Genomic DNA, 144179 nt, shown 5'->3' with positions numbered 1-144179 from the left:
GTGGCCAGTGCGGTAGGAGAGCTCCCCTCTGCTCCCCAGAGCCCTGCTTCTGGGGCGAGTACTGCATACAGACGACAGAACACAGACAGGGTTGAAGGGCCTTCGTGGCAAGCCTCCAGGCCTTTCAGGGAAGACAAAAAGAAACCTCTCCACTTGCTCTGGAATTCTCTTCGTCTGCCAGACCTAACTCCTTCTCTCCCCATGCTATCTTCACTCCTGTGTGTGTATTAGGGTGGGGGGTGGGGGTGTTCATGAAGACAAGGTTCCTAGGTGAAGCCCCTGGGACAAGGAGCCCATCTGCAGCAGAAGGAATCCTGGCTTTTAGATGGAATTCTTCCCAGAAACTTCCAGGCACTTCTGTAGCTTCCCTGGGTTGGAAGAAAGGGAGGAAGGAAGTCGTGGATAGCCTTGGCTCACTCTCTACTTCTTCTTCCCACCTCCACTCCCACCCCCAGAAACCCAGACAAAGGCATCCAGTTCCTGATCTCCGGAGGCTTCATCTGGACACCCCCATCGGAGTGGCCCACTTCCTGCTCCAGCACAAGGGCCTCAGCGGGCAGATGATGGGGGAGTTCCTAGGCAACAGCAAGAAGCAGTTCAACCACGATGTGCTGGAGTGAGTGCCCCTCTCCCCACGCATGGCCCAGAGTCCCACAGGACACAGGGGAGGGAACAGGACCCCTGGAGTCTGGGCCCGTTGCTGTATCTTGACTAGTCTCTGTTTCCCCCTCCTGGGGTCCTGCATTTACTGAGCGGGCTCCAGGCTGGGTCCCACTGAAGGCACCAGGGGTATAGAAATGGTCGAAGGAGACGAAAAGGCCTCCTTCCCTGCTACCCTGTGGGGCCAGAGAGGAGGACTGGGTCTACACGGGGACTATCTCTGCCTGGTGAACAGACCCTCAGCCCACCACCTTGCTGCCATCTGCCCAGCCCCTGAGCCCCCACTGGCTGGCTTGCTCCCCATGTGGGTTCAGTTTCATATTGGTGGAGGCAAACACAAGTCAGGAAAAGGGAGTTAGATGGAAGGGTTTTAGAGCAAGAAAATACAGTGATTCCACAAACATACGTTTACCACCAAGATCAATAGATGTGCGCAGGATGTGGACTTGGCTTCACTAGTGCTCTTGGCTCTGTTCATGTGGAGGCGTGGGCAGGTGAGAGCACCTAGGTCTGGGGTGGCATCCTTGGGGCCTCGAAGCCACCTTGCCCCTGACAGAGAGAGAGGGTGAGGCCCCATAAAGTCTGCTCCAGACCCCCTTCTTGAAGGTCAACATGCTGTCGGAAGCCTCTCCCTGGGAAGTCAGCAGACGTGTTTCTCGGGGGTTCTGAAACAATCTCTCCCTTTCGTCTTGCTCTTGGAGCAGTAAGGGGCTGCTGTAGGAGGGACAGGGGTCTCCTGCCCGAGGGTTTGGGAGTAGCCTGACTGGCAAGATTGTCACTGTGCCCGGAGCAGGAGCTCGGAGACTTGGCTTCTGTTTACGCAGTAGTCTTGGTGCTGTGTCTTTGGACAAGTCCCTGCCCTGGGGCCTGCGGTTCTCTGCTCGTGGACTGGAGGGGGCTGGATTATGAGGGGTCATCCCGTTGTCCTCTGGAATCCCTGTCATGCACCTGAATCCACTCAGTCTAACTGAGTACAGTCCGAAGAGCAGGGGCTTGGACATATGTGAGGGACCTTGAAATCCCAGGATGCCCCTTAGTTGACGGAACTCAGTCCCCCCCCCATTTGGACACCCAGACCCTCCCCCACTAGTGCTTGAGATGCTCTGAGGGAGGGTCTTGCAGAGGAAACTGAAAGGATAAGTGTGCTTCCTTCCTCCTCCTTTCTTCTCCCTCTCCCTCGCCACCCCCCCTTTCTCCTCAGCATCAGCCCTGCTGGGTAGGGTGCCCTGAAGGGAGACCCTGAGGAAATGATAGAAAGAAGAGAAAGATCAAGTTTTCTCTGTCTCCTTTCGCACAGGCTTTCCCTCCATCTAGCTCATCTCTCCAGCCTTTTCATCTGCTTTTGTCCCCATTCCACTCCCGCCCCCCCACTGCCCTGTTTCCGTGGGAGGGTGAGTGGGGGTGTGCTCTCCTCAGTGCTTCATTCTCCTGGCTCCCCGTGCCCCTGGGGGACCCTGCTTTGTCTCTCTGCTCTGGGGCTTCCTGCTTCACTCCCAGCCCTGACTGACTGTGTCTCCTCTGCCCTCCCCAGTCACCCTGTGGCCTGGCCCTGAAATTCTCACCTGCGAGGTCCACGGTGACCTGGCACACTGGGAACGCGCAGTTTTCCGGCAGCCCCGGTGGTGCGGGCGCCCGGCAGCATGATGCTAACTAATTGCCATCCTCCCTGGGAGACGGAGTATGTGGGCTGGAGACAGGCAGCCCCCTTGGGGAGGGGCGCCGCTGGGAGCCTGGGACCAGGCTGGCAGCTGAGGTGGGGAGCAGGCTAGGGATGAGGGGGCAGTGTGGTGGCAAGAGAAAGCTGCTCCTGACAGGGCCTGCTCTGAAGCCTGGCTCTGCTCCTCTCGTGCTGGGAGGCCTCCTCTGGGCCTCGGTTTCCTTACTGGGAAGCGAGCGAGAGGGTCGGGCTGTGCGATCTCCAAGGTCCCTTCAACTCCGGTGACTCTGAGATCTTATGTATTCCTCGGTGTCACTGTCTCACACTGGGATGGTTGCAGAATCGTTCACCCTAAAGGTCAAGGCCATGCTTTGTCAGGCCACGGGGGCATCCCAGAGCAGCCCGCGGGCTCCAGAGCTGGGAGCTCACAGTTCCTGCCACAAACACGCAGTGCCTGCTCCGGGCTGGGAATGAGGCTGTGCTGGGCATCCCTGTGAGTACAGGATGGGGGCAAGGAGGAGCAGGTGTGGCCGTGGCCTCAGGGGAACTCACACACCCTGGTGTCAGTAGGAGAGATGAGCAGAGGGAAGACAGGGAGACAGGGAACTTCCGCAGGCCTAGGGGTGTCAGGAGAGTGGAGTGTAGAGCTGAGCCCCCTCCGCCCCAGTGGGTGCCTCGGACCCTTGTGCTTAATTTGCCGGCACACCCAGCCTCTGTGCGGAAACAGCACCGAAGGGAACCTCTTCACCCAAGTCCGAGTTGCTGCCTGCCTGGCTTGTCTCCTGTAGGGTGTCCGTGGGAGATGGGAGGCAGGAAGGGGGCAGGCACTCACAGGGGAGCCAGATGCTGGGGTTCGGGGGGGTTCCCTGCCACTCAAGCCAGCTCTCCCACCACCTCTGGGCATCTGCTGCCTCTTCCTTATGCCCACCAGAGAACACACACAATAACAAAGTCACCGGTGCCATTTTGTCCAGGCCGAAAAGGCTTCATTGGGATTCTGCACAGCGTCCCTGCCCCCACCTGGTGACATTCAGCATGTCTCATCCATTCTGCACAAAGCTGCTTGCTGAATAAAAGGACATAAATCACCCATCCCGTTGGAGACTGAGACAGCCCCGGCCACTGCACTCTCCGAGATGTAGCTGGGCAGGAAGGGGAGAGGGTGGAAGCTTCTAGGAGGGGATGGGGTGAGACCCTGACCCCTACTACCTATGGGCCTGTGGAGAAAAGGAAGATAGAAGGGGCCAAGCAGAATCCACCTCAGCTGCTGGCCTACGTCTGAGCGCCATGGATTCCGTGACGTTGCCTCCGGAATCGGGCCCTTGCTTCTCTAGGAAGCTGATCTCTCCATCCCTTAGTGCCCTGATTCCATAGCAGATCCGTTCTAAGAAGAAATGTATTGAATCAGGGTGTATTGAATTAGTAGAAGGCATCCTGAGCTCCAGAGGCCATGTCCATTCCACTGTTTACCTGGGAAGTGTTTGGTTTTTATAAAGGAGAAAAGGGCCTGTTGCCTCACTTGTCAAATGAGGACAATAGAACCCACGTCATGCAAATTACAGTTTTAAAATGCGTGTAAAGTGCTTATGTCAGTGACTGAGGCTAAGTCAGTTCTTTAGGAATATTAGCTATTTCCATTATTATCTTTCTCACTTGAAAGCACAGGTCGGTAGATGCCTCCCCAGCCTGGCCCTGGGGCTGGGCCAGGTCTGGTTGGAGATCAGGTCCACTCCCCAGACAGCAAGAACTTGCTGGGGCTTGCTAGGGAGGGAGGGGAGCTTATTTGGGGGCCATCCTGCACTCTGAGGAAATCTTCTCTGGTGCTGAGATGAGAGGGGCCCTGGCGGCCTGGCCTGAGGAGCCAGACATCAGCTGGGGTTAGGATCCTGGGGCGCTGGAAGCTTCTCCCTCTCAGTTGGGAAATCCGATTCAGGGGGTGACGTCACGGAATCCATGGCGCTCAGACATAGGCCAGCAGCTGAGGTGGATTCTGCTTGGCCCCTTCTATCTTCCTTTTCTCAGGCTGGGAAATCTGGCTCTGCTCTATTTCCCTTCTGAAATGTTCGCCTCGGCAGTTTGAAGGCCAGTGAAGGGGGAGTGGGCTGGGTGATCTTTTCTGAGGGGAATCACAGACGCAGGGCGGGTGTGGGTATCTGTCATTTCCGTGGAAGTGCACGGAGGGCAGCTTTTGGGCTGAATTGCCAGAAGGGTTTCCTGGATGCTCCTTCTCTCGCTGCGTCTACTCCGTTTCTTGTTCAATATTAGAATTTGACATTTTAGTCAGATCTCATTATTTCATTTCCTTGGAAATGTGTTGGCCAGAGTGTAACAGATTTGTTCTTCTGAGGAGACATTCAGAAATGAAGACAGATTGCCTGTCCAACTCAACAGGCTGGGAGGTGCTAGCCTTTCATGGAAGAAATTATTTGAGAATGTCTTGCCCACTCTGCCATGGGTAACCTCAGAATGGTTACTTTGTTTCTGGGGAATTCCACCAGGAAGGAGAGAGCATTCTGGGGCCCAGGCTGGCCCTTATGAGTCTGCAGGAGGGTGGAAAGAGGCCCGGGGCAGGCCGGGATAGACTCTGTGTTTATTTCCACTGCTTTAAAAACACACTGCCACCACCCAGCAGGTTAGAAGGACAGGGTCTCTTCTTTTTTCTTTTAATTTAATTGTATTTTATTTAAATTAAGTTAATTAACATAGTGTATTATTTGTTTTGGAGATAGAGCTCAGTGATTCATCAGTCACATATGATACCCAGTGCTCACTACGTCATGTGCCCTCCTTACTGCCCATCACCCAATTACCCCATCCCCCCACCCAGCACCCCTCCAGCAGCCCTCAGTTTGTTTCCTGAGATTAAGAGTCTCTTATGGTTTTTCTCCCTTCTGATTTCCTCATTTTATTTTTTCTTCCCTTCCTCCGTGAACTGTTTTGTTTCTTAGATTCCACATATGAATGAAATCATATTATTGTCTTTCTCTGATTGACTTATTTCACTTAGCATAATACCCTCTAGTTCCATCCACATCATTGCAAATGATGAGATTTCATTTTTTTGATAGATGAGTAATATTCCATTGTGTGTGTGTGTATGTATGTATGTGTGTGTGTGTGTGTGTGTGTGTATTTATTTATTTATTTATACCACATCTTTATCTGTTCATCTGTCGGTGAACATCTGTGAGCTCTTTACACACTTTGGCTGTTGTGGACATTGCTGCTATAAACATTGGGGTGCAGGTGCCTCTTTGGGTCACTACATTTGTATCTTTGGGTAGTAGTACAATTGCTGGGTCATAGGGTAGCTCTATTATTAACTTTTAGAGGAACATCCACACTGTTTTCCAGAGCAGCTGCACTAGCTTGCATTCCTGCCAACAGTGTAGGAGGGTTCCCCTTTCTCCACAATCTCGCCAACATCTGTCATTTCCTGACTTGTTAACATGAACCATTCTGACCGGTGTGAGGTGACATCTCATTGTGGTTTTGATTTCTATTTCCCTGATGTCACATGATGTTGAGCATTTTTTCATGTGTCTGTTGGCCATTTGTATGTCTTCTTTGGAGAAATGTCTGTTCATGTCCTCTGCCCATTTCTTGATTGGATTGTTTTTCTTTGGGTGTTGAGTTTGCTAAGTTCTTTATAGATTTTGGATGCTAGCCCTTTATCTGTTAAGATATTTGTGAATATCTTCTCCCATTCTTTCGGTTATCTTTTGGTTTTGTCGACTGTTTCCTTTGCTGTGCAAAAGCTTTTTATCTTGATGAAGTACCAATAGTTCATTTTTGCTTTTGTTTCCCTTGCCTTTGGAGATAGGCCTATCAAGAAGTTGCTGTGGCTGAGGTCAAAGCGGTTGCTGCTTGTGTTCTCCTCTAGGATTTTGATGGATTCTTGACTCACGTTTAGGTCTTTCATCCATTTTTAGTCTATTTTTCTGTGTGGTGTAAGGAAATGGTCCAGTTTCATTGTTCTGCATGTGGCTGTCCAAATTTCCCAACACCCTGTGTCGAAGAGACTGTCTTTTTTTCCATTGGATATTCTTTCCCACTTTCTCAAATATTAGTTGACCATAGAGTTGAGGGTCCATTTCTGGGCTTTCTGTTCTGTTCCACTGATGTTATTGTCTGTTTTTGTGCCAGTACCATACTGTCTTGATGATAACAGCTTTGTAATAGAGCTTGAAGTCTGGCATTATGATGCCCCCAGCTTTGGTTTTCTTTTTCAACATTCTTTTGGCTATTTGGGATCTTTTCTGGTTCCATAAATTTTAGGATTATTTGTTCCAGCTCTGTGGAAGAGGGTCTTTTCTAAAATAGAAGGCTTTAGGTTTATGGCCTTGACCCCTCACCACTCCAGTGCCCTTTCCCCTGATCTCTCCCCCACCATTACACACGTACACACACAGACAAGAGATTTTCCTTAACAATAAAGAGTAATGAACATTTTAGACCCACTTGCTCCTGTGTGTAGAGATCTCTGGACTTTAAGTGTGGGGCAAACAAGTCCAATGTTGAGATTCCCTTTGGCTTGGTCACATTAGCGTATAAGTTGGACTTTCACACAAAGATCTACCACCCAGTCCCTTCATGATATTTTGGGCCCTAGCTCTGGAATGTTCTCTCAGTCCCTGTGTGACATTCATGTGTGCCTTCACCTGTCCACTCTTTTAAGTGGGATTTCTAGGGAGTAGGATTCTAGGGAAGGGGCTTCCTAGGATTACAGTACTCTGGGGCTTATAGGAGGGTCAGCTGTGAGTGAGTAGGCTGTGAGATGTAACAGTGACAGCTCACATATATCATGCATTCACTGTGTGCCAGCTGGCACTGGACCAAGACCCATACGTGCAAAATCTCATCCCATCTTCTCAGCAGCTCTGTTAGGTAAGTGCTATTAATCTGTGCCAAATGAAGGAACTGAGGAACAGAGAGGGTAGGTAACTTGCCCACAGTCACAGAGCTAAACAATGGCTGAGATATGAAGGCAGGCAGAATGGCTCTACAACCTGAACCCATAGCCCGACACCATCCTTCCTCTCTGCCTCATCTCAAGGCAGATGACCTCAGTTGTGAAATGTGGTGCAGGAAGGCACCTTACATGGCCTGCTTGTCCAGCCCTCTCATTTCACCCAAGCAGGAAGAGAGGACCAGAGAGAAGAAATGACTAGTCCCCTAGCCAGTGGCAAATTGAACAAAATCAGGTACTCCTACATCTCTTGACCCACATTTGTTGCCTCTGCTCATTCGAGAAGAAAGCAAAACTGAGAAATGGATCTGTACATATCGGGTCTGAGCTGGATCAAGTTTCCTCTCTCCCCGATAGGTGGATATTTTCAAGAGTTAGTGAATGAACATCTAGAGGTGAAATTTCAGGCAGAGTTAACTGCTGATGATGGAAAAGGTCTCAATCCATATGCTAGAAGGGACTTCAAATTCACTGACTCACTTCATATGTCAATTCAGATTGGGTGTCCAGATACATAATGAAAACTGTCATCTCTGAAGCTTTGTTATGTAGCTTTACATACACGGTCTCTTTTAAAACTCAGAACCACCCATCCACTAAAGGTCCTAGGATTCAGCTCCCTTCTATAGGTGGAGAAAAATGAGGCATGGAGAGTCTAGGTGACCTGAACCGAGAGGCTCAATGATGGAAGCAAGATTCAGCCTTGAGGGTGTCTGACACCAAAGGCCTGACTTCCCATGCTGCCCATTCTTAATTCCCTGGAGCAGTGGTTCTCAAAGTGGAGTCCCTGGAACAGCAGCAGCAGCAGAAACAGACCCTGGAAAACTGTTAGAGATATCAGTTCTCAGACTCCACCTCAGACCCACGGAGTCAGAACTCCAGGGGCAGCAACAGTGGGTTCACAAGCCAGCCGGGTGGTTCGGAGGCACACTCAAGTTGGAGAATCCCTGGCAAGCGGGGATGCTGGCTGGCCCAGTGAAGGGAGAATCCCCTCCAGGCATCCACACTGGCTTTGAGTTCATTCAGGCAGTTTCAACTTCATTCTTTTGGTTCCTGAGTCCCCAACGTGTGACTGGCAGCCATCCCTTTTGAGGACCTCCCAGATGAGACTCTCTTTGTCCCCATGTCATCACCAGGGATGCTGGCAGGTCCTCCTGCATCAGCTTCCCTCTGTTCTATTTTCTGAGCCACATCACACATTTCCAAAAAGCCTTGACCTTTGTTGGGCATGTTATGAGTTCTGCCTCACAAAAATAACTCTCTGGCGGATGGGGATATTTTTAATTGAATTGTATGAGCCAAGACCTGGAGAAATAAAACCAAGGTTCCTACATCCCATGGCAATGAGCGGTTTCATCTTCCATCCTAATCCTGGAGCCTGGACTCAGTCCCTGCCACGAGCACCAGGGCCACCCCTGCTGTCGGCGGGCGCTGCACTCTTGCACCTCTTCTGAGCTCAGCCCGAGCCTCACCTTCCAGATCTCTGCTGTCTCTTCTGGCCATATAAAAATCCCTGCTGCTACCATTACCTATTTTCAGTTCCCAGTCAGTTCCTTTGTCTGCCAGACACAGTCTTGCTATCGTAAAAGAAAAAAAAAAAAGTTGAGATGACGAAATTCATATTGCTCACAGTCGTGTATGATGCTTCACCTCCTTGCAACACAAACCACTTCCACGCACAGATCAGTATCAACAAACCATATTCTGCAAGGCTGTACCTATTTATACAGATGCAGGGAACATCTGTGCTTCAACTCCCCACAGCCTCTGGAAGGGGCTTGCACAGGAAAGGGAGAAAGGGATGCCTGAGCAGAAGCTCCAACTCTCATGATCCACTCACTCGCTGATCGGAAGGCCCACCCTGGGCAGGTGCAGGCAGGCTCTGCTAGAAGCAGCTTAATGGGCACCAGTTTGCCCAGCTTCTTATCACTCACTTGCTCGCACATGCGGCTGAAGGCAGTGGGAAGCCTGTATTCAAAAGCAAAAATGAACTTTTGGGACTTCATCAAAATCAAAAGCTTCTGCATAGCAAAGGAAACAGTCAAAAAAACAAAGAGACAACCCACGGAATGGGAGAAGATATTTGCAAGTGACAGTACAAACAAAAGGTTGATATGCAGGGTCTATAATGAACTCCTCAAACTCAACAGTCACGAAACAGACAAACATATAAAAAAATGGGGGGAAGAAGATATGAACAGACACTTCTCCAACCAAGACATACAAATGGCTATCAGACACATGAAAAAATGTTCATCATCATTAGTCCTCAGGGAGATTCAAATTAAAACCACATTGAGATATCACCTTACACCAGATAGAATGGACAAAATTAACAAAACAGGAAACAACATGTGTTGGAGAGGATGTGGAGAATGGGGAACCGTCTTACACTGTTGGTGGGAATGCCAGTTGGTGCAGCTTCGTTGGAGAACAGTGTGGAGATTCCTCAGGAAATTAAAAATAGAGCTTCCCTATGACCCTGCAATTGCACTCCTGGGTATTTACCCCAAGGATACAGATGACGTGAAAAGAAGGGCCATCTGTACCCCAATGTTTATAGCAGCAATGGCCACGGTCCCCAAACTATGGAAAGAACCAAGATGCCCTTCAACGGATGAATGGATAAGGAAGATGTGGTCCATATACACTATGGAGTATTATGCCTCCATCAGAAAGGGTGAATACCCAACTTTTGTAGCAACATGGGCGGGACTGGAAGAGATTATGCTGAGTGAAATAAGTCAAGCAGAGAGAGTCGATTATCATATGATTTCACTTATTTGTGGAGCATAAAAAATAGCATGGAGGACAAGGAGTGTTAGAGAGAAGAAGGGAGTTGGGGTAAATTGGAAGGGAAGGTGAATCACGAGAGACTCTGAAAAACAATCTTCGGGGATTGAAGTGGTGGGGGGGGATGGGAGGTTGGGGTACCAGGTGGTGGGTATTATAGAGGGCAGGGATTGCAATGAGCACTGGGGGTAGTGAAAAAATAATGAATACTATTTTTCTGAAAATAAATAAATTGAAAAAATTTTTAAAAATGCCACTTCAAAAAAACAAAAGAAAACAAAACAATAACAAAACCAATACAAAAAAAAAAAAAGACTATGCATCCACCAAGCTCATACTGCAGGAAATATTAAGAGGGATTCTATAAAAGAATAGCATTGAACAGAAATATAGAGAAAATCTACAAAATGAAAGACTTCAAAGGTAACACGATGTCAATAAAAACATATATATCAATAATCACTCTCAATGTGAATGGTCTAAATGCGCCCATAAAATGGCACAGGGTTGCAGATTGTATAAAATGACAGGACCTATCCATATGTTGTCTACAGGATACACATTTTGAACCTAAAGATACACCCAGACTGAAAGTGAAGGGATGGAGAAGCATCTTTCATGCCAATGGGCCTCAAAAGAAAGCCAGGGAAGTGATTCTCATATAAGACAAATTAGATTTTAAACTAAAGACTGTAGTCAGAGATACAGAAGGACACTACATAATCCTTAAAGGGACTATCAACCAAGATGATCTAACAATTGTAAATATCTATGCCCCCAATATCGGAGAAGCCAATTACATAAGAAAACTGTTAATCAAGATAAAGAGTCACATTGATACTAATACACTAATTGTAGGAGATCTTAACATGCCTCGCTCAGAAATAGATCATCGAAGCAGAAAATCAATAAAGAAACAAGAGCATTGAATGACACATTGGACCAGATGGACCTCATAGATATATACAGAACATTCCACCCTAAAAAAATAGAATACTCATTCTTCTCAAGTGCACATGGTACCTTCTCCACAATAGACCACAAACTGGGTCACAAATCAGGACTCAACTGATACCAAAAGACTGAGATTATTCCCTGCGCATTCTCAGATCACAATGCTTTGAAACTGGAGCTCAATCACAAGGAAAAGTACAGAAGGAACTCAAACACCTGGAAGCTAAAGACCACCTTGCTTAAGAATGCTTGGATCAACCAGGAGATCAAAGAAGGAATGAAACAATTCATGGAAACCAATGAGAATGAAGACACTTTGCTCCAAAACCTACGGGATACAGCAAAGGAGGTCCTAAGGGGGAAATACATAGCCATCCAAGCCTCCCTCAAAAAACCTGAAAAATCCAGAACACAGCAGCTGTCTCTACACCTCAAAGAACAGGAGAATCAACAACAAATCAAATCAACTCCACACATAAGAAGGGAAATCATCAAGATTAGAGCTGAAATCAATGAGGTAGAAACCAGAGATGCAGTAGAACGTATCAATGAAACTAGAAGCTGTTTTTTTTTTTTTGAAAGAGTCAATAAGATCCATAAACCACTGGCCACACTAATCCAAAAGAAAAGAGAGAAAGCTCAAATTCATAAAATTATGAATGAAAAGGGAGTGATCACAATGAACAACAAGAAAGTAGAAACAATCATCAGAAATTATTATCAACAGTCATATGCCAATAAGCTAATAACCTAGATGAAATGGATGCATTCCTGGAAAGCTATAAACTCCCAAAATAGAACCAGGAAGAAATTGGCAACCTGAAGAGACCAATATCTAGTAACGAGATTGAAGCAGTGATCAAAAACCTCCCAAAAAACAAGAGCCCAGGATCTGATGGATTCCCTGGGGAATTCTACCAAACTTTCAAAGAAGACATAGCAGCTATTCTCCTGAAGCTGTTTCAAAAAATTGAAGCAAAAGAAACACTTCCAGACAATTTCTATGAAGCCAGCATTGCCTTGATCTCCAAACCAGGCAAAGACCCTACCAAAAAGAAGAATTTCAGACCAATATCACTGATTAATATGGATGCTAAGATTCTCAACAAAATCCTAGGCAACAGGATCGAACAGCACATTAAAAAGATTATCCACCATGACCAGGTGGGATTCATCCCTGGGCTACTAGGATGGTTCAACATTCGCAAATCAATCAATGTGATAGAACAAATTAATAAGAGAAGAGAGAAGAACCACATGGTCCTCTCAATTGATGCAGAAAAAGCATTTGACATAATCCAGCATCCGTTCCTGATTAAAACGCTTCAAAGTATAGGGATAGAAAAAATATTCCTTAACTTCATCAAATCTATCTATGAAAGACTCACAGCAAATATCATCCTCAATGGGAAAAAGCTTGCAGCCTTCCTGTTGAGATCAGAAACACGACAAGGATGCTCACTCTCACCACTCTTGTTCAACATAGTATTAGAAGTCCTAGTAATAGCAATCAGACAACAAAGAGAAATAAAAGGTATCCAAATTGGTAATGAAGAAGTCAAACTCTCTCTCTTCGCAGATGACATGATTCTTTATATGGAAAACTCAAAAGACTCCACCCCAAACTACTAGAACTCATACAACAATTCAGCAACGTGGTAGGATACAAAGTCAACGTACAGAAATCAGTGGCCCTCTTATACACTAATAATGAAAATACAGAAAGGGAAATTAGAGAATCAATTCCATTTACTATAGCACCAAGAACCTAAGATGCCTGGGAATAAACCTAACCAAAGAGGTTAAGGACCTGTACTCGAAGAACTACAGAACACTCATGAAAGAAATCGAAGAAGACACAAAAAGATGGAAGACCATTCCATGCTCTTGGATCAGAAGGATAAACATTGTTAAAATGTCTATGCTGCCTTGATCAATTTATACTTTTAATACCATTCCGATCAAAATTCCACTGGCATTCTTCAAAGAGCTGGAGCAAATAATCCAAAAATTTGTATGGAATCAGAAGAGACCCCGAATAACTAAGGAAATAATGAAAAACAAAAATAAAATGGGGTGCATCACGTTACCTGATTTCAAGCTTTACTACAAAGCTGTGATCCCCAAGACAGCATGGTACTGGCATAAAAACAGACCCATAGACCAGTGGAACAGAGTAGATAGCCCAGCTATGGACCCTCAACTCTATGGTAAAATCATCTTCGACAAAACAGGAAAAAAATATACAGTGGAAAAAAGACAGTCTCTTCAATAAATGGTGCTGGGAAAACTAGGCAGCTATATGTAGAAGAGTGAAACTAGACCATTCTCTTACACCATACATAAAGATAAACTCATAATGGATAAAAGATCTCAATGTGAGACAGGAGTCCATCAGCTAGAGGAGAACATGTTCTCCTAGAGAAGAACATGTTCTCCTAGAGGAGAACATAGGCAGTAATCTCTTCGATATCAGCCACAGCAATTCTTTCAAGATATGTCTCCAAAAGCAAAGGAAACAAAAGCGAAGATGAACTTTTGGGTCTTCATCAAAATCAAAAGCTTCTGCACAGCAAAGGAAACAGTCAAGAAACAAAGAGGCAACCCACGGAATGGGAGTAAATATTTGCAAATGACAGTACAGGATCTATAAAGAAATTTCAAACTCAACATACACAAAACAGACAATCATATAAAAAAAAATGGGCAGAAGATATGAACAGACACTTTTCCAATGAAGACATACAAATGGCTATCAGTCACATGAAAAAATGTTCATCATCACTAGCCCTCAAGGAGATTAAAATTAAAACCACATTGAGATATCACCTTACACCAGTTAGAATGGCCAAAATTAGCAAGACAGGAATCATCATGTGTTGGAGGGGATGTGGAGAAAGGGGAACCCTCTTCCACTGTTGGTGGGAATGCAAGTTGGTGCAGCCAATTTGGAGAACAGGGTGGATATTCCTCAGGAAATTAAAAATAGAGCTTCCCTATGACCCTGCAATTGCACTCCTGGGTATTTACCCCAAAGATACAGATGTACTGAAAAGAAGGGCAATCTGTATCGCAATGTTTATAGCAGCAATGGCCACGGTCCCCAAACTATGGAAAGAACCAAGATGCCCTTCAACGGACGAATGGATAAGGAAGATGTGGTCCATATACACTATGGAGTATTATGCCTCCATCAGAAAGGATGAATACCCAACTTTTGTAGCAATATGGACGGGAGTGGAAGAGATTATGCTGAGTGAAATAAGTCAAGCAGAGAGAGTCAATTATCATATGGTTTCACTTATTTGTGGAGTATAACAAATAGCATGGAGGTCACGGGGAGATAAGAGAGGAGAAGGGAGTTGGGGAAAATTGGAAGGGGAGGTGAACCATGAGAGACTATGGACTCTGAAAAACAAGAAAAACAATCTGAGGGTTTTGAAGAAGTGGGGGGTGGGAGGTCGGGGTAAGAGGTGGTGGGTATTATAGAGGGCACGGATTGCATGGAACAGTGGGTGTGGTGCAAAAATAATCAATACTGTTTTGCTAAGAAATAAACAAAAAATAAATTTAAAGTTTACCCTGCACTCTTCAAATATTATCTAATTATATAAGGCCAATATTTCATTTTAAAGGTATAAAATAGAAAATATATATATTGGTATGTACCTCCAGGTCGAGGCACTAAAACTCTTGTAATTCCCTAAATGACAAGAGTACTAAGTGCATCTTTGCTTCTGCAGCTTGGTCTTTGATGATGATATCTGACACAGGGCTTCTAAATCCCTAGGAATTTCTTGGGTGATGGCGCTGTCATTTGTACGAGGCCACTCTGGTGGGCTCCTGGGTGGGGCTGGACACTAGAAAAAATGAGCTGTGATTAGAACCTTGGAAGTTTTAGCTTCACTGCGTATTCTCCATCCCTCTTTTAGGTTTTGGGAAAGAAGAAATAAATCTCTGCTGTCATTTCTAACAAACTAAACCATGATATTGCATATAAGGAAATAATAGAGTATGCTCAAATGTGATGAAGCATTATAGGAAAAATATGGAGCGGCATGAAGAAGACTGGGAGTTTTGAGAGAAAGATCACAATTTTAATATTTATTTATTTATTTTTAAAGATTTTATTTATTTATTTGACAGATAAGATCACAAGTAGGCAGAGAGGCATGCAGAGAGAGAAATAGGGGGATGTAGGTTCCCTCTGAGCAGAGAGACTGATGAGGGGCTCGATCCCAGGACCCTGAGAGCATGACCTGAGCCAAAGGCAGAGGCTTAACCCAATGAGCCACCCAGGCGCCCCTAAAGATCACAGGATATTCAGTTTCTGATTGACTGAGAAGGTGACATTGAGTGAAGATTTGAAGATGATGGAGTAAACCATGCATGTGGGGTTTTTTTAAGGTTTTATTTTTAAGTGATCGCTACACCCAACATGGGGCTCAGACGTGCAAACCTAAGATCAAGAATCACATGCTCTATAGACTGAGCCAGCCAGGTGTACCTAAACCATGTATGTATTTGAGCAAAAGACACTTCTAGCCAGAGGAAGAGAGAGAGCAAAGATCTTGAGAATTAATGTGCCTGACTTGTTTGACCAGTCAAAAGTCCACTTTAATATGGAGTAGAATGAAAGCACCTACTCTTTCCACACTCTGTTCCCTATCTATGCATAAATACTTTTCACAACCTCGACTATTAGGGAATAAAGTATCAGGAGTCACTATGATAATTTTTACCAAGTACTCCTTCCCTTCCTTTGGCAATTTTTAAAAAAGATATTATTTATTTATTTGACAGAGGGAGAGAGAGAGATCACAGTAGGCAGAGAGGCAGGCAGAGAGAGTGGGGGAAGCAGGCTCCTCACTGAGCAGAGAGCCGGATGCGGGGCTCAATCCCAGGACCCTGGGATCATGACCTGAGCCAAAGGTAGAGGCTTTAACCCACTGAGCCACCCAGGCTCCCCTCCCTTGCCAATTTAAACAGCTGTGAACTCTGTCGGAATGCGGAAAGAGAATAATTGAGGAAGAGGTTGGTGTGGTGAGTATTTGAAAACTGATAAGTGCAGAGGGCCCTGCCCATTTTAAGATGCGCAATCAGCCTGCTCTCCATTGAACCTGTGCTGAGATTATGGTCAGCGAGGCGTTCTTCCTTTCTCCTTGCAGTGTATTTACTTCAGTGCTCAATAGACAACACTTTTGGAATGAATCCAATTCTGATTATGAAGCTAAAGAAGACATATCGATAATATTAGAAAGGGCTCATCCCAAAGCTTGTAGATTATCACGAAGTTTTCTGTGCTATTCTAAACAAATACTATAATTAATGTTACAATTTTATATCGCCACTATCGCTATAGAATCTAAATTTATATAGACCAATGTAATTTACATTTACCAAAATAGGTGGGTCAGTAGGTGGTACCTGTGATCAGTTTTACCAACTCTTAAAAAGCTAGTATAGGAATTTCATTTCCTTGCCTAGAATTTCTGGTTCTGTAAGAATAATTTTACATATAGTTGCCATAAAAATACTAATAAGAGCTTTTATAACTCCATTCATTGTCTTGATCCCTAAACTCCATTCTATATAGATTTTATATACCTCAGTTGGGAATTTTCTTGACAGAAAGTTTGGGCAGAGAAAATGTAGCTTTAATAGTAGATGACATCTAATCTGTTTAAAAGTTTAAAGTTATTGATTACCTTGACCAAATGTCTTTTGGCCTTCTTTCAGTATATGGATATCTTTGAATATTTTAAAAATGTATTTTAGTGGATAAAGGGCTAGATCTCTTTTTATATACATTTTTTTTTTATTTTTTGGGGGGATGCTATTTTTTTTAAAGATTTTATTTATTTATTCAAGAGAGAGTGTGTGCCAGAGAGCACAAGCAGAGGGAGTGGCAGAGGGAGAGGGAGGAGCAGGCTCCCTGCTGAGAGCCTGATGTAGGGCTTGATCCCAGGATCCTGAGATCATGACCTGAGCCAAAGGTAGCTGCTTTACTGACTGAGCCCCCCAGATCTCTTTATAAAGATAAATTTTGAAGCTGAGCATTCACACAAAACTGTACAAATCACAAATCTGTACCTCAGTAAGTTTTCACACAGTGAACTCAGTATATTATTGGCATCCAGCTCAAGAAGTGAAATGTTACCAGAAACTTCCTAGTGTCCCTTTCTTCCTACTGCAAGTGTATCATTGTTCTGTCTCATAACATATATTAATTGGCCTGAATTTGAACTTTACATAAACATAATACATGTAGCATATATGACTTCTTTCATTCCACATGATGTTTATGAGATCCATCCATGTTTTTACATGAAGTTTTACTTCATTCATCCCCATTGCAGATTATTCTATGAATCACAATAGTTTGTGTTCTCCATTAGGTGGACATTGGGTTGTTTCTAGTTTTGGCCTAAAGAGTGCTCTTGTGAATATCTCTTGTGTTTCTTGGTGAACATATGTATGCATTTCTCCTTAGGGGTGGACAGAGCTTTACTTACGACTATTAACTTTACAAACATTTTATTAAGTTTTAATAATTTCATCAGTAAATTTTGAAGACCATCCATAGCCTAACAAAAAACACTCATTTACTCTGGAACAATTATATACTTCCTAGAGAAAGTCCTAGAAAATGATCTAGGAATCTAAGAGAGTCATGAGTTTAATTCTAGATTCATTCCAGAGATGTTTCATGTTTTGGTATACTTCTGACCAGGTAGTTTCTTTTTAACCTTGACCAATGTACTTGAACTCTTTTTTTCCCCACTGAGAACTCTTTAAAGTTGTCTAATACAGGGTTGCAAATTGGCTTCAAATGTATTATTAAACCAGTGTAATTTAAAATAAATACATAAAAGTACACTCATAAATGTGCTTTTAATTTAAGTTCATAGCTAACATTTTTTTTAATTTTATTTATTTATTTGAAAGACGGAGATCACAAGTAGGCAGAGAGGCAGGCAGAGAGAGAGAGAGAGGGAAGCAGGCTTCCTGCGGAGCAGGGAGCCCGATGCGGGGCTCGATCCCAGGACCCTCAGATCATGACCCGAGCCAAAGGCAGCAGCCCAAACCACTGAGCCACCCAGGCGCCCCTCATAGCTAACATTTTTAATGATGTCTTTTGAATTCTTGACAAATCCACAAAAATTTACTGTGCGTGGAGGTAAACTTCCAAAAGGTAAGGTACCTTCCCTTTACTATGACTTGACATTAAAAAAAAAATCCATTGCTGATTTAATTTTTACTGATTTAAAAGCTTAAGGTTTAGTTCTTAATTGCTATTTTACAAATAAGTCTTCATTCTGAACATACCATTAATAACCTTTTTTTGGGAGGAAGGGGATTTTGAATTTTATTCCAATTTCAGATTTTAAATTGTGAGCATAGTGCAGAGAACCCTCTGTACACTTAACCAAACTCAGTAGTTTTTTAGCACTTTGCCCCATTTGCTTACTTGCTTTACATAAATGTATTTTTTTTAATTTTTCATTTTTTATAAACATATATTTTTATCCCCAGGGGTACATAAATATATTTTTTAAACTGTTTAAGAGTAAATCATAGATATCATGCTCTTTTAACCCAAATACATTATTATGTATATCCTAAAGTATAAGAATATTTTATTATATAACACCAGTATAGTTATTAAAGTCAGGCAATTTCACACGGTTCCAGAACTAATTATGAAATTTAGTTATATTCAAATTTCTGCATTTCTCTTATTAATACCTTTTGTAGTGAGGTCCTCCCAACCCCCACCCCAAATCCAGGTTTAAGACTCAATCCAGGTTTACACATTTAGATTTTTATTTAATCTTTTTAAAAAAATTATTTTAGAGAAAGAGGGAGAGAAAGGGAGAGCAGGCAGTGGGGAGGGGCAGAGGGAGAGAGAGAATGAGAATCTTCAATCAGACAGATCATGACCTGAACCAGAATCAAGAGTTGCTGCCTAACTGCCTGAGCCACCCAGGCACCCCTTGATTTTTCTTCAATCTGAAAAAGTTGTTTAGCCTATTCATTTATTTACTTATTTATTTATTTGAGAGAGAGTGAGTGAGCACACGTGCAAGTACAGGAGCCAGTCAGGGGGAGGGCAGAGGGAGAGACTCTGAAGCAAACTGTGCACTGAGTGTAGAGCCCCACGCTGGGATCACTCTCACAACCCTATCATGAGATGAGCTGAAGTCTCATGTTTAACTGATTCAGCCACCCAGGCTTCCCTCCTCACTCCATTATTATGGGAGTGGATGTGGATCTTTCATGACCTTAAAACATACTAATTTGTGAAATAGTCTCATTTGTCTTTGATGTTTTCTCTTTTAATGACTGTTGTGATTTATAATTAGAAATATATATTTAGGGGTTGCTGGGTGGCTCAGTGGGTTAAAGCCTCTGCCTTCAGCTTAGGTCATGATCCTGGGGTCCTGGGATTGAGCCTGGCATGGGGTTTTCTGCTCAGCAGGGAGCCTGCTTCCTCCTCTCTCTCTGCCTGCCTCTCTGCCTACTTGTGATTTCCATCAAATAAATTTAAAAAATCTTTAATAAAAAAGAAATATATATGTCTTAGTCCCATTTCTTGTAGTTTTACAGTGATGACAGGAATAGATTTGTCTTTTGTTAATGAGTCAACTTTTAGGACACACCTAAGGTTAGCAGCTGGTTGCCGGGAGAATCAACCATGTGATAAGAGGGCCAGAACTTTCCACAAGTTAGTATATATTCTGCTGTCTTTTGGGACAAAGTCCTTAACTTACGGTGTTTGATGCTATCTCCAAGTGGGTAGCATCCGAATTGACTGGAATGTTAGGGTGCCTGACTGGTGTTGGAGAATTGTTTCTTGGTGTGACGGAAAACCATATGCTAGAATTGGGTCCAAGATTGTAATGACTTTGTGGTGTCCCTGGACCAAATGGTCATGCTATGCTGTAATCACTTACATTAAGCTTTTATGGTTTCCAGTGTTTTGTGATTAAAATTAGCAGTGTGAGGGCTGGGCAAAATGTATGAAGAGGAAAGAGAGAAACATGCTTTTAGTTGTCGAATGAGTGAGTCAGAGGAGTAAAAGGCATAGGAAATACAGTCAGTGATACTGTGATAGTGTTGTATGGTGACAGAGGGTAGCTACACTTGTGAGCAGCATAATGTTTAAACTTGTTAAATCACTATGTTGTACACGTGAAACTAATGTAACTGTGTGTCAACTATACTCAGACATTTTTAACTAAAATAGTAAAATCAGCACTTGTGATGGTCATCTTATTATCTCAAGGCTTTGCCTACATCCTTATTTATCTCTTTAGAATAAATTATAGATTTACTCATTTATTTATTGATTATTCTGGATTCTAACTCTAGAAACAGAATTGGTAAGTTAAATGGGGCACTCATATTTAAGGTTTGTTTCTATACTGCCCACTATCTCTACTGACAGTGTTCAGCAGTGTATAAAAGTGTTGGTATGAATCTCTGCAAATTTTGGATTCATTTATTAGAATCAGTACTATAACATCAGAAAGTTTAAAGTTTAAAGTCATAGAATAGTTAAACACTTTTCTTTCTAATCACAAGAGATCTTTTACAAAATTATGGGAAAATTCTCAGTTACAAAAATACATTCTACCATTTAAACCAGTTAAGAATGACAATAACATGGCAATACAAGGGGTAGTCTTAGGGGCATTTTTCAACAACTTTCCTTTAAAGATAGTTTTTTTATGTTAAAATATAGCATTAATTAATAAAGGGTTTTTTACCTTTTTAAATGAAAAATGAAAAGTTGTGGAAACCAGAGAAATCTGTTATTCCAACTTATGAAAAAGTACTGCTGTTATGAAAATTTTCAAATATAGGAAAAGTTACAAAGCTGCAGAAGTGAACTTCTTTACCTCTCCATACTTTGTTATGTGTCACCTAAGACTAAGGACATTATCCTGAAGAGAATAATTTATCCTACCAAATAAAATTGAATACTATTTCCTTAATATCTTGTACTCTGGAATTCTTTCAAAATTTCCTCAGATGTCCACATAAAATTTTCATCAGAGTTTCTGAAATATGTGTTTTATGGAAGAACATTAAGTCAAGGGTTCATGTGTCACATTTGGTTGCTTAATATTTTAATCTGTGTTTATGTGAATTTTATCTTACTTGTTTAATGACAGATAAGTTTATTATGTTCCATTCTCTCAAGACTTAAATGGTAGAGGGAAATTAGTTTTAAAGAAGTTCCTGAAGAGAATCATTACTAGAGACATACTTTGCTTCAAAATAATAGTCATGTGCTTTCAACCGCAAAACTATGTATGCATTAATTAATAACTATTTGTTTCATAGGTTGACATGAGGTTTTATTTTTATTTTTATTTTATTTTATTTTTATTTTATTTTTTAAGTTGAATTGGTGTATTTGTTTTCTCTTTTAGGAATACTTTTAGTTGGACCACCAGGGACAGGAAAGATGCTTCTTGCCCGAGCTGTGGCTGGTCCTTTTTATTATTCTTCTGGATCAGAATTTGATGAAATGTTTGTGAGTGTGGGAGCCAGCCGTATCAGAAGTTTGTTTAGTACGTTTTAATGTACCTTTCATGCAATACGTAATTTTGTTAATTTTAGGGGAAGAGGGATTCTTACCTATTTGTTATTCAATTATGATTGATAGCTGAACTCGCTATTGTGGGGTTTTGGTTTTAGGTAATTTAATGTGTGACCTAAAACAGAACTGTACTTTCACAAATAGAGAGCTAGAAGTGTTAGGTGAGCTTGGGGCCTGTTGAAAAGCTGGATTTTCGGTTGCTGTCCTTTTTATCTTATTCATTAATTCAGTAGTATGTAATTAAGGAATAGTTAGCCTCAGATCTGACTGTGGCTTGTACAGTCAGAAGAATGAATACTTGGTTGTTTTTATTATATATCATTTTGTATGATACAGTTTTTTTCATGAGGCTATCATTCTTAAATTAGTTTTAGTTTTAAATTATTTTTTATTTTTTTAAGAAATTAGCCTCTTTTTCTTAAATTAGTTTTAAAGAAAAGAAAGAGAACTCATTTTTATGGACTTTCTCCTTAATGAATGTCTTTTGTTGCCTTTGACAGTTTTACAGGTTTTTTATACTTACATGATTTTGTTCAAAAAACATTGATTTCATTAAGCTTATTTGTATCTCTTCTCTTTTCCTAGGGGAAGCAAAAGCAAATGCTCCCTGTGTTATATTTATTGATGAATTATATTCTGTTTGTGGGAAGCAAATTGAGTCACCAATGCATCCATATTCAAGGCAGACTATAAATCAGCTTCTTGCTGAAATGAATGGGTAATTGAATCTTCATCTGTCTTTGGGATATGGTAATATATTTGGGAACATTAGGGAAATAGCGGGGCATCTGGCTAAGTCAGTGGAGCATGCAGCTCTTCCTCTCGGAGTTGTACATTTGAGCCCCATGTGGGGTATAGAGATTATTTTAAAATGAAATCTTTAAAAAAATAGGAAGAAAGAGGAAAAAATGTAGGCAACGGAGTATTCTCTGTGTATGAAGTCAAGACAAGCTGCATTCTCTGTATTGTGTTCTTTCCATTACTAGTGGGGTGACTGAGGTATCAACCTTTCTTAATTGGTGACCCTATACCTTTTTTCATTGATTGTATCATGACAGGAAAGTGATGATTCCCATTGAGAATACTAGTCTGTTTGGAGACATAAAGAGTGTTTGCTGGTTCCTACAAAATTCGTGACTTGCTTTTAGTGTTGTGGTAGATTAAAAGTTTGCATCAGTTTTTATAATATAAAGAGCAAGAAGTGGGGTTGCTTTGGAAGAAGGAAAGACCTTTTTTTCAAGATTTTATTTATTTATTTGACAGAGAGAGATCACAAGTAGAGAGGCCAGCAGGGTGTGGGGGGAGCAGGCTCCCTGCTGAGCAGAGAGAACCTGATGTGGGGCTTGATCCCAGGACCCTGAGACCATGAGCTGAGCCAAAGGCAGAGGCTTTAACCCACTGAGTCACCCAGGCATCCTAGAAGGAAAGACTTCTTAAAACCATGTATGACCTTTTGGAAACAAACAGGAAGTCTAGGAGCAAATAATTTGAATTGGTAAGCTTGAGGATAATTTTTCACAAATTGGGTTTCCTAGCCTTTTCTGTCAGGTCATGTCTTCCTAAGTAGAACAAATATTGTGAAGACATGTAATCATAGATGACTTTGTGATTTATTGTTAGCAGTTTTATTGAGTACTGGCCTAGTAATATTTGTTCTTTTAAAAAAATAATAGGGATGTCTTATCACTTTGGGTATAAAAAGAATCAGTCCCTTTTATTTACTGTTACTAAATTTAATGATAGTTTCGTGTAGAGCATTTCTATATGTGTATTAATTTTCAGTGAAATGTTACTTTCCTTCTTTGGAAGAAGGAAAGTAAAAACCCAGTGAAGAAGTTATAATAGGAGTTATAATAGGAGCCACAAGCTTCCCAGAAGCATTTGATAAGTATGTATTAAAAGACCGTTTTTTACAAGTACTGATACATACTGAGACGTGGATGAACTTTAAAACAGAAGGAAGCCCATCACCAAACATCACATATGATCTGTTTATGTGAAATGTACAGAATCAGCAAATCGGGGGCAACAGAGAGTAGATAAGTGGCTGCCAGGAGGAGAAAAGAATGAAGAATGACTGTTGGTGGCTATGGGATTTCTTTTGGAGTGGGGGAATAAAAATATTCTTAAGTTAGATTGTTGGTAATTGCACAAATCTGACTATATTAAAAACCACTGGATTATCTACTTTGAATTCTGTGATGTGTGAATTAAATTTCAGTAAAGTTGTTAAAAGAATCTTCTGACAACTTTATATCACAAAAGTCTGGGGGTGGTGGAGAGCATTTTTAAAATAAAATTTATAGCAGTTTTAAATATTTAAATGTTATCAATGAAGTTATTCATATTTTAATTTGATCTACTATTTTTTTTGTAATCTTTGCCTAAGTCTGTGGTTTAACATTCTATACTTAAAGCAGTTGTGATAGGAAGCTATCACAGTGTAGCTTTCATAATAGACTGCTGTAGAATTATTGTTCCTAGAGTGACTAGCTTGCATGTTTTTGTTTATGTGGATTGCCTGCTATCTATCTATATCAACCTTTGTTCAGCCTTCTGGTTATTGAACCTGATACTTGAGCCATGTTTTACAAGGAGTTCTCTGAATATTTATATTCAGAATGCCAGTCTAGGCTGGAATAGGTGATGGGGATTAAGGAGCACACTTGTGATGAGCAGTGGGTGACGTGTGGAATTGTCGAATCACTGTATGTACACCTGAAATTAACATAGCACTGTATGTTGTTTGTCCTGGAATTGAAATAAGAAACAAAACTCCATCCAAGATAATAAACCTCAAATATTTAATGTTAATGGATATGAAAGGCATTAACTTGCAACATTTAATCATATTTACTCTTCCAAACATGAAAATATCTATCAAATGATACTAGAACTTTTATCTTTTATTTATTTTTTATTTATTTTTTTTAAATTACTTTTCAGTGTACTAGAGTTCATTGTTTAGGCACCACACTCAGTGCTCTATGCAATACATGCCCTACATGATACCCACCACCAGGCTGACCCAACTTCCCACCCACCACCCCTTCAAAACCGTCAGATGGTTTTTCAGAGTCCATAGTCTCTCATGGTTCATCTCCCCCTCCAATTTCCCCCAACTCCCTTCTCCTCTCCATCTTCCATGTCCCCTGTGTTATTTTTTATGCTCCACAAATAAGTGAAACCATATGATAATCGACTCTCTCTGCTTGACTTATTTCACTCAGCATAATCTCTTCCACTCCCATCCATGTTGATACAAAAGTTGGGTATTCATCCTTTCTGATGGAGGCATAATACTCCATAGTATATATGGACCACATCTTTATCAATTCGTCCATTGAAGGGTATCTTGCTTCTTTCCACAGTTTGGCAACTGTGGCCATTGCTGCTATGAGCATTGGGGTACAGATGGCCTTTGTTTTCACTATATCTGCATCTTTGTGGTAAATACCCAGTAATGCAATTGCAGGGTCATAGGGAAGCTCTATTTTTAATTTCTTAAGGAATCTCCACACTGTTCTCCAAAGTGGCTGCACCAACTTGCATTCCCACCAACAGTGTAAGAGGGTTCCCCTTTCTCCACATCCTCCCAACACATGTTGTTTCCTGTCTTACTAATTTTGGCCATTCTAACTGGTGTAAGGTGGTATCTCAATGTGTTTTTAAATTGAATCTCCCTGATGGCTAGTGATGATGAACATTTTTTCATGTGTCTTAAAGCAAAAGTATTTTTGTTCTAACAAACACATTTTTAAGCATTAGGCACGTACAATTTCATAGTGTCAGTAGATAAAATAATACTAATTTAAAAACCATGAGAGAATCTTAACTATAGGAAACAAACCTAGGGTTTCTGGAAGGGAGGTGGTTGGGGGATGGGGATTAAGGTGGACACTTGATGTGATGAGCACTGGGTGTTATACACAGCTGATGAATGATTGAACTCTACATCTGAAGCTAATGATATATTGGTATGTTGGCTAATTGAATTTAAATTAAAAAACAAAATTGGTAGAAGTATTAAATATATGTATATATACTGAACTAAAGGAAGATCTATAGTCTTAGTAAAAATTTAAAAGCAAAGTTCAAATTAATGGATATAGTATGATCCAATTCTTACAAAAATACCATAATCTTTCTATCTATCTATCTATCTATCTATCATCTATCATCTATATATATTACATATCCTACTTTATGATTTATCTACAGCTCTGTATAGCTATAGATGATATATGTACATATAGAAATCAAAGCAGCCATGGCTATCCAAGTATGTGTTCAGAATCTTAACTTTTTGTATATGTCCCCCTATGGTTATACTTGTCACTGAAAACATGTAATATCTTTGTGATTTAAAAAAGTAATAAAGAAAATATAAACAATATAAAACAGATAACAAGTGGAAAAAAAAACAAAGCGCCATCTAGCTTCTGATTGTCATTATCTTTTCATCTTGTCTTCAGTGTGTCAGATATGGACCCACAACTCCATGGTAGATAATCTTCAACAAAGCAGGAAAAAATGTTTAGTGGAAAAAAAGACAGTCTCTTCAATAAATGGTGCTGGGAAAACTGGACATCTATGTACAGAAGAATGAAACTTGATGACTCTCTTATGCCATACACAAATATAAACTCAAACTGAATGAAAGGTCTTAACATGAGGAAGGACTCTATCAATATCCTAAATCAGAACATGTTAAAGTAACTCCTTCAACATCAGCCACAGCAATTTCTTTCAGACATGTCTCCAAAGGGAAAGGAAACAAAAGCAAAAAAGAACTTTGAGGACTTCATCAAAATCAAAAGCTTTGTCACAGCAAAGGAAACAGTCAACAAAAGTAGGAGGCAACCCATGGAACAGGATAATATATTCAAAAACAACAGTACAGACTAAGGGCTGATATCCAAGATCTATAAACTCAAGCTCAAACTCAATACACACAAAACAGACAATCAGGTCAACAAAAGGCAGAAGACATGAACAGACACTTCTCCAAAGAAGACATACAAATGGCTAACAGACACATGAGAAAATGTTCATCATCACTAGCCATCACAGAAATTCTAATCAAAACCACATTGAGATACCACCTTACACCAGTTAGAATGGCCAAAATTAACAAGACAGTAAACAACTTGTGTTGGAGGAGATGTGGAGAAAGGAGAACCCTCTTACACTATTGGTGGGAATGCAAGTTGGTGCAGCCACTTTGGAGAACAGTGTGGAGATTCCTTAAGAAATTAAAAATAGAGCTTCCCAATGACTATGTAATTGCACTACTGGGTATTTACCCCAAAGATACAGATGTAGTGAAAAGAAGGGCCATCTGTACCCCAATGTTCATAGCAGCAATGGCCACAGTCGCCAAACTGTGGAAAGAACCAAGATGCCCTTCAATGGACAAATGGATAAAGAAGATGTGATCCATATACACTATGGAGTATTGTGCCTCCATCAGAAAGGATGAATAAGCAACATTTGTATCAACATGGATGGGACTGGTAGAGATGATGCTAAGTGAAATAAGTCAAACAGAGAGAGTCAATTATCACAAGATTTTGCTTATTGGTGGAGCATAAGGAGTAACATGGAGGACATGGGGAGATGGAGGGAAGGGAGTTGGGGGGAACTGGAGGGGGAGATGAACCATGAGAGCCTGTGGACTCTGAGAAACAAACTGAAGATTTTGGAGGGGAGGAGGTGGGAGGATGGGTGAGCCCTGTGGTGGGTATTATGGAGGGCATGTATATCATGGAGCATGGGGTGTGGTGCATAAACAATGAATCCTGAAACATTGAAAAGAAATTTTAAAAATAAATTAAAAAAAGAGTTTAATTAACAGATTAAATAAATAATAAATAAAAATAATTAAATATAATAAATTATTATAATTATAAATGAATTAAATGATTAAATATAAAATAAACAATTAAAAATAATAAATTAAGTTTAGTAATTTTAGTTTAAAAATCTATAATTTAATCATTTATTTATTTTTAAATTTTTAAATAAACATATAATGTATTTTTATCCCCAGGGGTACAGGTCTGTGAATTGTCAGGTTTACAGATTTCACAGCACTCACCATAGCACATACCCTCCCTAGTGTCCATAACCCCCTCACCCTCTCCCGACCCCCCCTACCCCCAGCAATGCTCAGCCTATTTTGTGAGATTGAGTCTTTTTTTTTTATTAATTTTTTATTTTTTATAAACATATATTTTTATCCCCAGGGGTACAGGTCTGTGAATCACCAGGTTTACACACTTCACAGCACTCATCCAAGCACATACCCTCCCCAATGTCCATAATCCCACCCCCTTCTCCCAAACCCCCTCCCCCCAGCAACCCTCAGTTTGTTTTGTGAGATTAAGAGTCACTTATGGTTTGTCTCCCTCCCAATCCCATCTTGTTTCATTGATTCTTCTCCTACCCACTTAAGCCCCCATGTTGCATCACCACTTCCTCATATCAGGGAGATCACTCGGCATCAGGGAAATACAAATCAAAACCACAATGAGATATCACCTCACACCAGTCAGAGATTGAGTCTTTTATGGTTTGTCTCCCTCTTGATCCCATCTTGTTTCATTTATTCTGTTCCTATCCCCAAAACCCCCCACATTGCATCTCCACTTCCTCATATCAGGGAGATCTATGATAGTTGTCCTTATCACATTGATTTATTTCACCAAGCATAATACCCTCTAGTTCCATCCACATCATCACAAATGGCAATATTTCATTTCTTTTGATGGATGCAATATATATATATATATATATATATATATATATATATATATATATATGCCACATCTTCTTTATCCATTCATCTGTTGATGGACATCTAGGTTCTTTCCATAATTTGGCTATTGTGGACATTGCTGCTATAAAGATTCGGGTGCACGTGTCCCTTTCGAGCACCACGTTTATATCTTTAGGGTATATACCCAGTGGTGCCATCACTGGGTCATACGGTAGCTCTATTTTCTGTTTTTTAAGGAACCTCCATGCTGTTTTTCAGAGTGGTTGCACAAGCTTGCATTCCCACCAACAGTGTAGGAGGGTTCCTTTCTCCACATCCTCGCCAGCATCTGTCATTTCCTGACTTGCTAATTTTAGCCATTCTGACTGGTGTGAGGTGGTATCTCATTGTGGTTTTGATTTGTATTTCCCTGATGCCAAGTGATGTGGAGCATTTTTTCATGTGTTTGTTGGCCACCTGGATGTCTCTTTGCAGAAATGTCTGTTCATGTCCTCTGCCCTTTTCGTGATTAGATTATTTGTCCTTTGGGTGTTGAGTTTGCTGAGCCCTTTATAAATTTTGGATACTAGCCCTTTGTCTGATATGTTGTTTGCAAATATTTTCTCCCATTCTGCCAGTTGTCTTTTTGGTTTTGTTGACTGTTTCATTTTCTGTGCAAAAGCTTTTGATCTTGATGATATCCCAATAGTTCATTTTTGCCCTTGCTTCCCTTGCCTTTGGCGAAGTGCCTAGAAAGAAGTTGCTGTGGCTGAGGTCAAAGAGGTTGCTGCCTGTGTTCTTCTCAAGGATTTGGTGGATTCCTTTCTCACATTGAGGTCCTTCATCCATTTTGAGTCTATTTTCATGTGTGGTGTAAGGAAATAGTCCAATTTCATTTTTCTGCATGTGACTGTCCAAAACCCGAACACCATTTGTTGAAGAGGCTGTCTTTTATCCAGTGGACATTCTTTCCTGCTTTGTTGAAGATTAGTTGACCATAGAGTTGAGGGTCTATTTCTGGGATCTCTATTCTGTTCCATTGATCTATGTGTCTGTTTTGGTGTCAGTACCATACTGTCTTGATGATGACAGCTTTGTAAGAGAGCTTGAAGTCTGGAATCGTGATGCCACCAACTTTGGCTTTCTTTTTCAATATTCCTTTGGCTCTTCGAGGTCTTTTTTGATTCCATATAAATTTTAGGATTATTTGTTCTATTTCTTAGAAAAAAATGGATGGGATTTTGATAGGGATTGTATTAAATGTGTAGATTGTTGAGGTAGCATAGACATTTTCACAATATTTGTTCTTCCAATCCATGAGCATGGAATATTTTTCCATTTCTTTGTGTCTTCCTCAATTTCTTTCATGAGTACTTATTGTTTTCTGAGTACAGATTCTTTGCCTCTTTGGTTCAGTTTATTTCTAGGTATCTTATGGGTTTGGGTGCAATTGTAAATGGGATTGACAAAATTTAGCAATTTTCAAAAAATTTCTTTTTTTAAAAAGGAATGTTTTCTTGAGAGTATTTTGATAATTGTTGAAGATAAATATAAGTGGTTTTAGATGAATGTAAAATATTAAATAATAGAAAAATCACATAAAATGTCATCACTTTGGACCGAAAAGAAGCAAACTGTAAAACAAAACATAGGAAAATATTATGGACCCACTTGAGTAATAAATGCAGCTATTAAATTAAGCTCTAGTATTTTCAAGGACAGGTGAATCAATTTATAAAACCTGATATGTTGGGGCACCTGGGTGGCTCGTTAGGTTAAGTGACTGCCATCAGCTCAGGTCAAGATCCTGGAGTCCGAGGATCGAGTCCCACATCGGGCTACCATCTCCATGAGGGAGCCTCTCCCTCTGACATTCTCCCCTCTCATGCTCTCTCTCTCTCTCAAATAAAAGTAAATAAAATCTTTTTTAAAAAGCCTGGTATGTTTCCTTTATTAGGGGTAGCTTTTATAAAGGTACATATAATACTAAATACTTAAGCATAAAGTATTTCAAGATGAAATTCAGAAAACTTTTCTGAATGTTTTCAGTTGTGCTTAGGCTAGTAACAGTTTAGGTCATAATTTAAAGATTTATAAATCATGTCTGGCAACTCTGCATTTCTTTATTTTTCACAAAGTTATCTAAATTTAAGAACTTTTGTGATGTGTCCCAATGGGATTTTAATGATCTATTTAATGGCAATTTTGGTTTTCCTTTAGAAAAAGTAAGTTTATTTTGTAGTTACAGTGATATAAATATTTTACGTTCTAGTTCAGGATAGTTATTTTCTTTTTTCTTTTGGAATATGAGTCATTTGTGAAGAGTCGTTTTGGAATTTTAATATTGTGTTTATCTACGTAGCTGTGGATCCAGAAATTGTAGCTCGAGGTACTGTTGGCTTTTCTGGAGCAGAGTTGGAGAATCTTGTGAACCAGTCTGCATTAAAGGCAGCTCTTGATGGAAAAGAAATGGTTACCATGAAGGAACTAGAGTTTTCCAAAGATAAAATTCCAATGGGTAGGTTTTTTTTTTTCTCTTTTTCATCTTCCCTGTCTTACACTGTTCATTATGTTAGAGAATAAATTCTTTTTGAGAAAAATGTTATAAGAAAGAAAGTTATAGGAGCAAGAAAATATTTACTCTGAAGTAGCCACACAACTGGGCCTCTTACAGAACAAATACAGTTTATATGATTATACAGTTTGGGGGCAGGGGGTGCCCATGTGTTTACTCTTGTCTGGTATAGCTGATAAAAGAATAATTGTACTGATAAAAGAAAAATTTTTTTCTAATTTTAAGTATTTGATTTTAAATCTTGAATGAACTTCAGAACAATTTCGTTGTGACATTTCCTGTTTAAATTTATTTTCTGGAAATAGGATTAAACTGCCCTGGTTGATAGTAAGGAGTAAGAGGACAGCTCTTACAAATTTGATTGTCAGTAGGCAACTTATTTTGGTTTAAAATAATTTATTAATGATATTAAGTCATGTCACTCTAAGAATTACTTAAAGGCAAGTGGGTTTCATTCATCTAAATATACCTTCCTAATGGAATAATTTCATTCAATTAATTTTTATCCTTAGGGCATGAACGTAGAAGCATGGAGATTGACAATAAAAACAAAACCGTCACAGCATATCATGAATCCGGTTATGCTATTATTGCATATTACACTAAGGACGCAATGCCTATCAACAAAGCTACAATCATGCCAAGAGGGCCAACACCTGGACATGTATCCTTTTTTTTCTCTTTTTCTTAAAATAACACTCTCTAAAAGCTGTAGGAAACTGTTGAGGAAAATAATTTAAAAGAAAATTCAACTAAGTTCTAAGTTTGCTGATAACTTTCTTCTTTAACCTTCTGAACCATTGTGAGATCAGAGATACTCATGAAACTTATCTGCTAATAAAGAATACTAATAATTCAAATATTATATATCTACATAATGAAATGTAAGTCTGGAATGACAACAAAGTATCATTCTTAAATATGTCACTGCTTTTTTCCCTCCGCAAAGAAACCAGGTTATTGGTTCCATAGTCTTTCTAGGATTTTTCTCACTGAATACAAGTTTCATTTTCTTATCTTTCTAAACATAGACATTTTAAGCCTTTTTCGGCACCTGGGTTCAAGTCCATCCTATTGCAGCATTATTCTGTTGCAGGGTTATAGAGTTATGACATGTAAAATGAACTTTTTCTATATAAGGAATTTTTCTTCCTTTGTATAATGCCAGTTTTGTCGTTAGTCTCCTGAGACCAACTCTACTAAATGCCTTTGAACTGTCAGCATCATGACATTAAGTGCTATAGCAAGAGCCAGCTGATAATTCTAATCATTAATGTAAATATTTTCAACTGTGTCTGGAGTTTTTCTTTGTTTTCAATTGTCTATATGTCCCTCTTGCCTGAGAATGACAGATGGAATGAAACTAGAGCTCAGCTGCTTGTGCAGATGGATGTTAGTATGGGAAGAAGAGGGGCTGAGGAGCTTATATTTGGAACTGACCATATCACAACAGGTTGGCTGTAAAGAATGGCTTTAGTTCAGATTGTGCTTGCTGATATAAAAATATTTGAAAATATTGAGTCTATGTATATTTTTAAATTTTAGGTGCTTCCAGTGATTTTGATAATGCAAACAAAATTGCAAAGTGGATGGTTACCAAAATTTGGAATGAGCGAAAAGGGAATAGCTAATTCTACCCCTCCCTCATGTATCAAATGATTTGCCAAGTGTCTCCTTATGAGACAGGGTTCTTTTTTTATTCTTGAGACTTTTTTTTTTAATTGGAGAGAGCGAGCATGAGAGGGGGGATGGTCAGAGGGAGAAGCAGACTCCCAGCTGAGCAGGGAGCCCAGTGCAGGACTTGATCCTAGGACTCTGGCACCATGACTGGAGCTGAAGTGAGTCTCTTAACCCACTGAGCTACCCCAGGCACCTTAGGAGAGAGGGTTCTTGTTATAAACTGGTAACATTTATTTTCCCCCTCTCATTCTGAGTAGACTTGTCACAGCTCATTCTAAACTAAACTTTTTTTTTTTTCTTTGAGTGCTAAAGTATAGTATTCACTTTCCATTCTGGCTGCTTGGACAATAGTAGTATGTCATGAGTTAAGCAAACGATAAGATATCCTGTTTCTGTTCATATGACATAAAACTTCTGTTTGCTGAGCTTGCTTACTTTGCCCTTCCCACGTATTTCACTCTCCTACGTTATCACTGTGGCTTCATACAGCACTTCTAGTAACTACATTGTGGATTTCTGGATTTAGAATAGTGGCAAAGGTTTTCTAAGAAGGTACTCAGAACCATACTTGGGATTTTAAAGTTTCTCTTTTGTTCATACTTTTTAGTCTTACACTTTCAGAAGAATGATGAAATTTCTATACTGAATTTCTTCCTTGCCCTTGATGAGGTTTCCTTAAGTATAGGATAGTACTTCCTCTGTTTACATGTATTAGTGGTTTCGGGTGTTTCTGTTCAATTTCGTTCTTTTTCATTTGTTTTAGCTTGGAGTTATGACCTACAGCGACACTGGGAAACTGAGTCCAGAAACTCAATCTGCTATTGAACAAGAAATTAGAATCCTTCTAAGGGTAATAATTCCTTTTTTCTGTGATTATTCATCTGTCTAGTCATTAATGTGCCTAAATAGTTAGGTGCTACCAGAAGATAATGGTTATCCCCTGTGTAGAGCTGTCACTATATATAATCAAGAGAATGAGTGCACCATTGAAGCCATGATTTCAGTATGTAGTTGGGAGCCTCTCGTCATAGACTGAATCTTTATTTTCTTCTGGCCATAGGCTAGCAACTGTCAATATCAGTAATTTTAAATATTCTACTTCATCTGTAAAACCATAGTGTTGTTAGAATAGGGAGGATATTTGATTATTTGAATCTTTATTAGTTTTTCACTCTGACATATATTTTATTCCATAAGTATTAGTTGCTTTGTGCCTCGCTGTGTACATACACTGAGAATGAAGCATAAAGGTCTTTGAAAACAAAAGCCTTTTTGATTGCAGGGTCCAGTACAGAGAACGTGAGCATCGATTCAGTGAGATGAGTGAGTAGGTTCTGTGGAATCTCCTTAAGGCAGAGCAGATGCTTGGATTAGGGCAGTGAGAGGGGAAATTGAGAAAAATGAAGGCATTCAAGAGATGCTGATCTAGTGGAATCGAATGCCTTTCTGATATTTGGTCGAGAGTGCAGCTAAATTACGTAACAAAGCTGTGTTCTCGATTTCTGCCTGGTGCCATCTAGTTGTGTGCCATTGACTGAGAAACCACTGATGATGACCTAAGTTGGGGAAGTGTGTCGATTACAAGCTGAGTTTTATACATATTGAATTTGAAGTGTTTACTTTTTTTAAGGTTTTACTTCTTTATTTGAGAGAGAGCGAGAGAGCATGAGCATAAAGTGGGGTGCATGAGGGGCAGAGGGAGAAGCAGATATCCCTGTTGAGCAGGGAGCCTGATGTGGGGCACGATCCCTGGACTCTGGGATCCTGACCAGAGCTGAAGGCAGACACTTAACCAGCTCAGCTCCTGAATTTGAGGTGTCTTAGTGAAAATTTCACGTGGGGAGGGATACGTGGGTCTGGTGCTTAGTGCAGAGGTTGGATATGTGCATTCCATTTGGATGTACATGAAGGCAGGTCTTGGAATGGAAAAGACTGAGCTACGTGGCAGAAAGTCTAGTGAATGAGAACTGGAATTAGGGTTGTAGATGGCCAAATAAAGGATGTTGAAGTCAGATGGTGTAAACTTCAAAGAAATCATGCTTTATAGAAGAGGATGGTAAAGTAATCGTCTGTCAGTGGTGAGGGGAGCAATGGTCTCACCTCTTTACTCTGAAAGATCTGGGATAGGAGGGAATCAGTAGCTGTCAGTCGAGGGATTCAGAGTGTCCCTAGGAGGGCCAGGTTTTGATTAACTCAAGGAGGTAAAAGCTTTAAAGTCATTAAGTTGATGAAAAGTTTATATGTTGCAAAGGTTTAGAAGGTGTTTCAGAAGAGGAATTCTCTCTCCCTTGCCTGAATCTTCATTCCTTTTTTTACTGTTTATGTTATCTTGAGTAAATTATCTCTTCTAGTATTAGAGCATTGGAAATACTCTTTCTTTGCTCTTAATCCTTTTCTGAAATGTTAAGCTTGCGAGGGCGGTAGGTACTCTTTCCACTAGATGGCACACTTACATTGTTATTAAGGAAAATGATGCTTAGCTAGTATACGTTTTAGGTTCAAATGTATATAAAACTTAAAGATATAAAAACCATAGCATAGTCTTACATGGTACAGGCGATGTTCCTAGGAAGATGTTGCTGCGGCTGAGGTCGAAGAGGTTGCTGCCTGTGTTCTCCTCAAGGATTTTGATGTATTCATTTTGCGCATTGAGGTCCTTCATCCATTTTGAGTCTATTTTCGTGTGTGGTGTAAGGAAATGGTCCAATTTCATTTTTCTGCATGTGGCTGTCCAATTTTCCCAACACCATTTATTGAAGAGGCTGTCTTTTTTCCATTGGACATTCTTTCCTGCTTTGTCGAAGATGAGTTGACCATAGAGTTGAGGGTCTAATTCTGGGCTCTCTATTCTGTTCCATTGATCTATGTGTCTATTTTTGTGCCAGTGCCATGCTGTCCTGATGATGACAGCTTTGTAATAGAGCTTGAAGTCCAGAATTGTGATGCCACCAACTTTGGCTTTGTTTTTCAATATCCCTTTGGCTATTCGAAGTCTTTTCTGGTTCCATATAAATTTTAGAATTACTTGTTCCATTTCTTTGAAAAAGATGGATGGTACTTTGATAGGAATTGCATTAAATGTGTAGATTGCTTTAGGTAGCATAGACATTTTCACAATATTTATTCTTCCAATCCAGGAGCATGGAACATTTTTCCATTTCTTTGTGTCTTCCTCAATTTCTTTCATGAGTACTTTATAGTTTTCTGAGTATAGATTCTGTGTCTCTTTCGTTAGGTTTATTCCTAGGTATCTTATGGTTTTGGGTGCAATTGTAAATGGGATTGACTCCTTAATTTCTCTTTCTTCTGTCTTGCTGTTGGTGTAGAGAAATGCAACTGATTTCTGTGCATTGATTTTATATCCTGACACTTTACTGAATTCCTGTATAAGTTCTAGCAGGTTTGGAGTGGAGCCCTTTGGGTTTTCCACATATAGTATCATATTATCGGCGAATAATGATAATTTGACTTCTTCTTTGCCCATTTGGATGCCTTTAATTTCCTTTTGTTGTCTGATTGTTGAGGATAGGACCTCTAGTACTATGTTGAATAGCAGTGGTGATAATGGACATCCCTGCTGTGTTCCTGACCTTAGCGGAAAAGCTTTCAGTTTTTCTCCATTGAGAATGATATTTGCGGTGGGTTTTTCATAGATGGCTTTGATGATATTGAGGTATGTGCCCTCTATCCCTAAACGTTGAAGAGTTTTGATCAGGAAGGGATGCTGTACTTTGTCAAATGCTTTTTCAGCATCTATTGAGAGTATCATATGGTTCTTGTTCTTTCTTTTATTGATGTGTTGTATCACATTGACTGATTTGCCTACATTGAACCAACCTTGCAGCCCTGGAATAAATCCCACTTGGTCGTGGTGAATAATCCTTTAATGTACTGTTGAATCCTATTGGCTAGTATTTTGATGAGAATTTTCGCATCTGTGTTCATCGAGGATATTGGTCTATAGCTCTCTTTTTTGATGGGATCCTTGTCTGGTTTTGGGATCAAGGTGATGCTGGCCTCATAAAATGAGTTTGGAAGTTTTCCTTCCATTTCTATTTTTTGGAACATTTTCAGGAGAAAAGGAATTAGTTCTTTAAATGTTTGGTAGAATTCTTCTGGGGAGCCGTCTGGCCCTGGGCTTTTGTTTGTTTGGAGATTTTTAATGACTGTTTCAATCTCCTTACTGGTTATGGGTCTGCTCAGGCTTTCTATTTCTTCCTGGTTCAGTTGTGGTAGTTTATATGTTTCTAGGAATGCATCCATTTCTTCCAGATTGTCAAATTTGTTGGTGTAGAGTTGCTCATAGTATGTTCTTATAATAGTTTGTATTTCTTTGGTGTTAGTTGTGATCTCTCCTCTTTCATTCATGATTTTATTTATTTGGGTCCTTTCTCTTTTCTTTTTGATAAGTCGGGCCAGGGGTTTATCAATTTTATTAATTCTTTCAAAGAACCAGCTCCTAGTTTTGTTGATTTGTTCTATTGTTGTTTTTTATTTTTGGTTGGTTCTATTTTATTGATTTCTGCTCTGATCTTTATGATTTCTCTTCTCCTGCTGGGCTAATGGTTTCTTTCTTGTTCTTTCTCCAGCTCCTTTAGGTTTAGGGATAGGTTGTGTACCTGAGACCTTTCTTGCTTCTTGAGAAAAGCTTGTACCGCTATATATTTTCCTCTCAGGGCTGCCTTTGTTGTGTCCCACAGATTTTGAACTGTTGTATTTTCATTATCATTTGTTTCCATAATTTTTTTTCAATTCTTCCTTAATTTCCCGGTTGACCCATTCATTCTTTAGAAGGATGCTGTTTAGTCTCCATGTATTTGGGTTCTTTCCAAACTTCCTCTTGTGGTTAGGTTCTAGCTTTAGAGCATTGTGGTCTGAAAATATGCAGGGAATGATCCCAATCTTTTGATACCAGTTGAGTCCTGATTTAGGATGGAGGATGTGATCTATTCTGGAGAATGTTCCATGTGCACTAGAGAAGAATGTGTATTCTGTTGCTTTGGGATGAAATGTTCTGAATATATCTGTGATGTCCATCTGGTCCAGTGTGTCGTTTAATGCCTTTATTTCCTTGCTAATCTTTTGCTTGGATGATCTGTCCATTTCAGTGAGGGGAGTGTTAAAGTCCCCTACTATTATTGTATTATTGTTGATGTGTTTCTTTGATTTTGTTATTAATTGGTTTATATAGTTGGCTGCTCCCACATTGGGGGCATAGATATTTAAAATTGTTAGATCTTCTTGTTGGACAGATCCTTTGGGTATGATATAGTGTCCTTCCTCATCTCTTATTATAGTCATTGGCTTAAAATCTAATTTATCTGATATAAGGATTGCCACTCCTGCTTTCTTTTGATGTCCATTAGCATGGTAAATTCTTTTCCACCCCCTCACTTATATCTGGAGGTGTCTTCGGGCTTAAAATTAGTTTCTTGGAGGCAACATATAGATGGGTTTTGTTTTTTTTTATCCATTCGGATACCCTGTGTCTTTTGATTGGTGCATTTAGCCCATTAACATTCAGGGTAACTATTGAGAGATATGAATTTAGTGCCATTGTATTGCCTGTAAGGTGACTGTTACTGTATATGGTCTTTGTTCCTTTCTGATCTACCACTTGTAGGCTCTCTCTTTGCTTAGAAGACCCCTTTCAATATTTCCTATAGAGCCGGTTTGGTGTTTGCAAATTCTTTCAGTTGTTGTTTGTCCTGGAAGCTTTTAATCTCTCCTTCTATTTTCAAAGATAGCCTAGCTGGATATAGTATTCTTGGCTGCATGTTTTTCTCATTTAGTTCTCTGAAAATATCATGCCAGCTCTTTCTGGCCTGCCAGGTCTCTGTGGATAAGTCAGCTGCCAATCTAATATTTTTACCATTGTATGTTACAGACTTCTTTTCCTGGGCTGCTTTCAGGATTTTCTCTTTGTCACTGAGACTTGTAAATTTTACTATTAGGTGATGGGGTGTGGGCCTATTTTTATTGATTTTGAGGGGCATTCTCTGAATTTTGATGCTCATTCCCTTTACCATATTGGGGAAATTCTCCCCAATAATTCTCTCCAGTATACCTTCTGCTCACCTCTCTCTTTCTTCTTGTTCTGGAATCCCAATTATTCTAATGTTGTTTCATCTTATGGTGTCACTTATCTCTCGAATTCTCCCCTCGTGGTCTCATAGCTGTTTGTCCCTCTTTTGCTCAGCTTCTTTATTCTCTGTCATTTGGTCTTCTATATCACTAATTCTTTCTTCTGCCTCATTTATCCAGAGCCTCCATTTTTTATTGCACCTCATTAATAGCTTTTTTAATTTCAACTTGGTTAGATGTTAGTTCTTTTATTTCTCCAGATAGGGCTTTTATATCTCCCAAGAGGGTTTCTCTAATATCTTCCATGCCTTTTTCGAGCCTGGCTAGAACCTTGAGAATTGTCATTCTGAACTCTAGATCTGATATATTACCAATGTCTGTATTGATTAGGTCCCTAGCCTTTGGTACTGCCTCTTGTTCTTTTTTTTGTGGTGAATTTTTCTGTCTTGTCATTTTTCCAGATAAGAGTATATGAAGGAGCAAGTCAAATACTAAAGGCTGGCAACAACCCCAGGAAAATATGCTTTAACCAAATCGGAAGAGATCCCAAATCGTGAGTCGGGAGAAAGGGGATAAAAAGAGGTTCAAAAAGGAAGAAAGAAAAAAAAAGAAAGAAAAGAATTAAAAAAAAAAAAAGAAAACGAATAAAGAAAAATATAAAAAAGAAAAAATATATATATTAGATAAACTAGTTAAAAATCGTTAAAAAAGAAAAGGGTAAAAGTTAAAAAAAAATTTACCAGAAGGTGAGGAAAAAAAATGAAAAATAAAAAAATTAAATTAACTGCAGGACTAAAAAAATCACAGGGAGAAAGCCATGAGCTCTGTGCTTTGCTTTCTCCTCCTCTGGAATTCTGCTGCTCTCCTTGGTATTGAAACCACACTCCTTGGTAGGTGAACTTGGTCTTGGCTGGATTTCTTGTTGATCTTCTGGGGGAGGGGCCTGGTGTAGTGATTCTCAAGTGTCTTTGCCCCAGGCGGAATTGCACCGCCCTTACCCGGGGCCGGGCTGAGTAATCCACTCAGGTTTGTTTTCAGGAGCTTTTGTTCCCTGAGCACTTTCTGTAGAGTTCCGGAGGACGGGAATACAAATGGCGGCCTTCTGTTCTCCAGCCCGGAGGAGCCAAGAGCCCGGGGCCCCACTCCTCAGTGCGCACTCAGAGAACAGCGCCCAGTTACTCCCGTCTGCCTGACCTCTGGCCGCGCTCTGAGCTCACAGAGCCTGTGGCTGGTTCAAGGTAACACCGAGATGTGAGCTTACTGTCGGCTCTGTCTCTGTAGCTGGTTTTCTTGTTCCAATCCCGCAAGCTCTGCGACTCTCAGACACCCCTGATCCTTCTGTGACCCTGCGGGACCTGAGGCCACGCTGACCCCGCGTGGGCTTCGCCCTGGTTTAGCCTCTGGAGCGATGTCCCTCAGTGGAACAGACTTTTAAATGTCCTGATTTTGTGCTCCGTTGCTCTGCCACTTGCCGGCAGCCAGCTCCTCCCCCCCGGGTCTATCTTCCTGTTGCTTTGGATTCACGTCTCTGCCAGTCCTGCCTTTCAGAAAGTGCTTGTTTTTCTGTTTCCAGAATTGCTGTTCTTCTTCTCTTCGATCTGCTGAAGGATTTGCAGGTGTTTGCAACCTTTAGATAAGCTATCTATCTGATCTCCTGCTAGCTGAATTAGTCTCAGCCTGCTACTTCTCTGCCATCTTGACTCCTCCCCCCCATTATCCCATTTTTTAATTGGCCACTTCCCTTTCCCCTTTCTCTCCTCTTTCATCCTTCCCTGTCCCTCTCTCTTTCCTTCCTTCTCCCTGTGTGTATACATGTCTTTGTGTGGATGCAGGTTTTTATTTTTCTTAGACAGACTTCTGGGGTAGAAGTTGCTGGGTCATGTAGTAAGTTTCTGTTTACCTTTTTACGGCCCTGATGAAATGCATCATTCTCCGTATCTTCTACAGCATATTCTTAGAGTCTTTGTGATAAAAATGTCATTCTTAGAGAGTCATTCTGGTGTGAATGAAATAATATGTCATGGATTAACATACGGGTAGCTACACTAGTGATATCCTCTCCTGTTTTATTGGTCGTGTGTATATTTTCTTTGGAGAAACATCCATTCAGAGCACCCTCACTGTCCCTTTTGGGTTTTCTTATTATGTGGTGTAAGAGATCATATATTCTGAACACAAGTTCTTTAACAATCCTGCTTTTTAAAAATCCAATTGACAATCTCTGTTGAGTGGAGTGTTTAGTTAATTCAGATTTAGTTTTGATATACTTGTTTCTACACTTCCCATTTTGCTTTTTCTTTCCTGGTTTTCTCATATCCCAAGAGATCCTTCTGTTCCTCCTTTTTTGAGTTACATCTTAGTGATTGATCTAGGTATGACTGTGTGCATCTTTTCAGTCTACTCTAATTCTGGTCAAATGTGGGAACTTTGTTTCAGCAGATCTCATTTTCTTCTCTGTGCTCCTAGTGTCATATGTTATATCTGTGCATGTTACAGCAGCTCAACAATACAGTGACATAACTAGTGCTTTATAGACTCTTCTTTTCACAGTCTTTCTCTGGGAATGTCATTTATTTTTGCCTTTGTTTTTTTAAGAATAGTTTTGCTGGATATAGAATACATTGTTGCCTTTTTTAAAATCTGTAATCATTTAGATTATGTTATCCCATAGGCTCCTAGCTTCCATTCATTTTTTGTAAGAAGTTAGCTGTTAATCATAATTTTGGTCTCCTTTTGTGATAGGTTGTTTTTTTTTCTCTTGCAGATTTCAAGGTTTTGTGTTCATTTGTTTATCCTTGATTTTAGCAGTTTGACCCCATGATGACACGTTTAGGTGTGGATGTCCTTGTCTATTTCCTGGTTAGGATTTACTGGGCTTCATGGATCTGCAGATTAGGTTTTCATCAAATTTAAGCAATTTTTGGCAATTGCTTCTTCAAATATATTTATTAATCCTTTTCTGTCTTCCTTCTGGGGATCTCCTTATCATTAATCTGGTCTCAGGCTTTGTTCATTTTCTTCATTTTCTTTTCTACCCCTCTGCTTGAGATTGAGTAATTTCTGTTGATTCTTCAAGTTCACTGATTCTCCTGTCATCTCAAATCAGTTGAATTTTCCATTGCAGGTACTGTATTTTTCAGCTGTAAGTTCCCATTCAATTCTTTAATTTACTTTGTATTTTTTTTTATTTTAATTTTTATTTTGTAAAGGTTTTTTTTTTTTTTAAATTTGACAGAGAGATCATAAGTAGGCATATAGACAGGCAGAGAGAGAGGGGGAAGCAGGCTCCCTGCTGAGCAGAGGGCCCAATGTGGGCCTCGTTCCCAGGATCCTGAGATCATGACCTGAGCTGAAGGTAGAGGCTTAACCCACTGAGCCACCCAGGCACCCCTGTATCTTTTTATTGAGACTCTTCATGTGTTGTGTCATTTTCATCATGCTTTTCAGCACTATTTCCATTAGTCTTTGACCATGTCCATGTAGCTCTTTTAAATCTTTGCTGAATCTACCATCTGGAAATACTTAGATGGTTTCTCCTTAATGCTTTTTGTAGTAAGGGTCACCTTTCTTGTCTCTTTGTTTTATAATCTTGTTGAATTTCAGGTAATGTAGCAATTAGGGGTTCTGATTTCCACCCCAGGGGGTTGTCTTGTTCTGCTTAATAACTTGCCTCCAGTAAATTTATGAAGTCTGTCTCTCCTGCAGTGTGCAGCCATTGATGTCTCTGTTCATTTCTTAAATTTTTAAGTCTTGATTCCTACATGTTGCTGCTGTGCCTGCATCCTTTCACATTTAGCCAACGATTGGGCAGATGTTGTGTGCAGACCCCATTATTCATGCTTTCTCCTCTGCTGATGGCTCTGTGTGGGCTTCTATGTCCATTCAACATTTGGGTCATTTTCAAGGCTTCCTAGTTTTTGCTAACAAGCTTTTTGCTTCTTTGCGTATGTGTGCATGGCTTGGCAACCATGGGTATGTGGGTGGCTTGAACCAGCTTCAGTTTCAACTGCATGCCCTGGGTAAACCTGGAATTTATGTGGAGTGCTTATCACATTCAGATGGCTCTCTGAACTCTCAGAGCTTACAGTTAAGTACCTTGCTACTCTTACCTTGTTTCCCCCAAACAGCATTGCAGCCTCAGGCTAGAGAACCCTGTCTGCTTAGCATGGAGGCCACCTCTTTGACTTACTCTGCCTCAGGTCAGGCAAGTCCCTTCTCTAAGTGACAGGTTTCTGGCATGGGAGGTGAGAGCACAGAACAGACTCACACAACTCCAATCAAACTTCAGTAATTTTCATGAATAAACACTTCTTCTTTTGTTGTAGGTCTTTAGAGTCTTTAAAATATTATTATCCAGATTTATAGCCCCGGAGCGGCGAGCAGAGCGGAGGCCCCGCCGCCCCGCCACCCCGGAGCAGCGAGCTCAGCAGAGGCACCGTGGCCCGGCCTCGCGCCACCCCGGAGCGGCGAGCCTAGCGGAGGCCCCGCCGCCCCGCCGCTCCGCTGCCCCGGAGCAGCGAGCTCAGCAGAGGCACCGTGGCCCCGCCCTCGCGCCACCCCGGAGCGGCGAGCCTAGCGGAGGCCCCGCCGCCCCGCCGCTCCGGTGCCCCGGAGCAGCGAGCTCAGCAGAGGCACCGTGGCCCCGCCCTCGCGCCACCCTGGAGCGGCGAGCCTAGCGGAGGCCCCGCCGCCCCGTGGACCCGCCGCCCCGCCGCCCCGCTGCCTGGGAGCGGGGAGCCGAGCGGAGGCCCTACCATACTGAGATCTTAGAGGCTTGGGCCTCGCACATGCGCGTTGGGCACCTTTAGTCACTGCCCTTTATGCGCAGGCGCAGCCACGCCGGATTCAGAGGTGCGCAAGCGCATTTGTGCTTGGCGTCATAGTTACCGTTGTTAGGTGCTCCAAGATTCCTAACTGTTGCGTGGTGGGTTTGGCTTATCTCTAGCACTGGTGTTGGTGTCTAGAAGCGGCGAAGAGCCAAGCGGAAGGTGAAGTGGTGGTAAAGCCTCTAGGCTTTGCAATGAAGAAGTTTTTTTGTTTTCAGAGTGGGAAGGTGTGCTCATCCTCGACCTCTGACATCGAGGGGATGAATGACTTGATGGCTTGGGTTCACAAGGAGGAAGTCACGGAGACCCAGCCCCGGTATAACATCCGCCGGAAAGAGCTCAAAAAGATCCACAAAGTTGCTCTCCTGGGTGATATATGGAATATGGATCAGTTGCTACTGCGTGGGAAGAACGTGAATAAAAGAGACAAGAGGAAAAGGTAATAGGCATTAAGGGCCTGCTTAGCCAGAGGGAGTCATTTTGTGTTTATGTAGTGAACTTAGATTGACCCCGCCCCTCCCAGAGGAAATTACTTGCAAAGCCTAGATAGATACAAGGGCAGGTCAGGCCAGGTGAAGACATCCAATCAGTGGGATGCGCATATATCTACTAGGGTAAATTGAAATTCAGTTGGCCATCTGTATATTTACTAGGGTAAATTGAAATTCAATTGGCCACACAGAGAAAGCCCAGGCAGTTTTCTCTGTGTGTTGCAGACCTAGCATGATTGTGCAGTTTTCTCTGTATATCACAATCTCATTGCCCACCTGTGTATAGCCCGGCAAAACGACCTCTAGAAAAGTCTGTGAGGCTGGGAGGGTTCATCTCTTTGCAAGAGACAGCCCTGAGCGGTCAGTTTGATTCTCGATGCTTGGCGCGAAATAAAGCATTGCTTGACCTTCGCTTTGTATCAGTCTCATTCCTTTGATTACGGGATTGTCCGGGAACAAACAATGAGCACGGAGCCAGCATCAGGATTTCTGGGAAAAGCCTCTGGATGTAAGATCACGGGATCCTGTCTGTCTGATTGTGGAGCTCCAGGGTATGGCCCACCGGGAAGGACCTGGAGCAGCCATGCTCCCCAGGGCTAGAGTGGATGCGGGGACGCCCCTTCCCTCTACTGGTAGGTCGCCAGGGAGTTCAAGTCCCTATCAGCAGTCAGGGGGTTTGAGTCCCCCTAAGCTGTCACCAGGTGTTCGAGTCCCCCTAGGCAGCCAGGGGGTTCGAGTCCCCCTAGGCTGTCAGGGGTTTCGAGTCCCCCTAGAAAATCCCCACCTGTGGCAGGACCACTGGGCCTTCAGTTGTCCTTGTCTTGTTTTGTTGTTGTTGTTGTTGTTGTTGTCTGTTGTGTTGTTTGCTGTGTTTGAAAAAATGGGGCAAGCAGAGAATGAGGGGACTCTGACTTTTAATGGGTATAACTGGAGCCAACTGTGGTTAGTCTAACTCGAGACAGAGACTTTAAGGAATATTCCCAAGCAGCTGCTGAAACTCTCTTTGTTTTGGGGAAGTTCCTGTCTTCTATGGCCCGATGTGGACTGCCTAGCCCCTCCCCCTTGCTGGCAGGAGAGCATGGCATCTGAAGTGGAGTGGGCCCAGGTGGAACATGAAATATGTTAAGAAAGAGGTTACTAAACTGATGGTTGTCTGTCTGTCTCAGGGTCTTAATGGGTAATTGTTAAAGTAGCTCTCAAAGTCTTTGGTATCCTGAAACTGTGAAAACGTGAAGGTTTGCTTGAATGACAAATGGAATTAAATTTGTTGTACATCTAGGTCTTAACCAAATGGGATAAAATGCTAGAGCGTTGGTTGTTGGAACAGTTTTGTGCTTTTGAAATCTGCTGGTGAACATGTTTTGTACTTAAATGATTCTTAAATTTGCCTTCTAAGAATTCTCTTGTAAAATGACTTCCGCCTTAAAGGAAATTCATATGGGTAGACTTTCAGGACAAATACAGGTCTTTGATATGTTAAAATCCTGGAACTAAAATGGGAAAGAATTGCCAGAAGTAAAAGCTGCATTCAGACTAAACCAGAATGAGTAACATGGGACTAGATGAACTGAAAGATTGTAATGTTGTATCTTTTGATGTTTTGTCTTATTTTAAACATTACTGGTTCCGTAGTGTTTGCTCTCCCAGGCTTGTTAAACTTTTTCTTAAGTTATCTGTAACTTACAGAGATGTAAAAGTAGTCATTTGTAAACAAATGAAGGTATTCAACTCTTTCTCTCTATCTGAACCCTCTGAAACCGAAAGGTCTCAGCAAGTATTCTTTCTTGCATGGCAATCAGTCATTTGCATAAGTTCAGTAAGAATCGGTTCTCCTTGTAACAAGACACCATTGGAAACACTGGTTATTTTACCAAGGCTTTGACTGGAATGTCATATTTGAAAAGATTCAGCTATGACTAGACAGCTTAAAGGAACTAAGGTGGACATTATAAAACCTGGAGCCTGAAAGCCCTTTGGTACTGTTGGCCTGATACCTTGCTTAGAGAGTTCCCAACAGCCTCCCCAGGAGAGTAAAGGATATCACTTCCTGGCAGATGCAGGAACCTCTGGATACTTTGGGGACCTCAGGAAGAGGAATTCGCCCAAATTGAGAGGTATTGCAGGCATGTCTGATGGCAAGTATGTGGCTTGGCTTCTGGCCTGGAGAGGCTACTATTAGTTCAGCCTAGAGATTCCTTATGAGAAGTTCCAGCAAAGCAGATTCTAGAAGATTTATATGATCACTCACTGTTCTTGCAGAGCTTATGTAAGTAATTAGGCCAAGTTTGTTAAAGCTGGACTTGTTTTTCAAATAAATTAGTCCTGGTTTGGTTATCTCTGGAAATGAGGGTTATTTTAGAGAGAAAAATTATGTTTTAATAATACACCTTTATGGATGTTAAATTCAACGTTTGATTGTCTTTAAATGCTTGCTTACCTAAGCTAGACAACCTGAGGTAAACGTCAGGGAAGTTGCATGATAGCTTGTTTAGATGATCTTGCTTTTGCCAGTCAGTCAGCTGCAGATATAGGGAGGAAACTTCAGAAAATTGAAGGATTTGAAGGGAAGAATGTGACTGAGTGAGTGGGACTAGTAGAAAAGGTGTTTAACTACAGGATGTACAGGAGGAAGATCTTGGCCTTACAATCAGGCAGGTAGGGGATGGTAAATGGAAGGACAAGCCTAAGCACAGAGTAGGCAGGCAGGAAGACGTCGATTCAGATCAGTGTGCTTACTGTAAGGAAAAAGCGCATTGGGCCAGGGAGTGCCCTGAAAGGAAGATGACCATGCTGGCCTCCAGAGACTGAAAGGGCTGTGGTTCAGAGCCACTCCCCGAACCTCAGGTAAAAACTGAAGTGGAGGGGAAATCAATTGAAACCTATGGGAAAACTATCTGAAGAGGAAGTCTTGGTACAAGGGGTGAATGGCATAGAAAGACATAAATGTACAACTGTGCAGATGTCTGTGGCAGCTGTAGATGAATACCTTCTTTACAAGCCAGTCTCAGAACCAGAGGAGACAAGAGAAGGGAGCCTTCTCCAAACCCTATAGGAAACAATGGGGCCTAATCCCTATGCCCTCCTCTCCCTCCTGGGCCCCCAAAGAACTGTTTATACCATCTTAGATCTCAAAGATGCATATTTCTGCATATCTTTAGCAAGGGAGTCTCAGCCCCTTCTTTGCTTTTGAGTGGCCCAATCCACAGGAAGGATTTCAAGGCCAACTCACATGGACAGGACTTCCCCAAGGGTTCAAGAATTCACCCACTATCTTCAGCGAGGCCCTAAATGAGGATTTGCATAAGTATAGAACCTCTAACCTGGGAGTCACTCTGTTACAGTATGTTGATAACTTGCTAATAGCCACTGAGGACTATGAGTCATGTTCGTGGGGATGAGAGCTCTCTTACATATTCTGCAGGAAAAGGGTATTGGGTGTTAGCAAAGAAAGCACAGCTTTGTCAGAGCCATGCTACTTATCTAGGCTTTGATCTCCACGAGGGAGTGCGTTCACTGTCTGAGTCCAGGAAACAGGTTATCACCCAATACCCCCAACCCCACCACGTCTCAACAAGTGAGGGAGTTTCTTGGGATGGTGGGCTACTGTAGGCTGTGGATACTGCAGTCTACGGATATTGCCTGACCTCTCTATGAACTGGCAAAGGGGGGGCTCACTATGATAGAGTGGACGGCTGAGGCAGAAGGAGCATCTTGGGAATTACAAACAGCCTTACTGAGTGCCCCAGCATTGGCCATCCCAGAAGCCCTTCCAGTTGTATGTGGATGAAAAAGCAGAGGTGGCCAAAGGAGTTTTGACTCAGACTCTGGAGGCTTGGCAAAGGCCAGTAGCCTATCTTAGCAAGAAACTAGATCCAGTAGCAGCTGGGTTCCCCCTTGTGTCTGCAAAATTGCTGCCATGGCCCTCCTGGTCAAGGATGCAAGTAAATTGACTTTGGTCAAAATCTCATCTTGACCACCACCCACACTACCAAAGGCCTTCTCCAGAATCCACCAGACCGATGAGTGATGAATGCCCGAGTGACAGGGTATCAGGGCCTCCTCCTCAACAAAACAAGAGTGAGCTTCCGGCCCCCAGTGGTGCTAAATCCAGCCACGCTGCTGCCAGTAGAGCTGGCTCACCACCTACATGACTGCGGGGAGGTCCTAACCCGAGTCACAGAAGTAAGGGCGGCCCTCAGAGACATTCACCTTCTGGATGCAGAGGTGACTCTGTTCATGGATGGGAGTAGTTACATGGTCAATGGAGAAAGGGATGCAGGGGCTGCGGTGGTTTCCCCTGAGCAGGAACTCTGGACAGCAGCCCTGCCACATGGAACATCGGTGCAAAATGCGGAGCTGATTGCACTGCTGATGGCCAAAGGTAAAACTGCCAACATCTATATGGACAGCAGGTATGCCCTTGCTACTTTCCATATACATGGGGCTATTCATAAATAAAGGAGCCTATTAACAGCAGAAGGAAAAAGAATTAAAAACAGAGAAGTAGTACTGGCTCTCCTCCAAGCTATTTGGGACTCAAAAGAGGTGGCCGTTATGCACTGCCCAGGACACTAAAAGGGGACTGGTCTGATTTCAAAAGGAAACCAATTAGCAGATCAACCTGCAAAGCAAGCACCCCCCAAAAACAGTGCAGGAGCTGGTTACACTTCTGGCTCCAGCCCTACCAGAAAAACTGAACTATTCAGAAGATTTAAAGTATTTACAAAAATGACCTAAATTAGACTATGAGGAGAATTGGGCTAAGACTAAAACAGGAAAGTTAATTCTTTCTCGGAGACTAGGTAAGAACTTAGTAGGCCAGATAAATCAGGGTACTCATTTGAGGACATGAAAACTTAAGAAGCTTATAGGCAAGCAGTTCCAGGTTTCTAAATTAGGGCGTATGTTTCAGGATCTAGTTGATGGATGTGCTAAATGCCAGGGAGTAAATGCAGGAGGAACTAAAATGGGAAGAGGGAAAAGAGAAAGAGGTAAGGAATCAAGAATTTTTTTTAATGTTATTTTTTAAATTTATTTTTTATTTTCTTTCAGCATAATAGTATTTATTGTTTTTGCACCACACCCAGTGCTCCATGCAATCTGTGCCCTCCATAACACCCACTACCTGGTACCCCAACCTCTAACCCCCCTGCCACTTCAAACCCCTCAGATTGTTTTTTAGAGTCCATAGTCTCTCATGCTTCACCTCCCCTTCCAATTTCCCCCAACTCCCTTCTCCTCTCCATCTTCCCATGTCCTCCATGCTATTTGTTATGCTCCACAAATAAGTGAAACCATATGATAATTGACTCTCTGAGCTTGACTTATTTCACTTAGCATAATCTCTTCCAGTCCCAGCCATGTTGCTACAAAAGTTAGGTATTCATCCTTTCTGATGGAGGCCTCATACTCCATAGTGTATATGGACCACATCTTCCTTATCCATTCATCCGTTGAAGGGCATCTTGGTTCTTTCCACAGTATGGAAGCCGTGGCCATTGTTGCTATGAACATTGGGGTACAGATGGACCTTCTTTTCATTACATCTGTATCTTTGGGGTAAATACCCTCCTGTCACCGAGGGCACTTGGCGGTCTTCCCTCCTGAGGCTGGGCAGCAAGGGGTCTGGTGCCCAGGCTGGCTGAGCAACAAAACAAAATCCTCAGCTGCCTTTGGACCCACTCATAAGTCCCCCTATAGGCCACTTAAGAGACAGCTTTGATATGACTGAACCACATTTCAATAGTGACAGAAAAGAAATGAAGTATATACAGTATTTCACTTTATTTTTTAATATTTTATTATTGACAGAGATACAGAGGGAGGGAATACAGCAGAGGGAGTGGGAGAGGTGGAAGCAGCCCCCCACCCCCAGCAGAATGCCCGATGTGGGGCTTGATCTTAGGACCCTGAGATCAGGACCTGAACCCAAGGCAGATGCTGAATGACTGAGCCACCCAGGCGCCTCCAGTATTTTATTTTTAATGGACATCTTTTTATATGTTAATGTTATAAAAAAAGGTCTAATCCCATAATAGATCAACTTCTGGGCTACAAATTTTTTCGATAGAATCCAATATATAATTTTATCTATGTCCACTTTGTATGTATGTTATTTACTGAATGGCTGTCGAAATAAATTTTGAATTGGGAAGATGGTTCTGTTTGTGATTAGGAAGACGTATTTCTCAAATGTGTACTCTTCCACATTCCATAAAGCAAATAAAATCATCATGGTTTTAAGAATTTTGTGTTAAACCTGCTCTCTTTTATCATTGTGATGACATTAAGAAATTTTTTGGAATCACTAGAGTGTACACCTGAAAGTAATATAACACTGCATGTTAACTGGAATTAAAATAAAAACTTAAATTTTTATAAGTAGACAGATATACCCTTCCAGATATCAAAATGTATCTGAAGTTTCCACAAATTACACAGTTACTAATGGCTGAAAGGATAGATGAATGAATGGGGCAGAGAAGAAAATGCCAAACACCTCAATATGGTGACATTTCATATTAGTAGGAAAAGGTGAATTATTCATAAATGGTGAAGAAAGACCTGCTATTTATTTATAATGGTATTAAATACTAATATTGATAATTGGTAATTTTTGATTTTCATATGATCTATAAATCTAATAAAATGAAAAAAATAATTTCATTTTTATTTAATATAATGTATATGAAAATCTATCATATATAAACATATGATATATTTATGTATAAGATATAGAAAATATATATTATTTTATATATAAAATATATATAAAATACATAATGTACAAAAATAAAACTGTTCCTGTTTATTTGAATCCTGAGCTTCCTTTGGCTTAAAGTTTCTTGAAAATCAGAGTGAAGAATTACTTAAAAAGAATTCTTCATTATTTTAGTCCTCTTTTCCCATAATGCTTTCAAGAACTAAAATTTATTTAAATGCCAACCATGTGACTAGAACTGCAGTAGAGCTGTTGTATGTATATAACATTATTACATTTAACGTAAGGCACATTGATTGTGTGATGCCCCACCATTTTGTATACCAATAAGAAATCTTAAAAAATTCTGCCAGTTATAATTGTAAGACATTTTGAATTCTAAATCACATTCCAATGTCAGAGATACTAAAAGGTGACAAAATGAGCCTCCTAGAATCATTGATATGTAGTATTCTTGTGAATATTTAAAACATATCTGAGAAGTAGGCATAATTGTATCACTTTACCTAATGGGATTTGTACAGTAGTAGCAATAGTAATAGTCATAATAATAATATGTAACAAACTTTGCATAGATCCTCATTTAAGCATGGTGATGAGGTCTCGTGAGATACCTATTCTTTACTTTATTTTTATTAGTTTTTAGTAATCTCTGTAGCCAACATGAGGCTTGAATTCATGATCCTTGAGATCAAGAGTCACATGACCTTCAAACTGAGCAAGGCAGGGAACATGAGCTAACTGTTTTTATCTCCATTATTTGATGAGGAAATTGAGGATAAGGCTGAACCATAACTATTAAGTTTAAATCCTATCCCAGGTTGAGCTGAATCCTGAGGTCACGCTCTACCTAGTCAGATAGCCTGCTCTTTTATTAGTATGGTGAATGATCACTAGTAATTATTGTACTTTCTTCAAAAGAAAATGAAATCTTTGTTTTTGAGTCAAAGGAATAAGATGCTATTTAATGTTTACCATTTCATGAATTAATTGCATGTTTTGAAATAGTGCACTATAATTTCCTAAAACATTCTTTCACTTCCATAGGACGCCTCTCCATCTGGCCTGTACCATCGGCCATGCTGACATGGTAGATTATCTTGTAGAGATGAAATGCAAGCTTGACCTCTATGATGGAGACTATAGGACTCCTCTAATGAAGGTGTGTGGTAGCAGCTGTGTCTGCCTGAGATGGATTTGATTTAATTACTTAGAATGAAAATTTATTACAATTAAATGTAACTAATTAGTTGTAGCATGCTTGCTTTAATTCCCAGAATTTACACTCTGTTTCTTGGGATACTACTGACAGGCTGTACAATACCAGGAAGAGGCATGTGTAACTACTCTTTTAGAACATGGTGCTAATCCAGATCTTACGGATAAGTTTGGCAATACTGCCCTCCACTATGCTGTTGCTGGTGAGAACACGTCAATAGTAGAGAAGCTGATTTTATACCATGCAAATATTGAAGCAAGAAACAAGGTACGTAAACATTATTTATAAAGTATTTGAAATTTTAAAACATATATGTATATATAAATTTTTTAGCTACAAAACATTTATTTACATATTTATTCATATATGTAATAAATAATAAATACTGAATTCTATCATCAAGTCATATACCATGGAAACAACTCCAAAGCCAGGGCAGGGAGGACTAGAGAACGATGAAGCCCACGGAAAGGGCAGAGCTCTGTTTCCCAGCCACTCTTCCACCCCAGAAGGAGAATATTCCCATTAGTGTTTGGGAGTGGATGGTGGGCTCAGAGCCCACAAAGGCTTGAAGGCCTGAGGGGAGTGAGGTGATGATGGAGGCTGGGTGGTGTGCAGGGACTTAGGAAATGGGTGCTGCTGGGAAGGGGTGGGAGACCATGACCCAGTGGGGTAACTTGGGTGAGTGTGAGTGGGAGGAGAAAGCAGCAGGTTGCAGGCCCCGGGCCCTCCAGGCCCCAAGGTTCTGAAGATGAGAGCAAGGGGATCGGGTCATGACATCCTCCAGGGGCATCTACTTGTGCTCATAGCCACTCTGCCTGCCATGTCCCACACTGGGGTCTCCCATTTCACAGAGTAGTTCCTGCTTAGCATTGTGTAGGTCCTCAGGGGGTAGTAGCTGTGCATGGGGAGTCAAGGGGGACTGCACTCACTCTTCCATTTGTTATTTCTTTGACATGTCTTATCTCCTACCACTGCCCTTAAGGAAGCACTGTTGATTGACATAGATAGGGTCAATTTTTCATAAATAGAATCTCGAGCATTCCCTGAATGAAAATACTTTGAAATAACTTCATTGTCTAAGATTTCACTTTATTTTTATTTTTTAATTTTTTTTCTTGAGCTTAATTTTTGGAAATACATTTTTTTTTAGGGACTGTAAAGAAAGAAAGCAGGAAGAAAGCACATATGCAGACTTCTAAGAAGAGAAGCATGTTCTTCACATAGCAGGAATTTTTCTGTCTTGACTTCTAGTAGTAGTTCTAATTTTACATGGAATATGCCTTATTCTGCTCTAAGACCATGATTTAGTTATAGGGATAGGGAAGTGATCTATGTTTCTAAGATTCAGTTGATATTAATACTAGTCTTTGATACATTTTCATTCTTAAATGCAGCAATTATCTACAATTGATTATAGTTATAAAGTTTTTGTTGCCCCAAGTGTTGGTTTTCTTCAAGTTTTGAAAGAGGCCGGCTTTGGCTAACAGTGCTGTAAACTGTCAAGTTAGTTATTCAAAGTTTTAAGATTTCACTTTAATGAACATTTTTTAAAGAAAGATCTTATGTATTTGAGAGAGAACGTGAGAGTGAACACACATGAGTAGGGAGGAAGGGCATAGGGAGAGGGAAAAGTAGGGGAGTCTGATGCAGGGCTGGATCCCAGGACCCTAAGAACAGGACCTGAACCAAAGGCAGACACTTAACTGACTGATCCACCCAGATGCCTCACAGCTGCTCTTTTAATTCAGAGTCCCATCTCCTTAGTGACCCATTTGGAGCAAGAGCACTTTATGTTGACATCTGGGATCCTGATACCATTGATAGAAGAGAATCAAGCATGTTGGTATAACCTGGAGAAAAGCTTTACTGGAAAGCTCTCAACAGTGTATCCCTGAAACTCTAATTCTGAAATGTTAATAGTTGCCATGAAAGTATTGTAAAATGGGGATAAGCAAATTTAAACCGATTTCTTTTGCGCTAGAGATAATGTGCAGTTCTGTAATATTTCTCAAACATCGAGGATCATTGAATCTTTCTATTGAGGCACAATCCTCACCTTCCAGGAAGTATATGTTCTTTGGAATGTAATTTAAGAAACACTACTCCAGAGATAATCATTTAGGCTGTTAACTCAGTAAAAATACTTTTAAGCTTTTATGGCTATGTTTTAGAGTTTGGAGATACAGAGATAAAATATAGTCCCTTCCCTCAAGAAGCTCTTGGTTTCGATGGGTGCAATAAAATAAGTGGAGTATACAGTGGTAAATGCTGTGATAGAAGCCGAGATTCTTGGAACCGGTCAATGTTTGAAGTAAGATTTGGAGAATGACTACAGTTAATCTGTTGAAGAGGTGGAGGAGGGCTATTTAACTTAATTTATTTTATTATTTTCAAAAATATTTTTTTATTTGAGAGAGTGAGAGTGGGAGAGAGATGTGAGCAGAGGGGTGGGGAAGAGGGAGAAGGAGAAGCTGACTCCCCACTGAGCAGGGAGCCTGACATGAGGCTGGATCCCAGAACCCTGGGCTCGGGACCTGAGCTGAAGGCAGACCCTCAGATTGAGCCGCCCAGGTCCCCTGAGGAGGGCTATTGCCAAGAGAAGGAGCAGCTGGTGAAAGAGGGGTGTGGGGGTGGGGGTGGGTGGAAAGGTAGGGGCGGTGGGAGGGGGTGGGGAAGACTGAAGGCTTGGGAAGGTGGGGGGTTGAGAGTACTTATGTATGTGTTTAAGGTTAGAGGATCCTTTATAGGTTTTAAAATTCAGTATGGAAATATGTAATTTTGTAAATTATAAATTGGTTTTACACTTTTACAGGTCCAATTCACACCGTTTTTACTTGCTGTAAATGAAAACAACCACAAAATGGTGGAATTGTTAATTAGAGAAAAAGCAGATGTACATGTGGTTGATAAGTTTAAAAGGTACAGTAGTTGTTTTTTTTTTAACCTTATATTGTTCTAGGGTGGTAATAATTAAGTCAGAAAGATTAACTTAATAAGAAGAGGATTAATTTATAATTACATAGTGAAAAATGTCGACATGTCATCAGTTAGGCAGAAATCAATTATTCTGATGGGGCAACATGAAGAACAGTATACACGAAATTTATATTCTTTCATATTATTGACTGATGTGATCTGCAGTCTTTTTTTTTTCTGCCATATGACTTTATGTTAGCTAAAAGGGTTTCATATTAGTTTTATTATAAAGTGTGGACTCCTTTTATTCTATGACACAATATTAAACTTCTTAACCCTTTTATAGTATTTTTTAGAAACTTCTACTTCATATACATTTTCCTTAAAAGATGCATATTAAACATAAATAGGAGTTGTTTTATCTTTTGGATGACTCCTTGCTTTAAATTTTTTTGTAAAGAATACTGATGTTATATGACCCCTAAGTGATTATTAATTACTATTACCAGATAGGGTGAGCTTATCATCCTTTTTCATCACATATATATATATAAATTTTCCATTGGTAAGGGTAGAAGGATGAAATATAACTCTAATCGAATAGATTTTTCTTTTTGTGAGGACAAATCATAGGTTGCTGATAAAGAGAAAAGAGATGGACTTTAGATAGACACAAGACTAGGTTTAATTCCTTTCCTACTTGCTGGGTATGTGACTCTGGAAACATTACTTATCATCATCAGATACGTTCTCTGATATGAAAAGGAGGATAATATATCCTTAAAGGGTTGTTGTGTGTAAATAATATCATATATATATATATATGTATATAGTATTTAATTTAGTGCCTAACCATGCTTATTTTAGTACCATTAACTGAAACTATGACTCTTTTATTACTGTTAGTATGAATGCTCTTATTTTAAGCCTGATAGTAGATTTTTTGTTTTTTTAATTTTAAAGATTTTTTTTTTTTTTGAGAGAGAGAGAGAGGGAGCGAGCATGAGCAGGGGAAGGGGTTAGAGCAGGGAACCAGATGTGGGGCTCACATCTAGGACCCCAATTTCATGACTGAGCTGAAGGCAGACGTTTAAATGACTGAGCCACCCAAACATCCTTGCAAGTAACTTTTTTTAAAAAAGATTTTATTTATTTATTTGACAGAGATCACAAGTAGCCAGAGAGGCAGGAAGAGGGAGGGAAGGCAGGCTCCACACTGAGCAGAGAGACCAATGTGGGGCTCAATCCCAGGACCCTAAGATCATGACCTGAGCTGAAGGCAGAGGCTTAACCCACTGAGCCACCCAGGCACCCCTGCAAATAACTTTTTATACAGACCTGTCCTCTAGAAGGCTTGGAAGTACACTGAATCAGCTTATGGGGAATTCTTTTTTAAAATCTTCACTCATTCAGTTAAGTGACCTCAGCATAGTTTATTGTTCATCAAATGACTTTAAACTAGCAACTTCTACTATCATACCCAGGTGGGACAAGAGGCTTATTTTTTGTCTTTTAATTTTAGCCATGGAGGTAATTTACAAAAATAAACACTTGAATTTGCAATGGTCAATTCTGTACTGACAGGAAAGATATTAACCTGGTAAAGTATATGAAATTTGCTGTTTAGATAACCCTAAGTTCCTAAGGGTGAAGTTATGTCTCTGTTATTTTAGAACAGCCCTCATGCTTGCTGCACCTTCTAAATCTCCAGATATAGTCAGGCTTCTTCTTCAGCAAGGTGTTAATACCTCTTCTCGAGATGAACGTGGATGGACGGCAGGAGACTATGCTCTTTTTGATGGATCTGATGGGTAAGTGTTTACATTAAAATGTTAGTTATTACTAAAGTGAAGTTTAAAATAATTGAACTTTTAGTTCTTATGTAACAGATGGGAATTCATAGTTTGATTCCGGCAATTTTGGGGCTGCAGTGAGTTAGCCCATGTCACTTGCCAGAAACCAAGACAAAGGCTAGACTAATCAGCATTAGAAATGAGTGCAGGATTTTTTTTTTAATCTCAGAACTATTGAGACCTTTATCTTTAGGGATCCTAACTCTATCTGTTTCATTCCAAGGATAACTGTTATGCATGGGGTACAAAGAATGTTACATTTGTGTGTTTATTCCTTCTTGCCTCCCTCCCTTCCTCCCTCTCCTCCTTTCCTTTCTTTGTAGATTTCATTTATAATTATTTCAGAGAGGGGCAGAGTAGAGACAGAGGAAGAAGCAGATTCCCTGCTGAGCAGGGAGCCTGATGTGGGGCTCAATCCCAGGACCCCAAGACTGTGACCCGAGCTGAATGCAGATGCTTAACCAAGTGCCAAGTGAGCCACCTAGGTGTCCCAACATCACCTCCCCCCACCCCGCCCAACTAGTTACTTGGGTCCTGAGATGCTCAGTTTAGTAGAAAATCCTATCCTTTCCCTTGACGGTTATCTCCTTTCCCCTTTGAATTTTCCAAGAACCTAAGGAGTTCCCTAAGACCAAAGAGACGATCCTCTTTCTCAAGTCATTTGGAAGGAAAAAAGGACATTCTTATCATTCCCTTGTTTTATTTGATTCTATTGCTGCAATATTGCTGTGTGGTGCCTTGGTGACTGAGTTGGTCAAGCGACTGTCTTTGGCTCATGTCATGATCCTGAGGTCCCAGGATTGAGTCCTGCAGGTGGGTTCACTGCTCAGAGGGGAGTCTGCTTCTCCTTCTGACGCCCCCCTCTCTCATGTTCTCTCTCTCCCTCTCTCATTCTCTCTCTCAAATAAATAAATAAATAAATAAATATCTTTAAAAGAGATAGAAAGTAAAAAAAGAATTAATTTTTTGAAAGAGAGAGAGAGCAAGAGCATGAGCATGAGCAGAGGGAGGGTTTGAGTAGGGAGCCAGACATGGGGCTTAATTCCAGGACCCCAAGATCATGACAGAGCTGAAGGCAGACACTTAAAGGACTGAGCCACCCAGGCACCCCTGCAAATTACTTTTTATACAAACCTATCCTCCAGAAGGCAATTTTTTTCCCTGCAGTCTGGTTATGATTGACCTTTGCTCCCAGGAAGACCTTGCTGATCCGCATTCTCCAGTCTTCATGGTGACCCACAATGAGACTTCAAAGTTACAACATCTTTTAGTTTATGACATATGCTTATATGCTCAGCTGCTATTCCAAGGCACCAGCACCCTGTTCTGGCCGCCAGGCCCCCTGGCTTTAGCCACACACACCCTTCCCTTCACACTCAAAAGCCTTACATGAAGCCCATATGTTAGTGCAGACCTTCATAATGAAGTACCGCTTGAGGATTTTCCTTGTCTATCCTGCTAGCAGATGATAGTTGGGACCCTTCTAAGCTGTTAAAGAGGTTCAAATAATGCTACAGGAAGAGCCTGGACTTTCCTTTCTCCTTTGTTACTAGGCCTGTATCTCAAGCCTGATTAAAATCCCGCAGAGTGCCTTTTCTTATGAGGTGATGAAAGGCCTCATACTGACCTTCCCAGAGTGGTGGGCATCACCTTTCCCGAGAGGCCATGTTTAGGTATAATATTTCATTAAATCCTCTTAACAACATTGTGAAATAAGGCAGTAAGATGCCTGTTTTATAGAGGAAGACTTGGAGACAGAGAGAAGTGGCTCCTCCAAGAGCAAATAGCTGTGATTATAGTTAGGACCACTGAGTTCAAAACATGTTCCATTATGGCAAGCTAACACTACTAATTGCTAAATTACTACTTCATGACTAGTTCACCTTACTTTAAGTATATAGGGTAATTTAAGTTTTGATATTAGCTCTGATATTATTTCAAATACACTTATGAATTTGATATATTTGGTAAATGTTTTTCATATCAGTATTAAAATAGTAACATTGTTTATCACCCTTCTTATATGTAGCAATCACCAAATAATTGCCAAACATACAGAAGAAAGACTTAAAAACTTTTCGCAAAATAACAATCCAGGTAAGACTTTTCAGAGTGAAGTACTTTTCGTGGTCACATAGATGAAGTCAGAGTAAAAAAGTTTTGATAATGAAAGAATAGTGGGGGAAAAAAAAAAAACAAAACAAAACCGTAAATGTAAATTGTTAAGTTCATTTTCTTGCATTCTTTCTCTTTCTCTCTCCCACCTCTTGATTTTACTTATTTGACACAGAGGAAAAGTGAGAGAACACAGGCAGAGGGACAGGGAGAAGCTTATTTCTCACTGAGCAGGGAGCCCAATGTAGGACTCAATCCCAGGGTCCAGGGATCTTGACCTGAGCTGAAGGCAGATGCTTACCCAACTGAGCCACCCAGGGGCCCTTATTTTTTTTTCCTTTCTTAATATCTTTCTATTATTTTTTAAATTTCTTTTCAGTGTAACATAATTCATTGTGTAAGCACCCCACCCAGTGCTCCATGCAATACGTGTCTTCCATAATACCCACCACCTGGATCCCCCAACCTCCCACCCCCTGCACCTTCAAAACCCTCAGATTGTTTTTCAGATTCCATAGTCTCTCGTGGTACATCTCCCCCTCCAATTTCCCTCAACTCCCTTCTCCTCTCCTTCTCCCCATGCCTTCCATGTTATTTGTTATGCTCCACAAATAAGTGAAACCATATGATAACTGACTCTCTCTGCTTGACCAATTTCACTTGGCATAATCTCTTCTAGTCCCATCCATGTTGCTACAAAAGGTGGGTATTCATCCTTTCTGATGGAGGCATAATACTCCGTAGTGAATATGGACCACATCTTCTTTATCCATTCATCCATTGAAGGGCATCTTGGTTCTTTCCACAGTTTGATGACCGTGGCCATTTCTGCTATGAACGTTGGGGTACAGATGGCCCTGATTTTCACTACATGTGTATCTTTGGGGTAAATACCCAGTAGTGCAATTTCAGGGTCATAGGGAAGCTATATTTTTAATTTCTTAAGGAAACTGCACACTGTTCTGCAAAGTAGCTGCACCAACTTGCACTCCCACCAACAGTGGAAGAAGGTTCCCCTTCCTCCACATGCTCTCCAACACACGTTGTTTCTTATCTTGCTAATTTTGGCCATTCTAACTGGTGTAAGGTGGTATCTCAATGTGGTTTTAATTTAAATCTCCCTGATGGCTAGTGATGATGAACACTTTTTCATGTGTCTGATAGCCATCTGTATGTCTTCATTGGAGAAGTGTCTGTTCATGTCTTCTGCCCAGTTTTTGATATGGTTATCTGTTTTGTGTGTGTTGAGTTTGAGAAGTTCTTTATAGATCCTGGGTACTGTCATTTGCAAATATCTTCTCCCATTCCGTGGGCTGCCTCTCTGTTTTGTTGACTGTTTTCTTTGCTGTGCAGAAGCTTTTGATTTTGATGAGGTCCCAAAATTTCATTTGCACTTTTGTTTCCTTTGCCTTTGGAGACATATCTTTAAAGAAGTTGCTGTGGCCAGTGTTGAAGAGGTTACTGCCTATGTTCTCCTCTAGGATTCTGATGGATTCCTGTCTCATGTTGAGGTCTTCTATCCACTTCGAGGTTATCTTTGTGTATGATGTAAGAGAATGGTTGAGTTTCATTCCTCTACATATAGCTGTCCAATTTTCCCAGCACCATTTATTTTATTTTTTATTTTTTTATTAAGATTTTAATTTATTTATCAGAGAGAGAAAGAGGGAGAGAGAGCAAGCACAGGCAGAGAGAATGGCAGGCAGAGGCAGAGGTAGAAGCAGGCTCCCTGTTGAGCAAGGAGCCCGATGTGGGACTCAATCCCAGGATGCTGGGATCATGACCTGAGCCGAAGGCAGCTGCTTAACCAACTGAGCCACCCAGGCAGCCCTCCCAGCACCATTTATTGAAGAGACTGTCTTTAAGCCAGCATTAACCTGACCCCCAAAGCTGGCAAAGACCCCACCAAAAAGGAGAATTTCAGACCGATATCACTGATGATTATGGGTGCTAAGATTCTCAACAAGATCCTAGCAAATAGGATCCAACAGCACATTAAAAAGATTATCCACCAGATTGTTTTTCAGATTCCATATTCTCTCATGGATCACCTCCCCTTCCAATTTCCCCCAACTCCCTTCTCCTCTCTATCTCCCCATGTCCTCCATGCTATTTGTTATGCTCTACAAATAAGCTCTGCTTGACTTATTTCACTCAGCATAATTTCCAGTCCCGTCCATGTTGCTACAAAAGTTGGGTATTCTTCCTTTCTGATGGAGGCATAATACTCCATAGTGTATATGGACCACATCTTCCTTATCCATTCATCCCTTGAAGGGCATTAGTATCTTTCTTTATAGTCCAGTATTCAGAATTATTTAAGAATTTGAATACTGTCATGAACAATAGGAACAAAGCCATGAGAGAGACCGGACTCCAGGAAATAAACTGAGGGTTATGAAAGGGAGGGGCTTGGGGTATGGGGGAACTGGGTGATGAGTATTAAGGAGGGCACGTGTTGTGGTGACACTCGGTGTTATACGCAGCTAATTAATCATTGAACACTACAACCGAAACTTACGATGTAGTGTATGCTGTCTACTGAACATAATTAAAAAAAAAAAGTACCTCAGTGTGAACAACAACAAAAAAAGAATTTAATTGTAGGCAATTTAAAATATAAGGCATTATTGTCTGAAAAGAAATTCATTATTATAGTCATGACCCCTAAAATCCCTTGTATCTTTGTGTAAATAAGAGAAAGATTTTAAGTAAGTATGTTTCATACTTCCTCTTTAAGCATATTAAAACAAATTGAACTTGTTATGAAAATGGATCTTTTAATTTTTACAAGTGGATTACATTTAGTAAATATTATTACATACTGATTTGTCTCATTAAAAAAGGAGCTATCCTTAAAACTGGGGACTCTACAATATATTCCTGGTACCGTAAAGAAATGACAAAAAATACGAACTGGAAAACTTAGCTAGTATGCAGCAATACCAGTGAGACTGTGTTTTTTTTTTTTTTCTTTAAAGGTAACTGTCTATGGTACAGAAATCAGAAAAGAAACGCCTTGAGGAGCATAGGTTGTTTTACATATTGTTGTACCAACAAGATCTCACCTTTAACAACTATTTAGTAATTTCTCATTAGTAAAAGAGAATGAGATATGTTGACTTTATTAGAACAATGTTTTCTTCTGTTTGTTGCATAATTGTCATAATAGTGTAATTTTTTAAAAAGATTTTATTTATTTATTTGACAGAGAGAAATCACAGGTAGGCAGAGAGGCAGGCAGAGAGAGGAAGGGAAACAGGCTCCTTGCTGAGCAGAGAGCCCAATGCAGGGCTCAATCCCAGGACCCTGGGATCATGACCCGAGCCAAAGGCAGAGGCTTTAACCCACTGAGCCACCGAGGCGCCCCAGGATAGTGTAATTTTGTTAGAACAAGATACTCTGTTGCCATTAGTAAAGAGATTATCATAATAAAAATTCAAATGGGGAAACTGAGGCTCAACAGATTATAATCAAAGCACAAAAATGGTTCACAATAACAAAAATGCTACCATTGCTTCCTAGATGTGGCACCTAGTGCATTGTACAATCTGAAATGTATGAAGAAACATTTAATTTAGTAGACTTTTATCAAAGAAAACTGTAGGTTGGTTTGGTTTTGCAATTTACTCATTTTCATTTGTTCACTTAGCAAATAAATATCAAGTGTCTTTTAGCTACTGTTACTCTGATGTAGAATATAAACATTCAAAAAACACAATCCTTGCCCTCCAGAAGTTTGTTATTATCATTGTCATTTTTATTATTTACTCTATTTTCACTATTTTATTTTTATTATTTAGTTTATTCCATGCTTAGTATGTGCCAGAGTCCCCTAATGTTTATAATTCTCATTGTTATGTTTTTATTGGTATTTAATATGTAAGTCGATAGTATGCAGACTGAGTAGTAAGTTTGCCAGGTAAATAAGCAGAAAAACCATGTTTGGCAGGAGGAACGTCCATCAAGATTACATGTTTTGCAGAGGGAACAGCAGTGCGGATGCTCAGATGTATGAATGAACTTCGAAGCACTTAGGAGCAGTTCAGTTTTGCTGGTGCAGAAAATGTGCTATGGGAATGGTTGGAATGAGTGAATACTTAGCTAAGGCAAGCTAATGAAAGTTTTTCAGTACCATGGAAAGGTGTAGATCTTACCCTTTAGACCTTGGGAAATTTATCAGATCTAATGCTTTTAGCTGCAAATAACAGGTGACTTATAATAGTGACTAAAATGGGCCCACCTGGGTGGCTTATTCATTATGCATTGACTCTTAGTTTCAGCTCAGGTCACAGTCTCATGGGTCATGAGATCAAGCCCAACATCCCACAGGGCTCTGTGCTCAGCATGGAGTCTGCTTGATGATTCTCTTCCTCTGCCATTCTCCGATTCGTGCACTCTCTCTAGTAAGCGTTCACTCTCTCTCAAATAAATAAATCTAAAAAAAGCAAACCAAACAAAACAGTGACTAAAACAGTAGGAACCAGAATCGTTTTGATGGATCAGTGATGACTCCAGGATCCCAGTTGTCTCTTTTTAGCTGTGAGGTTGGCAATATTTTCTATGCCCTTTCCTGATTGGCTAATTAGCAACAGTTAGAGGCATATTCTCACATGACAATATCCATTGACTGGAAGGACTGTTTTTCTTTATATGTTTCTTTTCTTTTTTTAAAATATTTTGTTTATTTATTTGACACAGAGAGACAGACAGAGAGGGAATACAAGCAGGGGGAAGCGGCAGAGGGAGAAGCAGGCCTCTTGCTGAGCAGAGAGCCTGATGTGGGGCTGGATCCCAGGACCCTCGAATCATGACCCGAGCCGAAGGCTGACGCTTAACAACTGAGCCACCCAGGCACCCCTATATGTTTCTTTTAAATAGGAAGAAAACTCAGAGGCTTGCAGCAATTTTCCTCTAACATCTCATAAGCTTGGTTATATCACATGCTTATTCCTAAACCAGCCACTGGTAAACCAAGTACTGTGATTAGCTTAGAATAATCCTTTTTCCTTTTGAAGCTGGGGTAAGGGCACCTTCTTTGTGTTTGGGACAATAAATATCCAAATAAAGTTGTGGTTTTCCAGCAAGAATGAAGACTATGGCACGGTTATTGGGGAGGGAGCCAGCAGTACTTGATGCAGAGACTCACTGGAGAATGTGAAGCAGAAGGGTAACAAGATTAGATTTGAATTAGGGCCTTCTGGTTGTGGCACAAAATAGTGATCACCAAGCTTTTTCTCTAAAGGGCCAGACAGTGAATATTTTAGGCCCTGTGGTTTTTCAACTACAAATACCACTATAGTGTGAAAGCAGCTGTAGCAATATGTAGGTGAATAGCAAGAGCCAACCATCTGGTTCTGTAAATAAAGTTTTATGGGGGCACAGGCATGTTACTGGTCTGACTTGGCCTGTGGCCATAGTTTGGTCACCCCTCATGTGGAGGATAGATTGGAAAAAAAACACATAAAGATACTGGAAGATAAAGGACGCTTATATTTCCTTAGTCTAGTATCAGTCCATTATGAAATGTTCACTCCTCTATACTGAAAAAGTCAGGAGGCTCAATTCATTTAATTTACAATGTTGTTCTTTTTCTAGGTCTTATCTTTCTGACTTTTTAAAAATTTAAAACTTTTCAAAAGATTTTATTTATTTGAGAGAGAGCAGAAGTGGGGCAGAGGGGCAGAAGGAGAGGGAGAAGCAGACTCCCCATTGAGCAGGGAGCCTGGTATGGGGCTTGATCCCAGGACCCTGAGACAATGACTTGAGGTAAAGGCAGATGCTTAGCTGAGTCACCTAGGTGCCCCCTTTCTCATTTGTTTTGCTTAAAAACTTTTTATTCATTTAAGAAATAACATTAGTTGGTGGATTTTTTTTTTTTTCTTCTGGAAGTCATCAGTTAGGAGCTCATGTTTGTGTAGGGCAGTGGCAGGGGAAATATAAAGCAATGAGAGAAAAGAAGTATAGTTAATACAGTTTCTTGATTATTGAATGTAGAAAGAGGAGAGAGGGGAATGCCTGGGTGGCTCAGTCATTAAGTAGCCGCCTTCAGCTCAGGTCATGATCCCAAGGTCCTGGGATAAAACCCCACATTGGGGTCCCTGCTCCATGGGAAGCCTGCTTCTCACTCTCCCACTCCCCCTGCTTGTGTTCCCTCTCTCTCTGTGTCTCTCTGTCAAATAAATAAATAAAATCTTTTAAAAAAGGGGAGGGGGAAGAAGAAATCTTAGAAGAGTCATACATTTCCAGGTTGTGCACTAACATTTAAACTGGCCATGAAGAATGAGTAGGACTTTATCGGAGTGCATTGGGAATAGGGATGACCAGGTATTTTCTGTATATGTTGAATTTGATGGAATATCCATGTAGTATATTTTTAGTAATTGGATAATTGAATGCTAGGAGTTTCTAGCTGGAGATAGAGCATCAAGTTTGGAGGTGCTTATTTGAAATAAACTGATTAGAATTATTAGGCAAAGTCATAGCTTGGACAAAGATTGAGCTTGTCCATGATGGAAAACATATAGAAATAGACGAAGACCAGTGAACAAAGCCTGGGAATACCAATATATAAAGTGTGGATGGAGGTGTAAGACTTGGTAGAGAAGACTGAGAAGTGGCTGGGGAAAATTAGGATGAGGAATTAGAGGAAATGTTATTGAAAAATTTGAAAAAAAATTTCATGGAGTATTAATTGTATCAAATAAAATCACTAAAAAAAGTTGGATTTAACTTTTAAAAGTTCTTACCAAAAATGGTAAAAGAACCATTTTTGAGTTGTAAGGTCTGTTATTTATGTGACCGGTACATTCTGTGTCCAAATATGGAAAAATAACACATCAAGTAAGGTCTTCCCTAACTTTTTCTAACTGCAGTATCTACCTGGACAGGGTCAAGGGGAAATGGTCTAGCCTGGTGAGTAGAGTGGCCAACATTTTCCCATAATTGTCAAAACCTAGGGGTCAAGTGTGAGGAAAAGTGTTTTCTTTCTTACCTTTTTTGTTTAGAGGTACTTGAGCTTTTCTTTAAGTCCCTGGGACATTCTCCTGGATGAATACTAGGGCCACAATCTGGAAGCAATAGGCAGGAAGTCACTGTCAGGCCCTATCTCTGAAATGGAATCACGATGCAGCTGTATTTTGACAGTTTTAAATTTTGATCAGAAATATTTTACACAGACCAGCAGTTTGGGAGAAACTGACCCTTTCTAAGTATTTTATTGCAGAAAATTAGTATAATATCAAGTTGGAAATATAAGGTGATATGCTGACTATACTAGTTCTCACTTGCCAGGGATTCTGTGTTAGTAAAAAATGTCAGTACTGGACTATTTTTGTTAGTGCTGTCTCTCTCCATCCTCTTTCATTTGCCTTCTTCTGATATCTCTACTTTTACTGCTCATTTTTTAAAATTTATTTTTTATTTATTTTCAGAAAAACAGTATTCATTATTTTTGCACCACACCCAGTGCTCCATGCAATCCGTGCCCTCTATAATACCCACTACCTGGTACCCCAACCTCTACGCCCCCCCACCACTTCAAACCCCTCAGATTGTTTTTTAGAGTCCATAGTCTCTCATTGTTCATCTCCCCTTCCAATTTCCCCCAACTCCCTTCTCCTCTCTAACTCCCCATGTCCTCCATGCTATTTGTTATGCTCCACAAATAAGTGAAACCATATGATAATTGACTCTCTGAGCTTGACTTATTTCACTCAGCATAATCTCTTCCAGTCCCGTCCATGTTGCTACAAAACTTGGGTATTCATCCTTTCTGATGGAGGCATAATACTCCATAGTGTATGTGAACCACATCTTCCTTATCTATTCGTCTGTTGAAGGGCATCTTGGTTCTTTCCACAGTTTGGCGACCGTGGTGGCCATTGCTGCTGTAAACATTGGGGTATAGATGTCTCTTCTTTTCACGACATCTGTATCTTTGGGATAAATACCCAGTAGTGCAATTGCAGGGTCATAGGGAAGTTCTATTTTTAATTTCTTGAGGAATCTCCACACTGTTCTCCAAAGAGCCTGAACCAACTTGCATTCCCACCAACAGTGGAAGAGGGTTCCCCTTTCTCCACATCCCCTCCAACACATGTTGTTTCCTGTCTTGTTAATTTTGGCCATTCTAACTGGTGTAAGGTGATATCTCAATGTGGTTTTAATTTGAATCTCCCTGATGACTAGTGATGATGAGCATTTTTTCATGTATCTGATAGCCATTTGTATGTCTTCATTGGAGAAGTCTCTGTTCATATCTTCTGCCCATTTTTTGATATGATTGTCTGTTTTGTGTGTGTTGAGTTTGAGGAGTTCATTATAGATCCTGGATATCAACCTTTTGTCTGTACTGTCATTTGCAAATATCTTCTCCCATTCCATGGGTTGCCTCTTTGTTTTTTTGACTGTTTCCTTTGCTGTGCAGAAGCTTTTGATTTTGATGAAGTCCCAAAGAATTTCATCTGTAAAGAAAGCACTAAGGAAAACTGTCTTGGAATCTATCACTATTGGAACATATTTCTACCATATGTATATTTCCTTCAAAGGTAACAGGCTACCCATCTAAAATGTATTTCATATTTTGTTGTTTCTTATGGTAAACTTCTTTGTACCTGTACCACAGTGACAGAGTTAGTGATGATATTTAGCCAAGATTGAAAGCATTTTCTGGATTATCGGAAATTTTAATGTGACATGCTTTTGTATTTTTTCAGAATTTGGTAAACTGTGGCTTAACAAGAATATGTGGCCAATTAGATTTACAAGTTTTTAATCACCTATGTATATAAGATAACTCACTTTGTTTTCCTCCAAATGAGTTCTGTTGATCTCTAATGATCAAAACCACTATTTTCAGCCTGGAGTGGATAACTCATCCTACATTTTGACTGTAGTATTTCTGAGTTTTTGAGCAGTTTGTCAACAACTGCCTTTAATAGGTGAACTGTTTCTAATTCTATAAGAAATTAAGAAAATGAGTGGAAACAAAAAAACTCTATAACCAATAGTGTGTTATTATACTGTGTATGATAGTTATATATTTTTCTATAATTATCCCAGTTACCTTATCGATTCATAACTACAATAGAAGTGAATTAAGCCTTATTTAGTTGCAGGAAATTTATGTGACCTTTTAGTTTTTTTTATAGGAACTTTTATACTGTAGGACATATTGGTAATCATCAGAATTCTCTTTTTTTTTTCCCAATTAAAGTACGATTGTTGCTTGTTTCACATTATTTTCTGACATTATTTCATCTATTCCTTTTATGCCTTTATTCAAATGGATATAGAAATACAGCAGTCTCCCAGGCAAATACTAAGAAAAACAGATTCAAGGAAAGGTGTTCTATGAATTAACCTTCTAACTGTAATCGTGTCTTAAAACATCAACCTTAATCATAAAAATTGCATATAATGCATCGGTATTAGAGGCTCCCAAAATGACAACCAGGTTTGGTTATTCACTGGAGGAACTCGCACATCTTGGCATATTTGTACACATGCCTGTGGTTTATTACAGTGAAATGATACAAAGCAAAATCAGCAGAGAAAAGGTGCCTGGAGTGAAGTCTAGAGGAAGCCAAGTGCAGGCTTCTAAGAATCCTCTGCCTATGGGTGTGCTTAATTCCTCCAGCATCAAATCATGACAACTCGTGTGAGATGTTGTCTGCCAATACAAGAATCTTATAGATACTCAGTGCCTGAAATTTTCTTTGAGTGATAATCATGTAGGCATCTTCTCCCTAGCATATATCAAAATTCTGGTTCCCAGAAGGAAATCAAGTAATAAGTACTTGATAAATCACCTGGTTTGTACCAACACTTAGCAGTCTCAATGGATACCTTTTGTTTTTTTCCTTCACAGTAAATATTATTTTTTACAGCATTTTCAAGTTTATTGCACAATATAGCAGAAAGTACAGAGAGTTTCCATTTACCGCATGTTCCTCTACACACGTAGCCTTCCTTATTGCCAACATCTTCAACCACAGTGGTACATTGTTATATTTATATTAACTTATCTTTATTGTCCACAGTCCATAATTTACATCAGAGTTCATTCTTGGTGTTTTACATTCTATGGGTTTTAACAAATGTGTGATGACATGTATCTATCATGTGGTATCATATAGAATAGTTTCACTGCCTTAAAATTTCTCTGTGCTGTGCCTGTTCCCCTTGATGCAACCCTTAACTCCTAACTTAAAAAGTTTTACTTTTACCAGAATGTCATATAGTTGCAATCATACAGTGGATATCTTCTTGAATTTTTTAAAAATTAAAATTCCGAGGTAATTGAATATAGTGATTCAAGATAATCTTTGTCCTTTGTTATGTTCATCAATGTAGGATTGATGACATATGCCTTACAGACTGAAAAAGTGTGATTTCTACAGACGTTTGTCACATAGTGGGGAATGTTGAGAACAATGACATCATGTCCTGCTACCTAGTCAAATCACTGGTACCATTCTGGTCTAAGAGGTGGATCCAGATAGACTCTCCAGCAATGAAAATAGGTCATCTCAAGAGAACCAGAATCATTAAAATCACTAAAAGCTTTCATACTTACCTTGCAATTGGAAATAAGGCCAGAGAGAGTCTGTTTGCTATGTTTTGCCATGCTGCAAAGTAGAGTGGCTGTAGACCAAACTTTGTGATGAGGTGTTTCACCCCAAACTTAACAGCCCCTGCTGGAGATCTGGAGAAGTTCTGTTGTGTTACAGCGAAATAAGTATAGTGTCTTTTAACTGCGCCTCATAGTGAAAGTCCTGAAGAAACCAGAAGAATCCTGACATTGTCAGTCTATGATGATGATTCTGCTAATGACACCATTTTCTGTCAGTCTCAAGGGTTTGGTTAAAATTATGGTCATTATAAACATCCACTTGTAGGTATCAAATTCTGATAAATAGCATTCTTTTCTTCCATTTGGTAAATGTAGAGGAGAAAGTAAGATTTCTTAGCGAGTTAACTGCCTACCAATAGTATAATTAATATTCACTCCAGTGTGGTTACCAGGTATGGTCCTGAAGAATACTTTTTAACACAACATCAGTCTTAGACTTTGAATATTCTGTATTTCTCTGTTGTTGATTTAAAATGTATTTTGCTTTTTTCTTTACAGCGAATAAGACTTCTGAAGAAGACTTTATAATCAGGTAGGATTTTTGTGGATTTTTTTTTTTTTTTTACAAATTCTGTGTTAAGGGAATGCAGAGAAAAGCATTTGTTGAGAGTTCTACTGTGTGCTAGGCCCTATATTATGTGCTTGACATTTATTACTTATATAGTCATTACAATAGCATCACGAAGTAGATGTGCTGTTACAGCCTATTTTTTTATTAATTAGTAAGCTGTGGTTCAGGAACACTGATTAATTGACCTATGATTCTATAGTTAAAGAGTAGCAGACCCAGGAACCACCACTGCTTCTAACAAGAGCTTGAACACTGTGAATTTTCAGTCTTGGAGGGGGCCATGGTGCCCCCCTGAGGCATAAGAAACTAGTCAGTTACTCACAGTTGAAAATTCTGGCAGCGATGATGACTTTGTTTCCGCAACCACACCTTTGAATAAGAAGCCCAGAACAACACCAAAAGAGTTAATACTAGAAACAAGGAAACCTAAATTGAAGAATCTCCAGAAAGAACATATCCCACTACAAGAGAAAACCCCTAAAAAAGGATGGCTTTAGGTGACGAACTCTACCAGCCAGACTTAGAAGTGGCACTAGCTTTATCAGTGAAGGAACTTCCAGTGGTCACCATTGATATGGGAGAGGCTCAAGATACAAGCACCAAAAAAATGTGGCAGCAGCGAAATTGGGACAATGACTAAGGCTCCCCATCTCTCCGATTGCAGTGTAGCCAGTGATGATTTAGATTTGGATAAGCTTACCGAGGAAGATGATGTGTGCAGTGCTCAAGGGAAAAGAAAAGCAGCATCAAAAGCTGTGGTACAACCGAGGAAGATTCTTTTGGAAGGCAGTGATGGTGGTAGTGCTGACGACTCTGAACCTCTGGTGGAGAGTCTGAGGATGAGTCTGATTTTAGGGAGAGTGAAGATGATGATGCAAACTTCACTCTGGGAGAAAAAAAGTGGAAGAAATTAAAAAGAAAGAAGTGAAGGTAAAATCCCCAGTTGAAAAAAAAAGGAGAAGAAACCTAAATACAAACGTGATACTTTGGAAGTGATTTCAAGAGACTCTGCTCCAGCTGCCCTGAAATCAGAATCTCAGCTTTCACCAAAAAAGGCTTTATCAGTGAAGAGGCCATTTGGAAACCACTACAAATATGCAAACCTTCCAGCTGAAGCTGGAAGCAGAAAACCTAAGTAGATGCCACCAGCGCTGTCTGGAAGCAGCAGCAGCAGCAACAGCAGCAGGAGCCCACTGGCAGGGGTGTCTGTTAAGTCTCCAAATCAGAGTCTCTGCCTTGGCTTGTCCAGATTAGCACAAGTGAAACCTTTGCATCCAAATGCTGCTAGTGGCTGAGTGTGGTAGTCAGCGAAGGTTTGATTAAGAGAAAAAGAGTTTTACAAGTGTGTTTATGTTTGAATTGTGTTTCTATTTAAGGAGGGTATCATACTATAAAGGAATCCTTTAATGTAAAAAAAACAAAAACAAAAACGAGTAGTAGACCCATGATTTGACTGTCAGCCTGGGTGGCTCCCACATCGATTCTTTTGTCACTCAGCAGCACTGGGGTTAAGGTACAGATCCTAGTCAGATCAATTCAGAGAGTCAAATTTAGTTATGTGTTTGCTTATTTAGCATTTTCCTAAGAGACCAGTGGCAACTGGTCTCTTGTTTTTACTGTCAGAGATTTTAGGATGACTCTCATTACCTATGGCCATAGTACATAGCTTTTATATAAGCAAGACCTAATCAGGCAAGTTCTTAGATATAGAGATGTCTGCTCTCCTTGAGATGAATGATTTTCCAGAAGTGATGTATATGTAATTTAGGTGTAGGCCTTGATACATTAATTAATTTTATCATCTCTTTAGAGGATATTTCTAAATGATTCTCTGTTACTGACTTCCCACTCTAGTTTTTCCTTTAGGCTAGTTCCCTTGATCTTGAAGCTTTTTCTTTTTTTGTAGATTTTTTTCCCTTTTCTCTGTTGACTTTTCTATAATCTTTTCTTGTTATTTTTCTTTTTTCTTTCTTCTCTGCTTTTCTTGGCATTTCCTTTATTCCATTTTTTCCCTTTCTGCCAGGTAAGTATTCTCTGTTTTTCTGTAGACAAAATCAAAAGCACATAGAATTTCAGGATTTTAGGACATCTTAGAGATGAACTAATCCAAATACTCTCTGGTACTACAACCTGTGTTTAACATCCTCACCAAGTGATTATTTAAATGGAGAATTTGAAATGCAAAAGAGATTAAAGTAACTTATTTGGATATAAGTGACAGAAATGAGATTTACATTTAGGTTTCCCCTTTTTTTCTCATCTTAATAGGTGAATGTTTTAATAATAGAAAGATGGGGAGTTGGTCTAGTGAACACAGTGAAGGTGCGTAAGGAAGGAATTGGCAGGAGAGGCCAACTTTCAAGAATAACAACACTGGGTTGGATAGGAATAAGAATTTTAGAAAAGATGTCAGACTATTTGGGCATATGATAAGTTAGATAAAGATGGATTACAGAAATGAAGGACACACACACATGGGAAGGAATGAAGGACACAGGATATTGGGAGTTGTTTAGAAAAGCATATTAAAATAGAGGGTTCAAGAAAATCACGAGCAATTTTTTTGATGATTTGTTTAATTGAATGAACTAGCATACTTCAGGTTTTCTTTCTTTCTTTTTTTTTTTTTTTTTGGTTCTCTTATTTATTTATTTATTTTATTTTATTTTTTTTTTAATTTATTTTTTATTTTCAGCATAACAGTGTTCATTATTTTTCACCACACCCAGTGCTCCATGCAATTCGTGCCCTTTATAATACCCACCACCTAGTACCCCAAACTCCCACCCCCCACCCCTTCAAAATCCTCAGATTGTTTTTCAGAGTCCATAGTCTCTCATGGTTCACCTCCCCTTCCAATTTCCCCCAACTCCCTTCTCCTCTCTAACTCCCCATGTCTCCATGCTATTTGTTATGCTCCACAAATAAGTGAAACCATATGATAATTGACTCTCTCTGCTTGACTTATTTCACTCAGCATAATAATCTCTTCCAGTCTTATTTATTTTTAATTTATTTATTATTTCTTTTCAGCATAACAGTATTCATTATTTTTGTACCACACCCAGTGCTCCATGCAATCCGTGCCCTCTATAATACCCACCACCTTGTACCCCGACTTCCCACTCCCCGCTGTTGAGAGGTTTTAAAATCATTTGAGCCATGAGGAAGGCTTTTTACAGCATATAGAAATGTGATATCATCTACTTGCAGCCCAATCTTGGCTAAGATCCTCTTGAGTATCTAAGGGGGAATGGAGATTCTGAACCACACAGATATATGGCCCAAGGTAGGGGTCTCCTCACTCCACCTCTTTTTCTAATTCTTTGATGTCTTTCCCATGTACATGTAGGGTTTGGTGGGCTAGGACTGGCTGTCAGATCAGTAACAGAGCTTCATTTTGGTAGTTGGTAACATGTCTACATTGAGATGATTACATGGATGACTTTCAGTTTCGCTTGTCTTCCAGGAGCAGGACATGGCTCCTACTCTTGGCCATTTGAAGGTATGCTTGTTTTGGGAATCTGCTTTCATAGGCTAAAGATTTAAAAGGTTGGAGGGTACAACTGAGCCCTGCAAAAGAGTGATCTAAGAGCTCACAGAAAGAAAACATTAGGTGGTGTATAGGGAAATAGAGGCACAGCTACCAGGACTCTATTTTTATAGCAGTCTTTCTTCTTGGGTATCTCAGTGCTTTGAAGGTTCAGGTAGACCTAAATAAGGCAGGACCTGTGTAGTGAAAAAGTTGGACCTTATAGTTTTTAACCTCTCTGGGAACAGTATTCCCACTAATAACATAATTTGTTCTTTAACATGTGTATATTTGTTTGTTTATTTATTTAAATTGAAGCATAGTTGACACTTAATGTGATGTTGTGTTTCAGACAATTTAAGAACTCTGAATGTTACACCATGCCTACCACAAGCATAGCTATCTCTTACTGCATGATGCTATTACAATACCATTGACTGTATTTCCTATGCTGTACCTGTATCCCTGTGACTTACTATAACTGGAATCCTGAACCTCACATTCCCCTTTACCCATTTTGTCCATCCTCCCACCCCCTTCCCTTCTGGTGATACAGAATTCTCTGTATCTCTGGGTCTGTTTCTGTTTACTTTTGCTTTTACTGCTCTTGCTTCAGGAGCAAGTTGGGACTACATCAAAATCAAAAGCTTTTGCACAGTGAAGGAATCAATCCACACAACAAAAAGGCAACCTATGGAATAGGAGCAGATATTTGCAAATGATATAGCCAGTAAAGGGTTAGTATACAAATATAAACAATTCATAGAACTCAGCACCAAAACACCCAATTTTTAAATTTTTTAACCCAATTTAAAAATTATCAGAATTGAGCACTGGGTGTGCTATAAAAATAATGAATACTGTTATGCTGAAAATAAATAAAAAAACTGGGTATTTACCCCAAAGATACAGATGTAGTGAAAAGAAGGGCCATCTGTACCCCAATGTTTATAGCAACAATGGCCATGGTCACCAAACTGTGGAAAGAACCAAATGCCTTCAATGGACGAATGGATAAGGAAGATGTGGTCTATATACACTATGGAGTATTATGCCTCCATCAGAAAAGATGAATACCCAACTTTTGTAACAACATGGACGGGACTGGGAGAGATTATGCTGAGGGAAATCAGTCAAGCAGAGAGAATCAATTATCATATGGTTTTACTTATTTGTGGAGCATAACAAATAGCATGGAGGACATGGGGAGTTAGAGAGGAGAAGAGAGTTGGGGTAAATTGAAGGGGAGGTGAACCATGAGAGACAAACAATCTGAATGGTTTGAAGTGGCGGGAGTGTGTTGGAGGTTGGGGTACCAGATGGTGGGTATTAGAGAGGGCATGGATTGCATGGAGCACTGGGCGTGGTGCAAAGATAATGAATACAAATTAAAAATAAATTTAAAAAATATATTAAAAATTATAAAAAAGTAGATGTAAAAAAAATTATCATAAGACACGAACAGATATTTTTCCAAAGAAAACATACAGATGACCTACAGACACCTAAGAAGATACTCAGCATCGCTCATCATCAGGCAAATGGAAATCAACACTACAATGGTATCTCTGCATACCTGTCAGAACGGTTAAAAGAAAAAAAAGACAAGTAACAATGTCAGCAAGTATATGGAGAAAAAGGAATCCACTTTGATTATTGGTGGGAATGCAAACTAATGCAGCCACTGTGGAAACAGTATGGAGTTTCCTCCAAAAGTTAAAAATTGAACTACCCTACAATAAGGTAATCACACTATTGGATATTTACTCCCCAAAAGACGAAAACACTAACTCAAAGGGATACATGTACCCCTGTGGTTACAACAGCATTAGTTAACAATAGTCAACCCAAGTGTCCATTGCTAGATGAATGGATAAAGAAGAAGTGACATATATATATACAATGGAATATTCAGCCATAGAAAAGAATCAAAATTTGCCATTTGCAGTGAAATGGAGGGAACTAGAGAATATTGTGCTAAGCAGAGTTGTCAGAGAAAAACAAATACTATAAGATTTCACTCATGTAGAATTTAAGAAACAATAGAAATGAGCAAAGAAAAAAAATAAAAAATGAGAGACAGACAACCAAGAAACTGACTCTTAAATATAGAGAACAAGTTGATGGTTACCAGACGGGAGATGGGTGGGGGGACGAGTGAAATAGGAGCTAAGGGTTAAGGAATGCACTTGTCGTGATGAGCACTGGGTGATGGGATTACCAAATCATTATATTGTATACAAGAAATAATACAGCACTGTGTGTTAATGATACTGGAATTAAAATAAAAAATAACAAAAACAGAGGTCAAAGTTCAATTACATCAAGAAACTTCATTTAATAAGTAGATAGCTGACTTTTAACTCAGTTCTTCTTTTTCATGAACTTGTTTTTGTTGTGTATTTTTGCTCTAAAGTATTTCCATTAAACCTGGTGATGATGATGCTTCATGGCCTGCATCAGGTGTTGAAGACTTAAGTTTGAATACAAAGGTAATGTACTCTCTTGTGAAATTAATTTTCCTGCTCTGAATTTAGTTTTGTGTATTATTTACTCTTTTTTTTTTGCAAACTTAAAGTGGCTTTTATTTTTTGTATTTTTGTATTTTTTTTAATTTTTTATTTTTTATAAACATATATTTTTATCCCCAGGGGTACAGGTCTGTGAATCACCAGGTTTACACACTTCACAGCACTCACCAAAGCACATACCCTCCCCAATGTCCATAATCCCACCCCCTTCTCCCAAACCCCCTCCTCCCAGCAACCCTCAGTTTGTTTTGTGAGATTAAGAGTCACTTATGGTTTGTCTCCCTCCCAATCCCATCTTGTTTCATTTATTTTTCTCCTACCCACTTAAGCCTCCATGTTGCATCACCACTTCCTCATATCAGGGAGATCATATGATAGTTGTCTTTCTCTGCTTGACTTATTTCGCTAAGCATGATACGCTCTAGTTCCATCCATGTTGTCGCAAATGGCAAGATTTCATTTCTTTTGATGGCTGCATAGTATTCCATTGTGTATATATACCACATCTTCTTGATCCATTCATCTGTTGATGGACATCTAGGTTCTTTCCATAGTTTGGCTATTGTGGACATTGCTGCTATAAACATTCGGGTGCATGTGCCCCTTTGGATCACTACATTTGTATCTTTAGGGTAAATAACCAATAGTGCAATTGCTGGGTCATAGGGCAGTTCTATTTTCAACATTCTGAGGAACCTCCATGCTGTTTTCCAGAGTGGCTGCACCAGCTTGCATTCCCACCAACAGTGTAGGAGGGTTCCCCTTTCTCCACATCCTCGCCAGCATCTATCATTTCCTGACTTGTTGATTTTAGCCATTCTGATTGGTGTGAGGTGATATCTCATTGTGGTTTTGATTTGTATTTCCCTGATGCCGAGTGATATGGAGCACTTTTTCATGTGTCTGTTGGCCATCTGGATGTCTTCTTTGCAGAAATGTCTGCTCATGTCCTCTGCCCATTTCTTGATTGGATTATTTGTTCTTTGGGTGTTGAGTTTGCTAAGTTCTTTATAGATTCTGGACACTAGTCCTTTATCTGATATGTCGTTTGCAAATATCTTCTCCCATTCTGTCAGTTGTCTTTTGATTTTGTTAACTGTTTCCTTTGCTGTGCAAAAGCTTTTGATCTTGATGAAATCCCAATAGTTCATTTTTTCCCTTGCTTCCCTTGCCTTTTGCGTTGTTCCTAGGAAGATGTTGCTGCGGCTGAGGTTGAAGAGGTTGCTGCCTGTGTTCTCCTCAAGGATTTTGATGGATTCCTTTCGCACATTGAGGTCCTTCATCCATTTTGAGTCTATTTTTGTGTGTGGTGTAAGGAAATGGTCCAATTTCATTTTTCTGCATGTGGCTGTCCAATTTTCCCAGCACCATTTATTGAAGAGGCTGTCTTTTTTCCATTGGACATTCTTTCCTGCTTTGTCGAAGATGAGTTGACCATAGATTTGAGGGTCTATTTCTGGGCTCTCTATTCTGTTCCATTGATCTATGTGTCTGTTTTTGTGCCAGTACCATGCTGTCTTGATGATGACAGCTTTGTAATAGAGCTTGAAGTCCGGAATAGTGATGCCACCAACGTTGGCTTTCTTTTTCAATATCCCTTTGGCTATTCGAAGTCTTTTCTGGTTCCATATAAATTTTAGAATTACTTGTTCCATTTCTTTGAAAAAGATGGATGGTACTTTGATAGGAATTGCATTAAATGTGTAGATTGCTTTAGGTAGCATAGACATTTTCACAATATTTATTCTTCCAATCCAGGAGCATGGAACATTTTTCCATTTCTTTGTGTCTTCCTCAATTTCTTTCATGAGTACTTTATAGTTTTCTGAGTATAGATTCTGTGTCTCTTTGGTTAGGTTTATTCCTAGGTATCTTATGGTTTTGGGTGCAATTGTAAATGGGATTGACTCCTTAATATCTCTTTCTTCTGTCCTGCTGTTGGTGTAGAGAAATGCAACTGATTTCTGTGCATTGATGTTATATCCTGACACTTTACTGAATTCCTGTACAAGTTCTAGCAGTTTTGGAGTGGAGTCTTTTGGGTTTTCCACATATAGTATCATATCATCTGCGAAGAGTGATAATTTGACTTCTTCTTTGCCGATTTGGATGCCTTTAATTTCCTTTTGTTGTCTGATTGCTGAGGCTAGGACCTCTAGTACTATGTTGAATAGCAGTGGTGATAATGGACATCCCTGCCGTGTTCCTGACCTTAGCGGAAAAGCTTTCAGTTTTTCTCCATTGAGAATGATATTTGCGGTGGGTTTTTCATAGATGGCTTTGATGATATTGAGGTATGTGCCCTCTATCCCTACACTTTGAAGAGTTTTGATCAGGAAGGGATGCTGTACTTTGTCAAATGCTTTTTCAGCATCTATTGAAAGTATCATATGGTTCTTGTTCTTTCTTTTATTGATGTGTTGTATCACATTGACTGATTTGCGGATGTTGAACCAACCTTGCAGCCCTGGAATAAATCCCACTTGGTCGTGGTGAATAATCTTTTTAATGTACTGTTGAATCCTATTGGCTAGTATTTTGTTGAGTATTTTCGCATCTGTGTTCATCAAGGATATCGGTCTATAGCTCTCTTTTTTGGTGGGATCCTTGTCTCATTTTGGGATCAAGGTGATGCTGGCCTCATACAATGAGTTTGGAAGTTTTCCTTCCATTTCTATTTTTTGGAACAGTTTCAGGAGAATAGGAATTAGTTCTTCTTTAAATGTTTGGTAGAATTCCCCCGGGAAGCCGTCTGGCCCTGGCCTTTTGTTTGTTTGGAGATTTTTAATGACTGTTTCAATCTCCTTACTGGTTATGGGTCTGTTCAGGCTTTCTATTTATTCCTGGTTCAGTTGTGGTAGTTTATATGTTTCTAGGAATGCATCCATTTCTTCCAGATTGTCAAATTTATTGCCGTAGAGTTGCTCATAGTATGTTCTTATAATAGTTTGTATTTCTTTGGTGTTAGTTGTGATCTCTCCTCTTTCATTCATGATTTTAATTATTTGGGTCCTTTCTCTTTTCTTTTCGATAAGTCGGGCCAGGGGTTTATCAATTTTATTAATTCTTTCAAAGAACCAGCTCCTAGTTTCGTTGATTTGTTCTATTGTTTTTTTGGTTTCTATTTCATTGATTTCTGCTCTGATCTTTATGATTTCTCTTCTCCTGCTGGGCTTAGGGTTTCTTTCTTGTTCTTTCTCCAGCTCCTTTGGGTGTAGGTTTAGGTTGTGTACCTGAGACCTTTCTTGTTTCTTGAGAAAGGCTTGTACCGCTATATATTTTCCTCTCAGGACTGCCTTTGTTGTGTCCCACAGATTTTGAACCATTGTATTTTCATTATCATTTGTTTCCATGATTTTTTTCAATTCTTCTTTAATTTCCTGGTTGACCCATTCATTCTTTAGAAGGATACTATTTAGTCTCCATGTATTTGGGTTCTTTCCTAACTTCCTTTTGTGGTTGAGTTCTAGCTTTAGAGCATTGTGGTCTGAAAATATGCAGGGAATGATCCCAATCTTTTGATACCGGTTGAGTCCTGATTTAGGACCGAGGATGTGATCTATTCTGGAGAATGTTCCATGTGCACTAGAGAAGAATGTGTATTCTGTTGCTTTGGGATGAAATGTTTTGAATATATCTGTGATGTCCATCTGGTCCAGTGTATCGTTTAAGGCCTTTATATCCTTGCTGATCTTTTGCTTGGATGACCTGTCCATTTCAGTGAGGGGAGTGTTAAAGTCCCCTACTATTATTGTATTGTTGTTGATGTGTTTCTTTGATTTTGTTATTAATTGGTTTATATAGTTGGCTGCTCCCACGTTGGGGGCATAGATATTTAAAATTGTTAAATCTTCTTGTTGGACTGACCCTTTGAGTATGATATAGTGTCCTTCCTCATCTCTTATTATAGTCTTTGGCTTAAAATCTAATTGATCTGATATAAGGATTGCCACTCCTGCTTTCTTCTGATGTCCATTAGCATGGTAAATTCTTTTCCACCCCCTCACTTTAAATCTGGAGGTGTCTTCGGGCTTAAAATGAGTTTCTTGGAGGCAACATATAGATGGGTTTTGTTTTTTTATCCATTCTGATACCCTGTGTCTTTTGACAGGGGCATTTAGCCCATTCACATTCAGGGTAACTATTGAGAGATATGAATTTAGTGCCATTGTATTGCCTGTAAGGTGACTGTTACTGCATATGGTCTCTCTTCCTTTCTGATCTACCACTTGTAGGCTTTCTCTTTGCTTAGAGAACCCCTTTCAATATTTCCTGTAGAGCTGGTTTGGTATTTGCAAATTCTTTCAGTTGTTGTTTGTCCTGGAAGCTTTTAATCTCTCCTTCTATTTTCAATGATAGCCTAGCTGGATATAGTATTCTGGGCTGCATGTTTTTCTCGTTTAGTGCTCTAAAAATATCATGCCAGCTCTTTCTGGCCTGCCAGGTCTCTGTGGATAAGTCAGCTGCCAATCTAATATTTTTACCATTGTATGTTACAGACTTCTTTTCCCGGGCTGCTTTCAGGATTTTCTCTTTGTCACTGAGACTTGTAAATTTTACTATTAGGTGACGGGGTGTGGGCCTATTCTTATTGATTTTGAGGGGCGTTCTCTGAACCTCCTTAATTTTGATGCTCGTTCCCTTTGCCATATTGGGGAAATTCTCCCCAATAATTCTCTCCAGTATACCTTCTGCTCCCCTCTCTCTTTATTCTTCTTCTGGAATCCCAATTATTCTAATGTTGTTTCGTCTTATGGTGTCACTTATCTCTCAAATTCTCCCCTCGTGGTCCAGTAGCTGTTTGTCCCTCTTTTGCTCAGCTTCTTTATTCTCTGTCATTTGGTCTTCTATATCACTAATTCTTTCTTCTGCCTCATTTATCCTAGCAGTTAGAGCCTCCATTTTTGATTGCACCTCATTAATAGCTTTTTTGATTTCAACTTGGTTAGATTTTAGTTCTTTTATTTCTCCAGAAAGGGCTTTTATATCTCTCGAGTGGGTTTCTCTAATATCTTCCATGCCTTTTTCGAGCCCGGCTAGAACCTTGAGAATTGTCATTCTGAACTCTAGATCTGACATATTACCGATATCTGTATTGATTAGGTCCCTAGCCTTCGGTACTGCCTCTTGTTCTTTTTTTTGTGTTGAATTTTTACGTCTTGTCATTTTGGCCAGATAAGAGTAAATGAAGGGGCAAGTAAAATACTAAAAGGGTGGCAACAACCCCAGGAAAATATACTTTAACCAAATTAGAAGAGATCCAAAATCGTGAGTGGGGAGAAAGGGGATAAAAAGAGGTTCAAAAAGAAAGAAAGAAAAAAAAAGAAAAAAGAAAAGAAAAAAAAAAGAAAAGAAAAAAAAATTTTTTAAAAAAAGAAAACACCTGAGAAAGATGTAAAAAAGAAAAAATATATATATTAGATAAACTTTCAGAAATTGGTTGTTTTTCTGTTTCCAGAATTGCTGTTCTTCTTCTCTTCGATATGCCGATGGATTTTCAGGTGTTTGCAATCTTTAGATAAGCTATCTAGCTGATCTCCGGCTAGCTGAAGCAGTCTCAGCTTGCTACTTCTCCGCCATTTTGACTCCTCCCTATTATTTACTCTTAAAATTTAACAGTGGTCTGCCTATCATCATTTTATGTTTGAAGTGGAAAGTTGGTCAGAACAAACCATTTTATAGAAATATGACAGGTTGAATTTTTTTTTAACTCCGTTAAATAACGAAGGTGGAAAATATAGGCTGGAAATGTATTACGACAGAAAAATTATATTGGAAAAAGCTTTCCCATGATGGAGGAAATAGGACATTTGATCAAGGATAAGGATTCTTACTGTGAGTTTTAAATTATAGTATCATGACTTTTCTGTCTTTTATTTTTCTTTTTCTTTCTCTCTTTCTTTTCTTCTAACATGACTTTTATAATACTCATGCCTAAATGAAACTTTAGTGGACCAGTTATTTATTGCAAATTGTTTTTTCTTGGATATGTGTCTGTTTTTGTGCCAGTTGCATGTGTTCATCATCATTAGCCATCAGAGAGATTCAAATCAAAAACACATTGAGATACCACCTTACACAAGTTAGAATGGCCAAAATCAACAAGACAGTAAACAACAGGTGTTGGAAAGGATGTGGAGAAAGGGGAACCCTCTTACACTGTTGGTGGGAATGCAAGTTGGTGCAGCCACTTTGGAAAACAGTGCTACCCTATGACCCTGCAATTGCACTACTGGGTATTTACCCCAAAGATACAAGTATAGTGAAAAGAAGAGCCATCTGTACCCCAACGTTCATAGTAGCAATGGCCACAGTTGACAAACTGTGGAAAGAACCAAGATGCCCTTCAACAGATAAATGGATAAAGAAGATATGGCCCATATATACAATGGGGTATTATGCCTCCATCAGGAAGAATGAATACCCAACTTTTGTATCAACATGGACTGGACTGGCAAAGATTATGCTGAGTGAAATAAGTCAAGCAGAGAGAGTCAATTATCATATGGTTTCACTTACTTGTGGAGCACAAGGAATAACATGAAGGACATTGGGAGATGGAGAGGAGAAGTTGGTTGGGGGAAATAGTAGGGGGAGACAAACCATGAGTGCTGTGGACTCTGAGAAACAAACTGAGGCTTTTGGAGGGGAGGTGGGTGCGGGGCATTGGTTGAGCCTGGTGGTGGGTATTACGGAGGATACCTTTTCCATGGAGCACTGGGTGTGGTGCATAAACAATGAATTTTGGAACACACACACACAAAATTAAATTTAAAAATTTTTTTGATAAAAATTCCTCAACTTTTTTTCTTTAACCCCATTTGTGTCCCATTAGATATATCCTTCCAATATATATATTTCTCCTTAGAATTCTTATTACCAATTCTTTCTTCATGTGAAAGCTGATGTATTAGAAACATTTCTTTTCCTATTTTTTCTCTTGAGAGATAATTATGGCTTTCAGGTAGCGATAGATGGCCACTAATTGAGCAATTTACTTTATAGCCAAAAAATTAAATTCTTTACTATAGTATTTATAAATAAATAATTGTAGAGTGAGAAAAGTCAGTAGTATTAGGGATATACTCTGAAAAAAACCTCTGTTTTGTATGTATTTATAATATATATATATATATATATATATATATATATGTAATTGGAAAAAATTTTAAGAGACTTCTGTTTATGGTATATCCATAATCACACTTACATATAGTGAAAAGTATGTTTTTTCTACATATCATTTTTTAACTTACATTTTTCCTCTTTTTCTTGTCTTACACTCATGCTTTATTGATTGGTCATGTCTTATATTTTTCCTTTTTTCTTCCTTTCCCTCCAAAGCTTTTTTTTTTTTTTAATGACTTATTCCTACCCTAATTTTTCCTTGCAGAAAACTTTAGTGTATATTGTTTCAGTCCATCTCTTTCTGTCTCCACTGTCAACATATTTGGTTATGACTTTCTGTTTTGTGTGTGTGGTTTTTGTTCATGAATCATGCCCCACAAGGTATATGATGATTTTTTTTCTCTTTTCTGGAAGGAACTAAATTTAAACAATCACTTGTCAAAAATATTTATTTGATAGAGACTGCACATGCGGGGAGCAGCAGGCAGAGGGAGAAGCAGGCTCCATGCTGAGCAATGAGCCCAATGTGGGACTCTATCCTAGAATCCTGAGCCAAATGCAGATACTTAACCGAATGAGGCACCCAGGTGTCCCTGTCTTTAGCATTTTGGCAAACAGAAGCAACTTAAATTGTTTGCAATTCCAACTAACCTAACTAAGATACTACTAAAAACTAAATTTTAATATTTCCTCCTGTAAGAGATATTCATGCAAATGTAAATCATGCAAATACATTTTAAAAACAATTAAATAGTTAACATTTCTTAATGTTAGTTTTTTTTTTCAATAATACTTTTAATTACCTAGGAATAAATTTTATTTTAGGTTACTTTGGTAAAGAAAGTATTTAAACATTTTTGAAATTTCAATTCCATTTATTTTACATATACTGTATTATTGGTTTCGGAAGTAGAATTCAGTGACTCATCAGTTGTGTACAACACCCACTGCTCATTAATTCAAGTACCCTCTTTAATGTCCATCACTCAGTTATTCCACTCCCTCGTCATCCTCCCACTCCCAACCCACCTCCCTCCAGCAACCCTCAGGTTCTTTTCTATAGTTAAGAGTCTTCAAGGGGGATGGGGTTATGGACATTGGGGAGGGTATGCGCTTTGGTGAGTGCTGTGAAGTGTGTAAACCTGGTGATTCACAGATCTGTACCCCTGGGGATAAAAATATATGATCATAAAAAATTAAATTAAAAATTAAAAAAAAAAAGAAAGTCCTTTACGGGGATTAACTTAAAAAAAAAAAAAAGGAACGGCGATATAAATGTAAACTTGCAGAGTTGAGTGATTATTATAAAAACACAATAGCAGTTGTGGGGCTATGGGAGAGCAAATACTCTACATCATAAAATATGGTAGAAATTATTTTAAGTGCAAATTAAGAAAATGAAGGCAGGTAATTAAAAAATGCTCAGACTCCTCTGAATGACTTACAGCTTATTTTTATGAAGAAGTGGAAGAAAATTTTATCCTTACCTTTAAGTTGATAAAGTGTGATATTGTATATTTAATTTAGCAAAACCTGTGTTTATAGATAATGCAAAGTGAAATCTATTTTAGGCCTTACTCAGATTTATTATGAACTTTGAGTTTGGGCCATTATCTTTCTTGTTTTTTTTTTAAGATTTTATTTTTATTTTTTCTGTATGTGTAAGAGAGAGAGAGAGTATAAGAGGTGGGAGAGGGGCAGAGGAGAAGCAGGCAGGGAGCCTGAAGCAGGATTCAATCCCTGGGATCATGACCTGAGTTGAAGGCAGATGCTTAACCAACTGAGCCAACCAGGTGCTCTTTCTTGTGATTTATAATTTATTTGCCATGTGGTATAATCTTGGTAAGTTTTTAGATCTTTTTGAGAATAAAGAGAGGAGATAAGTAAACACTTTATGTAGTCTTTTCATTACTTAAAACTGAAATTTATGACTATGTAAGTGAGGTTCTTAATCTTTATCCATTAAATAAAATAAATTTTAAGCTGAAACAATCTTAAAGAAAAAATATAAAATTTTGTTTCTTTTTTTTAAGAGTTTATTTATTTATTTGAGAGACAGAGATCACAAGTAGTCCGAGAGGCAGGTAGAGGGGGTTGGGAGGGGGGTCAGGCTCCCTGCTGAGCAGAGATCCTGATGTGGGGCTCGATCCCAGGATCCTGGGATCATGACCTGAGCTGAAGGCATAGGCTTTAACCCACTAAACCACCTAGGTGCCCCTAACATCTTGCTTCTTGATTCTGATTGATTTTTAATTGTATCTGAATATTATAGATACATACACACACAATTGCTTTTTTATGAATGAATGAACTCACAATTTATAGTTTTTTCCTAATATGAACTATTTGTCATTATAGAATCATAAGGAAGGAAAGGTTGCTAACAGAGTATACAAAATTATTTCTGGAAGATGACTTTTACTTTTTCAAATATCTCCAATTATGGATACATTTTATATTATCATGAAACTATAGTATTCATAGCTATTAGTTTTGGGGGGGGGGTTCTTTTTAGATTTAAAAAATTTTATGTAATCTCTCTACCCAACATGGGGCTTGAACTCACAACCCTGAGATCAAGAATCACACATTCTTTTTTTTTTTTAATCTGACAGAGATCACAAGTAGGCAGAGAGGCAAGCAGAGAGAGAGGAGGAAGCAGGCTCCCTGCAGAGCAGAGGGCCCGATGTGGGGCTCTATCCCAGGACCCTGGGATCATGACCTGAGCCGAAGTCAGAGGCTTAACCCACTGAGCCACCCAGGTACCCCAAGAATCACACATTCTTGATTGGAGAAGTGACTGTTCAATTCTCCAATCAAGACATACAAATGGCTATCAGACACATGAAAAAATGCTCATAATTATTAGCCCTCAGGGAGATTCAAATGAAAACCATAATTAAAACCACCTTACACCAGTTAAAATGGCCAAAATTAACAAAACAGGAAGCAACATGTGTTGGCGAGGATGTGGAGAAAGGGGAACCCTCTTCCACTGTTGGTGGAAATGCAAGTTGGTGCAGCCTCTTTGGAGAACAGTGTGGAGATTCCTCAAGAAATTAAAAATAGAGCTTCCCTATGACCCTGCAATTGCACTCCTGGTATTTACCCCAAAGATACAGATGTCGTGAAAAGAAGGGCCATCTGTACCCCAGTGTTTATAGCATCAATGGCCACGTCGCCAAACTATGGAAAGAACCAAGATGCCCTTCAACGGACAAATGGATAAGGAAGATGTGGTCCATATACACTATGGAGTATTATGCCTCCATCAGAAAGGATGAATACCCAACTTTTGTAGCAACATGGACGGGACTGGAAGAAATTATGCTGAGTGAAATAAGTCAAGCAGAGAGAGTCAATTATCACTCATTTGTGGAGCATAACAAATATCATGGAGGACAAGGGGTGTTAGAGAGGAGAAGGGAGTCGGGGTAAATTGGAAGGGGAGGTGAATCATGAGAGACTATGGACTCTGAAAAACAATCTGAGGGGTTTGAAGTGGCGGGGTTGTGGGAGGTTAGGGTACCAGGTAGTGGGTATTATAGAGTGCACGGATTGCATGGAGAACTGGGTGTGGTGAAAAAATAATGAATACTGTTTTTCTGAAAATAAATAAATTGGAAAAAAAAAAAGAGAATCACACATTCTTCCCACTGAGCCAGCTAGGAGTTTCCATAGTTGTTAAATTTAACTTGTGAATTCTTTCATATCTGAAACTCAGAAATACTGGTGATTTGATTTTTTTTTTGTCCCTTTCTTCTTTCCTCATGTGAATATTGGGTCTTGCTTGATAATGACACATGTATTTGGAGACTTTAAAACCTTCAACTTGGATGATCATGATTATTTTTTAATACTAGATTCTTTCTCTGGTCCTTATCTACTGGTAAAATATGCTGTTCACAGTGGAATAAGAAAACCATGTGAATTTTAAAATAGAGTTTTATATTTTTCTCATACATTATAGTAGTACTTAAAAATGCCTCAGAATTCTAAAATCCCATATTTCTCTTATATAATTTAAATCTTTTATGATTAATTTTTAAAAATGAGTATTCTTATAAAAATCTTGAATTGGTGTTTTGCAATTAAATCTTTATTAATCTTAAAAATGATATTCATTACAGAAATGAATCTTGCTTATATATTTTTTTCTAAAGATTTATTTATTTCAGAGCAAGGGAGAGAGAGAGTTGGGGGTGGAGGGACAGAGAAAGAGGAAGAGAGAGGGAAAGAAGCAGACTCCCTGCTGAGCAGGAGAGTGATGTGGGAATCAGTCTCAAAAACCTGAGATCGTCACCTGAGCCAAAATCAAGGGTCAGATGCTTAACCAACCGAGCCACCTAGGCGCCCATTAACTTGCCTACGCTAATAAAAATATATTTTGTATCCTTGAAACTAATGTTGAAGTATATAATTGAAATATTGGATCCCATGGGTTTTTTCCTCCCTGCTTTTATTTATATTTTTTTTAATATTTTTTATTTTTTATAAAAATATATTTTTATCCCCAGGGGTACAGGTCTGTGAATCACCAGGTTTACACACTTCACAGCACTCACCAAAGCACATACCCTCCCCAATGTCCATAATCCCACCCCCTTCTCCCAAACCCCCTCCCCCCAGCAACCCTCAGTTTGTTTTGTGAGATTGAGTCACTTATGTTTTGTCTCCCTCCCAATCCCATCTTGTTTCATTGATTCTTCTTGTACCCACTTAAGCCCCCATGTTGCATCACCAATTCCTCATATCAGGGAGATCATATGATAGTTGCCTGCTTTTATTTTTATTCTGAAAATTTCAAGAGTTCTGTGTAGGTTTACATTATTTAATTATATCAGATTAGTATATTTTAGTATATCTATATTTAGTATATATATTTATCTTTTCTTTTTTAGATTTTTATGCTTTTGTTTGACAGAGAGGCAGGAGGCAGAGAGACAGGCAGAGGGAGAGGGGGAAAGTAGGCTGCCTGCTGAGCAGACAGCCCCATGTGGAGCTCAATCCCAGGACCCTGAGATTATGACCTGAGCTGAAGGCAGAGGTTCAACCCACAGAGCCACCCAGGCACCCAATATTTATCTTTTAACATTATGAGTAATGTCATTTTTCCTACTCCAAATGTATTTGTCTAGAACTTTCTTCGTATGTCTTCTGGGTGCTTCAGGATGTCTGGTGGCTCAGTCAGTTAAGCATCTATCTTTGGTTCAGGTCATGATCCCAGGGTGCTAGGATTGAGTCCTGCATTGGGCTTCTTGTTCAGTGGGGAGCCTGCTTCTCCTTCTGCCTGCCCCTCCCTCTACTTGTACTCTCTGTCTCTGACAAATAAATAAATAAAATCTTTAAAAAAAATTCTCCTGGGTGCTTCAAATTTGGTATGTCCCAGGTTGAAGACATTGTTTCTGACCCTTTCTTCTTCCCTGACTTTTTGTAATCTGCTCTGTCATTTGTTTTCCCCATCCTAGTAGATAGCACCACTGAAACACTGAAGTAGAAAAATCCTGGACTCCAAACTTCCCTGAAATTACTACATCCAGGGGCACTTTGGTGGCTTGCTCAGTTAAGCATCTGACTGTTGGTGTTGCTCAGGTCATGATCTCAGGGTCCTGGTATGAAGGCCCTGATCGGGCCCCATACTGAGTAGGGAGTGTACTTGAGGATTCTCTCTCTTCCTCTCCCTCTGCCCCTCAACCTGCATACACACCCTCTCCTTCTAAATAGAAATAAATTAAATCTTTTAGAAAAAAATCATCACATCTCTACCTCTGAAATAATACATTATATGCTAATTAATTGAATTTAATTAGAAAAAGGGGCACCTGAGTGGCTCAGTCGGTTAAGCATCTGCCTTCAGCTCAGGACATGATCCCAGGGTTCTGGGCTTGAGTCCCTCGTTGGGCTCCTTGCTCAGCGAGGAGTCTGCTGATTTCTCTGCCTGCCGCTCTTCTTGCTTGTGCTCTCCCTCTCTCTGACAAATACATATAAAACCTTTAAAAAATATTTAAATAAAATCACCACATTTAGTCACACTCTGCATTCATTATTTTGTACCTGCTTCCCATTTTCATATCTTACTATAATTCCCTCTCTCACCTATAATTTTGAGATCCTCTTCTGGCTTGGGTTCCTTTTTATTTCTTTCTTTTATTTATTTATTTGACAGGCAGATCACAAGTAGGCAGAGAGGCAGACAGAGAGAGAGGAGGGAGCAGGCTCCCCCATGAGCAGAGAGCCTGATTGGGGCTTGATCTCAGGACCCCAGGATCATGACCTGAGCCGAAGGCAGAGGCTTTAACACATTGAGCCACCCAGGTGTCCTTTGGGTTCCTTTATGTTCATCTCTACATTGCTGTCAGAGTGACCTTTCTAGAATATATTTGTGGTGATGTAACTCCTCTGCTTCTTTAGTGGCTATCCATTACCTGAAGGAGAAAGTTCATATTCCTGCATGACACTTGCCTTTTTGGTTTCAGTCCTGATTTTCCAATTCTATCTCTCTATCCCACACCCCAAAATCGTGTTCCAGTTTTGCCACCTTCTGTAGCTCTCGTCACTTACTGTGTTATTCCATACGTCGTCCTTTTGCTCATTCTACCTTTTCTAGAATGCCCTTTGCACCGTCTTTGTGTTCTCTCTCTCTCAAAATACAGCCCTATCTTCGCAGCATTTCCTGAGCTTCCCATATACAACTGTTTTCCCCTTTGTGCCTTCACTGTGCTTTATTAACTTCACCTGTAGAACTAGTAAATGATACTCTTCTGTTCTTGTTTTTGTCCATCTCTACCCCTACTAGTGTATATGGCAGTCTCTTTTATTTATATTTCCAGTTTCTCCAAAGATAGTGCCTATGACTTGACAGAAGCCTTTGTCTTTCTGAGTGAGTGGGTGAGCACATGAATTGATGTGATGTTTTCTGAAGTTGGGTTTTTGGTTTTTGTTGTTTTTATAGGAAGGAGAGGAGAGGCCAGCAACTGGAACAAAGGACGATGGTATCGCTGAAAGTGTTCCACAAGCGCAAATAGTTAATGACTGTTTGACTTCTGCTGACAGGGCAGATAAAAATAATAGACATGGTAAGTTAGTGAACATCCATAAATTTTTTTCTAGGCTTAAATGCTAGTATAGAAAATATCACAGTATGTAGATCCAGTTATGTTACCCATTTCTTTAAGATATTTTTCTTTTTCTTTTTGCTTTCTTTCTTTTTAAGTATCCCGACTGCTACCAGCTTTTTCTTCCTGAAAATATTTCAACCCTCTGAAAATCTTTACTGCTTTTACTTTTATTTTATCGAAGTAGTCATGAAGGGGGATAGGCTTGTATACACATTTAAAATACATAATACATGTTCTCATTAATGTATCTGTGACTGTATTTTATAGTTACGCTGTCAGCATTAGCATTCACAGAACAAACTGAAGAATCACCTTGGGATTCTGAGGTACTGTTTTATTATTATTTTAAAATAAAAGCATGGAATGATGTTAAAATGTAAAAGGGATACTTAGACTTTACTCTCTCATCTCTGCATTTGCCCATAAAAACTTTTTCCTTATACTTTTTACCTGTAATTGATAAAATATTTATGTGCTAAATGTAATAATCCAGCATAATACAGTTCTATTATTTTACAAACTTAACCTAATGAAAGCTGTGTAGTAGTATTGCAGAAAACGGAGGCTTAGACGTGATAAGGAATTAGCTTGTGTTTTGAAATTAAGTTATTTAAATAACCAAAGAATTACTCCAGGCCAGATTATGGCCAGAAATATAATTCTGTGGTGTATATGGATGTGCAAAACCCCTAATGAGATCTAGAAAGAGTTTGGATTTTTAGTTTTTTACAACTTGGAACTTGAAAAGATAATGCCTGGGACTTGAAAGTCTATCTACATATCTATCATCTCTCTATCTATCTATCTATCTATCTATCATCTATCTATATGTATGATATGCATATGTATATGTATATTTTTTTAAATATGTAGTTTATTTAAGTATTTGAGAGAAAGAGTGAGTGAGTGGGAGGGAGAGGGAAAATCTGAAGCAGACTCCAGTCTGAGCACAGAGCTCAACTGAGCCATCAGGGGGCCCTGAAACTATTTTATTTGGATTGTTAAGTAAATTTACAAGGAGCATTGGGATTATAATAAAAATTACAATAATATAATGGTATTAGTGGTATTATTGGTTTAGTGGTGTTTTGTTTATTTATTTTTTAGAAGATTTTATTTATTTGAGAGAGAGAGAAAGGGATCATGAGTGGGGGGAAGAGCAGAGGGCAAGGGAGAAGCAGGCTCCCTGCTGTCATGTGGGGCTAAATCCCAGAAATACCCAGGCATCGCTGGTCTATTGGTGTTTTCAATAGGTAAAAACTATTTTGGATAGTTAAAATAGTATGCCTTGAGTATCTTTGTGGCAACCATACTTGTAGAAGCATGAGTGTAAAGTAATGATGACCTTTTCTAAGGTGATGGGCTATGGAAGGAGGTAAAAAGGGCCTGATCTCTTAGCACAGGTAGGTGCTACACAGTGCTGCAAGCACCGTGTTTGAAGTCAAAAGATACAGTGGCACCCAGGTTCTGTCACTTGGTAGCTGTGGGATCCCAGAAAAACTTGTTTAACCTGTTTGAATGTCACAGACCTCATTCATAAAAATGGTTCTAATACCTACCTCTCAGGTATGTGTAAAGAACAAATGTGAAAACACTTTGTAAACTGTTAAGGGCACTATAGAAATACCAGACAAAAATGATCACAGCAGTGTTTAGTGATTTACTAAATATCGAGGACACTTTTTTGAAATGTGAAGATTTCTGAAGGACAATAAAATAAATGGCAGTAGTGTCAAGAAAAGAAGGGGAAAGTTAGAATGGGCAGGTGGATTTCTAATTTGGGCTATGTTAAATTTCAGTGACATTGCATAGGTATACAGTTGACCCTTGAACAAGATGGGTTTGAATTGCTTGTCCACTTACACTCAGACTTTTTTTTTGATACAGTACAGTACTGTTAATGTATCTTCTCTTCATTATGATTTTCTTAATAACCTTTTCTTTAGTTTATATTGTAGGAATACAGTATATAATATATAGGACATACAAAATGTGTTAACTGACTTTACGTTATTGGTAAGTTCATCATTAGGTTATAATTTACTTTGACCTTCTGTGCTCAGTTTACAGAGTCAATGGTCAAATGAGGATTAAGAAGTAGATTAGATCTAGAGATCTAATGATCTCTACTCTAGAGATAAAAGGTCTTCTATTTCAATATTTTGGTTTTTAATATACACTTTTGCTGTTTTTAAGTCTAACTGCTTTTGAAGTAGGAAGTTCAATAGGAGATTAGTAAAGTTTGGGGGGAATCCAAAGTTATATGTGGAGTTTGGACTGCATGGCTATCAATGCCCTTAACCCTTGCATTGTGCAGGATCGATACCTAGTATAGTGACTTGGTACTTGAGACCTTCTCAGTGAGATTGTTATTATTGTTTTTTAGAGAAAGAGAGAGAGAGCATGTGAGGGGGATGTGGAGGGGCAGAAGAAGAGGGACAGAAAGATTCCCAAGTAGGCTTCATGCTCACCATGAAGCCCAACATGGGGCTTAATCTCCCAACCCTGAGATCATGAACTGAACTGAAATCAACAGTCAGTTGCTTGACTGACTGATCCATATAGATTCCCCCTCAGTGAGATTATTTTAAGTGTTTTGACCTTAAATATATTTATTATTGAATACCAGCTATGTACCAGGCTGTACAAGTTGAGGGGTTAGGCTGTAGTGGTTGAAGCAGAAAAATGAGGAAACAACAACGCTCTGTAAGTCACTGTTAGTGGTTCATATAAAGAAAATGGAAATGTTAGGTTAGGGAATAGTGGGGGAGTTTGCAGTTAGAATGGGGATGAGAACACGTATGGAATTTTGTTGGTCAGAAACAATCTCTCTGAGTGTGGCAAGAACTGCCAAGTAAAGGATGAGAAGGACCAGTTGTATGAAGGTCTTGGAGACCTTCTAGACATTCTAGACAGACAGAACCGTGGATCACACCTGTTCATCATTTCACTCTAATGTCTTGGAATGCCCAGGAAGCAGGAAGATCCACCCCATTGTCATAACTATTGGTATTATTGTTGTTTGTATAAATGAAAATGGGTATACTAAAATAAGTGCCTGGTACCTTTTAGGTAATTAATAAATAAATGTTCTTATTATTCCCTTATGAAAGCTTATTATACTTTTTGGAGAGTTTCATACCTATATATAAAACTTTTTGCTATTATTTAAACATAATTTCAAGAAAAGTTTTTCTTCCTACTTTGCCATTGCCTTTAACCATTATCCTGTCAATAAAGTTTCCAAGCCTTTGTTTATCCAAATGAAGCAGCAGTTACCACACTGTACTCTTTATACTCAACATGGTCTACTCCAAGGTTTCTTATGTCAAGTGTCCTATTTTAACATGGAAAAAAGTTCTGCTGTTAGGAACAGTTTAAATTTGTAGCAAATATACTTATTAAAGAATTTATTTAATACATATTTTTAATATCCTTTTATTTTGGTGGGGAATGCAAAGGAGAGTTAGGTGTTTTGTTAGTTTCTGTGGAAATGTACATATAAGTCCGTGTTCTGTCCAAGAAAATATTTACTCTGGCATTTGATGTTCAGTTTACAGCCGGTGGCCAAATGAAGATTAAACATTATATTTAATTTAGAAAGCCATATATGAGTTTTTCAAATGTTTTGCTTTTCTTATTTGTGAGTCTGATTACTATTACTTATTTTCAAATGTATATGCTTTCCTTATTTGTGAGTCTGATTACTATTAAAGTAGGAAATTCAGATATTATCTTAGAAAAGGATTAGGGAATCTTTATGCAACTCATTTTTGTTGTTCATTTTAACAGAGTAATTCTGAGAGTCTTCCAGAATCATACGTTGTTCATTTACCTGGAAATGCAGATCAGAAGGGGGCAAGTACATTAAAAGAACAAGTGGAAGGTAAGAATTGTATTTTATTAAAAAGTCATTTGATAAAATACTGATGTAAAATGGGAACACTGATATATTTAAATATCCAAAGAAAGTCACCTATTGAATTAGAGATAAAGAGGAGAAAGATTGAAAAGGAGATAAGTTGAAGTCTTATCAGGTGTCAGTGTCAGTAACAGATGAAATTGAGGGTGCCAAAAAGGAGATTAATTAGTGGTTCCATTTCAATATACTCTAAGACCAAAGGAACATCAGGAAATAAGTGGAAAGGATAAAACGAGTGACTGATGTGGAAAGAACCAAGATGCCCTTCAACGGATGAATGGATAAGGAAGATGTGGTCCATATACACTATGGAGTATTTTGCCTCCATCAGAAAGGATGAATACCCAACTTTTGTAGCAACATGGACGGGACTGGAAAAGATTATGCTGAGTGAAGTCAAGCAGAGTCAGTCAATTATCTCATGGTTTCACTTATTGTGGAGCATAATAAATAGCATGGAGGACATGGGGAGATAGAGAAGAGAAGGGAGTTGGGGGAAATTGGAAGGGGATGTGAACCATGAGAGACTATGGACACTGAAAAACAATCTGAGGGTTTTGAAGGGGCGGGGAGTGGGAGGTTGGGGTACCAGGTGGTGGGTATTATAGAGGGCACGGATTGCATGGAGCACTGGGTGTGGTGCAAAAATAATGAATACTGTTTTGATGAAAATAAATAAAAAATAAATTTAAAAAAAAAGAAAGTCACGAATACAGGGAGTAAATGAAGGACAATAAGCAGCTCTTAAAGTGGAAGGTGGTAAAGTAAAACAATTCTTTATTTTTTATTTTCTTTTTAATATTTTTTATTTTTTTAATTTACATATAATGTGTTCTTAGCTGCAGGGGTACAGGTCTGTGAATCTCCAGGTTTACACACTGCACAGCATTGACCATAGCACATACCCTCCCCAATGCCCATAACCCCACCAAAATAATTCTTTTAAATGAGGAGCAGACTATTTGAATTGCAAGAATAATATCAGGTGAGCTTCCAGTACCAAAACCTGTTAGAGTAGGATACCAAAATTTTCCTGCTCTTACTTCTTTCCTCATGGTTGGGAAGACATTCAGGACTTCCCTGGTTGATGATGCAGAGCTATGTGTGTATCTTAATGGCATAAAAATTGTGGTACTTCATAAATAGTATCATTGAGTGCAAAGAAAGAGTATTGGAAGGAAGAAGGGAGGAGGGTCAGTTCAGGAGAAATCAAGGAAACTTTAGCCATGATAAAAAGTCCATTAGAGACTTTTGCAAGATGGGAGAAGTAGCAGGCCAAGACTACTTCAGCTAGTCGGAGATCAGCTAGATAGCTTATCTAAAGATTGCAAACACCTGCAAATCCATCAGCAGATTGAAGAGAAGAAGAACAGCAATTCTGGAAACAGAAAAACAACCACTTTCTGAAAGGTAGGACAGGCAGAGAAGTGAATCCAAAGCGACGGGAAGATAGACCCTGGGGGGAGGGGCCGGCTCCCGGCAAGCGGCGGAGCAACCACGCACAAAATCAGGACTTTTAAAAGTCTGTTCCGCTGAGGGACATCGCTCCAGAGGCTACCCGGGGCAAAGCACACATGGGGTCAGCGTGGCCTCAGGTCCCGCAGGGTCACAGAAGAATCAGGGGTGTCTGAGTGCCGCAGAGCTTGCGGGTATTGGAACGGGAAAGCTGGCTACAGAGACAGAGCCGACAGTAAGCTCGCAGCTCGGGGTGACCTTGAACCGGTTGCAGGCTCGGTGAGCTCGGAGCGCGGCCGGAGGTTAGGCAGACGGGAGTAACTGAGCGCGGTTCTCTGAGCGCGCACTGAGGAGTGCGGCCCTGGGCTCTCGGCTCCTCCGGGCCCGAGACCAGGAGGCCACCATTTGTATTGCTGTCCTCCGGAACTCTACGGAAAGAGCTCAGGGAACAAAAGCTCCTGAAAGCAAACCCAAGCGGATTACTCACACCGGCCCCAGGTAAAAGCGGTGCAATTTCGCCTGGGACAAAGACACTTGAGAATCACTACAACAGGCAAAAGCGGTGCAATTTCGCCTGGGGCAAAGACACTTGAGAATCACTACAACAGGCCCCTCTCCCAGAAGATCAACAAGAAATCCAGCCGAGACCAAGTGCACCTACCAAAGAGTGTGGTTTCAATACCAAGGAGAGCAGCAGAATTCTAGAGGAGGAGAAAGCAAAGCACGGAACTCATGGCTTTTTCCCTGTGATTTTTTTTAGTCTTGCGGTAAATTTAATTTTTTTCTTTTTCATTTTTTTTTTTCTGCCTTCGGGTAAAATTTTTTTTTAACTGTTACCTTTTTCTTTTTTAACGATTTTTTACTAGTTTATCTAATACATATATTTTTTCTTTTTTATATTTTTCTTAGGTGTTTTCATTTTTTTAAAATTCTTTTCTTTTTTTTTTCTCTTTTTTCTTTTTTTTTTATTTCTTCCTTTTTGAACCTCTTTTTATCTCCTTTCTCCCCGCTCACGATTTTGGATCTCTTCTAATTTGGTTAAAGCATATTTTCCTGGGGTTGTTGCCACCCTTTTAGTATTTTACTTGCCCCTTCATATACTCTTATCTGGACAAAATGACAAGACGGAAAAATTCAACACAAAAGAACAAGAGGCAGTACCGAAGGCTAGGGACCTAATCAATACAGACATCGGTAATATGTCAGATCTAGAGTTCAGAATGACAATTCTCAAGGTTCTAGCCGGGCTCGAAAAAGGCATGGAAGATATTAGAGAAACCCACTCGAGAGATATAAAAGCCCTTTCTGGAGAAATAAAAGAACTAAAATCTAACCAAGTTGAAATCAAAAAAGCTATTAATGAGGTGCAATCAAAAATGGAGGCTCTCACTGCTAGGATAAATGAGGCACAAGAAAGAATTAGTGATATAGAAGACCAAATGACAGAGAATAAAGAAGCTGAGCAAAAGAGGGACAAACAGCTACTGGACCACGAGGGGAGAATTCGAGAGATAAGTGACACCATAAGACGAAACAACATTAGAATAATTGCGATTCCAGAAGAAGAAGAAAGAGAGAGGGGAGTAGAAGGTATACTAGAGAGAATTATTGGGGAGAATTTCCCCAATATGGCAAAGGGAACGAGCATCAAAATTAAGGAGGTTCAGAGAACGCCCCTCAAAATCAATAAGAATAGGCCCACACCCCGTCACCTAATAGTAAAATTTACAAGTCTCAGTGACAAAGAGAAAATCCTGAAAGCAGCCCGGGAAAAGAAGTCTGTAACATACAATGGTAAAAATATTAGATTGGCAGCTGACTTATCCACAGAGACCTGGCAGGCCAGAAAGAGCTGGCATGATATTTTTAGAGCACTAAACAAGAAAAACATGCAGCCCAGAATACTATATCCAGCTAGGCTATCATTGAAAATAGAAGGAGAGATTAAAAGCTTCCAGGACAAACAACAACTGAAAGAATTTGCAAACACCAAACCAGCTCTACAGGAAATCTTGAAAGGGGTCCTCTAAGCAAAGATATTTCCTACAAGTGGTAGATCAGAAAGGAACAGAGACCATATACAGTAACAGCCACCTTACAGGCAATACAATGGCCCTAAATTCATATCTCTCTATAGTTACCCTGAATGTTAATGGGCTAAATGCCCCTGTCAAAAGACACAGGGTATCAGAACGGATGAAAAAACAAAACCCATCTATATGTTGCCTCCAAGAAACTCATTTTAAGCCCGAAGACACCTCCAGATTTAAAGTGAGGGGGTGGAAAAGTATTTACCATGCTAATGGACATCAGAGGAAAGCAGGAGTGGCAATCCTTATATCAGATCAATTAGATTTTAAGCCAAAGACTATAATAAGAGATGAGGAAGGACACTATATCATACTCAAAGTGTCTGTCCAACAAGAAGATCTAACAATTTTAAATATCTATGCCCCCAATGTGGGAGCAGCCAACTATATAAACCAATTAATAACAAAATCAAAGAAACACATCAACAATAATACAATAATAGTAGGGGACTTTAACACTCCCCTCACTGAAATGGACAGATCATCCAAGCAAAAGATCAGCAAGGAAATAAAGGCCTTAAACGACACACTGGACCAGATGGACATCACAGATAAATTCAGAACATTTCATCCCAAAGCAACAGAATACACATTCTTCTCTAGTGCACATGGAGCATTCTCCAGAATAGATCACATCCTCGGTCCTAAATCAGGACTCAACCAGTATCAAAAGATTGGGATCATTCCCTGCATATTTTCAGACCTCAAGGCTCTAAAGCTAGAACTCAACCACAAAAGGAAGTTTAAAAAGAACCAAAATACATGGAGACTAAACAGCATCCTTCTAAAGAATGAATGGGTCAACCGGGAAATTAAAGAAGAATTGAAAAAAATCATGGAAACAAATGATAATGAAAATACAATGGTTCAAAATCTGTGGGACACAACAAATGCAGTCCTGAGAGGAAAATATATAGCGGTACAAGCCTTTCTCAAGAAACAAGAAAGGTCTCAGGTACACAATCTAACCCTACATTTAAAGGAGATGGAAAAAGAACAAGAAAGAAACCCTAAGCCTAGCAGGAGAAGAGAAATCATAAAGATCAGAGCAGAAATCAATGAAATAGAAACCAAAAAAACAATAGAACAAATCAACGAAAGTAGGAGCTGGTTCTTTGAAAGAATTAATAAAATTGATAAACCGCTGGCCCGACTTATCAAAAAGAAAAGAGAAAGGACCCAAATAAATAAAATCATGAATGAAAGAGGAGAGATCACAACGAACACCAAAGAAATACAAACTATTATAAGAACATACTATGAGCAACTCTACGGCAATAAATTTGACAATCTGGAAGAAATGAATGCATTCCTAGAAACATATAAACTACCACAACTGAACCAGGAAGAAATAGAAAGCCTGAACAGACCCATAACCAGTAAGGAGATTGAAACAGTCATTAAAAATCTCCAAACAAACAAAAGGCCAGGGCCAGATGGCTTCCCGGGGGAATTCTACCAAACATTTAAAGAAGAACTAATTCCTATTCTCCTGAAACTGTTCCAAAAAATAGAAATGGAAGGAAAACTTCCAAACTCATTGTATGAGGCCAGCATCACCTTGATCCCAAAACCAGGCAAGGATCCCACCAAAAAAGAGAGCTATAGACCGATATCCTTGATGAACACAGATGTGAAAATACTCAACAAAATACTAGCCAATAGGATTCAACAGTACATTAAAAAGATTATTCACCACGACCAAGTGGGATTTATTCCAGGGCTGCAAGGTTGGTTCAACATCCGCAAATCAGTCAATGTGATACAACACATCAATAAAAGAAAGAACAAGAACCATATGATACTTTCAATAGATGCTGAAAAAGCATTTGACAAAGTACAGCATCCCTTCCTGATCAAAACTCTTCAAAGTGTAGGGATAGAGGGCACATACCTCAATATCATCAAAGCCATCTATGAAAAACCCACCGCAAATATCATTCTCAATGGAGAAAAACTGAAAGCTTTTCCGCTAAGGTCAGGAACACGGCAGGGATGTCCATTATCACCACTGCTATTCAACATAGTACTAGAGGTCCTAGCCTCAGCAATCAGACAACAAAAGGAAATTAAAGGCATCCAAATCGGCAAAGAAGAAGTCAAATTATCACTCTTCGCAGATGATATGATACTATATGTGGAAAACCCAAAAGACTCCACTCCAAAACTGCTAGAACTTATACAGGAATTCAGTAAAGTGTCAGGATATAAAATCAATGCACAGAAATCAGTTGCATTTCTCTACACCAACAGCAAGACAGAAGAAAGGGAAATTAAGGAGTCAATCCCATTTACAATTACACCAAAAACCATAAGATTCCTAGGAATAAACCTAACCAAAGAGACACAGAATCTATACTCAGAAAACTATAAAGTACTCATGAAAGAAATTGAGGAAGACACAAAGAAATGGAAAAATGTTCCATGCTCCAGGATTGGAAGAATAAATATTGTGAAAATGTCTATGCTACCTAAAGCAATCTACACATTTAATGCAATTCCTATCAAAGTACCATCCATCTTTTTCAAAGAAATGGAACAAATAATTCTAAAATTTATATGGAACCAGAAAAGACCTCGAATAGCTAAAGGGATATTGAAAAAGAAAGCCAACGTTGGTGGCATCACAATCCCGGACTTCAAGCTCTATTACAAAGCTGTCATCATCAAGACAGCATGGTACTGGCACAGAAACAGACCCATAGATCAATGGAACAGAATAGAGAGCCCAGAAATAGACTCTCACTCTATGGTCAACTAATCTTCGACAAACCAGGAAAGAATGTCCAATGGAAAAAAGACAGCCTCTTCAATAAATGGTGCTGGGAAAATTGGACAGCCACATGCAGAAAAATGAAATTGGACCATTTCCTTACACCACACACAAAAATAGACTCAAAATGGATGAAGGACCTCAATGTGCAAAAGGAATCCATCAAAATCCTTGAGGAGAACACAGGCAGCAACCTCTTCGACCTCAGCCGCAGCAACATCTTCCTAGGAACAACGCAAAAGGCAAGGGAAGCAAGGGAAAAAATGAACTATTGGGATTTCATCAAGATCAAAAGCTTTTGCACAGCAAAGGAAACAGTTAACAAAATCAAAAGACAACTGACAGAATGGGAGAAGATATTTGCAAACGACATATCAGATAAAGGACTAGTGTCCAGAATCTATAAAGAACTTAGCAAACTCAACACCCAAAGAACAAATAATCCAATCAAGAAATGGGCAGAGGACATGAGCAGACATTTCTGCAAAGAAGACATCCAGATGGCCAACAGATACATGAAAAAGTTCTCCATACCACTCGGCATCAGGGAAATACAAATCAAAACCACAATGCGATATCACCTCACACCAGTCAGAATGGCTAAAATCAACAAGTCAGGAAATGACAGATGCTGGCGAGGATGCGGAGAAAGGGGAACCCTCCTACACTGTTGGTGGGAATGCAAGCTGGTGCAACCTCTCTGGAAAACAGCGTGGAGATTCCTCAAAATGTTGAAAATAGAACTGCCCTATGACCCAGCAATTGCACTATTGGTTATTTACCCTAAAGATACAAACGTAGTGATCCAAAGGGGCACGTGTACTCAAATGTTTATAGCAGCAATGTCCACAATAGCCAAACTATGGAAAGAACCTAGATGTCCATCAACAGATGAATGGATCAAGAAGATGTGGTATATATACACAATGGAATACTATGCAGCCATCAAAAGAAATGAAATCTTGCCATTTGCGACAACATGGATGGAACTAGAGCATATCATGCTTAGCGAAATAAGTCAAGCGGAGAAAGACAACTATCATATGATCTCCCTGATATGAGGAAGTGGTGATGCAACATGGGGGCTTAAGTGGGTACGAGAAGAATAAATGAAAGAAGATGGGATTGGGAGGGAGACAAACCATAAGTGACTCTTAATCTCACAAAACAAACTGAGGGTTGCTGGGGGGAGGGGGTTTGGGAGAAGGGGGTGGTATTATGGACATTGGGGAGGGTATGTGTTTTGGTGAGTGCTGTGAAGTGTGTAAACCTGGTGATTCACAGACCTGTACCCCTGGGGATAAAAATATATGTTTATAAAAAATAAAAAATTATATTAAAAAAAAAGTCCATTAGATAGCTTATGGCTTTTAAGACATTTCCACTTTCGAAGAATTGATAGTGATGCACATAAGGCTTGTTTCTAGAAGGTGAAGTTAAGGTAAAGGAATGTGGTAGCAGACACAGTATGGACTAGAATTTCTCCAACTTTAGTAATCAGAGACCTTACTAAAAATGCAGATTGTGAGCAGCAGGTCTGGGATTCTGCTTCTGACCTCTCAGGTGATGCCAATGTCTGTGGTCCCTGTGTCATGTGCTCTGTAGCAAGGGGTTTCTGTAGAGATATCTGGAAGGGCCAGTGATTAGTTCAGGACACCATGGGATCAAGGAGAAGTATTATTTTGTTTTTATTTGTGAGCACGTTTTTAGCTAGAGGGAAGCAAGGAGATGCAGAAAGAGATTATAGATGTGAGATACTAGTGCTAAATAAAGAGGAAAGAAATGGTGAAGATGAACCCTAGTAAAATGGGTGTAAAAGCAGAACAGTCAAGACCATAGATCCAGAAATAATTCTGTTTTAAGGATTTCTTTCTTTATTTATTTTAGGGAGAGAGAATGAGAGAGACAGTGAGTGATTAGGGGGATGGGCAAAGGGAGAGGGAGAGAGATGCCTCAAACAGGTTCACTTCTGAGACTAGATCCCGATGCGGGGCTCAATCCCAAGACGGTGCCATCATGACTTGAGCCGAAATCAACAGTTGGATGGCAAATCCGCTGACACCCAGGCGCCCCCAGAATTACTTTTGGAGAAGAGGGACAGTGACAGGAATGATGGAAAAAGGAAGGGAACGTTAGCTGGGAAATTTTGGAGTTGAGGAGGAAACTCCAGAGAATTCACTTGAGACGGCTTGAGGGTATTTGCTCTAAACAGATTAAATCACAGAAGCTCTACAGAGAATACTGAAAGCAGATGGAGTGCTAGACATGGGGTAAATCATAGCCACGTATTCATCCTCCTCAGGTCTACTGGACATCAAAGATATATGTTAGATTTATATTCATTATTTAAATGAGATACGGAAGCTATAGCTTTTTATTTTTTTAACATAGGTAATTTATTGATATTATTGCTGATTGAAAACCCCTGTAAAAACTGACATTATCTGTTTATATCTTCTGCCCATTTTTTTATATGATTGTCTGTTTGTGTGTGTTGAGTTTGAGGAGTTTTTATAGATCCTGGATATCAACCTTTTGTCTGTACTGTCATTTGCAAATATCTTCTTCCATTCTGTGGGTTTTTTCTCTGTTTTGTTGACTGTTTCCTTTGCTGTGCAGAAGCTTTTGATCTTGATGAAGTCCCAAAAGTTCATTTTCACTTTTTTTTCTTTTGCCTTTGGAGACATATCTTGAAAGTAATTGCTGTGGCTGATATCGAAGAGGTTACTGCCTATGTTCTCCTCTAGGATTCTGATGGATTCCTGTCTCACGTTGAGGTCTTTTATGCATTTTGAGTTTATCTTTGTGTACAGTGTAAGAGAATGGTCAAGTTTCATTATTCTACATATAGCTGTCCAGTTTTCCCAGCACCATTTATTGAAGAGACTTTTTATCAATGTATATTTTTATCTGTTTTGTGGAAGATTATTTGACCATAGAGTTGAGGGCCCATATCAGGGCTCTCTACTCTGTTCCACTGGTCTATGTGTCTGTTATTATGCCAGTACCATGCTGTAATATAAAAAAATGGGCAGAAAATATGACCAGACCCTTCTCCAATGAAGACATACAAATGGTTATCAGACACATGAAAAAATGTTCATCATCACAGGCCATCAGGGAGATTCAAATTAAAACCATATCGAGATACCACCTTACACCAGTTAGAATTGCCAAAATTAGCAATACTAGAAGCAACATGTGTTGTAGAGGATGTGGAGAAAGGGGAACCCTCTTACACTGTTGGTGGGAATGCAAGTTGGTGCAGCCACTTTGGAGAACATTGTGGAGATTCCTCAAGAAATTAAAAATAGAGCTTCCCTATGACCTTGCAATTGCACTCCTGGGTATTTACCCCATAGATACAGATGTAATGAAAAGAAGGGCCATCTATACCCCAGTGTTTATAGAAGCAATGGGCACGGTCACCAAACTGTTGAAAGAACCAAGATGCCCTTCAACGGATGAATGGATAAAGAAGATGTGGTCCATATACACTATGGAGCATTATTCCTCCATTAGAAAGGATGCATACCCACCTTTTGTAGCAACATGGATGGGACTGGAAGAGATTCTGCTGAGTGAAATAAGTCAAGCAGTGAGAGTCAATTATCGTATGGTTTCACTTAGTTGTGGAGCATAACAAATAGCATGGAGGACAAGGGGAGATGGAGTGGAGAAGGGAGATGAGGGAAATTGAAAGGGGAGGTGAACCATGAGAGACGATGCAAAACAACCTTCTGAAAAACAGTCTGAGGGTTTTGAAGGCGTAGGGGGTGGGAGGTTGGGGGAACCAGGTGGTGGGTATTATAGAGGGCACGGATTGCATGGAGCACTGGTTGTGGTGCAAAAACAATGAATACTGTTACTCTGAAAAGAAATAAAAAATTAAGAAAAAAACCCTGACATTGTCTACCAAGTCAAACTACTTTTGGAAACAAAAGTACTTATAGGGTTTGTTCCCTACATGCTAAAATTGCTAGTATCAGTAAGTATGACACTGATTCTGAAATACAAAAGATTTTCAGTGCCTAAGTATTCTGTGGCAATTAAATAGCATTCTTCCATTTTGATAGTCATATTTCCATATTGAAAGCTTATTGTACATTGTTTCGTAGATGTGTTTTATATATCTTCTTGCATGAGTGGATCAAGAAACTTTAAGATGGGGACACCTGGGTGGCTCAGTGGGTTAAAGGCTCTGCCTTCAGCTCGGGTCATGGTCTCAGGGTCCTGGGTTTGAGCCCCGCATCTGGCTCTCTGCTCCGCATGGAGCCTGATTCCACCTCTCTCTCTGCCTGCCTCTCTGGAGGAGACCAGCTTCCAAGGCTGGAGGCAGATGTGAGACTCTATCCAGGGACCTTTCAATCATGATGGGAGCTGAAATCAAGAGCCGGATGTGCAATCCAAGGCTCCGTTCATGTGTCCCCAGAAATTACTTTTTTTTTCTTTTTTTCAGTAATTACTTTTGAGGAAGGGGACAGTGATGGGAACAAGGGGAAAAAAACAGCTCGTTAGCTGAGAATTTTGGAGTTGAGCAGGAAAATCCAGAGAATTCACTTAAGATGGTTTGAGGGTATATGCACTAGAACAGATTTGATCACAGCAGCGCCAAAAAGAATACTGAAAGCAGATGGAGTGCTAGACATGGGGTAAACCATAGCCACATATTCATCCTCCTCAGGTCTATTGGATATCAAAGATACAGGTTATATTGGTATTTATTATTCAAATGAGATACGGAAGCTATGGCATTTTTTGGTAAAGATATTTAATTTTTTGATTTGATAGCTGTTTCCAAAAACCCTTAAAAGACCGATATGATCTACCAAATCAAACTCCTTTTGGAAATTATAGAATTACAGTATTGGTTCCCTAAATGTTAAAATTTTTATTATCAGTAAGTGTGACACTAATTCTGAAATAGATATTTTTTTAAATTTTAATAAGTAGAATCTTTTTTAAAAAAAGAATTAGGAGAAAATAATTTTTTTAGGCTTTTTTTTAGCATTTACTTTAGAGTGGGTGGCAGGATTATATTTAGATGCTTGTGCCCAGCTGGGAATACTAGGTAGAGGTCTAAAGATTGCTTATTGAAAACAAAGTTTCTTAGCCTTATTTTTATACCTTTAAATTCACAAGTATTGGTCAAATTATATTCAATGTAACTAGAAAAAGCAGCTTCCCATGCGAAATATTAGAACATTTCCTATATTCTCTATGACTTTATTTTAGCGTTGGCTTTCCCAGCCATAATGGGAATCACTGAGAATTTACTATATAGTACCGTCTTCTCAATTATGTACACATTGTCTATCTCCTTGTTTTATTATTTTTATTTTTTCTTAGAGAGCAAGAAAGTGGGGAGGGAGGGATGGAAGGCAGAAGGAGAGGGAGGGTGAGAACCCTAAGCAGCAGGATTCACGCTTAGCATGGGGTCTGATGTGGGGCTCGATCTCATGATCATGAGATCATGAACTGAGCTGACATCCAGAGTCAGACACTTAACTCACTGACCCACCCAGATGCCCCTTTATTATTATCATTATTATTATTGTTATTATTACTTAATGATTTTATTTATTAGAGAGAGATTGAGAGAAAAAGTGGGAGGAGGGGCAGAGGGAGAAACAGACTCCCCACTGACCTGGGAGCACGATGCAGTACTCCATCCCAGGACCCAGTCATGACCTGAGCTGAAAGCAGCCGTTTAACTGACTGAGCCACCCAGGTGCCCCCCTTCATTAATTTTGATGAATAGGTGGAATATTGGTTTTTAGGAGTACTATATCATTTAAAAATAATATTCTCCTGATACTCAGTCTATTGATTAAGCATTTCTAATTTGTGCTCTACTTAATGTACCAGTTAACTCAGGGCCTTTCATCAGTCATATGATCAGATTGGTACTAATAAATTGTACAGTACTTTTTTCACCCCTGTAGTTTTATGTTCTTTCTTTCCTTGTAGAACTAACGCTATATTTTCAAAAGATTTTCAATTAATCTCCTAGAGTAGTGAATACAGACAATAAATTCAAAGTTATTTACCTATACAAGTGATTTGCTCCTTTTACTTCCTCATGAGCTTGGTGGATCCAAGAAGCAGGACTTTTAAAACAAAGCACCTACAGGTTCCTGTAACACAGGAAGATATGGAACAGAAAAATTATAAAATAAATACATGCAACTTAAAACAGTTCATGTAGAATAATTCCCACTAGATTCCTTTTGTAAAGTAATGAGCAGAGTTGGTTGCTAAGGACCCAAGATTGTGTGTTTATTCATTTAGTATAGATTTATTCTGTCCTGGCCCTGATAATTTTATATCCTCAATATTTCTAGAACGAGTCTGTCAGTTCAGGTGTGCTTCATTTTTATTTTGCATCAGTGCCTTCTCATTCATCTCCCATCTTATATTAAAATGCCCCTCAAGTTCATCCCTCCCCACAGCATTGAGAGTGACCTGTCTCAAATGCCAATATGACTGTGAACCATTGCTGAAAATATGTTTGTGTCCAGGTATCTTAAAATTACATATAAAGCTTTCATAATTTTGAGTTGTGCTAAACTCTCCAACCCTTTCTACTGTCTGCCCTTTTCTCTGCCATTCTGAACTGCTGGTGATGTCTTCCTCTTTGATTCCTGTATTATAGATATTTACCCTGTTGTGTGCTTCTCTCCCTTGTCTTATTACGGGCTTTTATACTCCCCCCATTTTCTGCCTTCTAGCCCCTTTGAGATGTTTGTATGCCTTTAACCTAGTGACATTTAGTATTTCCCAAATGGTTTCCTGAAATTTTTGTTAATTAAAAGTATTTCTTAAATTAAATTTTCATCTAAAGATTAAGTTTATTTTAAACTCTTAATTGATAAGATATTGTTTTCTATCTTTATGAAGGTTATAGCTTTTATCTAACCATTCTAATTTGTCCATTTTACTAAAATATTTAGATTTTTCAGGAGAACTAGACTTAGAAATGACAACAGAAAAAGAGGAAGAAAGTTGTAATGAAAGTGAAAATAAACACCTGCAGGTATATACAAATTTAAATTTAAATTTCCAATTTTATATTGTTTTCCCTGCTTTAAGAACGTAACATAGTTCAATTGAAATTATCTTCTGAACAGAGCATATTGAAGTTGATGGATTATAATTTAATATTTAGTTTTTATAAAATTTTACAAGTTACCAAATTTAAAATATTGTTAGAATTTATAGTAGCTTATAGTTAAACTTTATCCTTGCAATTGGACCGAAAAAAAAATCCTGAATATTGTTTACTTCTTCCATTTTTGTAAGTTTTTACATGCTAAAAAGGTAACATCAAATACTGAACCGTATGTTTAAGCAGTTGAAATTATGAGCAGTATAACAATGATGACTACTGACTTAGACTCATGTAGAAGGAGTGGTTCTTGGTGGTTCTTAATGTGCAGTTCTCAGTGGTTCAAAATGTGCAGTTCTGTATTGCCTGTCACTAATGCCAAGATTAAAGATTTATTTTGCCTTGTGATCTCTGTGTAGTTGACTTCAGAGAGTAGGGTCATAAAATCAACACAATTGCCTATTGTAGAATCACACCTTCCAGGATGGGACCTTTGTAGTTGGGTAATAAACAGGCACATTTTCAGTTATTTCATTTCAGTATAGGGAATCTGTAAATATTATTAACATTTTTTCTTACCTACTCTCAGTGGACATTACAATAGCTGCATACAGGCAGATAATTTATAGTGATATATAATACTATCATAGTATATAATTTGAATTAAAATTTAGGAATTTATTTTTCTTTTCTGATTGATGTTTATTGATTTCGGCTCCTAATAATAAGTTTGCCTATTCTCTAGTTATTAATCTTTAAAAAACATCATCAAATGCACTATTGGGGCTCACTGTTTAAGGTATGGTAAGATAAAATGTTTTTAAGTTTGTAACATTGAAAATCATGTACTTCATTTTTTGGTAGATATAACATGTGATGAATTGTTTAGCTTAAAAAACTGACAAAATTAAGTTTATGGATTTGTGTTTTTCTTCTATTTCAGGCTAGGGCAAGTTATTTTTCGCTTCTTAGTTACAATCCAGTGACTTGGGAGCATCTTAACATAGATTAAGGAATTTAACAGTTAAATTTTAATTATTTTCTAATTTTTCCTTTGTCCATACTCGATTACTTAAGGATAAAGTTATTTTATAAACATGCATGCTAACAGAAGGGACATCTGAAAATCAAATACAGCACTTTCACTTTCCATTTTTGTATCTGTCAAAAATGGCCCAAGAACCAGGAATGAAGAAGGAATGTGATAGAGAGGATGATATATTTTTATATTCAGAACATCCCTCTGTTCAAAAGTGTGAGGACATGTGGACCAAACAAGACAAATTAGAGTGGAAAAATAAGTTAAACCTCATCACCAGAGACTTAAAGCAGAAGTTTGGTGAAATTTGTGAAAAACAAAAACAAAAACAAAAACAACATTACTGCTTATCCTAAGGAAGAGTCCCTACATGGTCCCTTTACAGAAGGAGAAGACTTAATGGAATAACCTTCTAATTTGACAAATGATAGATTTTATTGTGAGAAAAAAGATGCATTTGCAGTGCCTGTCTTTGTCACACTTCGGGCACCACCTGAACAGGAAGAATCTAGACTCTAAAATGTCGTTCTTTCTCATTCATCCTCGGATTGTAGTTGCCGGTCATCTTCTGATCTTTCCTTAAGTGAAAATAAATCAGACTCTGAAAATGATAACAAATCAGACTCTGAGCAGATTTTTAACAAAAATGAGTTTTGATAGTGACAGAGAATATAAAAAAGTAAGGAACCCATGGGTTACGTTTGAAGTGAAAGAAGACCAAGAGTTTGACATGCAAATGGCAAAAAAGCATAAATCAAACTAGTTATTTTAAAGATTTTATTTATTTGTCGGAGAGAGACCGAGAGATAGAGAGAGCAAGACAGCATGTGCACACAAGCAGGGGGAAGTACTGGCAGAAGAAGGAGGCCTGAACTCTGTCCCAGGACTCTGGGATCATGACCTGAGCCCAAGGCAGATACTTAACCAAGGAGGTACCTATGCGTCCCAATTCCTCTCTTTTTATTGAAATAGAAATGAAGCAGAATTTATAAATATTGCAGTTACTTGTAATGATAAACATAAAATATTTTTATCAATTAAAATTATGACAAACTAAGAGTCAAATGATATAATTAATGAAAAAAGTTCTGGGATGCCTGGGTGGCTCAGTTAGTTAAGAGTCTACTTTTGGTTTGGGTCATGATCCCAGGATCCTGGGATGGGGTCCTGCATTAGGCTCCCTGCTCAGTAGGGAGCCTGCTTCTCCCACTGCTGGCACCTCCTCCTCCTTGTGCTCTCTCTCACTCTGATGAATAAATAAATAAAATCTTTAAAACATGTATAATTGATAAAAAAGTTCATTTTAATGAATAAACTAGTAACTATTATCCTTCGTATCAAACTTCTATTAAAGGTTGAAGAAACGGAGAAGCACCAAAATGATGAAATGGCAGTATTAGAAAGCATATATTCTTCTGCTGCTGCTGGGCTAATGCATCCAATAGGGAGTGGAAAAACTGATAACAACTTATGTCCTATTACGGAAAATGAAGAATCTCATGGGTAAGCCTATAGCAATATTTAAATAGTAGGTAATTTTTATTTTCCTATAAAACAAATTCTAGTTGGAGCTAACATTCATGATTAACAAATTTTATATTTTTTAGTAAGGCTATTTCATCTTGGGTACTAATCAGAAAAATTTAAATACTGAGATACCATTTTTTGCAATCATAATGATAAATATTTTATTAAAAAATTAACAGCAAATGTGAAGAAAAGGGCATTCTTATACACTGTTGTTAAATAAAATTGGTAAACCTTTTCTGAAGAGTGATTTAGCAGTGTGTTTCAAAAGTTTACATTAGCCCTCAGGGAGATTCAAATTAAAACCACATTGAGATATCACCTTACACCAGTTAGAATGGCCCAAGTTATCAAAACAGGAAACAACATGTGTTGGCGAGAATGTGGAGAAAGGGGAACCCTCTTACACTGTTGGTGGGAATGCAAGTTGGTGCAGCCTCTTTGGAGAACAGTGTGGAGATTCCTCAAGAAATTAAGAATAGAGCTTCCCTATTACCCTGAAATTGCACTCCTGGGTATTTACCCCAAAGCTACAGATGTCGTGAAAAGAAGGGCCATCTGTACCCCAATGTTTATAGCAGCAATGGCCACGATCACCAAACTATGGAAAGAACCAAGATGCCCTTCAACAGACGAATGGATAAGGAAGATGTGATCCATATACACTATGGAGTATTATGCCTCCATCAGAAAGGATGAATACCCAACTTTTGTAGCAACATGGGCGGGACTGGAAGAGATTATGCTGAGTGAAATAAGTCAAGCAGAGAGAGTCAATTATCAGATGGTTTCACTTATTTGTGGAGCATAACAAATATTATGGAGGACAAGGGGTGTTAGAGAGGAGAAGGGAGTTGGGTAAATTGGAAGGGGAGGTGAATCATGAGAGTCTATGGACTCTGAAAAACAATCTGAGGGGTTTGAAGGGGTGGGGGTGTGGGAGGTTTGGGTACCAGGTGGCGGGTATTATAGAGGGCACGGATTGCATAGAGCACTGGGTGTGGTGAAAAAATAATGAATACTGTTTTTCTGAAAATAAATAAATTGAAAAAATTAAAAATAAAAGTTTTAAATATTCTGACCCCTTATCCCAAGAACTTCATTGCCAGGACTAGATCCTACAGGAAAATGTGACTTGTGTAAACACACACACACATTATAAGGACATTTATTATACATTTTATATATATAAAATATGACATATGTTAAGGATATTTATTATAGCATTATTTTCATATTAAAAAGTTAGAGATAGTCTTAAGTATCTGTCAATAGGGAAGGAAATTTTTACCCCTGTAAAACAATGTAGTATGTGACTGTTGGAAAAAATGAGTTTAAGTCTACATAGTACTGATTGTTTAACAAAGTATATTTAAAGTTTTTAGTTTGATGTCATGTTTTATGCAAATTTTAGAATACTTTTATTTACTTATTTATTTTTCTATCCCAGCATTTCTTCTTCTTTCTTTTTTCTTCTTCTTCTTTTTTTTTTTTTTATTATGGTATGGGAGTCACCATACAATACATCATTAGTTTTTGATGTAGTGTTCTGTGATTTGTTGTTTGTGTATAACACCCAGGGCTCCATGCAATACATGCCCTACTTAATACCCATCATTGGGCTCACTAAACTCTCCAACCTCATTACCCTTTAAAATCCTCAGTTTGATTCCCAGAGTCCATAGTCTCTCATGGTTCATCTCCCCCTCTGATTTTCCCCCCTTCGTTTTCCCATTCTTTCTAATTCCTCCATGCATTTCCTTTATTTTTTTTATTAACATATAATGTATTATTAGCCCCAGGGGTACAGGTCTGTGAATCGCCAGGTTACACATTTCATAGCATTCACTATAGCATATACCTTCCCCAATGTCCATAACCCAACCACCCTCTCCCTACCCCCCCCCTCCAGCAACCCTCAGTTTGTTTTGTGATATTAAGAGTCTCCTATGGTTTGTCTCCCTTCTGATCCCATCTTGTTTCATTTATTTCTTTCCTACCCCTCAAGTCCCCCATGTTGCCTCTCAACTTTCTCATCTTAGGGAGATCATACAATCATTGTCTTTCTCTGATTGACTTATTTTGCTCAGCATAATACCCTCTAGTTCTATCTATGTCATCGAAAATGGCAAGATTTCATTTCTTTTGATGGCTGCATAGTAGTCCATCGTGTGTGTGTGTGTGTGTGTGTGTGTGTGTGTGTGTATCACATCTTCTTTATCTATTCATCTGTTGATATCCATTCATTTATCTTGAAAGAACATCTAGGTTCTTTCCATTGTTCAGCTATTGTGGACATTGCTGCTATAAACATTCAGGTGCCTGTGCCCCTCCGATCACTACTTTTGTATCTTTAGGGTAAATACCCCGTAGTGCGATTGCTGGGTCATAGGGTAGCTCTAGTTTTCCCTTTTTGAAGAATCTCCATGCAATTTTCCAGAGTGGTTGCACCAGCTTGCATTCCCACCAACAGTGTAGGAGGGTTCCCTTTTCTTCGCATGCTCACCAGGATTTGTCATTTCCTGACTTGTTAATTTTAGCCATTCTGACTGGTGTGAGGTGGTATCTCTTTATGGTTTTGATTTGTATTTCCCTGATATGGAGTGATGTGGAGCACTTTTTCATGAGTCTGTTGTTCTGCACATTTTTTGACTTGATTATTTGTTTTTTGGGTGTGGAGTTTGGGAAGTACTTTATAGATCTTGGATACCAGCCCTTTATCTGTAGTGTCAGTTGTGAATATCTTCTCCCATTCTGTTGGTTGTCTCTTTGTTTTGTTGACTGTTTCCTTTGCTGTGCAGAAGCTTTTTATCTTGAGGAAGTCCAAAAGTTCATTTTCACTTTTTTTTTCTTTGCTTTTGGAGACATGATCTGAAAGAAGTTGCTGTGGCTGATGTCAAAGAGGTTACTACCTATGGGCTGCTCTAGGATTTTGATGGATTCCTGTCTCACATTGAGGTCTTTCATCCATTTAGAATTTATCATTGTGTATGGTGTAGGAGAATGGTTGAGTTTGTGAAAAATAGAATACATTTAAAATCTGATGTGTTGCAAAAGGAAGTTACCTGCTATACTGGGACTCTTATTACCAACAAAATTGCTAGTCACTAGGTTTTGGTTTTGGTTCCTAGCGCATGAGTGCTCAAATGTTGGACCCTCAAATTGATCTGAATATTACCAAGAGATTTCATATGGCAACTTGTCCCATGTTCTATACAAACATTTCATTGGATCCCTGTGCTATAAACTAAGATGTTGCTAATGTGTTGAATCTTCTTAAGGTACGATGCATGCATGCTATTATCCTTCCTTTTTAAAGAGAATCTATTTCTACATGCACCCCACCAAAATTTTCAATAGTAACTTCATATTATAGAATTTATGAGAATTCAATTTACAAAGTAGGAATATTTTCTACATTCTAAACCCCTTGTACTTTCCTTAGAGAATTTTAATCTGACTAATGATTTTGTATAGTAGAAGATATCCTAGAGTTAGATGAATTTTATCAAGCATGAAATACTGCTGTTGGAGCTTAGAGTTTTTCTGTGGTCTTTCTAAGCATGAGAAAAATGATAATCAGGTTATATAATATATATATAGAAAATTTTTAAGGAGTCTTTTGCTTGTATAACTTCATGAATTATTTAATGCCTTGGTCTGGCTTTTTAAAAAGATTTTATTTGTTTATATTAGAAAGAGAGTTGGGTTTGAGGTGCGGTGGTGGGGAGAGGGACAAGCCGGCTTGGCACTGAGAGCAGAGCCCTGTGCAGGCCTTGATCTCACAACCCTGAGATCATGGCCTGAGCCAAACCAAGAATCAGAGACTTAACCAACTAAGCCACTCAGGCGTACCCTTGGTCAGACACTTAAAAAAAAATATTGCTACATGTATGCAATTTAAAAAACTTCAAGATATTACAAAAATACTACGTCATTATTATGTAAGGATTGAACTAAACAAGAAAATTAAGTCATCTATAATCATTCCACTTAGCTATGAAATCCTTAAAAGAACCATGTACACTCAGTGATCCTTTTTTCCCTCCCATTCACTATTGAATTATCACTAGTAATTTTCACTCCCATTACTCCAGAATTGATTTTTCAAAGGTTACCACTGATTTTCATTTTAATAAATCTAGACATAATTTCTTAGATCTCATTTTATTTAACCTATCAGCAATCTTTGACCAATTGGAAAACTCTCTTCTCCAAAATTCTGTCTTCATTTAGCTTTCAGAATATCACTCACTCACCTGGTTTCCCCCCTGCCTTTCTAATCTGTACATCTCAGCCCGATTTGCTTCTTTCTCTTCATTCTCCACGTCTTCCACATTGAAGTCTTCCAGGAATCAGTCCTTGATCTTCCTTCTCTTGACTTTTACTATCTTGTATATTCTAATGATCCTTAAGGTTGTATCTCCAGCCCACATCTCTCTGTGGAATTCCAGACCTACATCTGAAACTGCCTATTTGATATTTCTTTGGGATAGTTATTGGGTATTGCAAACTTAACATGTCCAAAATTGAACTACTGATATTCTTTCTTATACCTTCCCTTCTTGTCTTTCCCAATTAAGTTAATGACAATTCTTCTAGTTGCTCTGCCAAAAAACTTGGTATCATCTTTGATTCCTGTCTTTTTCTTTTTCATACATGTCCCATCTACTCTGTCAGAAAATCTTGTCAGGTCTTTCTTCAAAATATATCCAGAAGCCAAGCACATCCTCCATGACCAAGCCACTGTCATATGTTGTCTGTATAAGTGTAATTATTAACTAATTGGTCTTCTTGTTTGTTTGTTCTTTTGCCTTTTCTTTTTCCATTTATTCTAAACACAGTGGATCTTTTAAAACACAAGTCAGATTATGTCTTCCTCTGCTCAAACCCCAATTGTCTCTGATTTCACTCAGAGTATGTGCCGAAGTTTTTTCTAACACTACAAGGCCTTGTATGATCTATTCATCTAGGGTCTCTCCCTATTGCTTACCACCTCTCCTTGATTTGAACTCCTATTTTCTGTCCTTTTCACTCTGTTGAGGCACACTGAATGTTTTTCTTTTTTTTTCTTGTTTGCTCTCTATAAACACTTTGAGCATACCTCTCTACTTGCTGTTGACTCTGGAGTGCTTTTCCCATCAATACTCTCTTATGGCTTGCTTGCTCCTTGCTCCTTCCTTTTTTTCTTTTTTTTAAGATGTGCTTAAAAATTAAGGCCTTTCGGGGTGCCTGGGTGACTCAGTGGGTTGAATCTCTGCATTCAGCTCAGGTCATGATGCAGGGGTCCTGGGATGGAGCTCTGCACAGGACTCTCTGCTCAGCAGGGGGCCTGATTCCCCCTCTCTCTCTGCCTCTCTGCCTACTTGTGATCTCTTTCTCTGTCAAATAAATAAATAAAATCTTAAAAAAAATTAAGGCCTTTCTTGGTTATCCTATATTTCAGGAAATATCCTGATTTCTTAGTTATCCTATAGCACATCAAAATTTGATTTCTCTGCTTTAGTTTTTCTCCTCTACTACTGGCTATTTTGCCTGTGTAGCTTATTGTTTATTGTATTTACTTCACTCATGAGTAGGATTAGAGTTATCTGTTTAACAGTTTTAAAACAATAATTGCTAGCTTTGTTTTTGTTTACAGTGCTCTTAGGGGCTCATGCTCAATTCCTAAATTAATAATCTCTTGTGGGAAATTTAGTCTTTTTGTGAGTTTATGTAGCTATATGCTAATAATATTCTCTTGCATGCATTTAGTCCATGAAAAAGTAATTATAATTTTGTATTAGTAAGTCTAGCTTTTATATTAGGATTAAATAGTAAGCTAAAAGTATACAAAAGTTACCAAATCATTTTCTTTAAGAAAATTAAAAAGAAATTATTTGTGAGAGAGAGAGTATGAGAAGGAGGGAGGGGCAAAGCGAGAGGGAGAAGCTCAGTGGGGAGCCTGATTTGGGGTTCGATCCCAGGACCTGGAGATCATGACCTGAGCTGAAGGCAGACCTTATCTGACTGAGCCACCCAGGCACCCCCCAAAAATTTTATTTTCAAACAAAATTAAGCACATTAATGCTATTTTTGACATCTGAGTATTGTTGAATTTTGTCCAGATTTTTTGAGGTATAATTGACAGATAACTGTGTAAATGTAAGGTATACCTGTATTACTTTAATATACTTTTATATTGTAAAATGCTAATAGTGTTAATAGCTCTATCACCTCACATAATTATCATTTCTTTTTTAGCAACTCCTTTAGCAACTTCTAAATATATAACAGTATTATTAACTGTAATCACCATTCTGTACATTAGATCCTCAGATCTTACTCTTCTTGTAACAGGAAGTTTGTACCCTCTAGCCAATATCTACCCATTTCCCACAGCTTCCTACCTTTGGCAACCACAAATCTATAAATGTGTGTTTTTTTTTCAAGGTTCCATGAGTAAGTCAGATCATAGAGTATTTATCTTTTTGCATGACTTCCTTCACTTAGCTTAATTCCCTCAAGGTTCATTCATGTTGTTGCAGATGGCAGGGTTTCCCTCTTTTTTTTGTGGCTAAAAATATTCCATTGTAAGTGTATACCACATTTTTTAAATCAGTGGATCCACTGATGGGCACATAGGTCGTTTCCGTGTCTTGGCTGCTATAAATAATGCTGCAGTAAATGTAGAGGGACAGATACCTCTTTGAGATACTGATTCATTTCTGTCAGAATGTTCCCAGAAATGGGATTACTGGATATTCTGATAGTTCTATTTTTTCGTTTGTTGAGGAACCTCCACACTGTTTTGCACAGTGGCTGTACCAGTGTACAGTCCTGTAACAGTGTGTAAGGATTCCATTTTCTGTACATCTTTGCCAGTGGTATCTCTTCCCTTTTTGATGTAAGCCATTTTAACAGGTGTGAAGTGATAGATATATCATTATGGTTTTGATATGCATTTCCCTGATGAATAGTGATGTTGAGCCCATTTTTTGGTCCTGTTGGCCATTTGAATATCTTCTGAGGAAAGCTGTCTATTAAGATGCCTTGCCCAGTTTTTAATTGAATTTTTTTTTGCTGTTGAATTGTATGAATTTTTTATATACTTTACATATTAACCTTTTTTCAGATAGTGTGGTTTACATATATTTTCATCCATTCTGTATGTTGCATGTTCATTATGTTACTTGTTTCTGCTTTGTTTTTTAGATTTTATTTAAATTCAACTTAGTTAACATATATTGTATTATTAGTTTCAGGGGTAGACTTTAGTGATTCATCACTTGCATGTAACACCCAGTGCTCCTCACAAGTGATGAGCCCACCACACAGTTAGACCATCTTCCCACCCACTTCCCCTCCAGCAGCTCTGTTTCTTTTCTCTAGTTAAGAGTCCCTTACGGTTTGCTTCCATCACTGTTTTTATCTTATTTTTTCCTTTCCTTCCCCTATATATTCAACATAAGTGGAACTAGAGCATTGCTCATTTCTTTTGCCGTGCAGAAACATTGCTTGTTCCACTGTTTTTGCTTTTGTTGGTTGTACTTTTGATATCACATCCAAAATCATTGCCAACAATGTTGGCAATATCAGGGAGATTTCCCCCTGTTTTCTTGTAGGAGTTTTATGGTTTAAGGTTATATAATTAAGTCTTTAACCCAGTTTTGGTTAATTTTTATGAGTGGTGTAAGTTAGGGGTCCGGTTTCATTCTCTGCATGTGAATATCCAGTTTTCTCAGGATCATTTATTGAAGAGATTATCTTTTCTTCCTTGAGTGTGCTCAGCTCCCTCATCAAATTTTAGTTGACTACATCCATGGGTTTATTGTCCAGTTCTTGATTCTTTTTTGGGTTTTGCGGTTTGTTTGTTTTTTTTTAAATGAACGGTCATCCTATTTTGATTTTTATACCTTTGTAACAGTTTGAAAACAGGAAGTGTGATGCTTCCAGCTTTGTTCTTTCCCAGGAATTATTTGCTTATTTGGGGTGTTTTTTGTTCTATATAAATTTAAGTATCCTTTTTACCTATTTCTCTGAAAAATGTCCCTGGAATTTTGACAAGGATTGCCTTGAATCTACAGATGGCTTTGAGTCATGTGGATATTTAATGTTGATTTTTCTAAGCTATAAATAATGAGTTATCTTCCTATTTGTGTGTCTGATGTTTCTTTGATCAAAGTCTCAGTTTTTAGTGTACATATCTTTCACCTCGTTGGTTAAGTTTATTCCTAAGTATTTTGTTCTTTTTGATGCTTTTGTGAATGGTAGTTTTAAATTTCTTTTTCAGATTTTTTGGGTTAATGTATAGAAATGTAATGGATTTGTATATGTGGATATTGCATCCTTCATCTTTGCTAGTTCCAACAGCTTTTTGGTGGTGTCTTCAGGATTTTCTATATGTAAGATCATATCCTCTGCAGACAAAGACAATTTGATTTCTTCTTTTCTGATCTGGATGCCTTTCATTTCTTTTTCTAGTCTGATGTTGAATACGAGTGGTAAGGTGAGTGCCTTTGTCTTATTCTTGAACTTAGAGGAAAAACTTTCAGTGTTTTGCCACTGAGTATGATGTTAGCTGTGGGTTTATCCTGTGTGGTGTTAATTATGTTTAGGTATGATACTTTGGTACCCACTTTATTGAGAGTGTTTATCATGAAAAGATGTTGAATTTTGTCAAATGCTTTTTCTGCACGTATTGAGATGATCATGTAATTTTTTTCATTCTGTTAATGTGTATCAAACTTACTGATTTGATTTGATTGATTTCTATAGGATAATTTTGCTCAGTAAAGTATTCTTGGTTGGCAGTTCTTTTCTCTCAGCATTTTTTTTTTAAGATTTTATTTATTTGACAGGGAGGGATCACAAGTAGGCAGAAAATCAGGCTGCAGAGAGGGGGAAGCAGGCTCCCCCCAAGCAGACAGCCTGATGTGGGGCTCAATCCCAGGACCCAGAGATCATGACCTGACCTGAAGGCGGAGGCCCAGCCCATTGAGCCACCCAGGCGCCCCTCTCTCAGCATTTTGAATATACATTCCTATTCTTCTCCTGGCATATAAGGTTTCTGCTGAGAAACTGCTAATAGCCTTATGAGGGCTCACTCGTAGGTGACAAGCTTCTTTTCTCTTGCTGCTTTTATGATTCTCTCTTTGATTTTGATTTTCGATGGTTTTATTATAATGTGTTTTGGAGAAAATCTCTTTAATTAGTTTTTTTGATGACTGAGCTTCATAAATTTGGATTCTAAATGTTTCCCCAGGTTTGAGAGTTCTCACCCATGACTTCTTTAAGCTTTATGTCTTTTTCTCCCTTTTCCTCCTTCTGGAACTGCAGTAATTTACATGATGTTTCTTTTAGTGGTATCCCACAATCACATAGGCTTTTCTCATTCTTTTCTTTCTTTTTTCTTTGTTCTCCACTGATTGGATAATTTGAAAGTTCTAAAATTTGAAAACTTTAAACTCACAAGATTTTTTTTGATCCATTTTCCTCTCAGTGATTTCTTTTTCTCTCTCTCTCTCTCTCTTTTTAAAAAGATTTTATATTTATTTAATTGACAGAGAAAGAAAGATCACAAGTAGGCAGAGAAGCAGGCAGGGAGAGAGTGGGAAGCAGGCTCCCTGCAGGGAGCCTGATGACAGGCTGGATCTAAGAACCCTGAAATCATGACGGGAGCTGAAGGCGGACGCTTAACCAACTGAGCTACCCAGGCGCCCCTTGTCAGTGATTTCTATTGCTTTTTTCCGTTTCATTCACTATATTATTCAGCTCCAGAATTTTTTAGTTATTTTTTAACTATTTCCAGCTCTTTTAAAAAATATATATTTTATTTATTTATTGAGAGAGAAATTGAAAGAGATCAGGTTGGGGGTGGGACAGAGAGAGGGAGAGAGAATGTCAAGCAGACCTGGGGCTCAATCCCACAATCCTGAGCTAAAACCAAGAGGCAGACACCTAACTGACTGAGCCACCCAGGTGCCCTTCCAACTCTTTATTAAACTTCTCATTTTGTTCTTCTAGTATTTTTCTCATCTTATTGAACTGGGTTTTTTGTTTGTTTGTTTGTTTGTTTTTTAAGATTTTATTTGTTTATTTATTTATTTTAGAGAGAGCATGTGTGTGAGCCAGGTGAGTGGGAGAAGGAGAGGGACATGCAGACTGCACTGAGCATAAGTCCAATGCAGGGGTGCATCTCATGACCTTGTGACCATGACCTGAAACAGAATCAAAGGTCAGGTGCTTAACAGACTGAGCCACCCAGGCACTCCTGAACTGGCTTTTTGTGTTTTCTTTTTTTTTTTTTTAATATAATTTTTTATTTTTTCTAAACATATATTTTTATCCCCAGGGGTACAGGTCTGCGAATCACCAGGTTTACACACTTCACAGCACTCACCAAAACACATACCCTCCCCAATGTCCATAATACCACCCCCTTCTCCCAAACCCCCTCCCCCCAGCAACCCTCAGTTTGTTTTGTGAGATTAAGAGTCACTTATGGTTTGTCTCCCTCCCAATCCCATCTTCTTTCATTTATTCTTCTCGTACCCACTTAAGCCTCCATGTTGCATCACCACTTCCTCATATCAGGGAGATCATATGATAGTTGTCTTTCTCCGCTTGACTTATTTCGCTAAGCATGATATGCTCTAGTTCCATCCATGTTGTCGCAAATGGCAAGATTTCATTTCTTTTGATGGCTTCATAGTATTCCATTGTGTATATATACCACATCTTCTTGATCCATTCATCTGTTGATGGACATCTAGGTTCTTTCCATAGTTTGGCTATTGTGGACATTGCTGCTATAAACATTCGAGTACACGTGCCCCTTTGGATCACTACGTTTGTATCTTTAGGGTAAATACCCAATAGTGCAATTTCTGGGTCATAGGGCTTTTTGTGTTTTCTTGTAGCTCACTGAGTTTACTTAAAACTGCTATTTTGAATTCTTTTTTGGATAAACTACTGATCTTCATGTGTTTGAGATCAATTATTGGAAGATTATTGTGATCATTTCGTGGTATAATATTTCCTTGACTTTTTATATTCTTTGAAGTTTTACATTGTTGTCTTTGCATTTGAAGTAGTCTTTAATGACTAACTTTCCAGTGTATCCAAACCTGTTTTGCTTTGTTTTTGCTCTAGTTGTGTGCTGGAACTTTACTGTAAGAAATTTAGTTTTCCAAAACGGCTCTCTCTTCAATGGGTGAATATCTAAGTGTGTTCCAAGGGTTCCCAGATGTGGTTGAGAGGAAGGGGCTGGAGCCAGTCTGTGGACTATTGCTGGCTCTATAGCTGGGACTTTAGTGAGTGTGTCTGTTATCTGATGCATGGGTAGGCAAGAGTTTTCCTAGGTCCCTTGGTTCATGATGCTTGGTTCCACAGCTCCTACAAAGAGGTCCACAGTTGTTTTGTTGCCACAAAGACATTGTATTGTAATTGTATATTTATCAATCTTTGAAGCAAGGGATGTGCTTATATATGGTTGGACTTCATAACTTTTCTGTGAACTAATAAATGAATTGAGATGGCTAGCAGAATTTTACAAAAAACTGTTTTTTTATTATTTACCAGTAAAATTATTAGAAAACATCAGTTTATTAAATCTTTTAAAAATATTTCAAAGGATTTTTTAGAATTTAATTTTTTCTCAGTGCTCCAATATTTATTGATTATGGACCACACCCAGCACTCCATGCAATTTGTGCCCTCCTTAATACCCACCACCAGGCTCAACCAACCCCCCACCCCAACCCCTCCAAAACCCTCAGTTTGTTTCTCAGAGTACACCACTCTCATGGTTTGTCTCCCCCTCCGATTTCCTCCAACTCACTTTTCCTCTCTATCTCCCAATGTGCTCCATGTTATTACTTGCTCCACAAATAAGTGAAACCATATGATAATTGACTCTCTCTGCATGACCTAGTTCACTCAGCATGATCTCATCCAGTCCCGTCCATGTTGATACAAAAGTTGGGTATTCACCCTTTCTGATGGAGGCATTATATTCCATTGTATATATGGACCATATCTTCTTTATCCATTTGTCTGTTGAAGGGCATCTTGGCTTTTTGCACAGTTTGGGGATTGTGACCATTGCTGCTATGAACATTGGGGTACAGATGGCTCTTCTTTTCACTACATCTGTATCTTTGGGGTAAATCCCTGTAGTGCAATTATAGGGTCATAGGGAAGCTCTATTTTTAATTTCTTAAGGAATCTCTGCACTGTTCTCCAAAGTGGCTGTACCAACTTGCATTCCCACCAATAGTGTAAGAGAGTTCCCCTTTCTCCACATCTTCTCCAACACTTGTTGTTTACTGTCTTGTTGATTTTGGCCATTCTTACTGGTGTAAGGTAGTATCTCAATGTGGTTTTGCTTTGAATCTCCCTGATGGCTAGTGAAGATGACCATTTTTTCATGTGTCCATTAGCCATTTGTATGTCTTCTTTGAAGAAGTGTCTGTTCATGTCTCTGCCCATTTTTTGATGTGATTTTCTGGTTTTTTTTTGTGTTAAATTTGAGGAGTTCTTTATTAGATCTTGGATATCAGCCTTCTGTCCGTAGTGTCATTTGCAAATATTTTCTCCTATTCCATGGGTTGTATCTTTGTTTTGTTGATTGTTTCATTTGTTGAAATTTTTTTTCTTGAGGAGGTCCCAAAAAGTTCATTTTCAATTTTGTTTCCTTTGCCTTTGGAGACATGTCTTTTTTTTTTTTTTTTTTAAGATTTTATTTACTTATTTGTCAGAGAGAGAGAGAGAGAGAAAGCGAGCACAGGCAGACAGAGTGGAAGGCAGAGTCAGAGGGAGAAGCAGGCTCCCTGCGGAGCAAGGAGCCCGATGTGGGACTCGATCCCAGGACGCTGGGATCATGACCTGAGCCGAAGGCAGCTGCTTAACCAACTGAGCCACCCAGGTGTCCCGAGACATGTCTTGAAAGAAGCTGCTGTGGCCTATGTCGAAGAGATTACTGCCTATGTTCTCCCCTAGGATTTTGATAGATTCCTGCCTCACATTGATGTCTTTGATACATTTCGAGTTTATCTTTGTGTGTGGTATAAGAGAAATGTCGAGCATTTATTTAAGAGAGAGGGATAGAGAGTAAGAGACAGCATAAGAGGGGAGAAGGCCACTGAGCCAAAGGCAGTGGCTTAACCAACTGAGCCACCCAGGCTCCCCAAAATATTAGCTTTTGTTTTTTTAAAGATTTTATTTATTTATTTGACAGAGAGAGAGAGAGATCACAAGTAGGCAGAGAGAGAGGAAGGGAAGCAGGCTCACTGTTGAGCAGAGAGCCCAATGCAGGACCTGATCCCAGGACCCTGGGGTCATGACCTGAGCTGAAGGCAGAGGCTTTAACCCACTGAGTCACCCAGGCACCCCCATTCCTTGATAATTTTAGATATTCAGTGCCTTTGATAGTATCATGAATGGTTATGGATTTATTAGGGACTTTGAATTATCTGGTTATATTTACTTAATATTTGTTTAGATTCTGGGGGAAGGGGGAAGATTTTATTTATCAATCTATCATAGATTATTACTTTTGGCTTATAAAGTTCTAAATTACAAAAGTTGAAGATTCCTGTACCAACAGTGTCATTGACACATATATAGTATACTCAATAAGTGTCTGTTTGGGAATAAACAGTTAAATGAATAAATGAATGCCCATTGATCAGCTTCTGTAGAAGAAGCAAATCTTGAGTTGTTTGAAAGTAGATTTTCAATATTGCCTACATATGTAGTCTTTTTATTTAAAAAAATGGTTAAGATTTATGAATTATTATTACAATTATAGCTAAAATTGGAATACTAGTAGATTCATTTGCTATCCGATTACTTAAAAACACTTAAATATTACTTTCACCATATGTTGTAAAACACGTGTTTTGAAGGCACATTTCCTGGATTTGAATTCTGGGTCTACTCCTGACCACCTGAACTAGCTGTGGGAAGTTACTTTTTTCTGTGCCTCATTTTCTTCCTGTGTAAAATATCTTATATAATTACCTATGTTTTGTAAGATTGTTGTGAGGCTTAAAATAGCTCTGAAACATGTGAAGTTTTCATAAAAATGCATAGTATTTACACAATAGATCCTCAAAATACTAATATCATGATTATTTAAAGAGGGTTTCTTCCATATCAGAACTTAACTTGAAGTTTACAAATAGTTTTTAGAACCAGTAAAAGCTTTATTTATTGAAAATGACAACAAAAAATGTGGTATAATTCTTCGTATCAAATAATGCAAGTTATGTTATGATTTTCCTTTGCTCAGTTTGATCTGAATTTAGTGCTTTGTTAACATTATTAATAACATAGTTTAGATATGATTTAGATATTCCTTATATTTTAAGTATTTAGTATTTGCCTGAAAAGAATTGTTTTTTTTTTTTAGATATTCAAAGAAAACTTCTAGTGACAAGGAAGAGGTAAATACATATATAGAAAATTTTTTAATTTATTAATTTTTAAATTTTTATTTTATTATGTTATTTTGATAAATAATGTTTATCAGGAATATTATTCCATGATATAAAATTACTTTAGGAAAGGTATAGTGAAAAAAGAGAAAATCTGCCTTTGTTGTACAGACATATACTTTGAAAAAGTTGTTCAGAAACACTAGCTATTGATAAAGGTCACTTTGATAAAAATCAGTCCTTTTGAAAGTACCTTTTTTTTTGCTCTTATAAAGAGATATGTGTATTTATCATCTCTCTACACTCAGTATATTTTATCAATATTCAGGGAACATTTTGAAGTAGTATTATTTATTTGTAGGTCAAAGAAACAATTGATTCTAAGGATGACTTCAATGACTTAACTTTGCCATCTGAAAGAATTTCGGAGGTTTTCCACATGCCTGACTGTCATCATATGGCTTGCATGTTGCTAATTGATCAGCATGGTATGTATTGTAAAGGTCAGACCATTGTGTAAATATGAAGCCTTTGTATGTACATTACTATAGTAATATGTGCACTTCTTGTCTAGTGCTGTACCATACAACACTGATGTGTTATAGAGCTACTCATCTCAGAAATACATTTTATATGAAAATAGAGAAATGTTGAATACTCTTAGCAAAGAGCCATAATTTCCACTATACTTTTCATTATGGGAATGGCACACCTGATGTGTGTTAACTCTCCTCTTCTGTGCCTCCACCCAAGGTCAGGTTACCACTATATTTGTTCTAGAATACTGAAACAACCTCGGGACTGTTTTCCTTGTCATGCCTCCTCCCAGAATCTTGGTCTACTCTGCAACCATAGTTACCATATATTTTTTAAAAATTTATATTTCATCATGTGACCCCCTTGCTTAAAGCTTAGCTATTACTTCTCATCATTCTGGGATGAAAGACCACAGTTCTCAGCCTCATCTTGGATTGTTTCATATCCTTCTGTCCATATCTCAGCCACTGTTTTAGATATTTTTCCTTACAATAGAGCTTTTTTTTCCCGTCAACAGCTTAAGTTAGGACAACTGCACATGTATAAAGTGTATAATTTGATAGTTTTGACATATGTATATGCATATGAAACCATAACTGTAATTCGGGCAGGTAAATAACCCTTAAGTCTCGTGTCTCTTTGTAATCCCCCATTATGAAACTGCCGAATGGTTTTCTAAAGTAGTTGCAACATTTTCAGTTCCCACCAGCAATGTCTGAGAGTTCTGATTTCTCCCTGTATATTCATAACACTTAGTATTGTCAGTTTTTTAAATCTCAGATGTTCTGATGGGACTGTAGTATATGGATCATTATGGTTTTAGTATACATTTCCCTAAGAACTTATAATGTTGAGCATATATTTGTGGGCTTATTTGCCATCTGTATATCTTCTTTGAACTGTCCAAATCCTTTGTCATTTTAAAAATTGGGTTTTCTTACCTGTTGAGTTTTGAGAATTCTTTGTATATTCTAGATATAGTTCCTTTATCAACTGTATTTTTTTTTTTTTTTTGCAAAATTTTCTTCCGGTCTGTGACTTTTCATTCTCTCAGCAATATCTTTTGAAGAACAGTTTTTCTTTTTTGATGAAGTCCAGTTTATACTATGTTCTTTTATGAATTTTTGCTTTTGGTGTTCCTATATGAGAAATCTTTGCCTAGCACAAGGTCAGAGGTTTTCTCTCTGCTTTCTTTTAGAAGTTTTGCAGTTGAATAACAAAGTTTTATAGTTTTAGGTCTTACATTTCGGTCTGTGATCCATGAGATCTAGTTTGTATTTTTTTTTTTAAGATTCTATTTGTTTATTTATTTATTTGACAGAGAAATAGAGCATGAGCAGGGGGAATGGCAGGCTGAGGGAGATGGTGAAACAGTCTCCCAGCTGAGCAGAGGGCTGGACATGGGGCTTGATCCCAGGACCCGTGAATCATGACCTGAGCTGAAGGCAGCCACTTAACTGACTGAGCCATGCAAGCGCTCCCATTTTGAATTCTTTTTTTATTTATGATACTGGGTATGGGTCCAGGTTTATTCTTGAACTTAGTAAGTTTACTTATTAGTTTTAGTAGCTTTTTAAAAAATTCTGTCAGATTTTTCTACATAACCAAAGTTTATCAAACTTTTCTTTAACTACTATTTTACTAATTATTCTTAAGGTGGAGCCAAAGGTCATCAGTTTGAGGCTTTTCTTCTTTTTTAGTACATACATTCAGTGCTATAAATGTTCATGTGAGTGCTGCTACTGCAGGATTCCAGAAATTCTTATGTGTTATATGTTCACTTCCATTCAGTTCAGAATATTTTTTAATTTCTTTTTTCTTTACTTCTTTGACCTGGGGGTTATTTAAAATTTTATTTATTTGAGAGAGAGAGAGAGAGAAAGAGAGAGCATGAGCTGGGAGGGGGGAAGAAGACTCCCCTCTAAGCAGGGAGCCCAGTGTGGGGCTTGATCCCAGGACCCTGAGATCATGACCTGAGCCTAAGGTAGACACTTAACTGACTGAGCCACCCAGGTGCCCTGACCCAGGGTTTATTTAGATGTGTGTTAATTAGTTTGCAAATATTTGAGTATTCTCCAGAGATATTTTTATTCTTGATTTCTAATTTGATTTCTTTGTGGTCATAAAACACACTCTTATGACTTCAGTTCTTTTGACTTACTTCTCCTATTATAATTTATTTTATGATCCAGAATATCGTCTCTTTTGGTAAGTGTTCCATGGATGCTTGAGAAGAACAGTCGTGTTCAAGTCTACTATGTCCTTGCTGATTTTCTGCCTACTGAAATCTGAATATAATTGTGAATTTGCTTGTTCCTCTGAAGTCCTGTCAATTTTACTTTATGTATTTTGAACCTGTTAATAAATGCATAAATATTTAGGTTTATTATGCCTCCTTTAGTTGACTGTTTTATCATTATTAAATAAACTTATTTACTGCTGCTAATGTTTTTTGTTTTGAAATCTATTTTGTGTGGTATTAATGTAACCGCTCAGGCTTAGCTTTCTTTTGCCCAGTGTTAGTGTGGTCTGTCATGTTTCTGGCCTCTTAACACATTTGTAGTTTTTACATTTAAAATGCATTGTTTAATAGGTGGCAGATAGCTGGGTCTTCCTTTTTTATCCATTTTGATGTCTGCCATTTCATTGGGGCTTTTAGAGCATTTTCATTTAATGTGATTATTGATGTAGTCGATTTGAATCTGTCATCATGTTGTTTGACTTCAATTTTTCCTTCCGATCTTCATTCCATTCTCTTATTTTCTGATTTCTTTCAGATTGAGCAAGTAATTTTTATGATTTAGTTTTATTTATGTGTGTGTGGGTATGTGTATGTATGTATTTTTCTTACTAGCTGTAACTCTGTAGTTTTGCTATTTTGGTGATTAGAGCCTAAAGTATATGACCTAAGCATCATAGTCCTCCATCTAGTAATGTTATAACAGATCATATGTCCTTTAAGAAAATTATAAAGTTTTACTTCCTTTTCTTCACTCCTAGCAAGATCCTTTTGAATCTGTGGGTTTGTAGTTTTCATTACTTTTAGAAAGGTTTTGGCCATTTTTTCTTTTCTTTTTTAAAAAAATATTGTATTCATTTATTTGAGAGAGAGAAGGAGAAAGAGAGAGAGTGCACGAGCCAGGGAGGAGTGGCAGAAGGAGGGGGAGAATCAGACTCCCCTCTAATCAGGGAGTCTAACACTGGGCCTGATCCTAGGACCCTGAGATCATGAGATCATGACCTGAGCTGAAGGTGGAAACCCACTGACGAATCCACTTAGATGCCTCCATCGTTTTTTCTTCAAATATTTTTTTCTTGTTCCTTTCCTCTACCTCTTTGGGGAACAGTATATTAGTTACTTGAAGTTTTCTCACAGTTTTCCTATGTCAAATTTCAGTCTTTTATTTTGAGCTGTCTAATATGTGTTTATTCCAATCCAGTGTGTTTTTCATGTCTGACATAATTTACATCTCTGTAAGTGCTATTTGGTTTTTCAAAAATTAGCTTCTACGCCTCCACTTACCTTTTTTTGCTTTATTTGGAGTTCTAGCTCAGTTAATGACAAACAGTTCGATCCTTTCCCATCCTGCTCTTATGAATTGTTAGGTGAATCCAGAGTAGTGTTCAGCCTAGAGCTCATAATTCCCCACTGCTGAGGCATGACCTACTTAACTCTATTAATCGTGCTGCGGGTTATGAGTTTTTCCAGCATGGCTAATGGGGATAGATACTGCCCCTAGTGCCATGTGAGCTCCAGGAATGGTTTCCTCTGCTCTTTCTAGATGGATCTTTCCCCCAGTGGCAGGAGATTTCCTTTCGGCCATGCATTGGTTATTACTCTTCTGATCTCCAGGGTTCTTTCTTGGTTTGGTTTCTCCTCACCAGGGCTTTGACCTCTGATCTCATCTGTCTTGGTTTCACCAGACTCAGTTTCATCACCTCAACTCAGGGAGTCTGGTGAAGTCTATCAGTTTTTTCTCCTGTGTCATGGCCTGGAAATTGTCCCAAGGCAGTGAGCTCAGGTATGTGTTAGGCTAACTTCCTATGTTTTCAGGGATCATTGTCCTTCATTGCCTGAATTCCTTTTCCTTGAAAATGATTTTAAAGTGTATTTTACCTGTTTTTGTTTGGCTTTTTTCAGGTAGGAAGATAAATCAGTACCTGTTACTCCATCTTGGCCAGAAGCAGATTGCAATAGAACTTTGGCACATACTGTAGACTGTCTTTAATGCTTTCCTTCCTCGTTTGCTCACATGCTTCCTGCTCCTCCTTCATTTCTCAGAATAGTTCCTCAGGGAAATCTTCCTTTCTTACTATAGATCAAGTTATGTTATGTGATCATAGAACTCTTTTATTAGAGGAACTATCTGAATTTATAATTGTGTTCTCCTTCCCTAGACTTTAAGCTAAATAAAAGCCAGAGATCTGCAGAGCTTAGTGTAATATGTTTTGCTTTTTTAAAAATTTTTATTTATTTAAGAGACAGAGTGCATAAACAGGGGGAGGGGCAGGGACAGTGGGAGAAGCAGACTCTCCACTGAGTAGGGAGCCCAATGTAGAGCTTGATCCCAGGACCCTGGGATCATGACCTGAGTTGAAGGCAGATGCTTTACCAACTGAGACACCCAGGCATCCCAGTAATATATTTGATATTGAAATCGTTCAATATATATTTGTTTAATGTATGAATGAGTGAATGTGAAAGCATACAGTCTTTTATATGCAAAAAGTACTCATGTTTTGTTTATTTTTCTTTTTTTATATTTAATTAATTTATTTGAGAACAAACATGACTGGGGGTGTGGGAAAGAACAGAGCAGGAGGGAGGAAGGGTGGATAGAATGTCAAGCAGACTCTGTGCTGAGTGGAGCCCAATGCAGGGCTCGATACGACGACTCTGGGATTATGTATGACCTGAGCTGAAACCAAGAGTCAGATGCTTAACCAGCTGAGCCACCCAGGTGCCCTATATATTTTATTTGTTTTTGTTTTTTCTCTGATGTAGATTTTGCCAGTTTATTGAAAACCCAGAATGCGGTTCTTTCAAATGAAAGACAAATAGAACGTAAAAAAGATCAATGTGAACAACTTAAAAGAAAAAATAAAGAAATGGAAAATCTGGCTAAGGGACTACAAAAGAATCTATCAAAAACAAAAGAAATAATATCTAAGTTGGAGCTTCAAAAAATAAAATGGGAGGATAAACTCTGCAGTATGAGGTATGATATCTTGGTTTTAAGGAAATACTTGTACTATTTACCTTGTGTGTTTTTTTTTTAATAGGCTCCACACCCAATATATTTAGGGCTTGAAGTCAAGAGTGATATCAAGAGTCACATGCTCTACCAGTTGAGCCAATGAGGCACGCCTTGTATTATTTGCTTTTATCTAGAGATGCATAGATGTTTTGAAATTGCTAACTTACCTTGGATTTTATAGGGAAGAAAACTTCTTTAGTACTGTGAAGTATGAAATTCTTCAAAATAATATAGCAATTTCTTAACAGTGAATACTTTTAATAATTTAATGAATATTCCAAAACATAATTTTAATGACCATTTAGAAATCCACCATGTGGAAACCTCATTATTTGCCAAATTGAATTTTGGGTTTTTTACCCCCATTTTTCTATACTTTAATTAATGCTGTAAGGAATGTTTTTTATATAAATCTGTTTCTACATTTCTGGTTACTCAGAATAAATTCTTCAATGTAGTGTTGTTAAAGTATAAAAATTTTTAAAGAACATCTTTGATCCTATTTTTAAATTGTTCTCAGGAAATTTTATATTAATTTATATGCCCATCAACAGAGTAGAAAATGGCCATTTTTCTCAAGACAGAAAAAATTTTAAAAACTAGTTTTAAACATATGCGTGATTAAAAGGTGAAATAGAAAATGATTACTGCTAAGTTTTTCAGCATCTCTCTTATATGTTGATGAAATTAATTCAAAAGCCTATGCTGCAAGCACATATCACTCTTTATTATTTACTTAATATAGACCCTGTGTTCTCTATTCTGTTCCATTGATCTATGTGTCTGTTTTTGTGCCAGTACCATGCTGTCTTGATGATGACAGCTTTGTAATAGAGCTTAAAGTCCGGAATTGTGATGCCACCAACGTTGGCTTTCTTTTTCAATATCCCTTTGGCTATTTGAGGTCTTTTCTGGTTCCATATAAATTTTAGAATTATTTGTTCCATTTCTTTGAAAAAGATGGATGGTACTTTGATAGGAATTGCATTAAATGTATAGATTGCTTTAGGTAGCATAGACATTTTCACAATATTTATTCTTCCAATCCAGGAGCATGGAACATTTTTCCATTTCTTTGTGTCTTCCTCAATTTCTTTCATGAGTACTTTATAGTTTTCTGAGTATAGATTCTGTGTCTCTTTAGTTAGGTTTATTCCTAGGTATCTTATGGTTTTTATCATATGATCTCCCTGATATGAGGAAGTGGTGATCCAACATGGGGGCTTAAGTGGGTACGAGAAGAATAAATGAAAGAAAATGGGATTGGGAGGGAGACAAACCATAAGTGGCTCTTAATCTCACAAAACAAACTGAGGGTTGCTGGGGGGAGGGGGTTTGGGAGAAGGGGGTGGGATTATGGACATTGGGGAGGGTATGTGCTTTGGTGAGTGCTGTGAAGTGTGTAAACCTGGTGATTCACAGACCTGTACCCCTGGGGATAAAAATATATGTTTATAAAAAATAAAAAAATATATTAAAAAAATATAGACCCTGTGTTGTTATAAAAAGAGTTTTCAAATGATTTATTAAATGGATAATAGGGGAAACCAATAATACATTATATGTTATGCTTGAGAGTCAGTTATCATATGGTTTCACTTATTTGTGGAGCATAACAAATAGCATGGAGGACATGGGGAGATAGTGAGGAGAAGGGAGTTGAGTTGGGGGAAATTGGAAGGGGAGGTGAACCATGGGAGACTATGGACTCTGAAAAACAATCTGAGGGTTTGGAAGGGGCGGGGGGTGGGAGGTCGGGATACCTGGTGGTGGGTATTATAGAGGGCACAGATTGCATGGAGCACTGGGTGTGGTGCAAAAATAATGAATACTGTTATGCTGAAAATAAATAAAAAATAAATTAAAAAAAGAAAAAAAAAGATGTATAAATGTGTAATTTGAGTGTCACCTGTGATGAGAATTGGCAAGCTGTATATTTGAGTATACTGTTATCTAAAACTCAAAATTTGCTATAGACCATTTTCTCAAAAATAATCCATATGTTTATGTTATAGAGCTACAGTCCAAATTTGCATGTATAATCTTCAACAGAAGGCTTTTCACATACATTTTTTAATTAATTTGCTTTTTATTTTTTATATTTTTAATTTATTTCTTATTTATTTTCAGTCCCGTCCATGTTGCTACAAAAGTTGGGTATTCATCCTTTCTGATGGAGGCATAATACTCCATAGTGTATATGGACCACGTCTTCCTTATCCATTCCTCCGTTGAAGGGCATCTTGATTCTTTCCACAGTTTGGCGACCGTGGCCATTGCTGCTATAAACACTGGGATACAGATGGCCCTTCTTTTCACGACATCTGTATTTTGGGGGTTAATACCCAGTAGTACAGTTGCAGGGTCATAGGGAAGTTGTATTTTTAATTTCTTGAGGAATCTCTACACTGTTCTCCAAAGTGGCTGCACTAACTTGCATTCCCACCAACAGTGGAAGAGAGTTCCCCTTTCTCCACATCCCCTCCAACACATGTTGTTTCCTGTCTTGCTCATTTTGGCCATTCTAGCTGGTGTAAGGTGGTATCTCAATGTGCTTTTAATTTGAATCTCCCTGTTGGCTAGTGATGATGAACATTTTTTCATGTGTCTGATAGCCTTTTGTTTGTCTTCATTGGAGAAGTGTCTGTTCATATCTTCTGCCCATTTTTTGTTATGATTGTCTCTTTTGTGTGTGTTGAGTATGAGGAGTTCTTTATAGATCCTGGATATCAACCTTTTGTGTGTACTGTCATTTGCAAATATCTTCTCCCATTCTGTGGGTTGCCTCTTTGTTTTCCTGACTGTTTCCTTTGCTGTGCAGAACCTTTTGATTTTGGTGAAGTCCCAAAAGTTCATTTTCACGTTTGTTTCCTTTGCCTTTGGAGACATATCTTGAAAGAATTTGCTGTGGCTTATATCGAAGAGATTACTGCCTATGTTCTCCTCTAGTATTCTGATGGAGTCCTGTCTCACATTGAGGACTTTTATCCATGTAGAAGAATGAAACTCGACCATTCTCTTACACCATACACAAAGATAAACTCAAAATGGATAAAAGACCTCCGTGCGAGACAGGAACTTCTCTTTTTAAATATTAACTAAATTATCTTTTCTAATGGAGGAGTAATTACGAGTATGTGGAAAAAACAATAATTTTCCATTCTCTCTTGAATAATTTCAAAATTCCTTTCCCTAATGTATCTCCCAGAGATGTCTCCCAGAGATACTAGTACTAAGCAGCATAATGCTTTTTCATTGCTTCTTTTCAACTATATATGTCTTTTGGAAGAGATTGAAGTGAGAAATTACAAACATGAGCCCTAGAAAGGAAAATAATTGAGAACATAGAAATTTCATTTGGATAATAAACCAGCATATGTGGCACCAGATCATAACATGAGCTTTTTATTGTTTACAAAACAAATTTTAAAATAAGTACATTTATTTGCAGATTTACTCTAAAACAAGAACAACAAAAAAGAATAAATGCTGAAAGCTTATATGGAAAGATTCAGGAGGAACTAACAAAAAGAGAAGAGCAGTATAAGAAAGAAGTTGAAATGAAACAAGAACTTGAATTTAATCTTAGAGCACTAGATATGGAATTGAGGACTCTAAGAAATAATGTCAATCAGGTAAGTCTTTGATAAAAATTGCATATTTCCATCACTATTATTTATAATATCCCTTTGATTTAATGTGTATTACTTAGGTATAAAATAGATAAAAAATTTAGTTTTATACTAATAGGAACTATGATATTTATAGCTAAAATCATTAATTTATTGGAATTCTATGTGTATTTTCTGAATGAAGGGATGGAGGGTAAATTGAAATAAATATGCATGTTGGCTATCTTTTAAAGAATATTTTATTTATTTTTAGAGAGAGAGAGCATGAGTAGGGGATGTGTAGAGGGGGTGGGAAAAGGAGGGATAAGAATCTCAAGCAGACTCTGAGTGAAGAGCCTGACTCAGGGTTGGATCTTAAAACCTTGAGATCATGACCCGAGCTGAAACCAAGAGTAGGACACTTAACCAACTGAGCTACCCAGGCACCCCAGTTTTGGATCTTTTATATTAAAATATAGGCTAAATCACCTTGAGACTATGATGGAATTAGTTAAGTGTTTTGTAAAGAAATTTTATTTCACATACTATATCTACCTGTATATTTATGACAAATTTAGCTGTCATTTTTATTAAAATTTGTGTTCATGTAGGATAAAAATCCTTGTATTTAAAAAGGCTACTTCTTTTGAACATTTTTTTTAAGTTCTCTTAAACTTTTACTTTTTTAAATATATATTTATAAAATATAAAATAAAATATATATATATTATATATAAAATATATGTATATATGTATATGTATATATGTATATATATGTATATATATGTGTTTGTATATATATATTTTCTCCATGTATATATGTATATATATTTTAAAAGCCAACACTGCAAACATAGAGGATTTTTAAAGCATGCATATTTTGAAATTGAGATTCAATTAAGTGGATTAACTTGACAGTTAGCTCCAGATTTCCCAAGTGAACTGAATAAAAAGTACAGTATCTCAGTACTTTTTATCCATATATACAAGTATATATTTATAAGTATAAATATATGTATATATGTATATACATATATACTTTAATATATGTGTACATTTATGCAAACTATACATAGTACCTTTATATACATTTTAGGTTGGCTCGATTTTATTATTTATGTAAATTTGAATTTTTAGTCTGAAATCGTGTATCCTTATGACCTTTCAATCCTTTGAAGGCCCTTCCTTTTCATTAAATCATAATTTGGGGCAATTGTGATGAGCTTTAGCAAAACTATATTTGATTTAATCTTCCCACTGCTATTTATAATTTTTTAAGCTATTTTACAAATAATTTGCTCATTTCAAATCTCAGTTACTATCATTTGGGCCTAAGTTTATCCAACAGAAAGAGAATTGTATCTCTGTAATTTATTAACTGGGCATTGGATCTCCATTTTCAGATTAATGAGGGGTGGCAGAATTCTTGTGTAGCAGGAATGGAGGTCAGGGAGAGAGGTGAAAGCCAGGTCATCTAGGGTCTTGAAGGCCATTAGAATGACTTCACTTATGTTCTGAGATAATTATCTATTAAAAGGATTTGAGCAGAAGATTGAACATGTGAGGAACTCTGACATTAATTGAAGCCTCTAATAAAAAAGAAGGAAAACATTTCATACTGTAGAATTTACCAATGCTAGTCCCACCTATATACCCATTTCTTTTTGAGACTTCAGTCGATTGGGAAGCTTTGGGAAAATTCACCTACAAGGAAAGGGTAGTGGGGCTGAATTAATTAACTAAGTAACATAATACTGACTAGGCAGATAACATCTTTTTGTGTATTTAACCAAATTCATTAAACAGCCATAATGTGTACATGTTAGGAAAAGGAGATGAATCGATGTTTGTAGTGAAATTTTCCAGGTAAATAGGTTAAAGTTATATATTGTTAACATATCTTAATAGTAAGATGATTTATAAAACCAGTAACAGAAATGTCTTATTAGGCTTCTATGAGACAACTTCAAGAAGAACTGGCCAATACCCTAAAAACACTGTCTATGTCAGAGGCTTCACTGGAGGTGAAATCACGTTGTTGTACGAATTTAGAAGATGAGGTAAAAGACTTAAAGGAAAAACTGGCTCAGAGTAAGAATCAGGTATGTATGAAATGTAACATGTCAAGTTAATCTGTAGTTGGTTAAATAATATGAAGTGTTTTAGGATGCTTATTTCCATGGACCACTTCCTTCTCTTTTTTATTATAATTAATTTAGTATAATTTTAGTATCTTCACAATATACTTATTTCTTAAACTTTGACTTTCATTCTGTTATTTGTTTTATACATGTTTTTCTTATGGTAGTTACCCTTAGGAAAGTTGAAACTTATACATCATTCTTCACAGAAATTGGGACTTTTTTTCCTACTAAATAATTTTTTTAAAGACTTATTTATTTATTTATGGTGGGGCGGTTGGAGAGGCAGAGGGAGATGGAGAGAATTTCAAGCAGACCCCTGCCCAGCAGAGAGCCCCAAGCTGGCTTGATTCCATGACCCATAAGATCATGACCTGAGATAAAATCCTGAGTTGGATGCTTGAACAACTGAGCCACCCAGGTGTGCTAAATAATGTTTTTAAATGATCTCTCTGTTACCATCATGAGCTAAGCCATGTAAAAGCAGAAGATAATGTTTAATAGAATGTTTCAGAAAATTGTCTTATTTCTCATCTTCTTTTTTTGAATGGATACAGAATCTGTACTGATTTCAGGATAACTTGTACAGAAAAGTGATTTCACAAACCAGTTGAACTTAGGCATTTCCTTCATTTTCTTTTCCTTTTTAATATATAATAAATGCACAGAAATATTTAGATCATGTATACTATATATACCCAAAAGAGAGAATTAAGAAAATTATCTTGGCCTTGCGATTGGATTTTTTTAAAAGCTGTATTGAGATGGAATGCACATTCCATACAGTTCACCCATTTAATATTTGTAGTTCAATGTTTGGGTATATTGATAGAGTTGGGCAACCATTACTGCCATCAAGTAGAACATTTTAATTACCCTGAAAAGAAACCCTTAATCCTTGCCCCCAGGCTCAGGCAACCACCAGTCTACTTTCTGCCTCTATAGAGTTGCCCATTCTGAATATTTCATATATGGGGAATCACACAATGTGTGGTCCTTTATGACTAGCTTCCTTCGCTTAATGTTTTTGGGGTTCATCTGTGTCATAGCATATATCAGTGCTTCATTCCTTATTATCAAACAGTACTCCATTGTGGGCTAAAACTGTTGTTCATTCATCATTTGATGCACCTTTGGGTTGTTTCCACTTTTTGGCCATTAATAATGCTTCTGTGAACGTTCATTTAGTTATTGTCTGGACATCTCTTTTTATTTTCCTGCCATCACATTTTATCCTCTCAGTTAATTGGGTTGATTTCACCATCTCTCAGTCCTTTTTTTTTTAATTAACATATAATGTATTATTTGTTTCAGGGGTACAGGTCTATGGTTCATTAGTCTTACACAATTCACAACATTCAGCATAGCATATACCCTCCCCAGTGTTCATCACCCGGCCACCCCATCCCTTGCACCTCCCTCTTCACCAGCAACCCTCAGTTTGTTTCCTGAGATTAAGTTTGTTTCCCTCCCTGGTCCCATCTTGTTTCATTTTTTCCTTTCCTACTCCCCAAACCCCCCAAGTTGCCTCTCAAATTCCTCATATCAGAGAGCTCATATCATAATTGTCTTTCTCTGATTGACTTATTTCACTCAGCATAATACCCTCCCTCTAGTTCCATCCACGTCATTGCAAATGGCAAGATTTCATTTCTTTTGATGGCTGCATAGTAGTCCATTGTGCGTATATATTTTATTTTATTTTATTATTATTTTTTTTAATATAATTTTTTATTTTTTATAAACATATATTTTTATCCTCAGGGGTATAGGTCTGTGAATCACCAGGTTTACACACTTCACAGCACTCACCAAAACACATACCCTCCCCAATGTCCATAATACCACCCCCTTCTCCCAAACCCCCTCCCCCCAGCAACCCTCAGTTTGTTTTGTGAGATTAAGAGTCACTTATGGTTTGTCTCCCTCCCAATCCCATCTTCTTTCATTGTGCGTATATACCACATCTTCTTTATCCATTCATCTGTTGATGGACATCTAGGTTCTTTCCATCATTTGGCTGTTATAGACATTGCTGCTATAAACATTTGGATGCACGTGTCCCTTTGGATACCTACATTTGTATCTTTAGGGTAAATACTGAGTAGTGTGGTTGCTGGGTCATAGGGTAGCTCTATTTTCAATTTCATGAGGAACCTCCATGCTGTTTTCCAGAGTCGCTGCACCAGCTTACATTCCCACCAACAGTGTAGGAGGGTTTCCCTTTCTTTGCATCCTTGCCAACACCTGATGTTTCCTGACTTGTTAATTTTAGCCATTCTGACTAGTATGAGACGGTATCTCAGTGTAGTTTTGATTTGTATTTTCTTGATGCCAAGTGATGTTGAGCACTTTTTTATCTGTCTGTTGGCCATTTGGGTGTCTTCTTTGCAGAAATGTCTGTTTATGTCCTCCGCCCATTTCCTGATTGGATTATTTGTTCTTTGGGTGTTGCATATGATGAGATCTTTATAGATTTTGGATACAGCCCTTTATCTGATATGTCATTTGCAAGTATCTTTTCCCATTCTGTCAGTTGTCTTTTGGTTGTGTTGACCATTTCCTTTGCTGTGCAAAAGCTTTTGCTCTTGATGAAGTCCCAATAGTTCATTTTTGCCCTTTCTCCCCTTGCTTTTGGGGAAGTTTCTAGGAAGAAATTGCTGCGGCTGAGGTCAAAGAGGTTGCCGTCTGTGTTCTCCTCAAGGATTATGATGGATTCCTGTCTCACATTGAGGTCTTTCATCTATCTGGAGTCTATTTTTGTGTGTGGTATAGGACGATGGTCCAGTTTCATTCTTCTGCTTGTGGCTGTTCAATTTTCCCAACACCATTTGTTGAAGAGACTGTCTTTTTTTCCATTGGACATTTTTTCCTGCATTGTCGAAGATTAGTTGACCATAGACTTGAGGGTCCATTTCTCAGCTCTCTATTCTTTTTCATTGATCTGTGTGTCTGTTTTTGTGCCAGTACTACACTGTCTTGATGATGACAGCTTTGTCATAGAGCTTGAAGTCTGGAATTGTGATACCTCCGGCATCAAGCCCTGCATTAGGCTCCCTGCTCAGCAGAGGGCCTGCTTCTCCCTCTTCGTCTGCAACTCCCCCTGCTTGTGTTCTCTCTGTCTGTCAAATACACAAACAAAATATTAAAAAAACCCCACAAAAACTTAATTATGTTGAGCATCTCATCTTTTTATGTGTGTTATTATCCATTTCTATATCTTCCTTATAGACTGAATCAATTATTTTGCCCATTTCTTTATTGGGTTATCTTTTCATTATTGTAAGAGTTATTTGTGTATCCTAAATACAGATCCCTTATCAGATATAAGATTTTCAAATCTTTTCTCTTATTCAGTAGCTTGACTTTTCACTTTATTGATGGTGACGTTTGAAGCAAAGACGTTTTTAATTTTGATGAAATATACTTAATCATTTTTTGTCTTTTGGTGTCATATCTAAGAAACTGTTGCCAAATCCAGTCACAAATGATACACCTATGTTTTTTTTCTGAGAGTTTTATAGTTTTAGCTCTTATGTTTTGAGTTAATTTTGTATATATGTTATGAGGTAGAGTTCTAATATTATTACTTTGCATGTGGATATCCATTTGTCCTAGTACCACTTGTTAAACATGGGGGCTTAAGTGGGTCCGAGAAGAATAAATGAAAGAAGATGGGATTGGGAGGGAGACAAACCATACGTGACTCTTAATCTCACAAAACAAACTGAGGGTTGCTGGGGGGAGGGGGTTTGGGAGAAGGGGGTGGTATTATGGACATTGGGGAGGGTATGTGTTTTGGTGAGTGCTGTGAAGTGTGTAAACCTGGTGATTCACAGACCTGTACCCCTGGGGATAAAAATATATGTTTATAAAAAATAAAAAATTATATTAAAAAAAAGACTATTCTTATTCCATTTAATTGTTTTATACCCTCATTGTACATCAGTTCACCATAATGTAGCATTTTCTTTTTATATGGTCAATTCTAATACAATGATCTATATGTCTATCCTTATGCCACTGTCCAATCAAATTTTATGAGACATCTTCCCTAGTCCTCTTGCAAATTACCACTCACTTATGTAATAATAAAAATCACTGTAGTGGAACTTAACCTTACTCCTGTAGACATTTTTTGCTTCTTAAAAAGGAGAATTTTACCAACTTATGCCTTGCTGACTCCATGATCCGATGAGAAGTTAGGCTCAAAAAGCTAGAGTCTTGTTTCTTTTCTCCATTCATATCTTCAGTCTCTCATTCAGTGCCTCCCATATCCATTTTCATCAAATCTTGGTTGTAGGATCTACTGTCTACTATTTACTTCATTACGTTTTATGAACTTGTTATAAAGTGTAGACTCATCCATAAATTTCACCATCTAGGAAGGAAAAGATGAACTCTGGGCCTTTAACTTTCCTGTTTTGAAATCTTGCTAATCCAAAATTGCAACTCACAATTAGATACTCTTTTGACCTGGTTCTTGTGTATAACACTGGTGTTGATCCTGTTCTCGGCACAGATCCTACATTCTCAGAAAACACAGTTGCCTTTACCCGTCTTCTTTTAGTTTAAATAGAAAGATATGTACTTTAATAGCTCAATACATAATTAATGGAATAAACATTTATTACATTATTTCAAGGATAGAGCTGTAAATTATCAGGTTTTATTTAATGGAGTTCTCAGAGACAAATACTAGATAATCAGTTTGAATAAATTCAAAGCCTGTTTGTTTTATATGGGAAAGCTTTGTGGCACAACATAAAGATGAGATGGTCTTACTTACCTCCCCACATAAATAAGCTTGGAGTAAGATAAAGGAGAAGTTATACTCAATTTAAATAAAGCCAAAGGACAGTACCTTTGGTTTTCTACTGAAAAGATTAAAAATGATTCCATAATGTTCTCTTTATTTCCTCACTGATGAAAGAAGAATAAAGATTGAGTAGTAGATTGATTAAAAACTACTCAAAGCTGTCTATTTCTTTTAGAATTTCAGTTAATGGAAATCAGGTAAAAGGTCAAATTTTGGTTACCGAACCATTTCTAGTTTTTCAGCTATTATACTTCAAATCATATCGTCTCTCTGCTTGCGAGTTTTTCTTTTCCCCTAACTTGAGGGAGAAATCTGAAAAGGTGTTCCTGCCAGTTGTAATAATTTGTAATTGATGGGAAACTTAGAAAAATATCTCAAGAGTAAAGAAGATGGTGGCAGAGTAAGAGAAACCTAGGTTCACCTAATCCCCGAAGACTAAGAGAACAAAGTCCACTATTAGAGAGGAGGCCACACCAAAGAAGGTAGGAAGTACAGAAATGTGGTTTAGGAGAGAAACAGATCCTGGCTGCTGCAGAGGAGAGGGAGTCATGGTCATGGAGAAAAGCAGGAGGGAGACATGGGACTGTGCAAAAAGAATGCTTTCCTGTAGCCACTGGCTACACTGGAAAGTGAGAGGAGCTTAATTTCATGAGTTCTTACAACTAGGGGGGCTTAAAACCTGGAATTCTACAGGTCATTGGCCTTGGCTGTGATAGAGCTTGTAGTGCACTGTGATGCTCTTGGAGAAAAGGCAGGCAAACAACCTGGGAGCATACACCATGGAAATAATGATCTGAACAGTGTCTGGGGTATACGGTAGGGAAATTACTCACTCTTTTCAGAGCATTTCCCTGAGAGGAAGTGTTCACAGAGACAACTCTCTAGTAACAAAGGAACCAGCTGGTACCATTTCCCTCCAGTGCCCCTCAGCACAAGCACAAGAGCCACCTGAGCGAAGCAGTGCAGCTCTTACACTGGCTGCCTAATCTGCCTACACTGAGCAACATCCCCTTGCATTCCAGTGGAACTGCCCTGCTCAATCATTCTTATTGAACTGAGGCAAGCCTCAGTTCCACCACAGCAGGCCTTTCCCCCAGAAAATCAGCACAAGCCCCTGCCCACACCCCATCTGAAAAGATTCAGGAGGGCCTCAGTACCAGTGGAGGTGGTGACAGGTCTCATTTCACAAGCACACCAGGGCACACCTAGGTAAAAGTTGCTACATTCAGGCCAGGTACAAAACACTGCCCACAGCAGTGAGGGAGAGCCTCTGCAGATGTCTGGCCTGAAGGATAGAGCAGCCAGAACACAACAGCAGAGTGCATGCTGCACACACTAGATATACTCCCCTAAGCACAAGACCCTGGGTGCTACATGACGTCTTCTGTCATAAATCCATTACTTTTGGGAGCAGATGACATAACTGGCTTTTCTAACACAGAGAAGCTGGTAGAGACTTAGATAAGATGAGAAAACAGAGGATTTTATCTCAAATGAAAGAACAGGATAAAGCCACGGGTCCAGAGATTGAAGTGAGACAGATGTAAATATCACGGCTGATGGAGGATTTAAAGCAGTGATCATAGGGACACTCACCAGACTTGAGAAAAGAACGACAACATCATTGAGACCCTTACAACAGAGATAAAAGAGTTAAAAAAGAATCATAGTTGAAGAGTGGAATAAATGAGTTAAGAAACACACCTAATGCAATGAACAGCAGGCTGGAAAAAACAGAGGAACAAATTAACAACTAAGAAGTCAAAGTAATGGAAAGCAATGAAGCCAAAGAAGGGGGAGAAAGAAGAATTATGCAGAGACCAGACCTAGGGAACTCAGTGACTCCATCAAATGTAATAACATTCATGTTATAGGAGTCCCAGTAGAAGAAGACAGAAAAAAGGTGTAAGAAAACTTGTTTCTAGAAATATAGCTGAAAATGTCCCTAATCTAGGGAAGACAACAGACATCAAGATCCAGGAGACACAGAAAACTATCAACATCAACAATAGTAGACTAACACTAAGACCTATTGTAATTGAATTTTCTAAATATACTGATAAAAAAAACATCTTAAAAGCAGGAAAGCAAGTCAGTAACTTCCAGGGGAAACCCCTTAAGGCTAGCAGGAACTTTTTCAGCAGAAACTTTGCAAGCCAGAAGGGAGTGGTATTATCTATTCAACGTGGTGAATGGGAAAAATCTGTAGCCAAGAATACTCTATCCAGCAAGCCTATTACTCAGAATAGGAGAGATAGAGTTTCCCAGATAAAAACTAAAGGAGTTTGTGACTACTAAACTAGCCCCACAAGAAATATTAAAGGGGACTCTTTGAGTGGAAAGAAGAGACCAAATGTGACACTATAAAGGCAGGAAACACAAAAGTAGCAAAAATGAACATTTATATAAAAAATAAGTTTAGGAACTCAGGAAAAACGGATATAAAATGTAATACTTTACCTAAAGCATGGGGAGAAGTGAAAAGAATGGGCTCAAACTTAAAGACCAGCAGCTTAATATAGACTGCTATATGCAGAAGAGGTTATATACAAATTATATATCAAAACCCACTAATAGTGGTGCCTGTGTGGCTTAGTTGGTTAAACATCTGACTTGATTTCAGCTCAGGTCATAATCTCAGGATTGTGAGATTGAACCATGCACTGTACTCTATTCTGGCCATGGAGTCTGCTTAAGATTATCTTTCCCTCTCCCCACTCCACTCATGCCCTCTCAAAAAAAAAAAAAAAAAAAAAAAAAAAAACCACTGATAAACACTCAAAGAGGAGAAAGAAATCCAAATATATCACTAAAGAAAACCAGTAAAACATTGAAGACACAAAAATGATCAGAGAAAATCTCCAGAAACAACCACAAAGCAAGTAGTAAAATGACAAATACATATCTATCAATAATTACTTTGGATATAAATGGGGTAAGTGCTCCAATCAAAATACATAGGATGTCAGAGTGGATTAAAAAAAGGAAGAAGAAGAAAAAACAAAAAAAAAACAAGACCCATGGTATAAGCCACTTGCAAGAGTTTTATTTTTGTCATAAGGACACCTGCAGATT

General features: G+C 38.6%; 1 protein-coding gene and 2 pseudogenes across 3 annotated transcripts in view; all 3 read left to right on the top strand.

Annotated features, from left to right (window-relative positions):
- LOC309857109 (IQ motif and SEC7 domain-containing protein 3-like) overlaps positions 1 to 705 on the top strand; it is a 14217-nt pseudogene extending 13512 nt beyond the window's left edge. Inside the window, exon 3 of the transcript XR_014316715.1 lies at positions 456 to 705. The product of XR_014316715.1 is annotated as an IQ motif and SEC7 domain-containing protein 3-like (transcript). The remainder of the gene's footprint in view (positions 1 to 455) is intronic.
- A 43015-nt stretch (positions 706 to 43720) lies between these two features.
- LOC309857114 (ankyrin repeat domain-containing protein 26-like) lies at positions 43721 to 137387 on the top strand (the record flags this gene model as incomplete). The annotated part of the gene is made up of 20 exons (XM_082749981.1): positions 43721 to 43743; positions 43789 to 44009; positions 51830 to 51944; positions 52095 to 52268; positions 54817 to 54923; positions 56594 to 56731; positions 58803 to 58870; positions 70023 to 70056; positions 76044 to 76119; positions 90239 to 90362; positions 90672 to 90730; positions 94197 to 94290; positions 107598 to 107680; positions 110146 to 110294; positions 124714 to 124747; positions 125100 to 125226; positions 130281 to 130494; positions 133985 to 134168; positions 136094 to 136246; positions 137370 to 137387. The coding sequence occupies exons 2-20, from the start codon at positions 43831 to 43833 to the stop codon at positions 137385 to 137387; spliced, it is 2130 nt and encodes a 709-aa protein (XP_082606107.1). The 5' UTR covers positions 43721 to 43743; positions 43789 to 43830.
- LOC309857118 (RAD51-associated protein 1 pseudogene) lies at positions 70109 to 71390 on the top strand (annotated as a pseudogene). Its single transcript has 2 exons — positions 70109 to 70143; positions 70362 to 71390. The product of its transcript is annotated as an RAD51-associated protein 1 pseudogene (transcript).
- Positions 137388 to 144179: the final 6792 nt, after the last annotated feature.

Source organism: Mustela nivalis, assembly GCF_964662115.1.
Source record: "Mustela nivalis genome assembly, contig: HAP1_SCAFFOLD_392, whole genome shotgun sequence".
Classification (NCBI taxonomy): Eukaryota; Metazoa; Chordata; class Mammalia; order Carnivora; family Mustelidae; genus Mustela; species Mustela nivalis.
The sequence above is the reverse complement of the archived record's forward strand: the minus strand, read 5'-3'. Positions and strand labels throughout refer to the sequence as shown.